Source organism: Ovis canadensis, chromosome 3, assembly GCF_042477335.2.
Source record: "Ovis canadensis isolate MfBH-ARS-UI-01 breed Bighorn chromosome 3, ARS-UI_OviCan_v2, whole genome shotgun sequence".
Lineage (NCBI taxonomy): Eukaryota > Metazoa > Chordata > Mammalia > Artiodactyla > Bovidae > Ovis > Ovis canadensis.
In genome coordinates, this window is record NC_091247.1 from 37,071,336 (window position 1) to 37,215,514 (window position 144,179).

Consider the following 144,179-nt stretch of genomic DNA (forward strand, 5'->3'; position numbering starts at 1 on the left):
CTGTTTCACCAGTCTCCCTGGCACACCAAGTGCCTCATTCTCCACCCAGAGCTCCCTTCAGGGCGGGCTGAACGTCACCAGCTGCAGCAGCACAGGAGTCAGTCCCTGCAGAGGCAGATGGCAGATGCCCTTGGCAAGGGCCTGCGGTTGACACCATCTATCTGTGGTCTCCCTGCCAAGCCTGGGCTCTGATTGGGTCTCTCTGTCACAGTCCAGGGCAGCGGTTCTCCTGAATGGAGCGCTCTCACAGGCCTTCCCTCTCGTCTGCCTCTATGTGGCTGCTCTTGGCTGCAAAGCACTACTGCAGGACACAAAAGGGCACACTGCAAGTAAGGAACCCATCTTCAGCCCTGAGGAGGGCTGTGGCTGTGCACACACCATGAGTCTCTCCGCCTTTCTCCTTGACAGCAAGCAGCCCTTTCCGAACATCTAACAGGAAGTGACATCCAGCTATAAGCGTATCCAAGAAGACATATTGCATAACCGGGTAAAGGAAGGTGTTGAGGATTCTAATCAGAGGAAAATACAAGGAAGTTTGGTGGCTTTTTCATCGGTGGATCTTTTAGAACTTTGTCCTTCACTCTCCTTGATTTGAAGTTTTAGTCTTCAGAGGCTGTGCTGGCTGTCAACCTTTTTCAGCCCCAACACCCCGAGTGGCCCACTCCTGTCAATAACAGCCTCTGAGCCTGCCAGTGAATCACAGGCGCGGGTATAATAATCCCTAAGGGCTTGGTGGGTTGATAAGAAACAGTCAGCTTCTTCATTTTCCTCAGAGGGAAAGCATTTAAGAGTGTGTTTCCAAGGTTCAGCTGCTCATCTAATAACAATAATAATTACCTTAATGTTCTTCAATAGGGAATTAGTTAAACAAATTATGGTACATCCATGGTACATGATGCAGCCATTAAATTAAATGGAGTAGAACAATACACTGTATTTCATTAATGGTTACACGGCTCTAAAACTGTACCATGTGGGTGGTTTTGTGAGTGTTGCAACTTGTGGGTGGGGGTTGTTGTTAAGAATTTTGGAATTAAGAAGTAGTCCAGCTGCATCTTGAATTAAAATCAGACCCCTGGATGTGAGCCGACATTGCATTTGCATCCTGGCCTCCCAAAAAGGGAACAAGACAGGACCCGGCATGAACAAGTTTCCTGGAACACCATTGGAAAGCCAAAGGGACATTGTAAAGATGAGCCTGAGACTGGAATTACAATTTCTGGGAGATGGCATAGTTCAGAACTGGGTGTTCCAAGGGGAGAGCGATTATGTGAGTCACTAAATGGAGGAAGTCTCTGAGACTCCCTTGTGGAATCAGCATCAGCTGGTCGAGCTGGTTCAAGGCCAGCAACCTGCTCGCCCACCAGCCACTACCTCGGGGACTGAACATCTGGGAAGCACAGGGTCTAACTTCTTCCCACTGGGAAGATGCACGGGGAGCCCAGTGCTGGGGAGCAAAGGAAATGTTTGAGAAGGGGTTAGAACATGCTACAGAAAGAGGACAAGGATAAACAGACATGGGAGCAGGGAGATGCCACCGCCCACCCGTGGGAACATTTCCAAGGCCCCCAGCCAGAGAAGTGTTGGCAGGAGGGCCTTTCTGGGCAGGCGGGTCACCCTTGCTTCTCGGAAATGGCCATATGGCAGGACACATAGCAACTGGGATGGATACTTCAAATTCAAAACTTAACAGCCAGGGCTTGGGGAATGTTGACATCTCCCCAGACATCTGCAGTGCACTTTCTGCCTGGGTTCCTAGGGCAATGATATGCAGCCAAAAAATGAGCAAACCACAGTGTTTTAGCCCTCATTGTTATTCTGAGGTGCCATTAAATGTGAGTGCCCATGAGCTGAAGAAGAAAGAGAAGCTGCCTTAGCAGCCAGCAAGAAGCAGGACTGAGATGTTCAGGCAGGCCTCCACCAGAGCCAGTCTGAGATGACTCCACCCTTTGAGGACAATCCCTGACATTCCAGGTCTCAAGACGTGTGGACAAGCAGGTTGCCCTGACCAGCGCTCTCAAATACGGAATATAAGTCTTGGATTTGCTTTCCATGTGTCAGAATAAGAAGTGGGAACACTGTACTCCCGTCATTCACCTTCAGATATTTCACCGTGAGCTTGGAAGTGGCTTTGTAATTACTTGTCTATCTCTGTGTAACACTGTGGCCCAATACTTAGTAGCTTAAGACAGTAATGATTTATTATCTCTCATGGGTTCCATGGTTCAGAAATTCAGACTAAGCACTGTGGGGAGAGCTTGAGTCAGCTCCACTCTCTCTGGGGCCTTAGCTGGAAGGAGCCACAGCTGGGACTGGGATGACAAGAAAGGCTCATCAAAAAAAAAAAAGAAAAAAAGAAAGGCTCATCCACTCACGCAGCTGACTCTTGAGGCTGACTAGAGGCTGATACCTTTACTGGGCTATTGCCCATAAAACCAGCATGAACCCTCTTCCGTGCCTTGGGCTTCCTCAGAATATGGCGTCTGGGATCCAAGAACAAGGACCCCAAGAAAGCCAGGCAGACACCGTATCCTCTTTATGTACTAACCTTGGAAGTCACATAGTATCACTTCTGCCACATTTTTGTTGTGGTCAGAATTGAGTCACTAAGTCTCACCTGTATTTAAAGGGAGGATTAGATTCCATCTTCTGACAAGAGGCGGGTCAAGGAATTTGTGGATCTATTTAAAAACCAACCAGAGTTACATGGATTAGGACAAATAGGGACTGAAAAGCAGCTTGCTCCCCACAGCTCCTTTTCCTCACCATAACTAAGGTGTTGAAGCTTGTAGGGAGTAGGAATTGAAAGGTATCATTAAGACTTTTGCTATGGAGATGGTGCCATTCCATCTCCAGCCTAGTATGTGAGGAGGAGGTGAGATAGATTTGCTCAGCTCCAGCCAGCAGTACCCAAAGAATCTCCAGAAAAGAATTAAATATGGTCTGAAGAAGGTTATGATGTAAGAAAGGGAGGTTCTAGCCTGTAAACAGAGGGCATTAATAGGAGGCATCGCTAGACATGGGACATCCCTTTGGGAAAGTCCACAAAGAATCAACAGAAGGGAAGGGGAAATGGACAAAACCTCTTAGCATGTGAGCAGGAATCTTTCTAGTATTATGGTTTTGACCCTGGCCTTTGCAACACAGTAGCTATTTAAATTATAAGTGCCTTAACCTGGCTGCTTGGCTGTTAGGAGCTTTGGTTTCCTCAGCGGTAAAATGTGAATGAGAGCATCACCCAGCTCATAGGGTTTGTGTGAGATTTAAAACCCACAGTGCCTGACACCTCACTGTTGCTTGTTGCTGTCCTCTCGCCAGGCTGGCCCCTCCCATCTCTAAAGAAGACTCAGTTTCTTCCTCTTTCTGAAGCTCTCAGGAGTCTTGTCTGGCCAGGGAGGTTTCTATGTGCTTTTCCTTTGTAAGAGGAAAGAAGGACCATGAAAAAGAGAATAGGAACCAGGACTCAACGCTGAGGGAGAAGTTTTTCATGGAATTTTGAGGAATGAAATTCAGGATAGTTCAGGAGTGTAAACCAAGATATAGGAGAAGAGAGAGAGAAAAAAGGAGGATTTTCTAAGACAAATCCTTCACGTGGTTCAAAAAATACAATTACGAACTAGAGTTCATTTTTAATTAACTTTTGGTTGTTGGGGATATTTTTTGATCAGGACACTGCTCAGAATCTGGACCATGTGGAAACAGTTTAGTGTATGTTACATATTTTTAACTAAAACGAAGGCTCAGAGCTGTTGGTATAGTTTGATTCCATTTGCGTATGCTTTTGCATAGAAAACTTCTGGAGGAAACACAAGCCACTATGAACAGTAGTTTCCTTTGGGCTGAAGGAGAGGTTGTTATTTTGTTCTCTTTGGCTCCATAAATTTTTTTTTAATAAAGGCATATATCACTTTCCGGATCTACTTAAGTTAGGCGTTTGTTTTTGTAAATAAGTTACCTGCACACTGCGATGAAGAGGAGCCACCGCTTGCCCCAGCTTGCCTGTGTGAAGCTACGAAGACCCAGCACCGCCATAAATAAATAAATAAAAAGAAGTAAACAATGGATGTACCTGTGTTCTCCCCCCAAAAAACTATTTACAAAAACAGATGATGCTTTTGTAGTCTGCAACCCTTTCTCTAGACTACTTTCCTTGCAAACAGAAGAAAAACCGGCTCTAATTTGTTGGATATTAAAAAAAAAAAAAAGTTTCAACAGTCAACTGAGAAGCTGCTCTCTTAATGCAGCTAAAGACTTGGGGCACTGGCAGGGACCATCCCCAGGCAGAGTGACATCAGCTCGGAGGGAGGGCCAGCTCCCAGGTCAGGCTCTCCTGCCCCTCCCGGCAAGGACCACCTCCTTCACCTCCTTCCTCAGCTCATTAAGGCCCCTGGAGATTGGCCCTCACACATTTCAGGGCTCCTGATCAAGAGGAGACACTTCTCACTGTGGAAAATTGGTTCTATTTCATTCATGGAACAGCATTTTCTTCCGTTGTCTGATGTATTGATTAGATTTCAGACAGGATAAGTGGGGTTGATGTCATTAAGTAAAAAGTCATCTCCTCTGGAAACAAACCAGAAAGTCTGGATTCCATGTTTAAAAGCCTTGGATCCCGTTAAGATGACATATTGAGAACCACGTGGATTCCAATTCAATAGGAGAAGTGAGAACTCCAAGTACCAGCAGGTTCGTGTGGACAGCTGAGGGGCAGAGACGGGGGAGGGTGGGAAATGAGGGCAGCATAATTTGTCAGTAAGGTCAGAGAATTCTCAGCTACTTTTCCTCAAGAACAAGTGATCAATAAATCAAATACAGCCCATTTGCCAGGGTATGGCTGAATAAATTACAGTACGCCTATAACACTCTTCTTTCTGCCATAGTGTGAAATCTTCAAGCAGAACTGAGAACAAATAACACCCGAGTGAAGCACTTGACATTTTAGTCATGTTTCAGATGAGGCAGCTGATACAATGGGGACAACACGGTGCAATAGGTTGCATTCTGTCCCCTCAAAAGGTATGTTCCAGTCTTAACCTCTGAAATCTATGAATGTGACCTTATTGGGAAACAGAATCTTTGCAGATGTAATCAAGTTAAAATGAGGTGATACAGGATTAGGGTGGTCCCTAAGTCCAAAGTGATTGGTATCCTAGGCTCCTCCCTCCATGGGATTCTCCAGGCAAGAGTACTGGAGTGGGTTGCCATTTCCTTCTCCAGGGGATCTTCCCGACCCAGGGATCGAACCCGGGTCTCCCGCATTCCAGGCAGACACTTTAACCTCTGAGCCAGTGGAGAAGCCCCTTTCACTAAGTCCAAAGTGATTGGTATCCTTATAAGTAGAGGGAGAAGACATAAAGGAAACCTACTACCATTACTGAGTAAAAGAAGTCAATCTGGAAAGGCTACATACTGTATGACATTCTGGAAAAGGCAAAATGATGGAGACAGTAAAAAGATCAGTGGTTGCCAGGGGTTAGAGGGGAGGGAAGGCTGAATAATCTGAGTATAAAGGACTTTTAGGGCAGTGAAAATGCTGTGTGATATCATAATGATGGTTTCATGTCATTATACATTTTTCCAAACCTACAGAGTATACAGAACCAAGAGTGATCCCTAATGCAAACTATGGACTCTGAGTGAACATAAGGTGTCGATGTAGGTTCATTGATTGTAACAAATATATTACACTGGGGGTGGGGGCAGGTAGGCTGATGTGGGGGAATTCTGAGCATATGGGGGCCATAGGGGATATGGGAACTCACTGTACTTTTCGCTCAATTTTGCCGTGAACCTAAAACTGCGCTAAAACATATAGTCTATTTGAAAAAAAGAGAGAGAGAGGGAGAAGCCAGTGCTCATCTCTTGACAAATTGAAAAATGCCTCTCCAAGTTCTGTCTCTAGTCACTAAAGTGTTTCCTGTTAGCAGTGGCCAGTGGGTGGGATAACACTGAGTCCAGGTATAGGAAAAGAAACATGCTGGCTGCCTTCCTCACTTGTTAGCTTGAAAACACAAAGGTGAGGGATTTTCCTGGTTGTCCAGTGGCTAAGACTCCATGCTCCCAATGCAGGGGGCTGGGGTTTGATGCCTGGTCAGGGAACTAGATCCCACATGCCATATCAAAGAGTTAGCCTGCCTCAATTAAAGATCTCACTTGCTGGCACAGTCAAATAAGTATTTTAAGAAAGAAAGAACAGGAAATGTGCTTTGTCTGTGTGTTGTTTGATGAGGGGCCAGCAGGGCGCGCTCTTTAGCAGGCGCACACCCACTGAAATAGGAGCACGATATTTTTAGCAGAGCTGTGTGTGACCTTCACCCTGAAGTGAAAGTGCCTGGATGGTGGCAGAACATCCTGCTGGGGGTTAGGGGGTCAGTCATTCCAGGGCTGTGGCCGTGGGACTGGATGATAAAGCATGACCCAGAGTTGAGGGAGGGGAAATGTCACAGTTTCCATCCCCACCAAAGATACCCCGTGTCTTAAAGGTGGTAAAGCCAGAGGGAGGGAAGCAGCTGTGGCAGAGGCGTGTTGCCTACTCCCCGCCCCCCACCTTTCCTGCCTCCTCCTCATCATTTTGGAGCTGTGCCAAGCATTTCACATGCATTTGTGTGTGTGTGTGTCTTGCTACTTTCTTTTAGTTGATCTACAATGTTGTGTTAATTTCTATTGTACAGCAAACTAATTCAGTTATTTATATAGTGAATACATATGTGTGTGTGTATATATAGCATATATATAAAAATATATATGTATACCATTCTTTTTCATATTCTTTTCCATTGTGATTTATGACAGGATAGTAAATATAGTTCTCTGTGCTCTACAATAGGACCTTGTTTATCCATTCTATATAAAATAGTTTGTATCTGCTAACCCTAAACTCCCTCTAACCCTCTTCCTTCTCCCCTTTGACAACCACAAGTCTGTTCTCAGTGTCTGCTTCACATGCATTTCTTAGTCTAGAGATGACCCCTTTCCCTGTATGTGTAAGTGAAAGGACCCCTGAGCCTATCACTTACACTCTCTGCAGCTCAGTTCCCATGTCTGAAGTGGGGACATTAGCACCTGCCAGGGTTACTGAGGGTGTGGAGTAGTGGAGACAACTCAGGCTCTGAGTGGGGCAGCTCTTGATGTTCTGCTCCCCAGGTCTCTTCCTCTCCTTGCACTCAGAGATAATCATACCTCCTGCATAGGATTTAGGGGAGAATTTAAAGAACTTAATGGAGAGCTGCCATTTGAACAGCCATCATGCCATGGTTCCAACACACAGCCATCTAGCGTAGTGCCCAATGATGGCGTGTGTGAGATTAAGCTGTTCCCATTTCACAGATTAAGACACCAAGGGCAGATGGGTTAAGTCCCAAAACTTGACCCTCAAGCCAAGCTGGAGTGCACTTTTTAGGATAAGCATCCACAGGACAGCAGGCACTCGGAGCCGTTAGTGCCCTGACCCTTAACTCACAGCGCTGACACAAGAATCACATAACGAGACATTTGTAAACAACACAAGGAAAACAGTGCTTTGTAAATATAGGCAGCTTAAAAAAAGAGAACTATTTTTTAATTTGACATTTAAAACCAGGAGAACATCACAAATGTATTCTTGCAAATAACCTTATTTAGACTAAGATTACAAAAAAACGTTCACCAGTGGAAAATATTTTTACAGCTCCCCCAAACTGTTTACTAACAAGCATCCACAGATTAATTTTTATGGTGCTGATGTAGTTTTGAATGTCAAATGACAGTCTGCTGGGACAGAAAATAAAAATAGAGCTTTTTGTTAACAACAACAGGACATCATTTAGCCTGTGTGAAAGCTACTCAGTAAAAAAATACACCTCTTTCCAGCCCGGTGGCTGCCACATGCAGTCTTGTCTCTGCCTCCCTCTCCCGCGTCTGCACTGGCTTCCCTCGGCTTTGCCTCCTCTGTGAGCGTCGGCACTGATTCCCCGCTTCACGTCTTCCATTCCCTCTTCACTGGGCATTGACTGTCGTTAGTGAATAGTTGGGATGGAGCGCTCTAGGACGGAAGTGAGGGCTACAGGCAAGGCCCCCTGCGCAGGGCCAGCGTAATGGACGTGTGGCCTGTGCAGCCACACAGGGTTCCACACTTACAAGGAGGCTTCCCCACCCTTGCTTTAGTGCTCTACAGTTGCTGTCATGAAATTCTTAATAATTCTCTCTCTGCATTTGCATTTTTGAGTGAAGTGTGATGGGACAGTGGATCCTGATTTCATTCATGGTCCTTCCCCTTGCTGCCTCCTAAGAATGCTCTTTTCTGGCCCCTGGGGCCCCAGGCCTTGCCTGCCTGCCCCTCCCCACTCCTGTCTGGCAACCACTGCCATCTTCTGCCCAGGGGGTCTCATTGGAGGAACACCCCTGAGGACTTGATTTCAGGTATGGGGAGGGTCATGGTCAGACACATACTCCCCTCCTGCCCCAGAACATCTCAGGGTGCAGCTGCCACCAGCTGTCCTCCATCAGAGCTGGCATGGGTGGCCTGCCCAGAATCTCTGGAAGGCAGGCAACTTGCCTGGAAGTCCAACCTTCAGATGTCAACCCATTGACCCAATGATGTCAATCATTCCAGGGGAAGGAGCCCAGGTGATGGGAAAAAGCAAGAGATAAGCATGTCCTCCAAAGGGCATTGATGTCAGAGATACAGAACAGATCTGAACAAGTAGTGAGGGGAAAGGCAGGCCAACTCTTCTCTGTTAGGCTTCTTAAACTTTAGGGTGTAGAGGAGACATTTGGGCAGAGTATAAAATTCAGATTTCCAACCTCACACACGAGAGAGTCTGACTCAATAGGTCTGGGGTGGGCCCTGGAATCTGCATTTGTAACTGCCTGCCTGGATTTGGTAGAGAAATCCTGCCTTCTGCAGCCTCCATTGCCTTGGACCCCAATGACTTCAACGGCGGAGTGTAACCATGCACCCCTATTCTCTCATTCCTCGGGATAGTTTCCTGGAAGTGGGGTCATAGAATCTGAAGGTGTTTCTTTTTCTCTTTCTTTTTAAAATACGAATTTATTTAGGTGCTTCGGGTCTTAGTTGCAGCATGCAGGCTCTCTAATTACAGCTTAGTTGCTCCTTGGCATGTGGGATCTTTGTTCCTCAACCACGGATCAAACCTGCATCTTCTGTGTTGAATGGCAGATTCTTAACCACCAGACCACCAGGGAAGATCCCTGAGGATGCTTCTTTACCAGAAACCCTGATCTCATGCCTGCTCTGTGGTTATACACTGGGCAAGAAAATTCCCTTTCCAGCTGGAATGACTCAAGATTTTGGGAGCAAACAGGTCTGCAAGATATTGGATGGGAAAGACTCTCTTTACTGTTGAGCTGAATCTCTGTAGGTCCTGCTTTCTTCAAAGAAAGCATATTCCAGCTCTACCAAGCTAAAACACTTGCAAGTTTTGTGACTGTCAATCAGAGGTTTTGGTTGTAAACCATTGAAACTGTTCTTGGTTTTCTGTAACTGAGTGAGAATTATTGGAGAGTATGGTCAGCAGAATAATGGTACTCAGAGATGTTCATGTCCTAATCTCTTGGTCTTGTCAATATGTTGTCTTACCTGGTAGAAGGAACTTTCCAGATGTGAGTAAATCAAGGATCTTGAGTTGGGAGCGTACCCCTTAATTATTTGGGTACGCCTGATGCAATCACAAGAGTCCTTACAGGAGAGAAGCAGGAAAGTCAGAGTCAGAGGAAGCGATGTGACATTGGAAGGGGAAGTCAGAGAGAGATTTGAGGATACTCGTCTGCTGGCTTTGAAGATGGACAGAGAGAGGACATGAATCAAGGTATGCAGGAAAAGGCATCATCCAGAAGCAGGAAAAGGCAGGGAAATGGATTTTCCCTGAGAGCCTCAGAAGGAACCAGCCCGGGAGTTCCCTGCTTTTGGTCCAGCAGTTAAGACTCTACGCTTCCAAAGAAGGGGAGAGGGTTCAAGGCCTGGTAGAGAAACAGATCCCACATGCCATGCAAGGTGGCCAAAAAGTAAAAAGAAAAAAAAGCCTAATGCAGAAGGAACCAGGCTTGCCAACACCTTGATTTTATTCCCAATGGATCTGTTGGCTCAAGAGGTAAAGAATCGGCCTGCAATGCAGGAGACTCAGGAGTCACAGGTTCAACCCCTGCGTCAGGAAGATTCCCCTGGAGTAGGAAATGGCAACCCACTCCAGTATTCTTGCCTGGGAAATCCCATGGATAGAGAAACCCGGTGGGCTACAGTCCATGCGGTTGCAAAGAGTCGGACATAACTGAACACACATACATACACATAGACCTGTTTCAGACTTCTGACCTCCAGAATTTTAGCAAGTTCATGTTGTTTTAAGTCACTAAGGTGATTTGTTACAGCAGAGTTAAGAGACTTCTACAGCAGGAAGAAGGCAGCTCAGAGAACCAATGGGGAGCTAGAGAATCTGGCCCAGGTGAGCGAGGTGCAAGTGACACCTGCCCCAGGAACAGCCTGCTCAGGACACTATCCCTGATGGACCCTCACCACTAACTCGGTGGGCCCCGTGGCCCGGGGGCTGTGCTGCTGCCGCCTGGTCCAGCCTCATCTCACTCCTCTCAGCCACAAGGCAGCAACACTGGAGTAATCTCCATGGGTGATGATCAGCCCATCCCCCACCTGCCAGGGCTGAGATAGGGATTATCTGGCCTCCTGAAGTTTCCATTTTCCAAGATGCAGGGAGTCCCTGCTTCCAAGCTATAGCAGGAATTCCCCTCTTAGGGAAGTATTCAGTTGGCAGCTGGCTAAAATGACAAATTCCCACCCACCTGGCTTTAGGCAGGTCACCGCACCTCTCTAGGTCTATTTCCATGTCTGTGAGATGGAGAGTTACTGTTTTTCTAAGGTCACTTCCAGCCCTTACATTCAATAAATGTTTGTAAATGGTGGGGTGAGGGGGTAGAATGGAGCCGTTCACTTGCTGGCACTCTGAGAAAAGCCGCTCATAGTTTGGGCACAGGGCACCCACCTCGCTGCCATGGCTCTAAGCACAGCAGGTATAGAATTCAGACTCTTGGTCTGCAGAAACCTAGGCCTTTCTGCACTTAAACCCACACCAAGATGGATTTGTACATCAAGATTCTCAGCAGCTGCTCTTGGAATGGATGAAGGGAAAACTGCGGCTCTATGTAGATCACAGAGAATCCTGGACACTAGGCCCCGCTTGTGCAGCCAGCAGCAGCTCGCTCAGCCTCCTCTTCTTGGAGCCCCTGGGGCAACAGGAGTCAGACACCTCAGAGCAGGGGATATACCATAACCAAACTGCCCTGACCCATGAGCATTTGGGTAAAGGACACAGAAGGCAACGTGCAACAGGGAAAAGCCATCCGGGGGGCAGGAGCTAAGTGTTTCTCCACTCAGTTCTCAGGCAGGGAGTCAACTGGAGAAGGAGATAAACAAACAAATAAGAAAGTGAACGTGTTAGTTGCTCAGCCCTGTCCGACTCTTTGCGACTCCATGGGCTGTAGCCCACCAGGCTCCTCTGTCCACAGGATTTTTGGCAAGAATACTGGAGCGGTTTGCCATTTCCTTCTCTAGAGGATCTTCCCAACCCAGGGATCAAACCAGCATTTCCTGCATTGCAGGCAGAGTCTTTTTGAGCCACCAGGGAAGCCCAAAAAAGCCATAAATAACCCACAGAAGGTACTGTTAACATTTAGGATTTTGTCTTTTATATGTTTTTCTGTTATGTACTATACACACACACATCTATATTTTTAATTCCATAACTATAATTAACTTGTTTATACAGTTCTGAATCCCACTTGTTTTCCTCTTAACATGTTTCTTCTATAAAATTCTTAGAAAACACCACTTTTAATGGGTATCTGTGTCCATCATAAAGCTGTAGCATAATTTATTTAACCTTTTCCCTATTGTTGAACATTTATGCTATTTTCAGGTTTTCACTATCTTTAGTGATAATGAAATGTCTTGAACATCAATATACATCTTAGTTCCTATCCCAGAATATGTCTTCAGGAACCTGGAACTATTGGTTAAAGAGCACCAACATTTATCCCCCAAAGAAACGATAACCCAAATATTTAGAAAAACTATCCCAAGAAGGAGTTTCTTCCTGCTTTCAACCCCCAAGACAGGAATGCTTCCTAATTACATGGTTTGCCTGAGACTTCTTGGTGAGGAATGAAGAGTGGCTCAGTGATGCCCACCTCCGATTCTTGAGTAATTAAGGCACGATCCCAGGCAACAGAGAGCACCCTGTTCAGGATGCCGGGGGACTCTGGCTCGGGGTCCCTCGGTACTGAATTGCTGGACTGATATGTGTTCTGACGGTGGAGACGGGATGCAGGGTGGAGAGTAGATGCCGAGCGCAGGAGCCGTTCTAGCTCTGCTCCTCAGCAGCCTCCTCATTGCAGCCCTCCAGGCTGGGAGTGCCAGCAGGGGCTCAGGATTCAATGATGCCAAGGCCAATTGTATCCGAGGTTTGCTCTTGGCCAGAACTGAGAGCAGGGTAAAGGGAACTGCCTCTGGGTCAAGGTGAGCCTGTCTGGTTGGAGGTCCCAGGGCTACCGCGGAAGACAAGAGCAAGCAGAGCATCAAGCTGGGTGTGGTGGTGAAGGGGAGCAAAGATGCTGGCTCATGCGGGAACCCAGCCAGAGGAGCCTTTCCATCTGAGAGAGTGGCCCTGCCTGTGGGTGGTCAGTCTTAAACCTCCATGACTTATGACTCAGTGCTAAAGCCATCCCTTCATTTTGAAAGGAAGAAAACTAGTATCCACTGGGGATTTGCTGTTTGCCAGGCACTTTAAAACACAAGGGAAGTCTATTAATCCCCATTTTTACAAATGAGCACACCAAGGCCAAGAGAAACGGAAGGCCTTGCTTAAGGTTACAGGGCTAATTATTAAAGGGCTGGGACTAGAACTGGATAGAGAGGCAGGCACAGTAGGGAGAAGACCAGAGACCTCGGGGTCTCATCAAGCTCTGCTGTGTGTTAATTCTTTGAACATAAGGACGGTACTCCTGCCCTCTGAGCTTCAGCTTTCCTCGTCGGTATGACAGGGGACTGCCTGCTTGTAGAGTTCCTGTTCAGAGCAACAGGGATAATGCGTGCACAGGACCTGGTATCAGGCTTGGCCCACAGGGCAGCTCACTGAAGACAGCTGTAACATTCATCAGGTTTGCCTCTGTCATCTCTCCTGGGAACCCTGATGGGGAAGCCATCCAGGTATGGATCACGGGGATTTCTGGGAGACTTAAGTTGAGGGCAAATCCCCCCACTCTCTGACCACCTCCCACCCTGCATCATGTTTCACCCCCGCAGTGCACGCTGGCTGCTTGATTACAATGATCTGGCTTTTCTCTCAGAGAAACAACTTGACCAGAACGCTAGAAAGAAAGCTCAAAACTCTACATCCCTTTCCTGCTTCCCAGATAGACTTGGTCCCCAGATAGAGGGGGGCTCCCCAGTGACTCAGCAGTAAAGAGTCCTCCTATAATGCAGGAGCTGCAGGAGGCATGGCATGGGTTCAGTCCCTGGGTCTGGAAGATCCCCTGGAGGAGGGCATGGCAACCCACTCCAGTATTCTTGCCTGGAGAACCCCATGGAGAGGAGCCTGGCAGGCTGCAGTCCATGGGGTTGCAAAAGACTTGGACATTACTGAGCAACTGAAACAGCAAACATCAGATGAGGGCTGAGGGGAGCACCCATAGAGGCAGTGTTTTTAACTTTCCATATATTTGCACACCATCCAGGAATCTTGTTACGATGTAGATTCAGATTCAGTAGGTCTAACAAGCACCTGGATGAGGGAAGTCCATACTGTTGGTTCCAGGACCACGCTCAGAGAAACACGTTGATGTACTGCCTGTCTCTTACCTTGCTTCAGTCCTGAAGTTATGTGACCTATAAAAACCTCCTTGCCATCTTCATGCAGCTGGAGTTGTATGGGCAAGTGCTGACCAAGCAAGCTCTTCTCAGCAGACACTTTAATGTAGTTAGAACCCACGCTAGATTCTTATCAGTTCTGCTCTGTATAAATAGGGTGTTCAGATATACACATTTCCAAAAAAGGTGTCTTTGGACCAGAATCTGTTCCCATAGGTCACACAAAGACTCTTATGGGAGATTGGGGTCTTCTTTCTCTCACTCCTTTCTATCCTTTGGGTTATTCACCTTTTGAAAAATGAAATTTGGCTCAACAATAATGATATTAAGCTGAACCTTTTGCTATTCTGCAAATGGGCAAGTCTCTGAATACCCAGTGAAAATTACCTTTCTCCTTTTGTATTTGCTAGTTGCTTATATAAAAATTCATGTTCTATATATTTAGAGCACATAGGCTCAAATTTAAGGAAATGCATTATATGGTAAAACAAACATAATACAATGGATATTCATTGTGCATTAGAAAGTGATCTTGGTTTCATAGAATCACTACAGCATGCCATCAGGTGATGAGCTCTTTTCTGGTCATTTAACTGTGAAAATCTTGCTCTCAGAGATTCTAGTTTAATTGGTCTAAGGAGGAAGTAGGGTCCTAATTATATTTAAAGCTCAAAGAGTGATTGTAATACACATCCAGGTTTAAGAGCTACTAGCCTAAATGATGTCAAGCTTCCACCTTTAAACTCTTCAGGTGCCTTGCTGTTCATTTAAATTCAGCACACATTTCTGTACAGCAGCCGAGTTCCAGGCACTGTGTGAGGCTTCAGATATATGAGTAAATCAGTCCTAGTTCCTACTTTCAAGGCACCCACAGTCTAGCAAGGGAGATAAAGCATACAGAATTAGTTTTACCTGGAGGCCCCACAAACAGAGAAACAGGGAATTGTTGTCTGTAATACACAAATAAAAGATGAAGAAACAGGCGAGCCTGTATGTTTCTCTCCCATCGTTGTTACTCTGCCTCTCCCTTCCCCCCAGAAGGAATAGAAGATGGATTAAGTAGGAACACAATGAGCTACAGGGCAGACGCTTGGCAATCATATCTGAGTTCTGGGGTGAGTGCTCAGGGCTCTGGGAGGCTGAGGTGTGTAGTCGTCCAAACTGGATGATTTCTTAATGCAGGAATGCAAAACCTGCCCACAAGTGGCAAAGAGTGTGAGATGCGTATCAGCAGAAACTACCAAGAAATTCAAGTTGCTTTCTCTACCTCTTTTTCTGAATAGTGCCCAACCTCCAGATTTGAGTGCCCTTCTTCCCAGATGGCCTCCCCTGATCCCCTCGCTGCTTTATGTTCCTCACCCCATCCAGGCTTACCTTTCCCCAAATAACCTTGCACCAATGGTGGTTCTGACTCCTATGCTGCAGGTGTCAATGAACTGGGCTGGCTTCTGTATGGTGCTGTGAATGGCCAAAAGACCCACTCAAAAACTCTGGTGGTGTAAAATAGGGAGTCTATTCCTCCAAAAGTCACTCCAATATGGAGGAATTCAAGAATGGGATATTTTAATAAATGCAAAACCAGGTAACCCCTAGCTTAAATTAATCCACTGAAGAGTAAAGCAAATGGGTTTTGGCAGAAAGTAGCATATGCCGCAAGCATTTCCCTTGACTTCACTTCTGGGCCTTCGCAAGTATGGTCAGTATGGTGTTATGCCCAAGGTCCCAATCCCCAGAACTGAGAGAACAAGACATCCACAGCAATGCAAACGCAAAAAGGGAATTTATTGCTAGCTCGAGCCAGGGCCCAAGTTTTATCCAATGCAGTGGAGTGGAACAAGGGCCCCGAGCCCTGAATTACAGCAGTATTTATAGGGTTAAGACAAAGACAGGCAATTGGCAGGGGTGGATTGGTTGCAAGGGTTCCTTAACATTTACTAATTGGCTAGATTTTCGCGCGCTCGGGCTCTCTCGGGGGGTTTTCGTCCTTGTCCTGATAAGCTTGAACCAGGCTACAGGGAGTATACTGATTGGTCGAGTCCTGGCACCGGTGGAGGATGATCTCAGCTCCTCCTTGGGAATAACTCAGCCCCTCTGTGAAGGAGACTTAGGCCTACCTTGGCCCCCTGAAGCCTGTCATGGCGTCTGTTTGATCCTAACATTCCCCCCTGTCTTTTTATCCTTGAGAGGAATCTTCCTCTCCATTCTGAGACACTGCCTGATATTGTTGCCTCAGTGCCATTACCTGAACGGTAGTGACTTGTTCTTTTACAAAGGTTATTAATTTATTTAAAATACATGGGCCAAAAGTTAGAATGAGTAGGAGTATAATGAGCGGTCCGAGTAGGGTAGAAATTAGTGTTGTTAGCCAAGGAGATTGATGAAACCAGGACTTGAACCACCCCTGCTGGGCTTCTTGCTCTCTCTTCTGCTGTGCTAATCTTTTTCTCACTTTTGCCATAGACTTTCTCTCCACCCCAGTGTGGTCTGCATAAAAGCAACATTCTTCTCCTAAAGTTGCACATAATCCGCCTTGGTGTAGGGAGATCAAGTCTAGGCCCCTTCAGTTTTGCAAAACCATTTCTGACAGTGAAGTTAGGGATTCTTCAAGGTGGCTGATTGACTGTTCTATACAGGTAATGTCTTTATCTATTGCCGCTCGTAGGGAAGTGAATCCCTGATTTTGCATAGTCAGGGATGTTATTCTTGTCCCTGCCCCGGCAATCCCGAGACTGAACATGTTTGCTAGCGTGATGGTTGTGATAGGCTCTCTCTTAACTCTGTTTTTCCCCAACTGATCTATAGTCTCCTTGGCCCAATAGTCATACATAGCTTCTTCTGGGTGATATATGATTTTGGGCATTACGGTCACTAATACACAAAACTCTCTATTCGGATTAAAGACCGATGCATATAGACACGGAGTCAGCCCGGTATGTGAGCAGACCCACCATCCCGCTGCCTCAGGCACAATCCACTTTATTTGGTCCAGTTCTGTGAGATTGACTGTTCAGGCACACAAGGGAGTCTTTTTAAGTGGAACTTTACCTAAGCAAAGTCCTCTTCCCCAAACTTCTTTCATAGTGAGACCAACCCTATGTTTTCTCCAATGACACTGAGGTGGACCTGAGCTGGTGGACAGGTTGTAAGAAACATCTAAGCCTACTGCTTCATAAAAGGGAGGGTAAAGAGTGTAGCAGAGCCAACAAGATTGAGTTGCTCTGGGGTTAGAATGGTTTCGCTTTAAAGGCTGCTTTAGCTAGATCCCATAACGGGTCCGACGTTTCTAGGTTAGAGGTGGAGGACAAGGGGTCGAGGGCCTCTGCTATATTAGGCTGGCCTCCTGGTCAAGAAACAGAGGGCGTAGGGCTCAGAATTGTAGCCCTCTGAGTTGGATCTGCCTTAAACACCCTTTGTGGGCCTGGATTTTCAATCTGTTTGGGGCCTACACTTTGGGTTTGGATAGGTTCTATGATCTGACTCACAATCAAGATTCCCCCAGGGTTTACACTGAACCCATTGGCCTGTAGCTGAAAGCCCCAAGATAATCCAGACACCCAAGACTTTTCCTGCATAGCCAACTTCTGGTTAAACGTTAATTTTACCTGAGCAATCTCATCTTTAGGTATCTCATCTTCCTGATCATAGAATTCATAGAATTCATCTCTTGACATAGGCTGAGTGAAGGAGAAGTTGACTAAATCTCAGTTGCTAGTTTTCCATCTCCTTACCCCATCATTTGAAGTCACACAGCTCCATGACCTACAGAAATAATGTTGTATACCCCCACAAGCTTCCGCGTCACTTTTATGACCAGGACATGCCCCCACCTCTAAATCGGATCAAAGGCACTGACCAAGGGGTGTCCACTAAGTCCTTGAGGTCAAAATATAAGTCAGGCCACCAGGTGTTCGGAGGATGTATCTCGGTGGTCGTATTGAATACCTCTCACGTCAGCCTATTTTGAAGTCTCCAGGTGATCTTGACAGGTTGATGTGGGTCAGTGCTGGCAGTTCCGGGGTCAAGGAGGCCAGCCATCATCAGGAGAGTCAGAGTGATCCGTCCAAGATCTGCTGTCGGACGAGCTTCAATTTTAAGGGATTGGAAGGATGCAGTGTTGACTTCCATTCTCTTTGAGCCCTCTCCTTGTTCTTCTGGAGTGGCCTGTCGCACGTGGTTGCAATGTACCCAGGGTCCAATTCTGTCTACTTTGAGGGCAGTAGGGGTGGTAAGAAGAACAACATAAGAGTCCTTCCGTCTTGGTTCTAAGGTCCTTGACTGGTGTCTTTTAACCCAAACCCAATCTCCCGGGCCTATATTATGAGACGGGATTGTTCCTTCATTTTGGCCCTCATGAATTTCCCGTACCAATGACCAGATATGTTTATGCACCTTACTCAAGGCTAGCATCTCCTGTTGGAAAGCGCATAGCGGGAGAGGTGGTTTGGTTTTTCCCTCAAATGCTGGACAAACGGGGGGCGGACTTCCACATACAATTTCAAAGGGAGTCAAACCCAGTTTATAGGGGGTGTTTTGTGCCCGAAAAAGTGCGAAGGGAAGGAGGGTCACCCAGTCCCCACCAGTCTCTATTGCCAGTTTTGTTAAAGTTTCTTTTAGGGTCCGATTCATTCTTTCTACCTGTCCTGAGCTCTGGGGACTGTATTCGCAATGTAACTTCCATTTGGTCCCCAGGGCTGAGGCCAGTCCCTGAACAATTTTACTCACAAATGCAGGTCGATTATCAGAGCCGATAGATGCCGGCAGCCCAAACCTAGGTATAATCTCTTCTAGGAGCTTCTTAGCTACTACTATCGCTGTCTCCTTCTTAGTAGGGTAAGCTTCTACCCACCCAGAAAACATATCAACCAAAACTAACAGGTAACGGTACCCATACTTGCCTGGCCTTACCTCAGTGAAATCTATCTCCCAATGATGTCCTGGCCTTTCCCCCCGATATCTTACACCTGTGTGCTGTCCTTTTCCTGGTCTCATCATCTGGCAGGCCTTGCAGGTGTGGACTATATCCTGGATGGTTTTCTTCTGTTGGGGAAACCGCAGCTGCGCTGTTTGTAGGAGTGTCGAAGTCTTTTTCTCTCCCAAATGGGTAGTTTGATGTAAATGGGTACAGAGATGCCTGCCCAGGTTGGCAGGAAGCAACAAGTTGTCATCTTGGTCCTGATACCATTCGTTTTTGCCAGCAGGACGGGTGGTATTATCTTGCACCCAGCGTAAATCAGAGGGGGAGTATATGGGGCTTGGGAGGAGTGTTCCCATCCCCGGCGGTGGCAATCCCACAGTCAGTATATGGGCTTCGTGGCCTCCAGCAGCTGCCTCACAGGCTGCTGCATCGGCAAGCACGGTTGCCTCGGGCCCTGGCACCCTCTCCTTTCTGGTGTCCCGGGACATGCACTGTGGACACTGCCCGGGGCAAGTGGACCGCTGCCAAGAGTCTGCAAATCTCAGGCACGTTTTTAATCTCTTTTCCCTCCGCTGTCAAGAGCCCCGCTCTTTATATATGGGGCCTTGAATGTGCACAGTGCTGAATGCATATCGGCTGTCAGTGTAAATAGTGATTCTTTTTCCTTTTGCCCTCTCTAGTGCTTGTATCATAGCGATCAGTTCTGCTTTTTGGGCTGATGTTCCAGGGGGCAAGGCCTCAGCCCAGATGGTCCTTCCAGTGTCATCTACTATGGCTGCCCCCGCTTTTCTCTGTCCATCCTTTATATAACTGCTCCCGTCCGTGAACCATACCAGCTCACTGTTTCCTTTTTTTTTTTTTTTCAGCTCACTGTTTTCTAATGGCAAGTCGCTGAGGTCTTTTCGTATGGCAGTTACCTCAGCTAACACTTCAACACAGTCATGGAGGGGCCCATCCTCCTCTGGGATGGGTAGCAAAGTGGCAGGGTTCAGAAAACAAGGTGTTTTAAAGTGTATCTGGGGAGTATCCAGCAGCAGGGCCTGGTAATGGGTTAAGCGAGCAATAGAAATCCACTTACCCGGTGGCTGTTTGAGGACCCCCTCTATGGCGTGAGGAGTGTAGACCAGGAGACGCTGTCCATAAGTCAGCTTGTCAGCATCATGGACAAGGAGAGCAATGGCCGCGATGATATGGAGACAGGGTGGCCATCCCACAGCTACTGGATCCAGTCGTTTAGAGAGATATGCCACAGGCCATCTCCACGGTCCCCATTGCTGCATCAGGACTCCCTTCCCTACTCCCTGCTTTTCATCCACAAACAGTTGAAACAGCTTAGCTGGGTCCGGAAGAGCAAGGGCTGGGGCTTCCAGTAACGCCTGTCGAAGTTCCTGAAATGCCTGCCTCATTGGCTCAGTCCAAGTCCAGTCTCTATTTTCTCTGCTTCCTTCATATAGAGGTCAGGCCTTTTCAGCAAACCCCATAATCCATAGCCTGCAGTACCCAACCATCCCTAAAAACTCCCTCACCTGCCGGGGAGTTGTTGGCTCGGGGATCCGTAGAATAGTCTCTTTCATAGCCTGAGTCAACCATCTTTGTCCCTGTTTTATTTTATATCCCAAATAAATGACTTCCTATCTAGCAATTTGGGCCTTCTTCGCACTTGCCCAGTACCCCAATGTCCCCAAAGTCTGGAGGAGATCGCCTGTGGCCTTTAGGCATACCTCCTTAGTCATAGCGGCCAGCATTAGGTCATCTACATACTGCAACAGAACGACTTCGGGGTGGCTGGTTCGATACTCACAGAGATCTTCGCCTAGAGCCTCACTGAACAACGTTGGTGAGTTTTTGAACCCCTGTGGGAGGCGAGTCCAGGTCAGCTGCCCCACAGTTTGGCTGTCCTCGTCAGCCCATTCAAATGCTAAGATTTCCTGGCTCTGGGGTGCCAAAGGCAAGCTGAAAAAGGCATCTTTCAAGCCTAAAATTGTATACCAGACATAGTCTGGTGGCAAGCTGCTCAGGAGGGTGTATGGGTTAGGGACAGTGGGATGAATGTCACTCACCCATTTGTTGACTGCACGAAGATCTTGGACTGGTCCAAAGTCTGCTCCCCCGGGCTTTTTCACAGGCAACAGGGGAGTATGCCATGGGGACCGGCACTTTTTGAGAATTCCTGCCTTTAGGAGGCGCTGGATTGTGGCATAATTCCTTGCCGGGCCTCCTGGCTCATGGGATACTGTTTCACTCTCACAGGAATAGCATTTGCTTTTAATTCAACAACAATGGGTGGTCTTTGTTTAGCCAGTCCCATTCCCGCTATCTCTGCCCAGGCCAGAGGGTATTTCTGAATCCACTGTTGCATAGCAGGATCCACCACTGCAGGGGGTTTTGGTGAATATAGTCTGTATTCATCTCTCAGTGCCAGGGATAAAACATGAATTGGTTGTCCAAGCCCGTCTGTGACTGATATCTCCCCAGAGTCAAAGTGAATTTGCGCATTGACTTTGGCCAATAGGTCTCTTCCTAATACAGGGGCCGGACATTCTGGGATCACCAGAAATGAGTGGGACACCCGTTGGGCTCCCAAGTCCACTTTTCGTTTAGTAGTCCAGTAATATCTCTTTGTCCCGGTGGCTCCCTGGACCAAGCTAGTCTTTTGGGACATCGGCCCAAATTTTTGGTTGAGAACTGAGTGGGCTCCCGTATCCACCATGAAGCCGACCGGTTTCCCCTCCACATTAATAGTTACCCAGGACTCGGGGAGAGGTGCCAGGCCCTGACCCCCCTAATCACTATCTTCCCCTGCATATAAGATGTGGGTCCCGGAGGAAGATTCTTCCTTTCTTACAGTCTTTTTCTTCAGATCTCTCTCGGGGCACTCATTTTTCCAGTGTCCCTGCTCTTTGCAGTAAGCGCATTGGTCTCTCTTTAGGGCAGGTCTAGCTGGTTTTTCCTTTCCTCCCGACTGGGTGTCTTTAGTTCTTGGGGCTTCGGGCCCCTTTCTCATCCCCACAAAAAGGATCTGAGCCAGCTCTTTCTGATTTCTCCAGTTTTTTTCAGCCCTATATTCCCTTTCCTCCCATCTAATCCATTCCTCATATTCTCTTTCTTCCCGTCTAATCCGTTCCTCCCTCTCCTCAGGGGTCTCTCTGTTATTAAACACTGTCTCAGCTGCCCTCACCAGATCCTGTATTGACAGTTCCCCCAGCCCTTCTATCTTCTGTAACTTTCTCCTGATATCTGGAGCTGCCTGGTTCATGAAAGCTAACAGAACTGCTGCGTGTGACTCATCAGCCTGGGGGTCCATGGGCATATACTGCCTAAAGGCTTCCATTAACCTCTCTAAGAAGGCTGCTGGGCTCCTGTCTTATCAGATTCACCTTAGATAAATTTGTCGGTTTCCTGGCGGCTGCCCGGGGACCGGCCATTAGAGTCTGGCGAAAGACCCGAAGATGCTCCCTACCTTCCGCACGGTCAAAGTCCCAGTTCGGCCGCATAGACGGGAACCCTTCCTCCACTAGGTGGGGCTGCATGGTCGGTCTCCCATCCGCTCCGGGAACATGTTTCCGCGCTTCCGACAGAATTCGCTCCCATTTCTCTGTGGTGAAAAGCACCTGTAACAGCTGCTGACAATCATCCCAAGTAGGATTGTGAGTAAACAGGATAGTGTCTAAAAGATCAATAAGGCCTTGGGGCTTTTCAGAAAAAGAGGGGTTTTGAGCTTTCCAGTTATATAAGTCGCTGGTAGAGAACGGCCAATATTGGTAATTCTGTTCTCCATCAGGATTTGCCAGCCCGACCCGGACAGGAAGTGCTCAAACGGTAGGCGAAGGGGCCTCTCGGCTCCCATAGTCAGACGAGTCCCTGCCCTTCCGCGAGTTCCCTGGGCTGGCACCGCTTCCTGCTGAGGAGCCAAGGGTTCTGAGTTCCCTCTTTGTTCTCCGGATGACACCTGAGGTACCTGTGGGAGCAAGGGTGGCCGGATATACGGGGGAGGCGAGATTTCAGTGTCTAAATCAATCAGACTAGGGTATAGAGAAGATTCCTGGGGTATTGGTTTCTTCCGGCTCTCCCGTGCCTCCCGGTTTTCTTCCTTAGAGCTCTCCATGACCAGGACCTGTGGAACAGAAGCACTGGGGGGGTTGTGAATAAAGGGTTTCAGCCAGACGGGAGGGTCTTCTACCTGATTTTCCCAGACCAGGATGTAAGGAGCTTGGTCCGGATGGCCCAAAGGGTCAGGAGCCATTATCTTTTCTTTAACAGCCTGGATGACCGGCAGGCCGAAAGTTCCCTCCAGCGGCCAGCCAACCTGAAATGTCGACCACTCAGATGAGCATAGGGTTTTTAGCTTGCTCTTCTTTACTAGCAGGGATAGAGTCTGAGCCTTGGACTTAAAATCGGGAAAATGGTCAGTCATTACAGATAGCAGTGTAGAATACCTTTGACCCATGGCGGCAACACCCACAATAAACACACAAAAAGCACAGCACCAGCACACAAAGACAAGCGACAGATAGACAAACAAATATCGCCCGAAAACACTGAACTAGGTTTATCCCGTGTTGCTGTTGTCCTGTTCCCCAAAGTTACCTTACCGAAGGGTGTCCACTGCCCGCCAGACTCAGGATCAGGAGAAACGTTTTCCCCCGTTCCTTTACAGAGCGGCTCACAGAACCAGCTGCCTTCCAGCTCGAGTGCTGGGCCCCAGACTTATGCTGGCTGGGCGACTCTTTCGCCCCCTGACCTGATGCCAGCGTCCAGATATACTTCCTACTAGTAAGGCTTCCCTTATGTCTGGAAAGTGTTGTTCTTCTCAGTCAGGGGATCCCGGACGAGCCCCCAAATGTTATGCCCAAGGTCCCAATCCCCAGAACTGAGAGAACAAGACATCCACAGCAATGCAAATGCAAGAAGGGAATTTATTGCTAGCTCGAGCCAGGGCCCAAGTTTCATCCAACGCAGTGGAGTGGAACAAGGGCCCCGAGCCTTGAATTACAGCAGTATTTATAGGGTTAAGACAAAGACAGGCAATTGGCAGGGGCGGATTGGTTGCAAGGGTTCCTTAGCATCTACTAATTGGCTAGATTTTCGCGCACGCGGGCTTTCTCAGGGGGTTTTCGTCCTTGTCCTGATAAGCTTGAACCAGGCTACAGGGAGTATACTGATTGGTCGAGTTCTGGTGCCAGTGGAGGATGATCTCAGCTCCTCCTTGGGAATAACTCAGCCCCTCTGTGAAGGAGACTTAGGCCTACCTTGGCCCCCTGAAGCCTGTCATGGCATCTGTTTGATCCTAACAATGGTCTCGTGAGGTCCTCTCCCACAAGCGAAACAGAGCTTGCTTCCAGGCAGAGTTGGCCAAAGAGGAAATGGGCTGCTTCTTAAGATGCTGAATTTCCGCATTGGAAAATTTTTCTGAGGATATGCGGTGAGGTTTGGGGGCAGGACTATTTGAACAATGAATAGGGTGTTGGCTACTTTTAATGAGCCTTTCAGGGAGCCTCTAAAAAGCACTTCATGACCTGTGTTTAGCTTCCTTCCAGCTCTGTGCAAGCAGAGGAGCAGGGACAGCTTGCACGGCAATGAGCACGAACAAACATGAGCTGGGATTTGCCTTGAATCTCATTCTGTGACGTCAAGTATTTCCTATATCTCAGCCCTCACAGTCTCTTCGGGGGGCAAATGTTATACCCGTTTTTCGTTGTTCTTGTCCAACTCTTTGCCACCCCATGGACTGCAGCACGCCAGGCTTCCCTGTCCTTTACTATCTCCCAGAGTTTACTCAAACTCACATCCATCGAGTTGATGATGCCATCCAACCATCTCATCCTCTGTCGTCCCCTTTTCCTCCTGCTCTCAGTCTTTCCCAGCATCAGGGTCTTTTCCAATGAGTCAGCTGTTTGCAGCAGGTGGCCAAAGTATTGGAGTTTCAGCTTCAGCATCAGTTCTTCCAGTGAATATTCAGGACTGGTTTCCTGTAGGATTGACTCATTTGATCTCCTTGCTGACCAAGGGACTCTTGAGAGTCTTCTGCAGCACCAGAGTTTACAAATAAGGAAACTGAGGCTTTAAAAAACTGAAAGATTTGCCCAATATCCCACAAAAGACAAGCAGTTCAAACCCAGGTTTCCTAACTTTTAATCTGATGTTCATAGTATAATATCATGATCTCTATTCCATTCAGACACAGTAAGAGCTGGAAAAATCCCCGAGTATTTATTTAAGAAAGAAAATGATCTCAAAGAAATGGATTTGGTGGAATGGAATGGTGGTTAGCTCAAGGCAATGTCATGAGTCGCCAGCAGAGGGCAGAAGCCTGCCATTCTAGATGCTTACATCCTTGAAAGCCCACGGGCACCTGGGAATGAGTGTAGCAAGAATTTTTCACTGAGAGGGCACCCAAAGAAAGAGCAGAAAAGCGCCAGTGTGGACTGCTGTAATTTCAGATGACATCTGGGAGCCAGGGGCACTGAAAGAAAATCCCTCCCCACTCTGGTTCCCTGCACCCAGAAGGAAAGAGGCCTGCAGCAGCAAAAGACACTGGAACACGAGCAGGATTCTAACGAGAACAATCCAAGGTTTGGATCTGAGTCTAGCTAGGGTCACTTTCCTTCTGGATGCCTGCCTATGCACCCATGAAAAGAAGATGACAACTGCCTCGTAGGAGTCTTAGGACAATCAGCTAAAGCGTTAAGAAAACTGTTAAATGTGCTGACAGGTTAGTGGAGGTGGGTTTGAAGGAAGGTTGCTCCCTCTAGTCTCTGACTAGCACGTGAGCTGTTGACAAGGAGGCCAGGTTGACACCTGTGGTGGGAGGTGGGTGAGGGACGCGGGGCTGGCACGAGGTGGTAGGCAGAGGAGGGGATGCCACTGCCCCCATTCTCTGGTTTACGCCACTCTGACCTCAGGACACTGCTCTCCAGTTGGCATGCTTCACATGGGCTGCCTGTCCCTGGGGTCCTGTGTCCTCAGAGGAGAGCCCCGAACCTCCCAGGTAGCAGCTGGGGTCAATGATGTGGCCCAACTCCCTCAGCCCCACGGGTGCTGGGCAGAGTCCCCTCCCAGCCAGACATCTCAGAACTGAAATGCCGCTGGTAAGGCTGAGTACAGCAGACCAAGGGCCCCATGGCTGCTCACCCCCAACCCGGCACTTGTCATGTAACAGCACTTTACAGTCCTTCCCAGGAGCACAACCTCCTGTCTCATTTGTGATTTTGTTCATCAGCCCAACAGTCCTGAGAAGACAATAGGACAGATACGGTTTAATTCCCATTTTTTTTTTTTAAGATAAAAGAGATTCTCAGCCAGCTTAATGATTTGCCCAAAGTAATGCAGTGGTTAAACAAAACCCAGAAAATCCCAAACTCAGAATCTGGTCTTATGGCCCTAAAGATACCACCTTGTGCCAATGATTCAAACCAGAGATCTTCCATCTCTCTCCGTCTGCTCTCCCTCTTTTTAAACTCCTGGGATTCCCAAATGGCTTGGTGGTCAAGAATCCGCCTGCCAATGCAGGAGACACAGTACGATCCCTGAGTCGGGAGTATCCTCTAGAGAAGGAAACTGGCAACCCCTCCAGCATTTTTGCCTGGGAAATCCCACCAACAGAGGAGCCTGGAAGGCTACGGTCCATGGAGTTGCAAAGGAGTCTGACACTACTTAGTAACTGAGCAACAAAAACAACGTAGACATAAAGATCGTCATTCTCAACTTGTCAAGCTAGGCAAAGACCTCTTGTTTTATTTGATTTAATTTTCTCATCATCCCCAATATGTGTTCCTATTCAACACCTCTTCTTACCCGCCAAACGGGCACCACATCCCATTTGGTTGATTGGTTCTTTCATTGATTGATTGAGTCATTCATTCATTCATTTGTAGGCTTGAGTCAGAAACATTTTTAATACTGTGTTTATGATGTTATTAAAACAAGCATTTTTTGTTAGTATTGTTCACAACTCGTGGACTCTAATTTTTTTTTTTTTTTTACGTTCCTAGTCATTTCCCATTTCTATGTATATGCTTTACTCATTCCCTGCTCCTGCCATCCCTAATTGTATTACCTGCTACTTGTGTCTACTTAATTTGCTTTATTTTTACTGGCTTCTAATTTTTTTTGTACTATTCTCAACTTTATCACCTCGGAGGTATTTCTCTGCTCGTTTTATATTATTTGCTTATTTGCTATACATGCTTATGAGTCCTGCATCCACATTGGTGATGGTGATGTCCACAGTCAGCCACGTTAGTCAGTCCTCACCATCACCTAAAGTCTGCGTAAACTCCTTACAAGGCTGACAGTAAATCACTTAACTCTTGCTCTGATCTTGATCCTTTTATAAGTTTCATGTACCCCGTAATAGTTGAATGCTGGAACAGTGGTGTTCAGTAGATCTTTCCATGATAATGGAAATGTTTTATACTGCTGTGCTGTCCAATAGGTAGCCACTAGCAATGTGTGACTATTTAAGCAGCTGCAATGTGGTTTCTGTGATTGAGGAGCTAAAAGTTAATTTTAATTAATTTAAATTAAAATGTAAATAGCCTCATGTGACTACCTAGTGGAATACACAGACCTATCGCATTACTACTCAAAATGTGGTCCCCAGACCAGAAGCATTGCCATCTGGAAGCTGGGAGCTTGTTAGAAATGTGGAATCTCAGGCGTACTGAGGTCTGCTGAATTAGCTCTGCATTTTAACAAGATTCCCCATGTGATTTCTATGCACATGCACTTTTCTGCCCTTCCTCCAGAACTATTGAGATATAATTGACATATAATTGTCTAAGTTTTTAAGATATACAATGGTGTTGATTTGATATACTTGTATATTGAGAATGACCACCGGAGTGCTAACACCTGCATCATGTCACATAATTACCATCTCTTTTTTGTGGTGAGAACATTCGAGTTCTACCCTCTTGGCAACTTTCAAGTGTATAATACAGTATTCTTAACCATAATCACCATACTGTATATTAGATTCGCAGAACCATTTCATATTATTACCAGGAGTTTGTAGTCTTCAAGCAATATTTCCCCGTTTCCCTCACCCCCAGCCCTGGGAACCACCACTGTAGTCTATTTCCATGAGTTCAGCTCTTTAGATTCCACATATAAGTGATATACAGTATTTGTCTTTCTCCGTCTGACTTGTTAGTCACTTAGCATAATGCCCCCAAGTCCTATCCATATTGTCACAAATGACAGGATGTCCCTCTTTCTCATGGCCAAGTAGCATTCATAGATCTGTATTTCACATACAGATGGTTAGAGGAGATGTGAGATTATCTCTGTATCACATCTTCTCTATCCATTCATCTGTTGGTAGACACTTAGATGGTTTTCAATTTGGGCTATTTCGAATAAAATACTGAAAGGAACATGAGAATGCAGATTTCTTTTTGAAAGCCTATTTCCATTTCCTTTGGATATATACCTAAAAGTGGGGTTGTTGGGACCATATGGTAGTTCAATTTTTAATTTTTTTGAGGAACTTCTATAGTGGCTGCACCAATTAACAAGCTTACCAATAGTACAAAATGATATCTTTTTCTTTACATCTTTGCCAATACTTGCTATCTTTTGCCTTTTGGAGGATAGTCATTCTAACAAGAGTGAGGTAATATCTTACTGTTGTTTTGATATGAATTTCCTTGATGATTGGGGCTTCCCTCATAGTGCAGTCAGTAAAGAGTCTGCCTGCAATGCAGGAGACCCAGGTTCAATCCCTGGGTTGGGAAGATCCCCTGGAGAAGGAAATGGCAACCCACTCCAGTATTCTTACCTGGGGAAATCCCATGGACAAATGAACCTGGCAGGCCACCATGGGGTTGCAAAAGTTGGACATGACTTGGTGTCTAAACTACCACCTTTCCTTGATGACTAGTGATGTTGAATGCCTTTTCACCTGTTGGCCATTTATGTGTCTTCTCTAGAAAGACGTCTTTTTTAAAAAAAAGAAAAAAAAAAAAAAGAGTGGTTCTTCTGTTTGTTTTTGCCATTGAGTTGTATGAACTCTTTACACTTTGGGATTCTGCTGCTGCTACTGCTGCTAAGTCACATCAGTCATGTCCAGCCCCTTATCAAATACATGATTTGCAAATATTTTCTCCTGTTCTATAGGTTTAAATTTTTTTGTTTAATTTTTTTCTTCTCTTTAAAGGTGTGATGCTGTTTTGTAAGACTGATACTCAAATACTCCATCGTTTGTTTTGGCTATTATGAAGAAAACAGTATGCTTTTCATATATTTTCTATTTTAATATAATTTTTGGTGATGTAGAAGAAAGATATTTGTGATAGCTTTATCGAGCAAACTTGCTCAGCTGTCTAATTAGTTCTGATAATATAGTGGATTTTCAATGTGATTGGTCATCATTCTCTCTCTTTCCTTCCTATAGCTCTTTTTTATTCTTCTGATAAATGCTTTGGCTAAGTCTCTAGTACTCAGCTGAACCATAATAGTTATAATAACCACCCTTGGTTGTGGGGATGAATCTAATTTTCTTCATGTAACATCTTTAACCTGGGCCTCCTGCATTGCAGGTAGATTCTTTACCATCTGACCCACCAGGGAAGCCCCAGATACTTAATATACAGTCTTCATCAAGTTGAGAAAATATACATTTATTCTAACTTAGTGAGAGACTTAAAAAAATTCAGAAGTTTTTATTTGATATAAATGCTTTTCAAATTAAAAGTTCAAATATTTTTAAAAACATTTATTGAGATAATCATGGGAATTTTCTTCTTCAGCACATTAATGGTAAAAATTACATTAATAGTTTTTTCTCACACCATACTTTCCCATATTCTAAAAATAAACCTTACTTTGGACATAACTTTATAAATATATTGTTGGATAAAATTAGCTAATATTTTATTTAGAATTTGTATCTATATTCCAACATGAAATAGCTATATATAGTTTTTTGTTTGTTTTTAACATCTTTATCTCACTTTGCTATGAAGGTTAGACCTCTATTATAGCAAAGGAGAAACTGACTTCTATTTTCTGGAACAATTTGTATATATCAGTATTATCTCATTCTTACAAGTGGATAGAGCTTATCTATAAAATCATTGGAGCCTAGGGCTTTTCAGGAATAGGGGACATCTTTGATTATATTGTAATTCTTAATTAGCCCTTGACAATTCAGTTTGCTATTTAATGTTGCAATTTTAGAATTTCATATTTTTCCAAAATTTTATCAATTTTACTGTCTCCAAATTATAATTCTTCATGACATTGTGAATCCAAAATTTTTCACGTCCATGCTTCTTTCGATATTAATTGCATATTTACATCTTCTCTTTCTTTCCTTCGCTAATTTTGTTACATATTATTTGTATATTTTATAACCTTTTAAAGAAACCAGCTTGTCTTATGTCTTGTTGTTTCTGCACTCTTTGTTTATCATATTTCTGACATTATATGTATGTTTTCTTTCCCTCTCCTCCTCCTTCTTCTAGGTTTATTTTGGAGCTTTTTTCTAGTTTCCTGCATTGAAAAATTAGCTCTAAGAATGTTTCAAAAAGGGTTTGGATATAAACTATCTTAATAATTATATACTTGATATGATTTTAATTGCATCTTTTAAACTTGCATTTGAATGATATATTCATTGGATATAAAGCTCTAGGTTTGAAGTCTTTTTCCATCAACATTTAAAATATTACTTCATTGTTTTCTTATATCCATTTTCGTTATTGTGGCTTCATGTTATTCTGATTCTTTTTCCTTTTTACTTCATCTATTTTCTGTTTATAAATACTTTGAGAATTTTCCTTGTTGTTAATATTCTTAAATTTCATTACAATATTTCTAGGTGTGACTTCCTTTTTCATCTATCTTGTTTAGATACACTGAATCCTTTCAACAGAAGCTTTTTATTTATACAAAATCCTCAGTTATTATACTTTCAAATTTATCCTCTCCCCTTAATTCATTTCTCATTCTGACTTCAAAGCCTGGGATACTAACCACTACAGTGTCCTCCCTCTCTGAAAATTAAGCCAACATTTTGTTGCTCTTGTCTGTTTAGGCGCGGCTTCCCTCCCCGACACCGTGAAAGGCAGTGGTAGGGGCTTGTTTTGCCTCAGTATTCTTATTGCATCTGTGCTCACTGTGTGTTGAATGAATGAATGAATTTAGAGAACAGAGGAGTGGCAGTGGCCGCAGGATTGGAGTAGGAGCTGCTGTGGGGCCAGGGCAGCAACCAAGCTTCGTGACACTGTGCCCACACCCGGCTGTATCACCTCTACAGGGTGGCAGCCCCTTTAGCAGACCCCTCCCTCTGGGAGGAAACACCTGCAGCACCCAGCACAGCCCAGTCACTCTCTAAGATAATGACGTGGGATAAGAGTCAGCATATCTTCAAGCAGCTCTCCACTCGGCCCAAAGCTCCTTTCAGACAGCCATGGGGATCCCGATGGGTTGCTGGTCTGAGTCCTCCCTGTCCAGCTGTGGGATCTATGGCAAACTGCCCTCCTCTTTGATCCTCAGTTTTCTTTTTCATAATTTGGGGATAATGTCACTATCCTATCGAGCTTCCAGGGGAGTAAGGAGCAGCAAAATAGATGTTTAAGTGTCTGTGAACAGGGTGCTGCTGTCCTCAAGGACATAGCATAGTGCACGTAAAAAATCTTTGACCCTGGAGCCTGTGTTCTGAAGGGAGCGCCCACATGGTGCTACATAGTTCTTGATAAAATCCTGCTTCCTTGGAGAGGAGCAAGACTCCCCACAGGTCTGTGGCTTTCCAGATCACTTGAAATTTCTGAGAGCTAGAGCCAACTCCAGGTGGATGATTCCAATCACTCTTCACCCTCCCCTTCCACACCTTCACTCATACCCCTAACCCTAACTCCATCCCCTCACCGTCCTGCTCTGGTTTCATTGAGTTTCCATTCTGGCCTTCCCTGCTTGTAAGAGGGTCCCACGTTCTGAGCATTTTCTTTCCCCTCTGCCCAGAAGAACTGCCTTTGCTATGTATATACCTTATGACCTGCTCTCAGGGAGGCCTAAGCTGAGGAATTCAATCTAAGAGTTCCTTGGATGACATGGGTTTACTCCTCATAAATCATATATATTTTATTTCCATAGGAGACCCAAAGTCTTAACACAAAAGGTAGAAATACCAGGTCTCTCGGCAGCCTGGTGGCAGGAAGAGAGGAGAGGGTTGTTCCAAGCCCTTCAACTAACCCAGTTAGGCAATAATGTGGACTCTTGAGAATATGCCCTTGGTTTCCCAGGCACAGACATCTTTCTGAATGAGATTCTTTCTTTTGGACCAAGGCTATCAGCTCTCTAGAACCATGCCCTTACTTTCAACTTCTCTGAGTGGCCAACGTCAGAAAATTTTTTCCTTTTTTTGGCTACACTGGGTCTTCACTGCTGCATGCAGGCTTTCTGTAGTTGTGAAATTCAGGCTTCTCATTGCAGAGGCTTCTCTTGGTGCAGAACACTGGCCGTAGGCGTGGACTTCAGTAGTTGTGGCGCATGGATTCAGTTGCTCCAAGGCATGTAGGATCTTCCCAGACCAGGGATAGAATCCATGTCCCCTGCATTGGCAGGAGGATTCTTAACCATTGGACCACCAGGAAAGTCCTCTTCAGTTTTAGTTTTTAAGTAGATCTGATGCCCTTTTAGTATTCCTGCTTTTCTAATCTTTTTTCATAAATGTCTTCCTCTTCTATAGCTTTAAGAGGTTTCAAGCATGAGATAAGAAACTGGATTTGATTTTCTTGGGCACCATCCAACCCTGAATTCAATGATTCTTTGAAATTTGCAACATGGTTAACACTAAACCAGCACCACTGAGGACCACTAGTGATTAAACCACAGTGATGTGGATGGTAACCATCTACTTGATGAGAAGAAACAAGCCTAACCAGTAAGTTATTTATCTGGTGCTAAGAGATGGGAATACCAGACCACCTGACCTGCCTCTTGAGAAACCTATATGCAGGTCAAGAAGCAACAGTTAGAACTGGACGTGGAACAACAGACTGGTTCCAAATAGGAAAAGGAGTACATCAAGGCTATATACTGTCACCCTGCTTGTTTAACTTATATGCAGAGTACATCATGAGAAATGTTGGGTTGGAAGAAGCACAAGCTGGAATCAAGATTGCCAGAAGAAATATCAATAACCTCAGATATGCAGATGACACCACCCTTATGGCAGAAAGTGAAGAGAAACTAAAAAGCCTTTTGATGAAAGTGAAAGTGGAGAGTGAAAAAGTTGGAGTTAAATGTTAAAGCTCAACATTCAGAAAACGAAGATCATGGCATCTGGTCCCATCACTTCATGGGAAATAGATGGGGAAACAGTGGAAACAGTGTCAGACTTTATTTTTTGGGCTCCAAAATCACTGCAGATGGTGACTGTAGCCATGAAATTAAAAGATGCTTACTCCTTGGAAGGAAAGTTATGACCAACTTAGATAGTATATTCAAAAGCAAAGACATTACTTTGCCAACAAAGGTCTGTCTAGTCAAGGCTATGATTTTTCCAGTAGTCATGTATGGATGTGAGAGTTGGACTGTGAAGAAGGCTGAGCGCCAAAGAATTGATGCTTTTGAATTGTGGTGTTGGAGAAGACTCTTGAGAGTCCCTTGGATTGCAAGGAGATCCAACCAGTCCATTCTAAAGGAGATCGGTCCTGGGTGTTCTTTGGAAGGAATGATGCTAAAGCTGAAACTCCAGTACTTTGGCCAACTCATGCGAAGAGCAGAATCATTGAAAAAGACCCTGATGCTGGGAGAGATTGGGGGCAGGAGGAGAAGGGGACGACAGAGGATGAGATGGCTGCATGGCATCACCGACTAGATGGACATGAGTTTGAATGAACTCTGGGAGTTGGTGATGGACAGGGAGGCCTGGCGTGCTGCAATTCATGGGGTTGCAAAGAGTCGGACATGACTGAGTGACTGAACTGAACTGAATTGAAGATTATTGAGTTTCTCTGACATTATCTAGGTTGAATATTCAAACTGACTACATTCCTAGTGTGCCATGGAAATTCTTAGTAATGACAACCATAGATAACACACAATAAACCAGGCACTGTCCCAAGTACATTACATTCATTAACTTATTTATTTCTCGTAATAATACTTTGAGATAATTAATACTTTCATCCCTACATGACAGAAGGGAAAACAGGCCAAGTAAGGTTAAGTCATTTGCCCAGAATTGAAGTTGGTAAATGATAGACTTGGGGGATTCAAACTCAGCTTAGCAGAATGGCTTCTTTCCCACTATGCATAGTTCCTCCTGAAGCTCAGAAGAGGTTATTGTGCACCCCCTGTATATAATTATGCTCTTATATTTCCTCATATGAGACTACTGGAACCCTTTTCTTTGCCTCTTGTCATTTTGTGTATGGGTTTTAGCTTTTGCACACCAGGAAAAGTTGGAAGAATTAGGAGACCTTCGAAGGAGGTAAGAACTGCAAGTGCAAATTATGAAGCTGCAATAAGAAGTAAGCAATGTTTGAATCAAAGTGAGAAAGGTTAGAGAGGGGAGAGAAGGAGGAAATGAGGGGTCTTATGGAGAGTCTGGAATCATAATCACATGTCATACAAAATGAAATGAGTAAATAGGAACATTCAAAATCATAAGGATGTCAAATTCATCTGTGGAATTTTAATCAAAGTCCAACAGGGTGATTTGTTTCATTTGGAACTAGACAATCTGATCCCAAAAGTTATTTGGAAGAGGAAAGAGCCAAGAATAATGGAGAAGCAATTTTGAAAAAGTACAGGGTAAAACTTGCCCTACCAGATATCAAGACTTATTATCAAAATATTTAGTAATGAAGACACTATTGTTTGGGCAAAAAAGATACACCAGTGGAGCAGAATAGAGAGCCCCGCCACTACCTTACCCATACTTAGAGACAATACAAGGCAGAAATGTCACAAATCAGTGTACATCTATTTAATCAATGAGTCTAAGGAGCAACTGTTACCCATATGGAAAATACAGAATTAGATTTCTACCCTAGATCAACTCCAGGTAGATTAAGGAACTAAAAACAAAAAGCACAAGTTTAAAATACAAGATGAAAGTATAGAAAAATTCTTCATGACTTTAAGATAAAGATTTCTTTCAGAAACATACACATACAAATAGATACCATTAAAAAAAAAGGATAATCTTGGCTGCTACAGTAAAATTAACTTCTCTATAACAAAAGGCCACTATAACAAAGGGAAAAACAAACCATAGTCTGGGGGAAGATACTCACGGTGACTATAACATGTAGAGAAATCTCTAAGATTAATTAGAAAAAGATAAACAATACATGGAGGGAAATGGGCAAAGAATATAAACTATCGATTTGCAGACAGGAACTCTGGAAGGTCAATAAAAATACAGAAAGATGCTTGCTTTCACTATTAATCAAAGAAATACCAATTAAAATAGTAATGTAATACCATACACACCCACCAGATCAGCAAAAATTTATGTTAGCCAATGCCAGGTGCTGGCAAAGATGCTAAGTTATGGAGCCTCATTCACTGCCAGTGGGATTGTAAACTGATACAAGTACGCTGGAGAGCAATTTGGCAGTGACTAGTAAAGTTGTAGGTGGTCACGTCCAGAAATTCCACTTCTAGGCGTATTGTCTTGTATGTGTGCACGAGGAGATATGCATTGAGATGTTCGCTGCAGCATGCCCATCAAGAGAATGGATGAAAAAATTGTATTATAGTTATACAATGGAATACAATACAGTGTGTGTCAGCATAGATGAAAATCTCATATTTGCATTGCTAGGGGAGACATACACATTGCAGAAGATTATGATAATATATATGTTCACACACATACATATATTAAAAGCTGGCTCAGCATAATAACAGTTTATAATGTCTATGTATACATAAAAATGCAATAAATATAGTAAAAAATATAAAAACATGCAGGAAGATGATTTAACACTGAATTCAAAATGGTGCTTCAGCCTGGGAAATGTGGGAGGAGAATGGGGTGGGGAAACTCAGTTGTGTCTCTAATATTTACTTTCTTTGAAGTAAAAAGACCTGAAGCAAATAAGACAATATGCTAATATTTGCTAAAGCTGATGTGGCCATCATTAATGCTGTCTACCAAATATTTTTGGCTCTCTGCCTTCCAGGCCCACGGTCAGATTGCATTTTCCATTCACTTTGAAGTTAGGGGTGGCCTGGAGCCTTTGGCCAATGAACTGGAGTGGAAGTGACTTGCATTTCTGGTCTCATGAGCCCGCACATGAAAGTGTTGCCCAACATGGTAGCCTAGGGGCAAAGCCTCAGGCCCTAAGCAGACATGATATCTCCAGGTAACCTGTGAAGGACAGGTAGATGAGTGAGAAATGAACTTCTGTTCCTTTCAGTCACTGAGATTTGGGGATGTTTGCTATCACAGCACAACAAACTCTGTCCTGACTGATATAGCTGGGAAGTATGTCCACAGGGGTTCACTGTATTAGTCTCTGATTTTATCTACATGTTGAAATATTACAAAGACAGCTTTAAAAACAGCTTTAAAATTGGACTGGATTAATCACATTTCTCAGTTCATGACATTATCTTTGTTGGTCTGTGTAGGTCTCCTCTCTTATTTTATCGATGCTTGTTTTCTTAGTGTCTCAGACTGTGGACGGAAGCAATGCTGAATGACAGGAGATCTAGATCCCTTGACAGGGGGAGTGAATGATGGGCTTGCCTTCCTAGCCTGAGTCCAGAGTTCCTGCAGCTCTGTTTGGTAGCCTAGAGCATCTCTCATCAGCTTGTGGGAGTTAGAAATTCAATTAGAAAGTCTCAGCTCTTCTCCAGCGAAATGTAAATAAGAATTATGCTGAATGCAATGGTTCCAACCGTTGCTGACTCTTTGTCTGGTTTTAGAAAAATCATTTCACCCTTTGTTCCTAATTCTCTGATGTGTCAGAAAATGCTAACCTTGCCCCCAGGGAGTCCTTCCCCTACCCCCTCAGAGCCCAACGCCTGCGCTCCATCCCCACCAATCAGCAACTGTTTCCCCAGATGCAGGTCATCTCTGCAAGAAAGGCTAAGAGAACTTTCCCGAACTTTGTGGCTCCCAGGTTGCTTTTCAGGGCTGCCTCCAAAACCCTCAGGGAGTGACAACCCCAGGCAGAGGTGGGGGCAGGGGACAGAATACTGGCAGAAGGAAGAGAAACTTGTGCTTCTGGACAATTCTGCCCTGTACCATGCAGCGAAACCCAAGTGGTGCCTGGAAGTCACCGTGAAATGCGATGCCTTTGAGAAGTTCCGTGGAAAGAATGACATCATGACCAACCACTCCCCCCACCCCACCTTTTTTCCAGTGGGAGTGAGAAATAAATAGACTGACACATTTTCCAGTCAGGGAGCGATTCTGGAGAGCAAGTTTACCTTGGCACAGGAGCTCAGGTGGGGCTGTGAGAAACCTTATCTGTGCTTGCCCTGTAAACAGGGAGCCTTCCAGCTCCCCGGAGCCTTGGCCACTGGGCAGGTGACTGCGGCAGGCAGGTGAGCAAGGTGAGCCATGGGCTGGCTGGAGTCAGTGCAGAGTCAGCTTGGCCCCGAGCAGGCCATGTTAAGTAAATATTGCCTAGATTTTACTGACGGACTCATTTACTGACTGTCGGTTGCCAAGAGAAATGCCATCAACTCCACCAGATTCAAAGGTAAAACTGATGTCCTTTAATTTGATGTTTTTCCACCTGTAATGTGCATATGGCTCCCCAGGGGGATCTCATTAAAATGCAGCTTCTGATGCAGCAGGTAAGGGCAGGGCTCAGAAATTGCATGTCTAACAAGCTGCTAGGTGATGCTGATAGTGCTGGCCTGTGGACCACATGGTGAGCTAGCAAAGCCTGAATGTTTCAATGACTGTACATTTTACAGTCGAAATAGTTACCATTTAAGGAGCTCTGTCTGACTCTGTGACAAGTGCTATGCTAGGTGTTTTCTGTCCTCAGGCTTTTTTAATCTTCTTACCAGTTCTACAAGGTGGGCATTGTTATTCCTACCCCTTCCTTGGCAGGCAAGGAAGTTGAGGTCTAAGAGAGGTTAATTCCTGCTATGTAAGTGTCATTTCCAAGAGCTTTCATTGCTGCCTTCCCTCCCCTTCGCAGCCATCTGAAATAACCCAAAGACAAAGGATAACAAACACCCCATGGAAGGGCCGGGCGTTGTCTGCTTGTGGTGATCGGCCCTCTTGACAACCAGAGAATGAGTAATACTTTTTGTTCAGAGTCAACAGGGCCAAGTACGGGAATTCAGGAATCCTGGAATGAATGTTTGGCCCATAATCCCTGGTCTCAGTAGAGACAGTTGCTCAGAAAGGTGGACATGTCTGGATTTCAGATCCCTCTGGTATTGATGTGTTCGCCCCTAGGACATGCGGTTTGAGATTCTTAATACCAGGAGGAGACGCTTTGATGTGTCAGCTTGGAAAGAATGCCTCTTAAGGGCCATTCAGTACTGCAGGAGGGGAAAAAAAAATGCCCCAGCTTGTGGAAACACCAGAGTGAAGGCAATTATAACTGACTGACCCACCTGGAGATATTTAAATACCTCGAAGAACTGTGATGTGCCCTTGTAAAACCTAGACAGCTTCCTGGTAGGCACTTGCATCACATCTGCATCTCAAGAAGCAAGGCAGTCTGACTCGTCCCCACCACACACAGGCAAAGCAGGAAAAACATGAAACTCTCTCCCAGACCCTTGGAAGACCTATATTCTGTGACCATTCAGGAAACCGGACTGCTGTAGGATTCCATAAGTATCTGAACCTCACCCATGGTGGTTCTAAGAGGCAACCGCGATTTGTACTGCAGGGTGGAGAAGGCCAGGTTCAGGCCCTCTGGGAGGCTATTATAACTCCATCACAGAAGAAAATACTCTGAGAAACAAGTCCCAAGACAAACTGAAGCCCTCCAAACTACGAGCAAAGCTAGTGGAGGTGATGGAATTCCAGTTGAGCTGTTTCAAATCCTATAAGATGATGCTGTGAAAGTGCTACACAATCTGCCAGCAAATTTGGAAAACTCAGCAGTGGCCACAGGACTGGAAAAGGTCAGTTTTCATTCCAATCCCAAAGAAAGGCAATGCCAAAGAATGCTCAAACTACCGCACAGTTGCACTCATCTCACAACCTACCAAAGTAATGCTCAAAATTCTCCAAAGCCAGGCTTCAACAATACATGAACCGTGAGCTTCCAGATGTTCAAGCTGGATTTAGAAAAGGCAGAGGAACCAGAAATCAAATTGCCAACATCTGTTGAATCATCAAAAAAGCAAGAGAGTTCCAGAAAAACATCTACTTCTGCTTTATTGACTATGCCAAAGCCTTTGACTGTGTAGATCACAACAAACTGAGGAAAATTCTTAAAGAGATGGGAATCCCAGACCACCTGACCTGCCTCCTGAGAAATCTGTACGCAGGTCAAGAAGCAACAGTTAGAACTGGACATGGAACAACAGACTGGCTTCAAATTGGGAAAGGAATATGTCAAGGCTGTATATTGTCACCCTGCTTATTTAACTTCTATGCAGAGTACATCATGTGAAATGCTGGGCTGGAAGAAGCACAAGCTGGAATCAAGATTGCCGGGAGAAATATCAGTAACCTCAGATATGCAGATGACACCACCCTTATGGCAGAAAGCAAAGAAGAACTAAAAAGCCTCTTGATCAAAGTGAAAGAGGAGAGTGAAAAAGTTGGCTTAAAACTCAACATTCAAAAAACTAAGATCATGACATCTAGTTCCATCACTTCATGGCAAATAGATGGGAAACAATGGAAACAGTGAGAAACAATCTTTTTGGGCTCCAAAATCACTGCAGATGGTGACTGCAGCCATGAAATTAAAAGATGCTTGCTCCTCTGGAGAAGTTATGACCAACCTAGACAGCATATTAAAAAGCAGAGACATTACTTGGCTGACAAAGGTCTGTCTAGTCAAAGCTATGACTGTTCCAGTAGTCATGTATGGATGTGAGAGTTGGACCATAAAAAATGCTGAGTGTCAAAGAATTGATGCTTTTGAATTGTGGTGTTGGAGAAGACTCTTGAGAGTCCCTTGGACTGCAAGGAGATCAAACCAGTCCATCATAAAGGAAATCAGTCCTGAATATTCACTGGAAGGACTGATGCTGAAGCTGAAGCTCCAATACATTGGCCACCTGATGTAAAGAACTGACTCACTGGAAAAGACCCTGATGCTGGGAAAGATTGAAGGCAGGAGGAGAAAGGGACAACAGAGGATGAGATGGTTGGATGGCATCACGAACTTGATGGACATGAGTTTGAGCAAGCTCTGGGAGTTGGTGATGGACAGGGAAGCTGGCATGCTGCAGTTCATGGGGTCACAAGGAGTCGGACACGACTGAGAAACTGAACTGAAAAATTCATACTTAATTTGGCTATTTACATATTACATCATCCCAGAAAGAAATGATATTTGAAGGAGTTTTCAGAAACCATATAAAATAGAACAAAATAGGAAAAGAAAAAGCAGTGGAACTATGAGAGGAAGGGAAAATAAAAGATAAAAGAGGATTAAGTCTAATGTGGTCAATAACTTAACAGATGTTTTAAGGTCCCATGCGCAGGACTTAGGTATCTTAAATCCAGCTGTGACATCCTAACCTACAAAGCAAAAAAGAAAAACACCGACAGTATTTACTACACCTACGCTGTAAAAATGAAGCAGTGGCTGCTCCTGGTGTTGAGGCTCCCCCATGGGGCTTCAGGATGGAGAATCAAGACACAGCAGAATGTCATAGACAGTGTCCTCAACACCAGCTCTATGGGGAATCCCACAGGCTGTTTCCTGGGGACGTTTCCTCTACTGCAGCCAGTGTGGGCTGATGGCTGTGCCAGTGCCTAATCCATTGAGAGCAACTGTGAAAGGTTCCAGAGTGACCCCTTCAGAGCTGGCTTAGTCCCAGGATAAAAATCAGAGGCAAAGAACTGCTCTGGGAATCTGACAGTGTGCTTTCTAAGCACTCCCCAGGCCTGACTCTCTGGGAAAATGAATTCTGTCTGTCCTCCAGGTCTCCTGCCCACCTCACTCAATGCCTTGGCGTGTGAGTCCTTAGCATTCCCAGCATATCTGCAGACAATGAAGGTGATGGAGCCCTTCCCTGAACTGGGAGTGGTGTGCCCCCATGGCTCGCTGGGCACGGAGCAGTCTCTTTTCCTAGCAAGCACAGGCTGAGGAGCCGAGGGCCAGGGCTGGTCCTGAGTTCATGCTGTCAGAACTGAGGAAAGTCAGCTCCTTTCTCTGTGCCTTAGCTCTGCTGCCAGCAAAACGGAGAAGGTGGGCTGGCATCTAATCTGCCCCTTCCCGGAGGATTCCCCCAGCCGCTGTTCTATGTGATGCACGGCAGATTGAAAAGCAGTCAGAAAGCAGGGCTGCTAGCTTTGGGGTCTGTGGTGGAAATGGAAACGTGCCACCTGGATCGCCTTCAGGAAAGGACCTGCTGCCAGCTGCTGCAAGCAGGGTGAGCAGACTCTCGCCAGCTGCTGACTCCTTCAAGGTCAGCCCCAAGCCTCCTCTCCCAAGATCAGGCCTTCCTCAGGACAACTCACACTGCAGATGCAGGAGGAAAAAGGCCCAGGTAAGTTTTGTCCCAGTGTAGGACACTCTAAGGGCTTCCCTGATGTCTCAGCAGGTAAAGAATCCACCTGTAATGCACAAGAAGCAAGAGACGCTGATTCGATCCCTGGGTCAAAAAGATCCTCTGGAGGAGGGCATGGCAACCCGCTCCAGATTTCTTGTCTGGAGAATCCCATGGACAGAGGAGCCTGGAAGATTTCAGTCCATGAGGTCACAAAGAGTCGGACGGGACTGAAGTGACTAAGCGCAGCACAGCACAGGATACTCTAACAGGTAATATTTGCCCCAAAGCTCCCCATAGGCTTGGCTGAGATCTGTTGAGGCTGCATCAATGTTAGACTTCTTTCTCAGCCCAAGTCGACTTCTTCCCCCTCCTTTCATCAGTGTTGGTCCCAAGCCCTCTCTCCACAGCTGTCTCTGAAGAACCTAATCAGAAACACGTTCAAAGCACTCACAGCATAGAGACTTGCCAGGCACTTGACCTTCAGAACAGAAGCCTTAGTCACCAAGGACCAGAGGGAGAGAAATAGCTAGCGCTGATGGTATGACAGCACTTGCAGCCACAGCTGCATCTCAGCACACAGTCATCACATGGACACCCCACCCATCTAAAAACCAACATGAGAGAAGAGAGCTTCCCCCCAAGACCAGCCCCTTCTGGGCTTTGCTTTTCCAGCAGATGGTAACAGTTTTCCAGTCATGCAAGCCCAAGGACTCCAAGACTCTTCCAATTCCCTCTGCCTTCTGCTCCTACCTCCAAACAATCACTGAGTTCTAAAGCCTTCATCTTTGTATGGCCTCTCACCTTGTCATCTGCATCTCCCATGGACACAACCTCCCTCTTGGGCCATCACACCAGATCTCCTTCTGACCTCCCTTTCTCCAACTTGCCCCTCCTTTCTTACTGTTGGATGGTTATCCCCATGCGGGCTCCTGTCAAGAAGACAGCCCTGGCTGCTCCCCATCATCGCTCTACAGAAGGGAGAGAACATTAGAGAGAGTGGAGTCACACTGATCCTTCACACCTGTTTCCCCTGAAGTCACTGGGAGGTATTTGTTGCTGCTTGTGACAAAGACTCAGACACAAACAAAGGTGGTTAAACAACATGAATTGGATAAGAAGTTTCTGTTTCTATCTGGACTGAGGTCAGCGTTATTTCCCTACCTTAGACCCAGAAAACAGAGCACTTGTTCAACAGCCGAGGTGCCCCTGGCACATAAGTGTATGTGCCTGTGTGGACATGTGGAGGTCCCAAGAACAAAAGAAGAGCTGGGTGACTTGCTGGCATTCGATACCAGGGTATTTCTTAATGTTCTTTGTTGAATGAATAGCTTTCATCTGCCCATGTCCCTGCGTGCCAAAGGGCAGGTTGGCTGTGAAGGTGGGAAGCCATTTGCCTGCCAATGAAGGCCAGTGGAACCTCCCTGGGCTTTGATGGAAATGCAGCAGTTCATATACCATGCGCTTCTAGCTAAGGCACTGGCAAGTGTGAGACCAGCGCAAATATTCCATGAAATGTGCTGGGAAGAAGGAGAAATGGGTTATCAACAATTATATTTGGCATCATTCTCTTCTAAGACAACTGCCTTGGCCTTTCTGTCTCAGGAAATAAGAAAAGGGTTGCTGCCTTTACTATGTTTTCCTGTTAACAAGCAACAGAATGAAATAATTGATGCAGGTTTTACTTTCCCTTCTTTTCCCTGCTCATCTTTAAGCAGATCCAGTAGAGGCTAATTTACACCACCCCACCAAGGAAGCTGAGTGTCAGCCCCTGCATGCATGCTCAGTTGCTTCAGTCGTGTCCGATGCTTTGCAACCCCATGGACCTGTCAGGCTCCTCTATCCACTGGATTCTCTAGGCAAGAACACTGGAGTGGGTTGCCATGCCCTCTTCCAGGGGGTCTTTCTGACCCAGGGATTGAACCCACATCTCCTGTTTCTCCTGCACACCAGGTGGATTCTTTATCACTGAGCCATCAGGGAAGTCCATGTCTGCCATGACTGTACCCTTACGTGTGAGGAGCTGATGATGGCGAATATCAGGCCTATTTTACAGAGGGGCAAACTGAGGCCAGACTAGTGAAGAGACCTATTTGTTCTCTTGTTAAGAATGTCAGACAACATCATATCTGGTGTGTAATTCGTTAGTCTTTATGTTTTCTGCTTAATGAGGAAATTAGTAATTACTGTGGAAGATTAGGGTCCCGCAGATGGAGGCAATAATGTGAGAATAACCCTGGGAAGTAGGTGTGGAGGGGACCCCTCTAGTGAGGAAAGGGATGTGAAGTGGATCAGGGCTTTCACTGCTGGGCTCTCCACCTACTCCTAAATAAAAAAAGAGCACGTGGCTAGGGGTAGGGAACCCCACTCCCACACCCTCCCCCACCCTTCAGAAGGACTCAAACACACCTCATGCTCCAGCTGCCCTCAATAGTAACATCAAGGACATTAAATTTAGAAAATAGCCTCCGAAGAATCTCTTTCCACCTTTCTGGTTTTCCTTTCCTCAGAGAAGGCCAGGGTAACAAGCAACAAGACAGCCAGGTGGTTATTCAGAGGGCAAACGGAGATGCAAGGCAAGACTCCTACAGGAGTTCAGGTGTCACACATCAGGACTGGGGTCATGGAGGCCAGCTGCCCACTGTACCCAGTAGCTGGTGAGCAGCGCTGTTCCCTGCTTTGCCTGAGCTCACGTGCCACACTGTCTGCTGGCTAGGCTTAGAAACCTTCACAGAAGCCTCTGCCCCCACCACCCCCCCTACCCCGGGGCCTCAGCAAGCAGGTGAAAGGGCACTTGTTTTTCTCATCATCCCGATCTGTCATCGGCTTTGCTCAGGCTGGTGCAGGATTTCAGCAGTGACGTCAGGGCCACCTCTATCCTGGTGCACACCTGAGCTGCTTGGCCTGGCCTGGGCCTGACCAGAGGCACTGGGTGCCTGGGGTCCACTTGGAGAAATTCCCTTTGGTCTGAAGTTCCATCCCATCCCTTCTTAGTAAAAAGGAAGGAGGAAAATGATCTGTCCAGACATTTTGTTGACCCCTCCTCGCTGGTGTTAATCTGCTACTATGCTGTCGGCAGGTTAGAGCTGGGGACTAGGATTCGCATCAGATCCTTCCAGAAGAGCTGTGGCCGACTATGGAAATCATTTTCCATATGTGCCTGTGGTTGCACCCGCCCAGACTCTCTGAGGGGTGCACTTCCTTCTCTGTTCCCAGCCTTCAACCAGCAACCATCATCCAGCATTCGAGCCCACAGAGATCTTCCTTCTCCCTCACTCAGCCCGCCTGAAATGACACTATTAGACGGAGACCCTGGAGGTACTTCGAGCATGTCATTCTCACAATAGTGTGAATTTATTTGGCAGATCAAGTTTGCTTGCCTGGAAGCTGCCTGAGATTAGGAGGTGAAGGGCAGACATTTCAATGGAAAATAAAAAGATGGTTTTGGAGTTTGGAGGCTGTTATGAAGGAGGGAGCATGGGTTTCTTAAGATCAGTGGGTGTCCGAGGCGGGTCATAAAAAGGTGAGAAACAGGAGGAGATGTAAGGGGAAGTCTCAGAAGACCCAATTTCACATAAACTCAATCTGACCTACTTAACACTTCTACATAGGCCCCACGCAGCTGGAGGAGAAATGCTGATATTAACTCAAATAACAGAGAGGTGAGGAAAACCAGACTGGTTTGGCTAGTAGAAGTGACAGACTGTTTTTCTGCCAGAAATTCCGGGCAGAGTCCACTCTGCAGAGCACACGGCCCTTTCCTAACAAATAAGCATCCGATTAGCATGCAGACTTGGGGTCCCAGGGGCCTCCAATGCCCCTTCCCAAGATCTCGATTCTTTGGCTCATTCCTGGTTCCCAGCACATGCTGCCACTTTCTCACCCCTAGTCTTTGCTTATGCCACTCTTTTGCTAGGATTTCCCTTCTCTGACTTTTCCCCATCCTGGAAATGGCAATCCACTCCAGTACTCTTGCCTGGAAAATCCCATGGACAGAGGAGCCTGGTAGGCTACAGTCTATGGGGTCGCAAAGAGTTGGACACAACTGAGCGACTTCGCTTCTGAGGCCAGCTCAGTTCAGTTCAGTTCAGTCGCTCAGTCGTGTCTGACTCAGTAGCATCCTTTCCCTTTAGCTTCTCCAGATAACATTCAGTCGATCATTCAACCACTTTTTCTTGAGTGCCTGCTATGTGCCAGGTACCTTTCCAGGTAGTGAAGGTACAGAAGGAAATGAAACAGACTCAATCCTTACCCTTATAGAGCTTATGTTCTGGTGGTCAGCACCCATCTTCCCAAGACAAGAGCAATCACAACAACCCCCCATGCTCACATCTCTATCACCCTATCAGATGGTTCTAGAAGGTGCTGGCCTCGCCCCATCTCCCCAGGGACAGACACCATGCCAAGCACCAGAGGCAGCCCCTGATTTCTTTATATAAGGAACTCAGGGACAGAAAATCTGGTAGGAAGGGTAGAGGCTAGGGGTCTTATATGCAAACTGTACTTGCGTAGCTCGTGTGCTGTTTTTATTCAGTTTTATCGTTGTTTAGAGGATCACTAAAGCAATTTAGAATCGATGCTTTTGAAATGTGCTGGAGAAGACTCTTGAGAGTCCCTTGGACTGCAAGGAAACCAATCCTGAATATTCATTGGAAAGACTGATGCTGAATCTGAAGCCCCAATACTTTGGCCACTTGATGCAGAGAACTGACTCATTGGGAAAGACCCTGATGCTGGGAAAGATTGAAGGCAGGAAGAGAAGGGGGTGACAGAGGATGAGATGGTTGGATGACATCACCAATTCAATGGACACAAGTTTGAGCAAGCTGCAGGAGTTGGTGATGGACAGGGAAGCCTGGTGTGCTGCAGTCCATGCGGTCGCAAAGAGTCAGACACGACTGAGTGACTGAACTGAACTGAAAGCAATTTAGTGATTTGTCTTAGAGCTGTGTTGGCCTGTCAGATCCTTTGTTATCACGTAGTTTGTGTGTCTGTTTGGGATGGTTTTCAAGGGTGATGGAGGTGGGAGAGAACTGAAGATCTCCGGAAGTAATTCCTTAGAACTCCACCATCTGGCACATAGTAAGTGCTCATTACCTCCTAATTCTACCTGTTGGTAGAGTTGTTGAAAGGTCAGGAAGGTGTAATATGGACCCAGCTATCTGATTCCGAGACTGGGCACCATGTGGGTGTGAAGCACACCAGGGACTCCAGTGTTCTGGTGTTAGCTCGGATTACTGAGTTGGCAGGGGCCTTCCGAAGGAGCTGCTCCTTGTGCATAATTCACTGCTTGTTCCTCCAAGGAGGAGCAGTGGGTGTGAATTCAACAGGGACGCCGCTGCCCCTGGAGGAAGCTAGCTGACATCCTGTATATTCGAAAAGAAAACTGAAAGCGCTTTTCTTCACAAGAAACCATTGTAAGTGTTTTCCTCTTTTTCTCCTAACCCCTCAGGTACCACGGAGTTTCTGGGGTCCAGAGTTGTGGGTGAAACAGTGAGGGGTGGGGGGTGGAGTGTAGGGTGGTATGAAGGGAATCTGGGTTGTTCTGTGGTGCGTGCTCTTTGTCTGATTTGAGGGAGGTATCAGCCTACCGGAGCCCACCCTGAGGAGCCCTCAGCTATATGATCTGTGATCTGCGTCCTGGTGATAGTAACCTCTTTTCTGGCTGTTAAAATGCATTCCTGTGTAGATGGGGAAAGAGAGAAAGCAAGCTAGGGCCAGAGCCAGGACAGGAATGTGACTATTTCCTTAATTGGACATAAGAGCCTTGAACTGGTTCCAATTTCATTGTTTTCTTTTAAGAGCCTGGACCCTAAAGATTCCATAGAGTTTTCTTTCTCTGAAAAATCCCTTTGGTTCGTTCAAAGGCCCCTTGATAGAAATAAAGAATAAGCCAGGGTTGAATGTCTTTGATATTTAGGAAGGCAAGAGTTCACGGGCTGCCAGACCCCAGGCTTCTCTGGTTGGAGGGTGGGGGCAGTGAGAGCAATCTGGGCAGAACAATGAAGGCTCCTCTCACGATGGCACACAGCAAGAGCATCCACGGGCTTTATACTGGGCTGCAGAGCTCTGAGGGGAGGATGCAAAGCACTTCCCTCTTGAGCATTTATAGAAGCAATTTCTCTCGGCCTTATTAGCACCCTGAGAGCCAAAAAGAGACGCTATTCCCTGCTTTATTGCTTTAAGAGCCTGAGACCAAGAGTTCACACAACGTGCTGAGGACTTACAGCAAAGTCAGAGGAAGGCTAGAGGGTGCTGTCTGCTGGGTTAGGGTTGCTCTGCATGGTGGGCTGCTAAGTCCCTAGTGGGTGAGGTGGGAAAGTGTGTCCACACTCTCAGGCCTGCTCATTCATCGTGTGCCCAGAACCCAGCTGAATGCTGGGAGGCACCAAAAACTCCAGGGGATGTTGAGGCGAGCTGCTGTGCTGCTGGGGCCACAGCAATGCCCACCAGGCAGAGCTTCTCCGCTTGCCTCTGATGTCTGCCCTCCCCCACCGCCCCCAAAGCTGGAAATTTCAGTCAAGGGGCTCCAGGGGAAAATGGGGCAGTCTGTGGTTGAACTAAGTGAGAAAATGAAGCGTATGCAATCATGTCTGCTGAACACCCCTTTCCTCTGCCCGCCCCACACCTTAAAAACAAGCTGCGCATCTGCTCAGGGCTTTCCAACTCACCAAGTGTTTTCATAACATTATCTCATTTCATCCTCACATCAACCCACACACATTCTTGCCTTTCAGATTTCTTATACACTCAAATGAGTTTCACTGAAAAAGGCTAGAAACTCCCCATCTCCCACTCACTTTTTTTTTTTTTTTTAAGCCCTAAGCCTTTGATGGATACCTTGAGAAGTTCCTGGATCCCCAGGGTAGGAAATTTGTTTATTCTGCCAGCTGTAGCCCACTGGATGGACACAAAGTAGTCCTGATCTTTGCTATTAGAATCAACACTTTTGTATTCAGTTTATAGATTAGTAGTTAAAACAAATAAAATCACAGAGGCCAGAATAAACGTTGTATTGTGGGGAAAACATAGGCTTTAGAACCGACAAGCCCCAAAGTCAAATTTTAGTTGAGCCATTTGAGAGTCATGTTACTTAACCTTTCAGACCCTCTCTTTTTTAGCTATAAAATGAAGCAATAGTGCCACTGTCTTCAAGCTGTTTATGAAGAATAAGGGTTTTAACAGATGAGTGTACCTCAGCATGCGAAGTGACTTAGCAGCAGCAGCAGCATGCTTACATTGTGAAGTCCCTTCTAACTCCACCAGTAAGGACCAGCTCCACCATTTCTAGCAAATGACAAGCAATACTGCCTTTTGGCAAAGCTAGAGGGAGATAATGTGTGGAAGTATTTTGCTAAATGAATGTGGATGGAGACTTTTTCTCCTCAATGAATAATCAGCTACGTGTCCTGCATACATGGCACAGTGCTGCCTGAGATAGCTCTAATGAGAAATAAAGCTAAGTACTTTTATTCTTTTTTTTTCAATTCTTATTTTAGGCAAGAGGAGAAAGAGCTGGGAAACTGGATTTATGTAATGTTGGAAAGCAAGGCAGTTCTGATTATGCTTTATCGAAGCATAATTGCAATTCACCTCTCTAGTTCCTGGGGATAAAGACAGGAGAAGGGGAATACGGAAGAGTATTTAATTCCCTGTTCTGCACATAGTAAATGCTTGGTAAATGTTGGTGGTGGACTGAGAGGGTTTTGAGAGACCAGATTATGTGTTTGATTTCTGCTGCTGACTTCCTGGCAAGTGCAATGCAAGGTGTGGGGTTGTAGTGGAAAGAACATTTGACCAGCAGTCTGAAGGCCTGTGTTCAGTTTCCATCTATACCCCCTTACAGCCTGGCAACCTAGGACATGCCACTTAATCTTCGATGTCTTCTTACCTGTAAAATGAGGAGACTGGACTCGGTGATTTGGAAAGTCTGTTTCAGCTTTAAAGTTTTGGGCCTCTACGCAACTTCGTGCATTTGTGTTCCTGTTTCTTCATTTATTCAAAGGCAATAAAAAACCTATCACATGGGATATTGGGAAGAAATGGTCAGCCTGCAGGTTAAAATAACCTATGTCTCTACCCACAGCAGTGTAGCTGAGTGGCTGTGTAATCCTTGGAAAACCCCTTCATTTGTTTCAGATTCAGTTGGAATATTTGTAAAGTTGTGCTGTGGTAATCTTTCTATTGATATGTTCTCTTGAGAGTTGAGATCATGGAAATGCTTTGAAAACCTGCAAGGTACTATATAGAGTATTCTAATTGAGAAACAGTATAGCTGTTATGGGCTTCCCAGTTAGCGCTAGTGGTAAAGAACTCAACTGCCAATGCAGGAGACAGAGATGCTGGTTTGATCCCTGGGTCAGAAAGATGCCCTGCAGGAGGACATGGCAACCCACTGCAGTATTCTTGCCTGGAGAATCCTATGGACAGAGAAGCCTGGCTACAGTCTATAAAGTTGCAAAGAGTCAGATACTGACTGAAGCGACTTAGCATGCACATGCATGCACGCATGGCTGTCATACTTGTATCAGAGTTTAGCCCCCTGCTTCCCATATTTTCAAATGAAGGAATATGTCACAAGGATCCAGAGGAGAAACGGAAAGTATAGATTTGAGGTCCCAACCCAAAGATTACTTTCAACTCCATCCTAAGAAATGGATGAAATTTAGCTAAAACTGGTATTAATACAAAGTTTCCCCAAGAAGAGCATAAGATAATTACCTCAATGTTCTCCAATGCAGGAAAATTTTCCAGAGACCAGATAGGCCAGATATCTGCTGGTGGGGGCCTTACTTCCCATCCTTTTCTCCAAATGAAGCCATTTTGACACTAAGGAGTGTATAAGTGTGTGTGTGGGTGGGGGGGGGTAGCTTTCTGAGTTTTGAGAGTTTCATAAAGCAATAATGACAAAGATTCAACACAGGGCTGTTGGTTGTGTAAGTGGTAAGACAGCCCTTCATGCCAGGCTTTGCCACGGATTGTTACTGAGGAGAGATGGCAGAGAGCACCCAGGCCCTGGCTCAGGAACTCTTGTTTAGGTGCCCAGAAAGTCCAGGCTGGAAACCAGGTCTCCAATCACCGGCTTCTACTTGGGCAGAGTAGATGACATGTCACCCTCACAGGCATCCTTTGAGAAGCTTCCCTGCCTTGCAGACAAGGCGCAAACAGCGCCCCCTGTCGGCAGAAAGCGCACACTTGGAATCTGACCCCCACCCACCCCCATGACACCTGCCCAGAGAAGCATCATCACCCTCAGCAGGATACTACCGTCAAAGGAGCAGAATGAAGGTGGTACTTGGCAGCTGAAATCAATTTCTGATAGATCTTGTGGGGTAGGCGTGGAGGACAAGTTGGTGAGAAGCTCCTGAATTTCTCTGGTTGGGAAGAGCAACTAGGGATCTGGCCTGGAGGCACATTTTCACAGGAAGTCCTTTGTTTTTATTCAGATTATATATATGAATGACTAAAAAGAGCAAAATTGGTTTTCATGTAGTTATTCTTGTACATCCTTATAGATTATTTTTATTTGGGTTGGTTTGAGAGAGTTGGTCAAATTATGAGGGCCCCCTCATGACATTGCCACTGTCAAAACCTCACCGTTAATCCTATCCTCCTTTACCCGAGATAAACCTGATGTTTCTACTTTTAAGTACAAACATATGGACCCAATACATTCACTATCTTTCAAAGAGCTGAGTTCAACATACACTTCATTTTACCTAGTTTGGGATACCTTCCTTCCCCACCTCCCCCTACCGCCCCACAGACATCCTCTGTACACTTGTCAGGGTTATGAAGCTATTTCACAGGAGTCTTTGAGGCAGAGGTGTGAAGCAACGCACTCCAGCCACAGAGGGGCAGACTCCACCCCTGCTATGGGGGCTGCTCTGCAGCCTGAGAGCCCTAGAGCCTCCCGGCGGCGGCACCGCAATTCCTGGGCAGGGTGGGAGGGTTCGGCTGAAGCTCTTTTGTTTCTTCTCCTTGGAGCAGATCTGCGAGCCCAGGCTGGTGGGTGGTGTGTTCTTGTGCGGCGCGTTCCCCAGCACCCCCGGTCCCCCGCCCGCCGGCCGAGTGTGTATGTGTCCAATGGAAAAAAACCCTACGACGACACCACATCTTTTCTCACCCAGATCAAACCCTCCACGGCTCCCAGCGCTGCAGACCAGCCCCTTGCAAGCTAACGTGACCCGCCGCGGTCGCCCCAGCTCCGCGCACCCTCCCACCTTCCCACCGCCTCTTTTGGAGTTGTGCTCTCATTTCCACGCAGCTTCCCGGGGGACAAAAGAGACGCGCCTCGCCTCGGGCGCAGCGATCCAGGTGCTGCGGGAGAGGATGCCAGGGAAAGGCCTAATCTGGGGGAGCGGGGGTGAACCCCAGGTGTGGACTGGGGACGGCGCGTGGGTGCAAAAGAGGGCGCTGGTTGAGGGATGGCGCCCTCCCCCAGGGCAGGGCGGCCGCGGAGCGGTAGTGTCCAGAGCGGGCCCCGGCGCCCTCCTCACGCCACAGTCCTCAGCCCAGAAGACCCTGGGGTGTGTGCAGCGAGAGGGGCGCGGACGCCTGCGGGATTGTTAAGCGGGTAGCGGCGTTGACATTGAACTCAGGTCCTAGTGCGTGCGTGCGGGTGTGCGCGTGCCCATGTCCACGCGCGTGTTTGCGTGTGTGAGTGGTGGGGTGGGGGCCGGGCTAGAAAGCTGCAGCAAACCACGGCCCTTGCGGAGCGGAGCCGAGCGCGCCCCCCAGCCGCCGCCAGCCGGAGCTGCGAGCGCTGAAGCCATTCATGATTTTGGTGACGTTATTCCAGGAGTGGGAGAGGGAGGGCGTGGCCTCCTGGAGCCGAGCCCCGCCCCCGCCCCTATAAATACCGCTTCCCCGGCTCTTTGTGGGGCCGCAAGCTCGTCTGCGCTGCCGACATCGCTGGTAGTGGGGCTGTCTCCCGGAGGCGGACCAGCGAACGCCCAGTGCCGGCGCCCGGCAGCCTGGCGCCCCTCTCTGCGCCCCTGACATCCTTACCCAGGACGCAGTGACTGTGTTTAAATCACAAGGGCGTGGGTCAGGCTACCCTAGGACTTCATGTCTGTTTATTTCCCCATTCACTGGTGAGTATCTTCTGCACTCTCTGCGGGCATCCGTCTCGCGGCCGTGGCTGCTGGGCCCCGGGGCGTCTGCTCGTACCGGCTGGGTTGGGAGGGCAGCGGGCGGCATGCGGGCACCGGGCACTAACCAGCCGCCCAAGCCCGTGCAGGAGTCAACGTCAAGGTTGCCTAGGTGGGGGTGGTGGTGCTGCTGCTGAGAGCATCCAGACAAAGGAAGTGAACTCGCAGCCTTCACTTAAGTGACGGCTGGGAGGGTGTGTGTACGGTCGCGGTGGGGTGGAAGAAGAACCAGAGGCCAGGGCTGAACCCGACTAATAAAACCCCCTCTCTGCGGAGGGCTGCGCCCGGCCTGGCGCAGGGGGCTCCAGCTCTTCCCGGCCCCTCCCCTTCTCCTTTTTGTTTGCATGCAAGTCTTGGCGTCGAGGCCCGCGGCCGCCAGGCTGAGCTGGTGCAGCGGCCGTGTTTGCAGAGCTCCGAGGGGTGGGGAAAACGCCCTCTCCACACAGAACTCGACTGAAGCCACAAGCAGCCGCACAATCACTTGCTACATCTCTCGATCCCTTTCCTCTCCACAGCTGCTTAACCCGACGCGCCTTTCTGGGGGCCGAGGCTGGGGAGGAGCCGCCCTCCCCGCTCCCCCGGGCTCGCCTGGATGAGCCCGGGCCGGGCAGCGGAAGGCGCAGGTTTGCACCAAACCTGAGATCGGGGCTGGGAGGGATGCGTCCTAGGCGCCCGGCGGGTTGAAGAGCTAGCCCCTGGCCGCTGGGACTTGCGTGCCGGCTGCTGCTTCCTTCCTGCGCTGAGAAGAGGAAGAGCGGTCAGGGGGCGAGCGCTGGCGGCCCCGAGCGCTCTCTCAGGTGCGGGCGCAGAGAGCCCGGCCCCGCAGGCTCCAGCTCCGCGCAGTCCTGCTCAGCTCAGAAACCGGAAAGTTCATGCTTCTTGCTTCAACTTTTCGGCCCGGCGCCGAGAGAGGAGTGAACGCTGGGACATCAGGCTGAGAGCCCGGCGAGAGTCGGGTGGGCACTAGCCTTTCCCGAACCTAGGAGGAAACTGACTTTGGAGTCCTAGTCCCTGACCTCAGACTTGCCCGGAAGCCTAGCATCCTCTCTTAGTCTCCCCTCCCTCAACCCAGCCTGCTTGTTTAGAAAAGAGACTGCATTCTCAAAAGAGAGTGAAAATCCCCTCACCCCTGAGGCTTGCTGTGCCCTCCTGCGGAGGACCCCTTCCGTCCTACATCTAGGTACCATATGGGTGAGACTCGCAAGGCCGTTGGAGGCTGTGTTCCCCTGACCACTCAAAACTCACCGAGTTGTGTGTCAAGGCCCATCAGGGTTATTGTCCCCTGAGAGATGAAGGTTGGGCCTCACTTTACAGTTGATTAGCATTTCATGGTTGTAGTGCCCCACCCCCACCCTGTGGAGCCCTGTGAGCATAACTGTGAAACTGTGAGCTCTGCATTAGTGTCATGGTAACTAACAGGGCACCTGTGGCTCAGAGAGGGTGTATGACTTGTTCAGAATCACACCGCACTTGAGTGGCTTACCTTGGACCAGAACCTATTGCTTTTGTTTCCAAGTCCAGTGCCATTTCTACGCTATGTAGAAACTGTAAAGTGAAAACGAGTTTGGTACCCCTGTTTCCTTAGCTGTGGTCTTTCTAAAGCCTACCCTACTTTTTATTTTTAACCATGTATAAAGGCATGATGGTGAAAATGTTGAGTGTTGTGTAGCGAGTACGTTGGCATTACACATTCGGGACCCTGTACGTGCCCATGGCTTGTGTGAGGATAATGGAACGCTTGTATCCTGCTTACAGAGTACAAAGCACTTTCACATGTCAGCCATTGGTGGGCCAACTTGGCCCCTCTGGAAATTTCCTTTGCAATCAGAGTCCGGGCATCCTTAAGGCTTTTAATCCAGGGGATGTTTTTCAAGCTGTGAGCTTTCAGCTGCTGTGGCAAGGGCTAGAGAAAGGGCTTGGATGGCAGATGTGAAGCTTGGGGAAAGCTGACCCCTTGGGGCTTTATGTGGGACATTTTGCAAAAAGGAACACTAGAGAGACATAGAAATTTAGGAAGGCAGCAGTACTGGACTTGGTTTCCCTGAGGTTGGCCTATTATCATTATGTAATAGCAATATTCGTTTTCAATAGAGATGGGTTGAATTGGTTTTAATGTAGACAGACGGCCTCCGCTACTTACTGTTTTGGGGTTTTTTCTAGTTCTGTCACTTAAAAGAAAATTCAGAGTCATTTTGTGCCAGTGGGGACTAGTACAGGAGAGGAGGAAAGAGGAGGTTTGCCAGAGTGGTTTTCAGACAATGGGCTTTTTTGAAAGCCCTGATGCTCTGGGCTTGTAAGGCGCTTCCTCAGGGTATGAGCTTGTTTTTCTGTGAGATCTGTTTTGAACACCTCTCATCCTCCTTCCAGACAGTTTCCTGATATAACAGCAGAAGGCACGAGAGGAGGAATGTGAAAGTGTGTATGTTTGTTGACTTTTGTTCTGGGTTTCTTGGCAGCCCTGACTATCTGAGATCAGCCGAGATGACTGAAGTGATGATGAACACCCCATCCATGGAAGAAATTGGCCTCAACCCCCGAAAAGATGGCCTTTCCTACCAGGTGAGTTCAGTACAGCTTCCCTTCTGGCTTCTTAGAGCCTAGTGGCTTTTGCTGGGGCTGGTGGTAGACTTGGTTCTGTATCCCACTGCTGTTTGTAAGATCTATGTGCCCTTGAGAAAGTTCCCGAATGCCAATAAGCCTCAATTTCTTCATCTGTAAAATGGGACAACAGTCGTTCTTACCTCATAGAATTGTGAAGATTCAACATGATGAAATAACATGGGTAAGGCAGTCACAGTACCTGGGACACAGTAAGTGTTCAGAAAGCGTGAGCCAGTTCTTAATTAGTCATCCTGGCTGCTGCGAACTCTTCCCTTTATGGTGGCAAAGGGGGAGGTGATTTGTGCAGTCAGTTCAGACCAGAACTTCCCTCCCCAGGGAAGCCTTGGGCAGTAGTAACATTGCTGTGAGGGGCATCTTATGAAGAAGGATGGTCTGGTGGAGGAATTGCTGTGTCAAATGCTGCTCTCTTCCTCTGGCTGATGGTTGATCAACTGATTCCAACACGGTTAGTGTTCAAACTACTTAGAGTTGAAGAGACCTTTCCCCAAAGGGTAGCTCTCTCAAGGATGTGATTGCCAGCATCCAGCACAGAGATTATCCTGTGTGGTGGATCCAGAATATATAAGGACCGAAAGGGTGGTCTGAGTAATGCCTTCAGATTCTCAGGCCCGTGCTCTTTCTGGCCTACCATATGCTTTCCACTGCGCCTGGCCCACTGCAGAGACCTTCAGATACCTTCAGGGCAGTGAACTGTTTTCAGATTTCTGAGGAGAGTGCCTAGGTCATTACATATGGGGAAGGAAAGAGTCTGTTTTTAAGGGAAGATCTTGGAAACTGTGGCATGCCTGAATGGGGAAAATGAATGGGGTGCAGTGGGCTCATTCAGCAGATACTAGCTGAACGCTGCTATGGGCCACGCACTTTACAAACAGTGCTTGCTCAGTCTTGACTATAACTCTGAGGTGGGAATTATTGTTCTGTTTCACAGATGAGGAAACAGGCTCAGACTGAGTGGATGACTTGGGTCTCGAATTCCAAAGCCTTACTCTTCTGGTGCGTCATACGTCTGTGCCTTAGGGTTGGTTCTTGGCTCGAACTGAGACTTTGCTCTGGCTAGTCACTCCTTAGAACCATTCTAGGTTTGTTTTTTGTGAAGAAAGAGAAAACAGAAAGCTGGGTGGGTGTGATGGAGGGAGGGTGATCAAAGAGAGCCGAGATGAAAGCTGAGGCTGGCTTAGGTAATTTGGCAGGTGACAGCAGGGGGCTCCTCAGACACACTTGGGAGGTTCAAGAAGGCCCCCTGTGTTGTGTGTCGATAAGGGCAAGCCTCTTCTGTTGGCTGGAAAGAAGTCTTCAGGTAGCTTGAGGGGGTTCGGGGTTGGGGGGTGGAAATACCCTTTCCTGGTTGGTTTTCTATCTTCCACCCTCAGAGGGTCTGTAAGAGACAACTGCAGGCCCCGCAGCCTGTGGGAGGGCAGAAGTTTCCTGACCCACTGGCTGGGGTGTTTTTGGATACCAGTTTCCAAGTCACTGAATCAGACTGAATCTCTTTGTGGTTACAGGTGAGGGTTTTTTTTGTTTGTTTCGTTCTGGGTTTCAGATTTCCATCACAGAACCTTTCCAGACACAGTCGTCGGTATGTCTTATGTGTGCTTTCTATATTCTCCTTTTGAATACATCCCAGGATAAAGGGCCAGGTCCTAGAGGGCAGTTTTCTTGACCTTCAGGTTACTCTGTTGAATCTGAGGGAGAGTAGGTAATGACAGAGGAAGGTGCTGTGGTGCTGGCTGAGGACAGCTCAGCTGGGGCTGCTGCGGGCTGGAGGAAAAAAAAATTGCCTCTGGGCTCCTGAGATAACGCAATGCTGCCTAAGCAAAGGGCCCTCAGAGCTTCGCTTGTGGTGCTAGACTAAGGGCCCAGTTTTTACAGCCTTTCAGGGCATCTGTTCCTACTACCTTGAAGCAGACTACTGCCCAGTTCCAAAATATCTTACCTTGAACTCCAGTGCAGTCCATCACAAGATTTCAGAAAGGTCTTCCTGGGGAAGAGAGAGGGGAGTGGTGGTTCTCTTCAACCAATCAGCATTTAGTGGACACTTGCTGTATGTAACATGCTATGCTGGGCATTGTGAGGAGGGTCCAAGGCTTATGGGGGAGACCAACATGCACATAACTGGAATACAGGCCATCTGGTGGAGCAGTTGGAAAGCTATGGTCAGTCTGGGGATGTGTGGCAGTGGGAAGGCTTGGGAGGAGAAAGTCAGACTGGGGCCTTGAAAGAAAATTAAGACTTTGAGAGGACACTTCCATCTCTAATTTTGTAGGCAAACCTTTGGCTTGCCCCTGTTTGGGCCAGGCTTAGGGCTCTGCAGCTAGTTGGTCTGACAATTGTCACCTAACCAGTATTCTCTGGGTCCACTCAAAGCCACTGCCATCCAATTAAACACATTCCCACCAAAACTCTGGGGACTGGCCGAGGTCTGTCCATTGTACATGCTCAGGCTGGGCTTGGATTTGGGGGCAGCAGAGCTTTGAGCTCTGTTCTTGGCATTCTTCCCGAGGGTAATAATAGTACATGGCTTTTACTGCGACCTGCTTTTCCCAGGAACTAAAAGTGGGATGGAGACATCAATCTCGACTTAGCAGTTGAAACAGAATCTCAGACTTGTGGTTTGACCTTGAAATAAGGTCGTAAAATAAATAGGCGCACTGGAATTTGTCAGTTGTTCCCCCCACCTTCCAGACCTCCCCAGAACGAAGCTTTGCTGATTTCTCTGCCCCAGATGTGGCATCTTTCTTCTCCAGTGCCTGTGGCATTTGAGCTTAAATGATGCTGCCGTGGTCCTGCCTAACCTTCTCCCTGCCCAGGTCTCCAAGGCCAGAGGATGCCTTATTCCCTCTTTGTGCCTATCACCCATCACCCTTCCAGTAGGCCTCCCCAAACTGAGGTGCCTGCTGGCTTGGGGCCTTGACAAAGCAGGTGCTAAGTGAATGGTGGTAGTTTCAGTAAAATTGAGTCTCTTGATTCTAAAGCTGCTCACCTGCACTTTTGCTTTAGAATTTTTAAAGGGCCTCCTCAGCCTCAAATCTCTCTCTGCTCAGTCATATCTGACACTTTGTGACCCCATGGACTGTAGCCCACCAGGCTCTTCTGGGCATGTGGATTCTCCAGGCAAAAATACTGAAGTGGGTTTGTTGTTTCTTCCTCCAGGGGACCCTCCCCATCCAGGGTTCAAACCTGCATCCCCTACACAGGCTCAGACAGATGTCTTTTTATCCCCTAAGAGATCTGGGGAAGCCCTATCTCTTGTGCTTGGGGAGTTAGTGCTGTTTTATGAGCATGTATAAAAATTGACAGAGCCAGTACCCTGTTTTATCTTAACATTTACTTAGAGAGTCAATTCAATATGTGCAGTCCATATCTGCTTTCTCACTTGGCATGAATTATCTCACCCTCCCAGGTAGGTGAATGAACAGTTAATAGAAAGTAGAGTACATTTTGGGCAGGGCTGAAAGTGGTGGCCAGCACACAGGGGGCTGAGTGGGAGGGTCTTCAGAAGGAGGATGGGGTTCTGTCCCTGCTGGGCTGCAGCTCCCTCCCCACCTTGCATCTGTCAGCTTTTTGCTCTCTGGCTCGATGGATAGATGGATAGGGATGTTTGCCTAATGTCTTCCTACTTTCTCTAATTCAGGGAAGCAGGTCAGTGGCTGCCTTGCAGGCTCCCTGCAACCCCACTGATTGTGACATTTTGGAATGCCTCTCTGACAGGATCTTCTTCTGTGCTGTGCCTGAGTTGGTCTGGGCCCTGAATAGGGCAGGGTCCTGGGCGTTCACCTCTGGTCATGGATGTTGCTGCAACCCAAAGGTTGTGCATTTCAGCCTGGCCACCCAGCTTCCCCAGCACAGCTTGCTGAGGCTTCTGCAGTTTTTAATCCCCTTTGCTGAGTTCTAGACAGAGATTTGGCTCTTCGGTCTTCATTTAAATCTACCCCCTCTCAAGCAACTGGACCAAGATCTGATAACTTTTACCCTTCCTAGGCTCTTGAAATTCCCCTCTGATCATCACCCCGTCCTTCCCTGGCCGCCCGTGTTCCTCCTGCTGTTCTTGGCTTCATGCTCCTACCGTTTGACGTCCACCCACCAGGCAGAGGAGCAGCGGACTCCCCTCCTTCTCAGGGAAGCCAGGGAGGGTGCGCCGTGAACGGGAGCACTGATTCTGTATGCACCACAGTGCCTCGTGTGCTGGGCTTTCCCTTTGATCCTCAGCGCTGAGAGCTTTCCTGTATCTTCCTCTGCATTTCCCGAGACGGGAGGGAGGGATGCCCTGGCTTTTGTAGGACAGGGAGGGGGGACAGTGGTGGGTGACCTTTTCCTGCCACAGTCCTGTCATTTGCTTCTTGCAGTCTGAGCCTCTCTTTCAGCTCTGCATTAGGACAGGTCTGAAGCACCGGGCTGGCTGAGACCTGGCCCCTCCTGGGTCAGGCTTTCTCTGTCTCTTCCACCTCCAAGGCCAGCATTTTGCCAACTCCCTTTCCTCCCCCTCCTCACTCTTCATCAGAAGCAGCAACTCCTGTCTCAAAGAGCAGGCTCAGCTGAACCTCTACAATCAGACAGCGGCTCAGAAATGCTTGCTCGTCACTCACCTGTCTACTGGGCCTTTCTTGATGGGACCCCCGCGCCTGGCTCTCCTGTTCCCTCCTGTGTAAGTGCAGGTGTGGAAATCCGTGACAGGCTGGGGTTCCTGCATGTGTCTCTGCTCTCTTTCCCTCAAGCCCCTGCTCACAAAGCCGCTCCAGGCGTGTCATCAGCCCCCTTTGTCTCCTCCTCCTGGCGCGACTGTCTCATTGGTTACCCCCCGCTGCAGTACCCTCCACGTGGTTCTCAGGAGTTTGGGAGCCCTGGCTGAGCAGGCACACAGAAGTCCCCTGGTCACCAGGAAATCATCTTTCACATCAGACTTAAAAAGCCTCAGTTGTCCCTGGAGGGACATAAAGCTAAAATTCCAAAGCACTTGGCAAAAGACATCCAGCCATGAACATATTCCTGGAATCCCAGCATGTTTTCTCTCTCCTATCCCTACCCTGTCCACTCCACTCCCTGCTTGGCACAATTCATAAGAATATGAGGCAGAACAAGGCAGCTAGAGCCACAAGGTTCAGAAGCAGAGGGAGTCTGTTTCTTTGAGCAGCACTGGGGCTACGTCTGCACGTGCTGCCTCTTTCTGAGCCAGCACCCAGGTCACGTCAGTGTTCAGGTTATGTCTACTTTGTGTGGGGGATCCAGCACCTTCCTTCCATGCCCAGGGCCTTGACGCCTTGACACACAGACACACGCACGCACGCACACACACACACGGCATTCACTGTTTTGGAATGCCCCTGGGTGAGAGCCTGCAGAGGGCTGGACTTATTCCCACGGGGGCTCCCCCCACAACGCACACACCGTGGTCACAGCAGTGAGTCTGTAGCACCGCCAGGGAGAGAACAAGCTTGCTTCACTTCCCCAGCCAACGTGACGCACACTGGAGCCATACAACCCGGCCTTCTCTCAAAGGGCCTGTGTTGGGCCTGAGGCCTCTCAAGCGGTGGTGTGTGCATCGCTCTCCAGGCCCGGGGTCTGTGTCTTAGATGGCTCTTTGTTCCCACAGAGCCGGGCACAGAGTCTGGCCAATCGTTGTTTACTGGATGCTGTGTGATTGATTGGCCCCTTCTTCTCTCCCTTTCCTGAGCTGAGAATTCTCTCTCCACTTGGCCACCCCATGGCGTGGGTTCTCATAGGATCAGCATTTTTCTCTATGCTGACCTAGTCTCCCAGGTGGGATAGAGAGGAGGATTGTACCATGAGGAAAAGGGATGAGTTTGGGTGGCAAATCTTGTGACTAGAGCCAAGAGCTATTCCTGGGTGTCTAGTGAATGTCCTGAAATGATCTCTCAGGCCCAAGTCCTGAAATAATCCTCTCAGGATGAAGACAGGCCCTCATTCACACAGGGATCAGAGCTTCCTGTGCTTCACTCCTTTGCAGTCTCATAGCCATGGGGTCCCCTCAGCCATCGCTCATCTCGCCACTTGCCTTCCCTTGTCCCTGAGCCCAGCTCAGGAGGATCTTTATCAGTCAGTCAAAATCTGGTGTCTACTCCTCACTCCTTGACTGAAGGAGAGCCCTTTGTTGCACAGATCTGTCATAGAAAAAGAATTAAAATTTCCCAAAAGTTGCAAATTGACTTGACTTTTTTGACCTCAAGGGAAGTTTGGGAGCTCCCTCAGCCCCCTCTCTGCTAGAATTAACTGCCTTGCACTGTGAGAAGCTCCTTTTACATAAACTGTATAGAAGAAACACTCAAACATTTAGCTGAAGTGACACTGACTGTCTATAACCCAGCCAGGGATTGTATTGGAGCCAATAGGAAGGTTCCAGATCTCTCACCATCAGGAGAATTGCCCTGAGCAAGGAGAGCAGTCACAAACCTCAGTCCAGTGTGTGTGTTGGGGAGTGTCTCTAGGTCTGACTTTCTCCTAACTTGAACCTGAAGGTGGTTCCCAGGCAGAATTAATTAGTGTGCCTTGAATTCATCTTCTGTGTAGAGCTTGAGACATCTCTGGATTTGAGAGGAATCCTTGATTTTCCCAAATTGCTAAACATTTTCTCCAGACACAGCCCTATGTGTCAGCTCTAATTTTTCAGCAGGCGAGTGTGTGTGGGTAGCACCAGGCTTAGCTGCTGATTCCCGGGGACTGAGCCTGAGATGCCTACACGACTGCACGCGCACGCACATTCACATTCGCCTCCGCTTACATGAACTCTCACACACGTGAGCACACTTACACACTCACTTATGACCAAAATGGCAGATGGCAGGATGTTAATAGCAGTTATTTTAGATCAGAATTCTGTAACTGTAGGAAAACTTCCTTTTCCTTCCCCCCTTTTTGAATAATTTCACATTTTCACTGGGTATATGTTTTATTATTCTTATGCTTACTTTTCAAATTTTTAAAGTAACACATACCCCCTGTGGAATTTTTATTTTCTTCTTTAAAGTTTTCTTTTCCAAGTCACCATAATCTGACCATGCATAAATTGCAACTGTTTACATTTTAGCATCTTTTCCAAGGCACTTGTATTTTTATGTGCTCAAGATACTGAATTGTGTCCTGCTTTTTCACTTAATGGTATGTAAGTCATCAGCATCACATTATCATAACTTATCATAAAAATGCCTCAAAGCCAGCATTTTAATAACTGTGATATTTTATCATAAAGTTACAATATGATTTTTTTTACCATTCTCTAATTGTTTAGTTTTTTAGATTGTATACATTTCTATTTTATAAATAATGTGATAATTTATATATAATTTTAGATATAAATCTATATTTGGAGTTTATATTATTTCTTAGAATAGGGTCTTAGAAGTAGAATTTCTGAGTCAAAAGGTGTAACAGTGTTTGTGTGTGTGTTATAATTTATAAAGGTGATACTAATTCCTTCTAGAAATTTAGAGAAATATAGAAAAGTACAAAGGAAATTTTAAATGCCCACATTCCTATCACTGAAACATTTTGATCTGTTTACTTCTAGTTTTATATTTATTTTTGTTAAAAAATAAACTTGAGGAAATACTGTGTGTGCTAGAGTGAATCTAGTGAGTCTTTTTGCATTTCATATGATATTGTGACTATGTTCCTGTCATTTGGTTCTCTTTGTAAACTGGCGCTTCATTGTGTTATGTACCACTTACTACTGAATGTTTAGGTTGTGGCATATTTTGTTCTTACAGAGAACACTGCTTTGAACATCATTTTACAGAAAGCTCTGCACAAGTCTGATTCGTTTCCAGAAATTCCTGGAAATAGAATTACTGAATCAAAGAGATTCAACATCATTAAGTTTCTTGATTATATATTACCTAAAAAACAGAAAACAAAAGAGTTTATCATAATATCCCAGCTCCCAGCATTGAAAGCTTTAGCACATAGAATCTCTGGGGGTATAAAATCTATACAGGTAGGATGATGGAGGGGCTTTGTGGAGAGAGTCAGAAAGGTGTTCGATTATTTTAAAGTGTTTGAGAGATGCTGTACATCTTCCTCGGAGAAGGCAATGGCACCCCACTCCAGTACTCTTGCCTGGCAAATCCCATGGACTGAGGAGCCTGGTAGGCTGCAGCCCATGGGGTCGCTAGGATTCGGACACACGACTGAGCGACTTCACTTTCACTTTTCACTGTCATGCACTGGAGAAGGAAATGGCAACCCACCCTAGTGTTCTTGCCTGGAGACTCCCAGGGATGGGGGAGCCTGGTGGGCTGCCGTCTCTGGGGTCGCACAGAGTCGGACACGACTGCAGCGACTTAGCAGCAGCGGCAGCAGTATATCTTCTTCTAGTTTATTAATTGCTTATTCTGAGCAGAGATGATAGCAGTTAATGATGTTTGGATACCATTTAGCCAGCATTCTAAAATAGCCAGCGACATTCTTGTCCTATAGTAGATATGTTGACACACTTTATGGATTATGAATGTATGTGAGTTGGCGATTCCCCTATTTATCTCCTTTGTTAAGGACGTTGGAGCACTGTGCGACCTTGAGGAAGATGGGGGAAGTTGCCTTGGCCTGGAGACCAACGAAGGTTGAACAGATCCACGTTAGTCCCCTGAACCCTCTGGGTTTTCCTGGGGTTTCAGGTCTGGCTCATGGAATGGTCATGGTTTAGAAATATTGCTTCCCCTACTCTGCTCAACATTGTGTGGCAGCCTGGATGGGAGAGGAGTTTGGGGGAGAATGAATACATGTATATGTGTGGCTGAGTCCATTTGCTGTCTACCTGAAACTGTCACAACATTGTTAAGCAGCTATGTTTCAATATAAAAGTAAAAAAAAAAAAAAGAAATATAGCTTCTCTGGAATCAAGGATACACTGGGCTCTTAGAAGTCGATCTGAACATCATAGAAGTCTTGGGCCAGCGTTCAAGGGCCTTCCATCCAACAGCACTGCAAGACTCCTGGTTCTCTGCAACAGGTAAATAGCCTAGCATTCCAGTAGGGCCCCCGTATGCCTGGTGGTTTGCAAAGTTAATGTGTTACACAGACAAACTTTGAAAGTGTATTTTATGGTTACCATCTATGATAAGTAATACTAGTTTTCTTTTTTTTTTAAATATGTTTAGACAAGCAAGTAAAGAAAAAATATAATTGAGCCACAGTGCGTGTGTGGACAAGAAAGAGTAACAGAGGTGGTGCCTGGCTTCTGTGGCGGGTGTCACTGTTGTCACCATGAGGAACTGCTTTCTTCCAGAGTGGAAGATACACTCTTAGATGCAAGCATTCTTAAAGATCAGTTAATACTAAATTATGATTTCTGTGTGTGTGTGTGTGTGTGTGTGTGTGTGTGTGTGTGTGTTTCATTTGGCCCCTTGGATACAGCAGTTAAAGCCATATCAGAAATATTTTTGGCTGTTTTCCTTGGCACCCTAATATTGGAGGTTTTAATGCCAAATTACTTATTAATAAATGTTCTGTGTATACACCACGTCTTGTTTCAGCAAAGTGTTAAAACCAGAGGACAGCTGGCCCTGGGGTTCACAGAAACTTTCCAAGGGATGTGACAGCAGAGAGCATTTGGGGAAAAATCAGTTTCCACATCTTTGGCTTCCCTCTGTTGCTTTCTAAAACTGTGTTTCCTGAAGGCAGATCTCACCAGTTCTCTTTTCCTACCCTTCTGGTCAAGATTGCCCTCCATCCTCTTTGTAAGAGGACCTGCTTCTCACCAACCTGAATCTTTTAAGGTGCTTCCCCAGCATGTAGAAACTTTCACGGCATCAACAAATGGACTATTTAAAAATGTTACTGTCTAAAAAGCTTCATAAGTCCCACTTGTCTATAGGAAACCAATGAAAAATTGCCTGTCTTTAATAATTATTTGTGGTATGTTTATTGATCACTTATATACTATTAGCTGCAATAAGACAATCCAGAATTTTGTTTTTTTAAAACCTTAAGGTCACAGGACATAAAAACATTAAAAGTCACTTTATACGCAATAAAGACATACTATTCCTGAGAAGTATGAAAAAGCTAATGACTAAAAACTTTCAAACAGGAAAATATATTAAGATAAACTTCTGTGGAGCAGTAGAATGGACATACATTTTCAAGTAGAGAAAGGAATATGATTTGACTGAAGAGCTTGTTCATGAGGTTTTTTTTAAATAGGTGATGATTGCTATCAAATTGTTATGGTGTTTATAAGCCATTGAGTACACATTTAAAAGAGTAGCATAAAAGTTTTATTTTAAAATGGTGGTGTTTATAATATAGCAAAAGTTTTAGGTGTCAGTTTTAAAAGGTGTGAAAGGAGACAATTTTTCAAAATTCTTTCAAAATATATACATATTTGGAGATCGTGGATATAGATATTCTCCTTGGGATCAAAACTGTGGTACTGTAGCATCTCTGATGGGGTGGGGGAGACTGGACCACCTTTGAGACTTGGACCAGTCTCTGTCATTGTGGGGATGCACTCAAATGCCAGTAGCATGACATTGGGTCACCTATGTGTTCTTTGGACACTGTTAGTGATATGGAGCTCAGAACCTCTCAGCACAGTAGGGTTTTAGACTATTAATCTGGACAACTGGTTTCTAAGCTTGGCTTTGCTCCTGTCTACATCATCTCAGGTGACTCCCAGCATCTCTTTGGGCCTTGCCTTCCCCCATGTGTCATGGAGAGAGTTGATTCTATCATTTTTTGTTAAAATGTTATATAATGAGGTGAAATCCTCCATCCTAATCTTAGTTGGCCCCTGGAGTTAAAGAAAATCTTCTCTCTCTTAGACTTCATGTCAGCCTTTCAATTATTTGAAGGTACCTTTTATGTTCCCCTCAAGTCTTTTCCAGTTTTAAAACTTATTATCCTTCAACCTTGACTTATACAGTCATCTTTATGAAGGTATTCTTTTCTCTAGGCCATTGGCTTTCAAACTTTTTAATCCTAGTCTCTTTTACATTCCTAAAAATTATTTAGGACCCCCAGAGATACATTTGTTTATGTAGGTTATATCTTTTGACATTAAGAGAGTGTTTAAAATTTTTATTATTTATTAACTCCTTTAAAATAACAATTAAAACCATTAATTAATATAACTAATGATTTTAATAAAAGTAAATATATTTTCTAAAACAAAGAAAAGTGTTCACTTTTTTTTGCAAATCTGTTTGATATCTGTCTTAACAGAAAACAGCTAGAGACTTCACTTTATTATGATTTGATATGTGTTGATTGAAGTCAATGAAAGAAATCTGGCCTATGCAGATATGTACTTAGAATATTTTGGCAAAACTGAATAAGTGGTAGTTTCTTGAAGGTTAGTGGTAATGTGGAATCTGAAACCTTATCAGTGAACTTTCTGTACTTTTATATAAAATTCATTAGCCTATCTTGCACTTTGAAAGACTCTTTTACCCATGCTTGGTTTCACAACCTGATGTACTGATCATTTGGAAAATATAGGTTCACCAAGTTATGCAGATCTTCCAAATGTTAATACATTTTGTTACATAATATTAAAAACAAAATCACATTAGTTAGTATCTCCACTGGTCTCATCAGAAATTCTTCAAGTGATAGGAAACTGTCAAGCTTAGGATGGCTGATACAAGTTTTCCAAAATTCAAATTTTTGCTTGAGACCTCAGTTTTTACCATTGGTAACAAACATCATCAGACATTTTTTTTTGAAATACCAGTCTTATGTCTGCCAAATATCCAAGTCTGAATAACCATGGTTTGTTGGTCAATAATTCTTTCAACTGAAATGGTGTTCCGTGGAAAAAAGTAGCTAGTTCAGCTTGCAACTCAATCCCATACGTGTTTTTCTGTGAGACAACTGTTGTGCTCTGACATGCACCAGAAATATTGTATTCCAGTTTTGCAATGGCACCCAACTCTGGTGCTCTTGCCTGGAGGATGCCACGGACGGAGGAGCCTGGTAGGCTGCAGTCCATGGGGTCACGAAGAGTCAGACACGACTGAGTGACTTCACTTTCACTTTTCACTTTCATGCATTGGAGAAGGAAATGGCAACCCACTCCAGTGTTCTTGCCTGGAGAATCCCAGGGACCGGGGAGCCTGGTGGGCGGCCGTCTATGGGGTCGCACAGAGTCGGCGACACTGAAGTGACTTAGCAGCAGCAGCAGCAACTTTGCATAGTGTATTAAAAAACATGTACTTAAAGAATCAGTGTTTAATAAAAGTTAATCTTTACTGCTTCATCAAGGACATGGAGAATTTTGTTTTCATTGTGAGTGGGGGGTGGTGAAGAATACATTGACTACGAGTTTGCTGCTACTGCCATCAATAATTCTTGCATCGTATTAGTATTAGTCACTCAGTTGTGTCCAACTCTTTGCAACTCCATGGACTTATAGCCTGCCAGGCTCCTCTGTCCAAGGAATTCTACAGGCTTAGAATACTGGAGTAAATAACCATTTCCTTCTCCAAGGGATCTTCCTGACCCAGGGATCGAACCCGGGTCTCCACATTGCAGGCAGATTATTTAACATTGGAGCCACCCGTACCAGGAATTTCACCCACTATTGTTTTTCATACCATCAGTGCAAGTATCAACATGAGCAAAAAAGCAAATAACATCTTAGTATTATGAAGAAAGTATTTTAACTGCATGGACACTCTCCCTAAAAGGACCTGAGAACTGAGCTTTGAGAACCACTGCTCTCAGCTGAACAGACATCAGAGGGCCGCAGCAGGGCAACTCAGTGCAGATGGTGTAGATGAGCTCCAAGAGAGGAGCAGACCTCTAGGAACATAGCCCTGTTTCTTTCAATGTTTTTACATCAACACTGTAGTTATGATCAACTAAAATCTCCAGATCTCTTTTATTGGACCTACTATCAAGCTTCCTGTTTGGGAGGGGGCAGAAAACTCTCAAAGACATACATTAGCTGATGACCTCACTTTGGGAAAAGGTGAGTGGGAGGTGATGGATGTCATCCAAGTGGACACTTTTCACAGATGGTGGAAAGACATGGATAGCCGTGGATTGGGGAATCCTCAGTCTAAGACGGGCAGTTGAAGCCAGAAAGCCGCCTTGAGTCCAGAGAAAAACCTAAGGGGATGCTAAGTCCGGAGAGGGCACAGGGAAGGTGACATTAGACAGGTCAGGCAAACCCGAGCCAGATCATGAGAACAAGGAGAGAGTGTGAGTCCTGAAGCAGGCCAGCCTCATAATGTGCTGCAAAGGTGGTGATGACTGAAGGCCAAGCAGAGGCCCTGGAGCGGGGCTGTAAGCAAGTCCTTGGAGACCTGAAAGTTGTTTCCATCCAGTGATGAGTTTGGAAGCCATGTAGTAGCAGAGCCCCAGACAAGAATGGGAAGGCTATGGGACCAGGCCAAATATTCAAGATTTTTGTCTCTAAAACAAAGAGTGAGGAAATGGTTGGAGACAGCAGCCCTGTCAGTCTGGGCTTTCTGAGAAAGGGAGTGTGTGGCTGTGGGACACTTGGGTAGAACAAATGGGAGAGAGAGAGAAGCCATTCCCCAAACCCTGAGATGACTGAGAAGCTTGTCTTCTTTTCAAAGGGCAATAATGATATACACAATAGGATGTGGGTATGTGAAATTATCCTATGCCAGATAGCTGCAGTGTTTTCTTACCACCCTGGAGAACTTTGAGAGACATTCTTTAATATTCCAAAAGCCCCATCAGCTCACTGGACCCAGAATTATCAGCAGCAATTAGTGCTAATTAGTTGGAATTTGGAACTCTTGACTTGCAGGATGGGTGTGTGTTGGAGAGATGTTTATGAAAGATGGTGTTTATCCAGAGGATTTCCTTTTCTTTTAAGTTTCAAGCCTAGAGGCTTAAGCATCTTTAATTCAAAGGAAGGAGATCCAATAGTTGTTATGAAGCCCCAAATCTCTATTCAAGTCTCCTTTAGGATTAGAGACACCAGGGAAGGGTAGGAGAGGGTGAGGTGGATATTCCATAACTCTGTCCAGGGGAGATTCGAGTGAGGTGAGTCTCAAGGATGGAGAATGAGGTCACTAGCATCCCAGTGGAGATGGGAGATTGTTCTTCCTTGGCGGCTGCATCCATCAGTGGCCACTGTGCCCCTAAGCTCTAATTCTTTCTGTTCTTAACCGGCCACATTTCACTTTGAAAAGTCAGTAAACTGCAAGTGGTGATAAAGCAAGTTGTACTTTTTTTTTTTTTTTTTTTAATTAGCTGCCTCTCATTCACTTAGCCTTTGGCAGAGCAGGATGCTGGTAGAGATCTGCCCATTGTTATAAACCAGCCCCTCCTAGGGAGGAATAAACACACAAGGCCAATCCATTGTTGTTCTTCAGGAAAAATAAGAAACCTGGGCAGCAGGACCTGGGAGCAGGCTGGGGGAGGGAGAGAAGGATGCACAAACGGGAGACTTCCAGCTGCAGGAGCTTCCAGTGAAAGGCCAGGATCTGGACCAGGCAGTGGCTTTCATTCCAGCTGGCCTGACTCATGCCCCGGGAGAAGAGAGGCACTGGGGAGGAAGTGATGAAGTCACAACCATTTCTCCAAAGAACCTGGCCTAGAATTTGTGAGCACAAGCCCAGGAGTGCTGCTGATTTCCTTCTGTCCCAAGCCACAGCCACAGACTTTCCAGCCCCTCAATCTAAATGTTCCCTGGGGACCCCAGCTTTACCTAGTAAGAACCATCATTAGGAATTTTAAATTTACAGAACATGTTCGCACATACCTGTATTTAGTTCTCTCCAAAGCCCTGTAAGATGGGAATAAGCATTAATCCCAATTTATAAATGAGGAAAGGAGGGGGGTGGGCCTCCACATCTTTAAGCCTATTGGGTACCACGCTGGCAGTCAATCTGAAGCATCACGTAATCCTTCCAACAATACAGTAAGAGTGGGAACTCCTTCCTCATTTTACTTGGGAGGCAGCTGAGGCTCAGGGAAATTAAAATGACTTGACCCCAGTCATAGAGATAATAAGATCCAGGGACTAGGGAAAAGCCAGATCTTTCAGACTCCTGGTCTACCTGCGAGAGTGGAAATTTTCCATCGCAGGTTTGAGGTTGATTTTTTTTTTCCCCATTCAGGGAGGGAAGAGGCTCACTGTGTGGTTTTGGATGCTCAGGGCCTTGGAGAGCCACCTGGTTATTCATTTCAGATTCTATCCCACCTCCCCTCCTCCCCTTCCCAGCCCAACATGCCTCTTCCTTCTATTCCTCTCTAGCAAAGAGGAACCGGATGGCCAAACACCCTGGATCTCAGCTTGCAGAACTGGTAATTACCCCTTTGTGTCTAGTTAACCACCTTTCATCTCCTCTACTTGCTGGTGTCCACTTTCCCTTATTAGCATCTTTCAACTCTTTGCCAAGCCCTCCGCCCTGTTTGTGGCCAGCTCGGGTTGTGGTTGTTTGTCGGGGTGATGGCTGAGGGATGAGTGTACATGGTGGGGTGGCAGAGGGGAGGGGGAGCTGCTCCAACCAGAATCACTCACATTTTCCATCCTAGGTGCCAGGCATCTCTCTCCTCTCCCACCCCAGAGGCAGCCAGGTTTAGGTCACCTGGCTTAGAGGCAGACAGTTGATAGCTAGGCCTCCAAATTTCAGGCCTTTGGAACTTGGATATTACCTTTCAGTTCCCTTGCGTGGGTGAAATGGGAGCTGTCTGACCGGCAACTTTTATACTCTCAACAAAAGCCTGCTGACTAATTCCTCATCTCCAGGAGCTCACCTTCAACCCCAGATTTCCCTGCTCCGAGGCAGCCCATGTCGGCCCATCAGCCAAACATCCTGAGCTTTCCCAGACAGTCCTACTTCCGCTGTCCTCATATTTAACCATTTACTTGTGTAGCAACTTATATTTACTTGACTTTACATGTTTCATATGTTTATATTAATAAAAATGAAAGGAAAAATTTTAAACTTAGCCTCAATTCAAGTGCTTAAGAGCCACACGTGGCTGGTGCCATTGGACAGTGCTAGTAGAAGACATTTCCATTATTGTGGGAAACATATTCCAAATACTGTTCTATTGGACAGCTCCGATATACACAGGCAGAAATTCCAGCATCCAAACTACAGCTCGCAGATCGTTTGTTCCTTGAAATTCCTAAAGCTCCTCTGACCTTTCAAGTGAACTCATTGGAGTTCCCAAAATGTCAGAGCCTGTTGGGATTGGAGGCGACCCGGCAAAGGATGCCTTTGAAGAAATGTCCCTTATGAAATTCACCATTATCAAGTTTGGAATACCTGCTGTTCCTCCACAGTGAGACAGGTGGGGCCTGGGGTGTTCTTGGTGCATGTGATCACCAAGACTTCGTGTGCAAAGAAGGGAACTTGGTGTCTCTTAGTTTCATCCAAGCCATTGGCCTTGGCAGCCAAGGGGACAGCTGGTGGTAGAGTGCAGTCTTGGTGGACAGAGCAAGGGGCAGGGTTGAGAGAATTCCAGCTGTGAGGGATGCGTCTTGACCTGTCCTGCCTGGAGGGTGAGGGTGGGAAGTACCTCTCAGAGCCTCCCCATAGTCCTTTCCGGACTTCTTGGAGGGCAGCCTTTGCTGCAGAGAGAAGAGAAAAGGAGTTTTCCCCCTTCCCCAGTCCAGGAAGAAGGGGCGCTTTGGGGTAAGAGGTTTAGCCAGAAGCCTTTTCTTTCTGGAACAGGGGCAATTGGTTTATCCCTTGCCAGTTCCTGCAGGCAAACAGCATGCTGGCCTGGCCTGCCGCCCCAGCCCTACCTGTCATGTGCTTGGCAAGTCTGACTTGAGTCCTTTTTTCCACTGCCTTCCCCACCCCATCAAATTGCCGTTGCAACCTCTCATTTTTCTGCTGCCTAGATGATTAAAAAGCATGACTTAGTGGAAAAATCTTGACCTCCTTGGGGTCAGCCTCTTAGGCAGCTGTCAGAGATAAGATTGTACTGGCAAAATACTCAGCTATGCTTTGCAAGGCTTTCTGTCTGGATGTAAGGAAATGAGAAGCTGTTTGGTTCTGGGTGCGTCCTGTTTGTCTTTGGAGAGAGCTACAATTTTCAGAGACATAAATTGGTATTATCTGATAATAAAATATAATCTCTGATGGGAAGGTTAGATTATTATAGTGATTTTTTAAAGTAATTAACAGGCTTTGTTATAAAAAAAATTTTTTTTTCCCCATGGTGCCTGCTCTGAGCAATTCAGGGAGCAAAGTTCTCTGGCAACTAAGCAGTATCAGAAGTTCAATGCTCAGACTTCCCCCAGGGACTTAAAAGACTTAATTGTGTGGCTCCTGGTATGAAATTGTTTGGAATTATTTTAATTATTGTGTTAGTATTGCTACCTCTTGCTTGGAGGTTGAATACTTACCATAGTCCTGTTGAAACTGCTCCAAAGAGGACATTCCAATTTGAATTTAACATATGTCCTCAAAGCATTTTATCATCTTTGTATTTGCCCAGGATTTGTATCCATTTAGTAAGACCAGAGGCCACTTCACTTCTTAAATGGAGAAACTCAGGCCCAGGTGGTTGAGAGGTCTTGGTTAGGTAGGGTTGGACAAGTGATGTCAAGGACATAGTGAGAACCTGGGGTCTGTGGCGTGACCCTTTGTGTTATCAAATGGGCGCCTCTTTTGAAGTCCTGTGGGTCTGAGTTTGGGTCCCCGTTCAGCCACTTCCTAGCTCTGTGGCCTTGAGTGAGTCAGTTGCCCTCTGTGTGCTTCAGTTTTCTCATCTATAAATAGTGATCACACCACTGCATACTTCAGAGGATTATTGTGATCTGCGATTCTGCTCAGCAAATGTGCCTGCCGTATCTTCCATCAGCAGCAGCATCATCCTTATCTTCACATTTTCCCTACTTTTAATGAGACACCCCCTCCCAGCTCAGAACGAAGTCACGTGCTCTCCACCACATGCCCTTTCCTTGCTGTCCTCCTCTTCCTTTTGCTAGCCTTTACGTGTCCCTTCGGCTTTTCCTCAGCATGGGCGACTGTAATTAGAAGCCAGTCACCACCTCTCTCAGCCGGGGAGTCGCAGCATAGGTACAGCCCCAGGCTTGAGGTCAGAGGGTAGAGGCAGGGGTCCAGGGCTGTCCTGGGCCTGGTGTCCATCCCCTCCTGATATTTCGCAGCTCTGTCCTTGAAGATGAAGAACAACTGTCCAGATTCGACAGTTCATCTTTTGGACCTGTCTGCCCAAGATAGTCATCTTGGGGCCTGAACTGCCAGATGGGCCATTAAAGCCCAGGGTCTTACCCACCATCCCTGCTCAGCTTTCCAGGAAATGGGCATGTTGGCTCAGTGGCATCCATTCATTGTTCAGAAGATGTAGGTGCTGAAAACAGCAGATCTGGTTTGAATCCTGGCTCTTCCTTGTAGCCCTCAGAGTCCCAGGGTCTCTCTGCTCCTGGTGGGGGGGTGTGGTATGTGGTGTGGTGGCAGTAAGGCCTAAGGCAGGTGATGTCTGAAAGAGCTTTGTAAACCGTAGCATACTTTCCACTTGTGGGGTTCCCCTCACTCACGCCCAAGGCTTGTGCTTGGAAGGGCATCTGGTTCCCCCTCGCAGGGAGGGGCTCCAGCTCCACATGAGAGAAGTGAGGAGGGGCCCAAGTAAGCCCCGTGACCTTCTCCCTGCTCGGCCCTGGAGTCTAGTGCGCAGCCCAGTCCAGGGGCAGACCTGCGGGCTGGCTGCCTCGGGAAGAGGACGCCTGTGGTTGGGGGGGGGGGTCATCTTTCCCCACGCCTCCCTTCACCACCACCCCCAGCCGAGCCCCTCCCTTCCTTGTTTTCCTCCTGGCTGCCATTAGGATACTTTTTATAAGCCTCGTTAAATCTTTAATGATGCCTGGTTGTGCAGCTGGCTTAAGACTTAATCCCCAGCAATAGGGCTTTATTGGATAAATGGTTAATAATCACTCGTCTACAGGGACTGGGGAGGTTGTGTTGAGGCCCATGAAGCCCCACGTGGCCCCTTGACATGGTCAGGGGACCACACTTCATGAGGTCAGGTGCAGTAAGACTGGGCACCCTCATTACACCCCAGAAGTTGGGCAGGCCTGAGGTTCTAGGAGAGCCCTTTTAGTACCTCCAAGGAACAGAGCAAGGCACGGGGAGCCCCCAGGTTCTCTTCAAATGTGTCTCTACCCCCTCCTTGTTTCACGTTCCTTTCTTTTGCCATGAACAAGCTGTGTGACTCTAAGCAAGTCTCCTGACCCCGCTGCCTCAGTTTCTGTATCTCTTATAAGGACAGGTTGGGAAGAGATGAACTTATAGGTGCTGTGTGATTCTGTAAGCCCCAGGAGCCCAGACAGCCTCTTCTCTCCAGCTCTCTGGTCTGTGCCTGAGGGCTGTGTGTAGCAGGGGACCAGCAGCCCTTGGGATTAAGCACTTAAGCTGCTGGGCAAAGAATTGGGTCATCTGTAGTCACAGGGCAGCGCGCGCAAAGGGAAGCCACAGAGCCTGGATTTTATAGCCTAGTTTAGGGTTTCCCCTGGCTCTGGGCAAGACACACAGTAGGCTTAGAAAAAGGAACCTTGTGGACAGGACTTTGGAAAGAGAAGTAGACTCTTTCAGGTATAGAATTGTCAAGAAGGGTGTTGTTCAGTCGCTCAGCCTTGTCCGTCTCTTTGGAACCCCATGGACTGCAGCATGCCAGGCTTCCCTGTCCTTCACTATCTTCTGGAGTTTGCTCAAACTCAGGTCCATTGAGTCAGCGATGCCGTCCAACCATCTCATCCACTGTCACTCCCTCCTCCTCCTGCCTTCAATCCTTCCCAGCATCAGGGTCTTTTCCAATGAGTCAGTTCTTTACATCACGTGGCCAAAGTATTGGAGCTTCAGCTTTAGCGTCCGTCCTTCCAATGAATATTCAGGGTTGATTTCCTTTAGGACTGACTGGTTTGATCTCCTTGCTGTCAAGGAGCCAGGGGTTGTTCACAGGTGGAAAAGGAGCCTGGGATTGTGTTCCCACATGCCCGTGTCTGGGACCATGCATTCAACTCTGATTTGACTTCAACTTCACAGCTGTAGTGAGATTAGAACCTGTCTCCTTAGGGGGCAGGTGGTATTGGGCATGGACTTGGGAGTCAAACAGACTTGGGTTTGAATCCCATTCTACCACTGCACATTTCTAGGCTGAATGGTTTGGGCACCCTCCTTCTCCAGGTATCTCCTGAGTGGCATTAGCAGCACCTGTGTTTCAACATGACTGTGTTGGGTGCAAATGACCTACATAAAATACCTGGTATCTGGCTCACATCAAGTGTTGATAATTATCCTGGGAGGAATTTGCTGTTGTGGCACCTGTTGTATGCATTGTACTTGTAGTTAAAATGCTTGCCACAATTGGAGATGTGACTTACTGTGGAGGACATGGTCTTGAGTTCTTTTATCTGAAAACAAAACCAAAAAGGACAAACACCAGTTTGGTAGCACTGCCACGAAAGCCTTCAGCCTCAGGATTAGTCGGCTGAGGGCTGATTTCCTCTGTTGCCCTGGAGTTTGCTCCCTGCCCCCTGCCTGATGCTCCCCAGGGCATAGCATGGTCCCTGGTGTACAGTGGGGGCTCAGTCCTGCACATGAACGTGACTGGGTTCTCTGCTTTTATTTCAGATCTTCCCTGACCCGTCAGACTTTGACCGCTGCTGCAAACTGAAGGACCGTCTGCCGTCCATCGTGGTGGAGCCCACAGAGGGGGAGGTGGAGAGTGGGGAGCTCCGGTGGCCCCCCGAGGAGTTCTTGGTCCAGGAGGATGCGCAGGACAACTGTGAAGAGACAGCGAGTGAAAACAAGGAGCAGTAGAGCCCACGCCGGCTCCCTTGGGGTCACACCAGACAGCCTCTGTACCTGAACTGTGTTCTTTCCCACTACCACGGACGGAGAGCGTGTGTGAGCCCCTGCAGTTCTGCACACGTCAGATGATGGCTTCCGTTCTGCACCTGCAAATCACTGAGTTGGTTTTCTTTTCTTTTCTTTTCCTTTTTTGAGATGTTGGGCAGCGGAGCCCTCTGCGACTATGTGCCAGGCCTTTGAGAAAGGAAGCTTCTTAGAGCAGGGGTGGGGTGCGGGGAGGCGGGCGTCTTGGAGATCGTTATCTGAACTCAGGCGGGATGGGGGCAGCCCTGGGACTCCAGTGGGCTCCGGGGGAGGGCGTCTGGGGCAAGAAAAACAAACAGGAGATGAAAGAGAAAATACACATTTGAGAGAAAACATTGAGCAGAGAAGTGCAGCCAGGAAGGATGGACCCAGCAGCACACACTGGCTATCGAGACATCACCCCATAAAGTCTTCATCTCTCTCTCTAGTTTTGCCCACTGCCCGCCTTTGTTATTTCTGGTGTGTTGGTCTGTAATGGGAGGCAGGTGAAGGAGAGCCGTGGAGCCTGGCTTCCTGCAGAGCCAGCCAGAGGTAATGCCGGGAAAGAGAAAAGTCTCCTGGTTCCTTCTCCAGACTCTCCCCTCGGGCCCTGGCAGGTGTACCTGCCTGCTGTGATCTGGAGGTTTTTTAAGAGGCTGCACTTTTGAGCGTTACCCTGATTTATCCTCTTTGCCCCCGACCCTAGACCTTTTGGAAATAGCGAGGGCCTTTCCTGCCCTTGTTGGAGGGCCAAGATAGATGCTTGGACACCGAGGTCCGTCCCCCGCTGCTCTCCCCAGACTCGCTCTCCCTCTGGGTGGAGGCATAGCGTGGCGGGCCTCCCCCCAGGGCTTGGCCCTTCCTCCTCCTGACCCCCACACTCCCAGCCCCAGCACAGCCATTTGGGTGGCTGCTAGCCCTGCGTGGGTTCGAGCCAGCCTGACCAGCCGCAGTACCCACTCCCACGTGGGATTTTGGCTTCTTTTTCTGGTGGGGGCTGAGTGGCCAGCAGGGGAGACTTTCTCTGTTTCTCACTGGGAAGTGAGCATTAAGGCAGGTCCTGAGAGCTGGCAGAGCCTGGGAGCTGTGAATGGCGGTGACAGGCAGCCCGGGGATGGAATTTGAAACTCAAGGGTGTCTTGAGATCCTGGGCTTCGTCCCTTGTGTTCCTGGATGCGGAGGGTGGGTGGCATGGGGAGGGAGCTGCATCCCTTCCCGCTTGACCCCTGCAAGGGCTACAGTTGCAGAGAAAGCCACCCTGGACTTAGAGCTTCTTATAGTTAAGAACCGTTTGGAGCTGCAGAGATTGCAGGACGAAACCCTTCACACATCTCTATCTCAGAGCAGGACTGTGCAGCCAAGATGCAAGCTCAAGTCCCTCCCTGGGGCTGAACACAGCCGACTGAGGCACCCACCTCGTCCCCTCAGGGCCCCAGGCCGTCCAGGCTGAGGCCCTTTGGTTGGGACACGCGTGTAGACTTGTACTTAATACCTCAAGGTTAGTGTGGCTCTGGGGAACGCTGGGGCGGGAGGACCAGCGTGGCTAACTAGTATCAGCAGGACTTGGTTCTGGGCAGCCGATGCTCATCCCCTCGCCCCTCCGCCCCCACCCTCTGTGTTGTCTGTTCATGTTGCATACACCAATGGCAATAACTTCTTCCAGCTCCTCGGGCAAGTGGGAGAGGCCTGCAGCCGGCCCTGCGAGGGAGCTTTCTCTCTCTCTCTCTCTCTCTCTCTCTCTCTCTCTCTCTCTCTCTCTCTCTCGTTCTCCCTCTCCTCCTGTTTCAGCCGCAGGGAGCCTTTCCCCGTTCCTCTCCCCCTTCACAGCTGCAGTTCTCATCCCATGCCTCCCTCCGTGGATGGGGTCTTGCCTTTGAAAGTCCCGTGTTTCTGTGTCCCTGTCTCATGCTCCCCTGTATCATCTGTCCCAGTCTTGCCATGTGATGGGAACGTGCTTGTAAACTGCGTAACAAATCTGCTTCGTGTATATGTGTGTTTATGGGGGTGGTTTATTATTTTTTGCTGGTCGCTAGATCCCTTTGTATGACCACATGGAGTCTGAGCAGGCCAGGGGCTGAGAGCTTAAGTCAGGACCCTCAGCGGTGAGCCTGCTGTGGGGACCCAGCTGCTCTTGAACAAGTGGCTGAGCTCCTGTCTGGCCTCCTCTCTCTTTTTTTTTTTAAGTAACTTGTGTGTATTTCTAACTGATCCTATTGGGGGAAAAAAAAACCAACCCTAGTATTTCAGTAAAAATGCCTGTTGTAAGATGAACCTCCTGTAACTTCTATCTGTTCTTTTTTGAGGCTCAGGGAGAAACTAGCATTTTTTTTTTCAAACTACTTTTTGTCACTGTGACAGTTGTAAATAAAGTTTGAAAATGCTTTCCACTCTGGTCTGGTTTCTTTTTTTCTTGCTGCTCTGTTGGAACCGACAAAGCGTAGGAGCTATTCTCGCAGGAGGCTGAGTTCAGCATAGCCGCCCCGTGTGAGGGTCCCTATGTACCTCACCTGTTGGCCCTTCTGGGATGAACCCATTCGTGGTTTTATCAGCTGGTTGAATGAAAACAGCTTTTTTCTTCTACACTAGTGGTTCTAACTCTAGATGCACATCAGAGTCACCAGCAGAGCTCTAAAAAGTTATAAATACCTGCATCCTACCCCCCACAGACTTGGATTTGAATGGTCTGGGGTGAGGTTCAGGCATTAGGATTTTTTAGAATCACCTGGAGGAGATTTTAACACACAGCTGTGGTTTTAAACCATCTTTCTAAGAGAAGAGAAAGTGTTAAGTCACTCAGTCATTTCCGACTCTTTGTGACCCCATGGACTGTAGCTCACCAGGCTCCTTTGTCCATGGGATTCTCCAGGCAAGAATACTAGAGTGGGTTGCCATTCCCTTCTCCAGGGGATCTTCCCGACCCAGGAAAAGAAACACCCCCAATATATTGATTGCAAAGTTTTCCACAAAGACTGAGAGTGGATGAATGAGTGTGTATGTAGCTCAAGAAAACTCCAGGAATCATTCAAACCATTGACTGAGTGCCTAGGACTTATCAGGCATTGTTAAGAGGCTGGGTAAACAAAATAGCAGCGTCCCAGCCCTCTCTGCACTGCTTTAGTATGAAATTAAAGGACAAATGTGGTGAGTGCAAGGCAGGAAAAACATAGCGAGTGTCTTGGAAGGGTCAGGAGAGGCCTCTGAAGAAGTGACAAGGAGCAGGTGAGGCGCTTGGAGAGAGTGCTTCCAGCAGAGAAGGTTTGAGATGAGCTTGACTGGAGGGATAGGGGAAGAGGAAATAGTGCAAGAAGGGCTTCTCAGACCTGGGTGAGGAGTTTGGGCTTTTATTTTAAGAGCAGGGCCTAGGATAGTAGCATTTACATTTTTACACAATCTGGCTTAGTGGAGATGGAATTGGAGGGGGCAAGATGGAAGGCCCAGAGACCAGGAAAGGGGCTACGTGGAGATCAGAGTGAGAGATGGTGGTGCTTTGTGGAAAAGGGTTTTGGACACTTTGAACCTGGGGCTGGATATTTTTGCCTTTACTCAGCCCATATCTGGGCTCTTAATCATGGAGAGTATAGATAATCAAGTGATCTGTGCTGAGAATTGATATTAATGGAAGATTGATCCATTTTAACATTAGCCTGTCAGACCATTTGCTCTATGGATCTGCTGCCCTGATGATAAAGTTCAAGTCTTGACCATCCTCATCTTGGATTGTCCCTCTGTGTCTCCCCAACGGTTGAGGATGGAGTTTATTAGGACACAGCCTCCTAAACGTAGCCCCACAGAGAACTATCTCTATTCACAGATGACATCATTTGTGTAGAAAAATCCTATGAAATCTACCCAAAAGGTCTACTAGAGCTGACCTGTGAGTTCAGCATGGTTGCAGGACCTAAGATCAATGTACAAAAATTGGGTATATTTCTATACACCAGCAATGAATAACTGGAAATTAAAATTTAAAATACCACTTATATTAGCATAAAAAACTACTTAGGGAGAAATCTGACCAAAGGGGTACAAAACCCATTCAATAACAACTATGAAACACTAGTGAGAAAAGTAAAATAATACAATAATACAAAAATAATGAAAACCTACATAATCAGAGGAACCTGGTAGGCTACAGTTCATGGGATCACAAAGAGTCAGACACGACTGAGCAACTATCACTCACACTTAATCAGACAGATATATCATATTCATGGGCCTAAACACACAATGTTGTTAAGATGTCAGTTCTCTCCAAATTGAGCTGTAGATTCAACACAAAATAACAAGTTTTTTTTTTTCCAGAAATTGACAATCTGATCCTAAAATTCATGTGAAAATGCAAAGGATCTACAATAGCCGAAACAACAAGGAGCAAACTTAGAGAACCCAAATCTCAACTTTAAACTCTATTACAAAGTTAAAGTATTCAAAACATTTAGTATTGGCATCGATAGACAAATAGATCCATGGAACAGAATAGAGTCTATAAATGGACCCAAACATAAATGGTCGATTGATTTTTTTTAAAGTAGTTGTAACATTTTTAAAATTTATTTTTAATTGAGGGATAATTGCTTTACAGTATTGCATTGGTTTCTGCCAAACATCAAGAATCAACCATAGGTTTACCCATGTTCAATTGATTTTTGACAAAGGGGCCAAGGCAACCCAGTGAAAAAAGGATGATCTTTTCAACAGTTGGTGCTAGAAAAATTGTATATCCTCATGCAAATATCCCCTGGGGATGGAAACATGAGTCTTCTGCCTCCTATTGTCTCCATGTGACTTTCTAAATAGAATAATTACTCATTTAGGAAAAAAAAAATTGTTTTTCACGGTTGGTCAGTGGCTTCAATGCTGCCCCACTCCCCCGCAGGTCACATCCTCTCTCCCTAAAGGAGGAACATTGGTGGCAACTGGTGAACTCTGCTGTGTTATTTGGGATGACTTGTATTCCCATCCTGCTCAGTCCATATGTTATCTGGGGCCAGATTCTTAATGTCCAAGATCTTCAGGTTTCTTTTCTAGTACCTCTTGTGCAGGGATGTGAAGGTTGAACACTCAGTAGGCACTCCACAAGTCAAGGTTTTACCTCTCTTCCCCTTGAAAGATGGGGTACCTAAGGAACTAGCCTTTGCCTTTCCCCTGCTTTCACACTGAGTCCTGTGTGCACACCAAGAGTCAAGAAGAGCTTCAAGGTGAAGACAACTATCCACAAATGCTGAAATTAATTGATTGGTGATGAGATTAATTGATCTTCCGTTCAGTTCAGTTCAGTCGTTCAGTCGTGTCCGACTCTTTGCGACCCCATGAACTGCAGCACGCCAGGCCTCCATGTCCATCACCAACTCCCAGAGTTCACTCAGACTCACGTTCATCGAGTCAGTGATGCCATCCAGCCATCTCATCCTGAGTCGTCCCCTTCTTCTCCTGCCCCCAATCCCTCCCTGCATCAGAGTCTTTTCCAATGAGTCAACTCTTCGCATGAGGTGGCCAAAGTACTAGAGTTTCAGCTTTAGCATCATTCCTTCCAAAGAAATCCCAGGGCTGATCTCCTTCACAATGGACTGGTTGGATCTCCTTGCAGTCCAAGGGACTCTCAAGAGTCTTCTCCAACACCACAGTTCAAAAGCATCAATCCTTTGGCACTCAGCCTTCTTTAGAGTCCAGCTCTCACATCCATACATGACTACTGGAAAAACCATAGCCTTGACTAGACAGACCTTTGTTGGCAAAGTAATGTCTCTGCTTTTGAATATGCTATCTAGGTTGGTCATAACTTTTCTTCCAAGGAGTAAGCGTCTTTTAATTTCATGGCTGCAATCACCATCTGCAGTGATTTTGGAGCCCCCAAAAATAAAGTCTGACATTGTTTCCACTGTTTTTCCATCTATTTCCCATGGAGTGATGGGACTGGATGCCATGATCTTCGTTTTCTGAATGTTGAGCTTGAAGCCAACTTTTTCACTCTCCTCTTTCACTTTCATCAAGAGGCTTTTTAGTTCCTCTTCACTTTCTGCCATAAGGGTGGTGTCATCTGCATATCTGAGGTTATTGATATTTCTCCCGGCAATCTTGATTCCAGCTTGTGCCTCTTCCAGCCCAGCGTTTCTCATGATGTACTCTGCATATAAGTTAAATAAGCAGGGTGACAATATACAGCCTTGACATACGAAGATAAATGCATTTTAATATTTTTTTTTACAATTCAGAGTTGCTTTCTTTTTCAAAGCAAATTTAAATAGAAAAAAATTTCCTCCCTTAGTTTGCCCCTTCTATCTATCACTATGAGGGGGTAGAAAGCAGGGAGATGAAGGGAACATTAAAGCCTCTGTCCACCGAAATTTGGAGAGGGGAGAGGGAGATATATCCCATCAAGCTAGGCCTGATATCTGGCTCCTTTTTAAATAAGAGGAGATCCTTGGGCAGAGACCTGTTGGAAGTGATGGTTTTGTGTGAAATGGAGAGAGATTCAATATGTGGGTGACAGTAAGTGCAAAGACCCTGCGGTAGAGGCATTGATTTGACTTTTTTGGAGAAATGTCTGTGAAGCCAGCAGGGCTAGAGCAGAGGAAAAGAGAAGTTGCTGAGGTCAGATACCACAGAGTGGAGTTTAGAATCACTATTGCCCACTGTGAGAAGCCCACTGGGGAAGGAAGCAGGCTCATCAGGCATCCCAGCCCCTAGAAATCCACTGCTCAGCCCATTCAAAGATGTCTCACCAGTGCAAATGGCGGTCAGGATTGATGGACCTGAGGCAGCGTCACAGCCTGAAGGGGTTTCTGGATCATCAAAGGAGGATTAAACTAGGCAGAAGTCTGTTTGTACATCTGTCCTCCAGTTACTGAAAAGTGGTTATGGCTAAGAGAATGGGCACTGAGCTCAGGCCCCTGGATCTGTATGTAGCTCAGCCCTGCCTTTTACTATTTGTGTGACCTTAGGCAAGTTACTCTCCTTCTCTGGGCCTCACTTTCCTCCTCTGTAAAGTGGGCACCTACCTCACAGAGTTGAGGTGAGGCTTAAATGCACTGTTACAAGACGTAACAAGCTTAGAACTGCACCAGGCACAAAGCAAGTTCTCAAATGTTAACCATTGCACAAGGCAGAACAATACCCTCCCCCGACTCCCCAAAGTTGTCCAATCCTAACCTCAGGAACCTGTGACTCTGTGATGTGACACTGCAGGTGGGAATTAAAGTTGCAGGTGAAATTAATCAGCTGACTGACTTTCTAGAGCCTGGATTATCCCGGTGAGCCCAATCTAATCACACGGGTCTTTATAAGGCGTGGGGGAACGCAGATGAGCTAGTGTGGGAGTTAAAGAGATGTTTGAAGATGGCAGAAGGCGCCTCAAGGAGTAAAGGTACCTCTCTGTAGAAGTTGGAAAAGGCAAGGAAACAATTCCTGAAGCCCCCAGAAGGCTGACAGCCCTACCAAATGGTGATTATAGCCCAGTGATACCTACTTTGGACTTTCGACTTCCAAAACGGTAAGATAATCAATTCGGGTTAAGCCACTAAACTTGTCGTAATTTGTTTTGAGCCACAGTAAGAAACCCAAACAGCCATTGTTATAATATGGTGGTGGTGATGATGATATAGACCTGCGGTCCCCAACCTCTGGGCCACAGGCTGGTACCACAGGAGCCAGATCAGCAGCCACGTTAGATTAGAAATAAAGTACACAATAAAAGTAAAGCACTTGAATCATCCTGAAACCATCCCTCCCCCCCATAACCCTGGTCCATGGGAAAATTGTCCTCCATGAAGTCGGTCCCCAGTGCCGAAAAGGTTGGGGACTGCTGAGACAGACTTTTCTTGCGTGGCCTCGGAGAACAGGGTGGCAGGAGGAGAGGAGGGGGTTCTGAGCAGGCCAAGTCCACTGTCCAGCACTATAGCCCATGCTGTCTTAAGGTGGGATGTTCTCTCGGTGTCTCCAGGCAGAGGTGTCTGTCAGCTGGAGGGGGCACCACTGTTCTGGACTGGGTAAATCTGAGGCTGTAAAGTGCTTATTTTAGGAATTTGAAAATTAGTGATTGAAATGTTTCCACTAATTTTCAAATTTCTAGAAAGAATAAGAATTAATGATTGACGTGTGGATACATCCCTGGTGGCTCAGATGGTAAAGAATCCGCCTGCAACGTGGGAGACCTGGGTTCGAGACCTGGGTTGGGGAGATCCCCTGGAGAAGGGAAAGGCTACCCACTCCAGTATTCGGGCCTGCAGAATTCCATGGACAGAGGAGCCTTGCGGGTTACAGTTCATGGGGTCGCAAAGAGTCGGACACGACTGAGCGACTTTCACTTTTCATGTTGGTCATTATAGCCTGCATATCAGAATATTCATTACAACACTCCCCTTTCCCCATTTATCTGCAAAGAAGGTCCTGCTTGAAATGCAATTTGTTTGCACTACTTCCTTTGCCATTTCCAATCAGGAAAACATGAATTCACTCTTTTCTAATATTGGCTACCGTTTGTAGAGCACTGGGCTCTAGGTTTACCATCACTTCTAATTCTCACAACAGCTTTTTAAAATGTGGGTTTTTATATAGAGATTTTTTTTTTCCTTTATCAACTACAATTAGCAATGTAGAAGACAGCAGAGGTTGAGGACTTCATCTTTCAAATCCCATCCAGTGGCAAGTGACAGGATGATTTGCATCTTTGTTTCCTTCCAGTCATTGTCCCTCATACTTACCAGAAGGTACTCAATATATTTTTCCCATGAAGTAGACATTTTTAATGTTATTTTACAGATGAGGAAGCTGAGGTCAGAAGCTGAGGTCTGAAAGAGCGGGGTTAGAATCAGTGATGTGCTGGTAAATGTGTAAGAGCTGGCTCTCAAGAGAATAAAAACAAAAACAAACCTGATTTAAAACTTTTGGCAATTTCCATGGGATAAATGATCCCACCTCGGCTGATTCTGTGCACAAGCTACTCAGCCTGTCAGCCTGAAATTAAAATGAATTTAAATTCAACACCGAGCAGTGCCTAGTTCAGAAGCCCTCTATAAACTCGAGTGCATGCCCTTCCTTCAATCAGAAAAGAGAAATAGCTCCAGAAGATGTATTTGGCACAGTATTTTCACAACGGAATCATGAATCATTGTTGGGTTGCGAAATCGATTTATCCGTGAGTTGCAACAAGAAATTTTTAAAAGAAAGACAAAAAAGACTAAAATAAAACAGGAAAGAAAAAAAATCAGAGTGCGGCAGACATGGGAAGATTGTGTTATTTCCTGAAGCTTTTATTTCATTCCTACATGTGTGTGGATGTCTGTACTGGATCATGAGAAATTTTTCTTCGTGCTGTAGGTTGCCATTAAAACGGAGTCACTGAGTGAATCTGGCTTTCTAGAAAGCAGTGCTTTTACCTTTTAGAGTTGTGGGGTAGAAGAGAGGCAGCTAGAAACAGTGCCTTTTATACCCTTCTCTGTAGAGGAAATGGGGCTGAGGCACCCAAGGGCAGGGCCGGGGTGGCCCAGTGTTGCTGGGAGAAGCCAGAGAAGGCCACAATGCCCTTGGCCTCCTCCAAGGCCAGGGTTAGGCTCCAGGCAGCCCTCAGATTGTCTCCTGAGCGCTGGAAGGAGGGCCCCTTGCATGAGGGAGGAGGAGAAGGAAGCTGCACAGGAAATCCTGGCTGCAAGCTCACCGCTGCTGGGACCCACCACAGCAGCTACCACACAACCAACAATAGCGCCCTTAGATAAAAATAACCCACAGAGCCTGCAGCCCTGCGGTGCGGGGGCAGGGGCATGCTGTCTCAAGGGCTGGAATGTCACCAGGCTACAGCCGGGGTCGTGCTCCTTGGCTCTGTGCTATACCTTCATTTCCTGATTGCTAATTAGAGGGCAGTTTTCCAGTTGGAGGTCATTTGGGCAGGTGCCAGGAATGGGGCCCCTTGCCCCCAGGGTCTCTGCTCCCCTGCACTCTTACACAGGGTGATATAAAAAATCACTCATGCTGAGGTCTTGATCACAATGCCCCACCTCTCCCAGGGAGACTTTCATCTTACAAGAGGGCCCCAGCCCAGGAGGGCTTACCTGAAGCTTGTCTCTGGATGCAGGTGGGGGTGAGGACGGAGACCTTCCCTGCAGCTCTCTCCCTTGGCTATAGGCAGGGCCTGACCCCGGCGCACCTCCTCCTATGCCCCAAAAGTCCTCTCTCCAGGCTGAAGAGACAGGCTTCCTGTTCCCCTCAGTGCTTGAGCTTGGCCAGTGGTTAGTTTCCTACACATTAGGGAATGGAAGGAGGGGGGTGAGGGTCAGGCCACATGGTGTTTTACTGCAGCAAAACCTGGTGAGGATCAGCAGCCAGCTCTGAAACACGGAGACTGGGCACCCCTGTTGGCTTCTGGCCTCACTGTTTGCTGGCTAATCATCTGCTTTTAGTCTGTTTCTCATCCTCTCCGGCCCATCCCAGAAGAACCCACATCCCCCAAGGATAACAACATTATACGGGCACTGCACTCTGCAGTAAGTTTACCATACTTACTTCAGATCTTTCATTCGCTTACACAGCACTTTTGGAACCTGGGCACATGGATAGAATTCAGGGGGGCCTCTGAATTTGGAGGGGACAAAAAGAACATCTATATTTTCATTGACTACTAAGTGAAGGGCTTCCCTGATGGTTCAATGGGAAAGAATCTGCCTGCTAATGCAGGAGATGTGAGTTTGATACCTGGTCCAGGAAGATCCCCTGGGGAAGGAAATGGCAACCCACTCTAGTGTTCTTGCCTGGAAAATTCCATGGACAGAGGAACCTGGCGGGGTACAGTCTACTGGGTTGCAAAGGAGTCGGACACTGATTACGACTGAACAACAACAATTAAGTAAAAATTTAGCATGTCCTGCTATTAGAGATGTTGGCAACAAATCGCAGGAGTGTCGGCAGCACTGTTGACTGTCACCAACAGAAATCACCGGTATTTTCATTTTCACGGTACACTTGTTGCAGGGATCAGAATTTACCATTTGTAGTCATGGCTACCTCAAAGTCAAACCTGCTGCTGCGTTTTGGTAGGTAAAGCATTAATAAAGGACATTTATGACTTCATCACAAGTGCATAGCTGTATGTCAGCACAATTGATTTTGTGTGCAACTCTTTGCATTTTATGCATTTATAGCATTATTCTGAAAAGATAAAATTTTCTTTGGGGAGCCAGCGAGGAACCCCCTTAGGGGCTGGTACTAGGGCCCTGAGCAGAGAGAAAGTTGAACTTGCATAGGCAAGGGAGCCTCATCCATAACCCACAGGGGTGCAAAGCCAAGAGAAAGACTCACAGCAAATAAGTCACTGCAGACCAGCCTGATGGGTACCATGACAGCAGCGATTGGACAGAAGCCATGTGTAGAGCAGCCATGAAGTAGGTGGCCACTACCTCACATCAGACTCTGGAATAATAGCCACCTCTGGCCCGAGAGGAGAGAACCCATCTACCTAACCCTCCTGGTGCCCTTGACATGCTCCATTTCCCTGCCAGCTCAGCCCAGGGCCCGGAAGCAGGGTAATGCAGTGTCCCCACTGCCCTGGCCTGAGATGTTTCCTGGAATACAGAACTTTCAGGGCCAAAACCAGGAGTTCTGGGCAAACCAGTACTGTTGTTCACCCTACTTGGAAGCCAAACCCCACCCTTCTTACCTAGAACAAATTCAACTGCCTGAAATTTGGGTTAGCTTATTCTCCTAAGCATCTCCTCTGTCCATACTCACCCTCACCCCATCTACCCAATCTCTGCTTTAGCTCCCAAGCCAGTCTTCCCAGCCTCTAGCCATCAAGTGATTTGAACTTTTTATTTCCCTGCGAGCCTGCTGAGCACTACTGGCTCTTTGTTTTCAACTGAGATGTAATTTACATAAAGTCTTCAGTTCCCAGGTGAGTAGCTCAGTGAAGGTTTATGCACCCATAAAACCACCACCCAGATCTAGATATAGAATACCATCCCTCCCCAGAAGTCTTCCGAGTGCCGATTTGTCAGTTACTCCTCCAAAGGGTAACCACTCTTCTGACCCCCACAAGCTTCCTATAAATGAAATCACGTTCTCTGTACCCCTCAGAAGCACACCTGCTCTGCCTGAAGCTGCTTCAGGTCCCCGTGTTGCCAGACCAGCTGGGAGAAGCCTTCTTCAGCAGGACCGTAAAGCAGGAAGGACAGAAAATATAGGGGAAAACTACACCATATGGCTGGAGGGAATAAATAGCCTCCTTTTCCAGATATGACACCAGGACTCAGAGGGACAGATCACTTACTTGGCCTTCTTTTGGCCAGCAGTGACTGGACTCAGGGATACAGCCTATTGGGGAAGCAGAGTTGAAATTAGTACCCATATCTCCTTCCTTTAAACCCTGCATCCTCCTTTGGGCAAAAGCCAGGGCAACTCCTTCTGTGGCAAGGAGATTTTATCTGAGAAAGCTGAGCAGGCAACCTGTTTCCTCCATTTCAGCCCCTGACCAGATGCACCAAGCACCCGAAACCCCAGGGATGCAGAGTGCTGGTTCCTAATGCTGGCTGCCTGTTAGAAAAGACTCAGGGCCCAGACCAACGAAATCAGTGTCTCTGGGAGTGAGACCTGGGTGCCAGTAGTTTATAATTTCGACACTCAGGCAAGTTTGTAAAGCAACTGAGCTTCTCAAAATTTACAATGCATGTGAGTCTTCTGGGGCTTTTGTTAGGGGTAAGGCCTGAGATTCTGCCTTTCTAACAAGATGCAGGGTATGGTTGATGTTACAGTCCAGGAGCTATGCCTGAGTAGCAAAGATTTAGAGGATCATTCTGTGTCCCATTTTATCTTCATACAAATACACTTTGCAGTCATGCATTTTTCAGTTTGCTTTTTAAATATAAGGCTCACCTACTGCCCACACCCTAATAATGACATGTTTATCCACCTTGACCAGGAAAGAGTACAATGATTTATCATGTGCTTTCCATGTGCCAAACACTGTCCCCCAATAAATTTGAGGATAGAGAAATAAAGAGGATAATAACATGAAAACATGGAGTAGAAGCCTAGAGAACAGAGATATCTTATGTACATCCAATTGGAGCTTATGAAGGTGATGAGAAGGAAAACAAAAGGGACACAATATTCAACAAGAAAATGGATAAGAAGGGAGTAGCCAAGATGGTAGGGTACAAAGACCCTGAGCTCACCTCCTCCTCTTCCCAAAATTACAGCTACTTACAGAGTAACTATAGATGAGCACTAGCAGAAAATATGTTCTAAAATTCAAGATATAAAGAAGGAACTGCAACAAGATGAGCAGGAGGATGGAGATGTGGTGTGGTCAGGACCCACACTCCTGGATAGATGACTCACAAATGGGAGGAGAAGTACAATTGCCTTGAACTTATCTCCAAGGAGCAAGGGGTCCAAGTCCCATACTGGGATCCCCAGCCCAGGCCTCCTACACAAGGAAGACGAGACTTCAGAATATTTGTTTTGAAAGCCAGGGGAGCTTACTTTCAGGAGACTCAGAGGGCTGTGGGAAATATACATTCCGTTCTTCAAGAGCACACACAAAATCTCATGTGCTCTGGCTCCCAGGGAAGAGGCAGTTATTTGAAAGGAGCATGCGTCAGACCCACTGGTTGATTTCAGAGAGCCTCCTAGAGAGGCATAGGGCACCTGGAACTTACCCTGAGGACAGAGACACTGGTGGTAGTCATTTGGGGGACATCATTTTACTGTGGGCACCATTGTGGAATCCTCCTTCTAGATTATTAGCACTGGGATGTGGCCCTGGCCACGAGTTGGTCATCCCCAGTCCTGGGAAACTCTAGGCCAAACAGATAGATGTGCAGAAACATAGCCCCACCCACCAGCAGACCCGCTGTCATAGGACCACCCACCAGAGAGCTAAGGACTCAGCCTCACCCACCAGTGGGCCAGGACTAGCCCTAGGACTGCCAGGGCCTCGTAGCCAGCTAACCCAGGACCTGGTCACCCACTGGTGACTCCACAGGCTGTGCAGCCAGCTATGCCAGGACCTGCCATCATTGGCTAGCAGCCTCCACACCAGGCAGGGCCTGGCAACCAACCAGACCAGAGGTCAGCCACTCCTAACAGCATGCTCACAGTAGTCAGCCCAATACAACAGAAGGGCCCATGCGGCCCACACAGAGGGCCTTGCCAGAGTGTGTGGGTCTGGTGATCAGAGGAGAGTGTGTTGCTGGGTCCCAGAGGATGTCTCCTTCATAAGATCACTTCTCCAAGATTGGAAAACATGACTGGCCTACCTAATATATAGAGATAGAAACAGCAAATTACTCAACATGAGATGACAAAGAAATATGTTCCAAACATCTTTGAGAAACATGATAAAAACCCAGAAGAAGCAAAGTGGAGAAAAGCAATCTACCCAGTAAAGAGTTCAAGGTAATGACCATAAAGATGCTCAAAAAACTCAGCAGAAGAATGAATGAACACAGTGAAAAGTTTAACAAAGTGTCAGAAAATATAAAGAGCCAAAGATGAAGAATATAACAACTGAAATAAACACACCCAAAGGAATCAACAGTAAATTAGATGTAACAGAGGAATAAATCAACAAACTGGATGACAGAATATTGGAAATTACCCAAACTGAACAGAAAAAAAGAATTTTTAAAAAGATGTTATGGGGAGGGAGGTGGGAGGGGGGTTCATGTTTGGGAACGCATGTAAGAATTAAAGATTTTAAAATTTAAAAAATAAAAAACTAAAAAAAAATAAAATAAAAAAATAAAATGAGGATAGTTTAAGAGACCTCTGGGACAATATTAAGCATGCTAACATTCACATGGTAGTTGTTTCGGAAGGAGAAGAGAGAGAAAAGGGAACAGAGAACTTATTTGAAGATGCAATAGCTGAAAACTTACCTAACCTAGAAAAGGAAACAGACATCCACGTTCAGGAAGTAGAGAGTTACAAACAAGATCAACCCAAGGAGGACCACGGTAAAACACTGTATGCAAAAACAAACTCAAAATGGATTAAAGATTTAAACGTAAGACCTGAAACCATAAAACTCCTAGAAGAAGACATAGGCAGTACACTCTTTGATACTGGTTTTAGCAATATTTTTTTTGCATCTGTCTCCTCAGAAAATAGAAACAAAAGCAAAATAAACTAACGGGACCTCATCAAACTAAATATTTTACACAGTGAAGGAAAGTATCAACAAAACAAAAGGGCAGCCCACTGAATGGGAGAAGATATTTGCAAGTGATATGTCTGAAAAGGGGCTAATATCCAAGATATACAAATAACTCATACAACCCACATTAAAAAAAAGATTTAAAAAAATGGGCACAGAACCTGAATAAGCATCTCTCCAAAGAAGACGACAGAAGGCCAAGTGGCACATGAAAAGATGTCCAGCATCGTTCATCATCAGGGAAATGCAGATCAAAACCACAACGAGATATCATTTCAGAACTATCAGAATGGCTAGTATCCAAAAGACAACAAATAGGGAGTACTGGCAAGGACGTAGAGGAAAGGGAACCCTCATTCATTGTTGGTGGATTGTAGACTGGTGCATCCACTATGAAAAACAGTATGGAGATTCTTCACAAAATTAAAACTAGAACTACCATATATGATCCAGCAATATATACAATGGAATATTGATCAGTAATAAGAAAGAATGAGATCCTGGCATTTGCAACAACACGGATGAAACTAGAAGATATTTTACCAAATGAAATAAGTCAAACGGAGAAAGACGAATAAGTTCACTTATATCTGCAACCTAAAAAACAAGCATAAAAACAAGCAGAGTCGTAGATACAGAGGACGACCAGGTGATTGCCAGAGGGGTGGGGCCTGGGGGAGGAGAGAAACAGGTGAGGGAGATTAAGAGGCACAAACTTCCAGTTACGAAGTAAGTGAGTCACAGGTATGGAAGATAGAGTGGGGAATATACTCAACAATAACGTCAGATCTTTGTGGGGACAGATGGTGACTAGGCTACCTGTAGTTATCATTTTGAAATGTATAGAAATATCAAATCACTAAGCTGTGCACCAGGAACTATCGTAGTGTTGCAGGTCAGGTATACTTCAAAACCAAACTCAGGAAAGAAGAGATAAGATTTGTGATTACCAGAAGCACAGGGTAAGGGGAGGGGAAATTGGGTGAAGATGTCAAAATAAATAAACTTCCATTTATAAATACAAATGATGTAATGCACACCAGGATAAATATAACTAATGCTGCTCTAGGTTATAGGTGAAAGTCGCTGAGAGTAAAACCTAAGAGCTCTCATGACGAGGAAAAAGTTTTTCTGTTTCTAATTTCTTATTTATATGAAATGATGCTTTCTAAGCTTATTGTGGTAATCATTTCATGAGCATATAAGTTGAATCATTATGCTTCCTACCTAAAACTTATAGAGTGCTATATTTATCAATTATTTCAATAAAACTTGAAGAAAAAAATTTTTAATCAAATTTTAAATAAACAAAAAAGGAGAACAATGAGAATTTGTCATAAGTCATCAAATATAATAATCTACACATTTGAAAAGGCTGTTGAATCCCCCTAGAAAAAATGAAGAGGAATACACACCTAGACACCACAAATTAAAATTTAGAATACCTAATACATAAAGGAAATCTTAAAAGCAGCCAGGATAAAAAGATGATTAACTTCAGTGGAATTAGTAGCAAAGTGACTCCTCAACTCTCCCTGGCACCCTTGCCACCTCCAACAAACTAACTTTGAAAAATGATAGCCTCAATTTTAATGATGAGAAACTATAACTCAGAAGCCATATTAATGGCAGTTTAAATGCAAAGGCATCAATAGGCTCTTTTTGAGTAAACAACCTGCTCCTTCCTATCTGCCCCTTTTAAAAATTGTGAGTATTAAACTTTCATATCTAAATAAAAATCTACCTTGGGAGTCCAAACCATACCCAGTCTTTAATGCCAACAATTAGAAAAAGGTCCTGTCATTTTTCTAATCTCTGTCTCAGATCTGTTTACTTTTGATTCCCTGGCCAGCCAAGCCTTCACCAAACTTCCTTTCCAAATGCCCTTTACATCTCTCATCAGTGTTTCTGCTCCACCCTAGCCTGGCCCCACTGCCACATCCCAGGGCTTCTCATCAAGAGAGGTGGCCAGAGCAGTCCAACTAGAATGACCTTATGAAATGTGAAGCGTGTGTGATCAGCTGTGCCTGACTCTTTGTAACCCATGGACTGTAAGCCAGGCTCCTCTGTTCATGGAATTTCCCAGGCAAGAATGCTGGAGTGGGTTGCCATTTCCTCCTCTTGCACGAAGGAGGATGAATGATAGCCCACATCAGTGACAGTCACAAGGACTCCCTAGCAAGTTGTGTCCATGGTCACTGCCTGGCAGGCTGGTAACCAATGACCGGTTAGTGAATAAAATGGGTCTTCCTTGGAAGCCTGTGGGGAGAAAACCATGATCTGCTACTCTTCCTGAATTGTCAGAGAGGCTCTACTACACTGCCATAGCTGGACACTGTCTTAGGGGTTACTGTGGTCCATCAAGCCCAGCTCTCTGATGGGAGGCAGCCTGTGTGTTGGTGAGAGATGGATTTTCCTAATAGTTAGATCTGGGTTCAAACCCCAAATTCTGCTCCCTAACTGACCATGTTGCTTCATCCTCCATGCCTCAGTTTCTACATCTATAAATTGAACGGAGAGAATATCAGTGAGTAATGATCGTAAAGATCAGGTAACTACAGCATGTGGTGTTTAGCACACATTAGGTTTGAACAATCCTCTACTGTTTGGAAGATTACTTGAAGTGATCCACGTGGAAGGAGTTGGTTAGTTCCTGCCACAGAAGGGGCTCCCCAATATATTATGTCACTTCTGCCTTTCTTGATGACGGTCTCTCTGATGCAGAACAAGCCATTTCTCTGTTCTGCCTTCATCTTAAGTACAAAGGAGAGGTGGGTGGGGCCGAGGATCAGGCCTGAGCTCACAGGCTTCTAGCCTACAGCTGTGGCCACCTTTCCCAGACAACCTCTGACCATTTCCAGCCTACAGCTTTGCTAAAATTCCTGGGACCAAGAAACCTCTGACCTTAGGCTTGGAGGGTGCTTACCTTAGGGGTTGGGGGTAGGAAAGAGAAAAATGTTGGCATGGGAACTGGTTCACAATGGCTCAACTCAAAAGCTGCCATGGATAATCACTGTTTATCAACTCATTGGAAAAAATGACTACAATTACATTTCACACATCAACCAAAGGGAAAAATAAAAGCCCCATTGGAATGTCTGAGTCACTCTTCAGAGCCTTTAAATTACCCAGTCATTATGACCCTTCTCCTCGCCGCCTCCCCTCCCAATGCAGGGAGGTGCAGGGCCCTGCAAGCTGGCATTTGCCTGACGTGCCAGTCTGGCCAGAAGTCCTCGCAGGACACCTAAGACTCTGGGGGCTTAAACTAGACTATTGAAGGGATCAGTGGGGCTTGGAGGGTCATTCTTTTATGAGCTCGGGGCTCTGGGTTGACTGGTCACGTGGGCATGTTACACACACACACACACATGACACGGGCATGTTACTTACACGTACACACACATGCATACCAGGAGGAATGAGGAGGAATCACGGTCAACAGGAGCTGGGCCACCACTTGGCACCGGTGTTTGTGCATGGATGTAAAGCTTGTTCACAAACAAATGGCTTCACTCGGGAGGAGAGGGTGGGAAGGACTGAGCAGTGACTCCACTGGGGCGTTGCCCTCTTCTGTCGCCAGGAATGTGCAGACCCACACAACATCTGAAGAAATCTGCCTGCCCCCTTCTGAAAAGTGGGTGTCAGTTCAGTACTGATCCTTAAGATCACATTTTAAATTAATAGGAACAGTGGCTTTAAAAACATTTTGGAGGGTCGTGAACTCCTTTGAGAATCTGATGGAAGCTATAGACTTTCTCCCCACAAATACTGACAAATTCCAGGGAATACACAGGCTCCCCTGAGAGGCAGGGTGTCTCTGGAACCAAAAGGACACTGCACAGACTTTTATGTGGGGAATTCACTTGTGAAATGTTCTCTATCCTGGGAAAACCTCAACTCACCTCACTTCTTATGTGTGTTTTGTAAGACTTCATTCCCTGGCGGCTCAGACAGTGATGAATCTGCCTGCCACACAGAAGACCCAAGTTCAATCCCTGGGTGGGGAAGATCCCCTGGAGAAGAGAATGGCGAACCACTCCAGTATTCCTGCCTGGAGCATGCCATGGATGGAGGAACCTGGCAGGCTACAGTCCATAGGGTCACAAAGAATCAGACATGACTGAATAACACACGCACACACGCACACGTGCACACACACACATATCTTGGCAAGTAGCATCTGCTCACATAAAGAGAACTACCTCTGCCGCTAAGGCCTGTGGGTCCCTGTCCCAGGTCGTAACACCCCAGAGAGCCCTTTCAGCTCATGCAGACATTAGGATGTTCCTCCCAAACCAGGAAATCAGTCAGGCTGACCTCAGCACAGAGTGCCCACTGTTGGGGCCTGGTGGGTCACCTGTTTCCTCACTGGTCCCCTCTAGTGCCAACACCAGCATTGTCTTAGCTCTCTGTGCCAACACCAGCATTGTCTTAGCTCTCTCAAGCCTACCTTAGTTCCCCCCTCGCCCCTTGCAGGGAAAGCTGTCAGAAAACACCGAATAACAGGACTCTAGGAGCAAAGTGTTGGCTCTATCATCCCTGGTGCTTCAGGAATCCTGGCCATCGGCCATTCATTCTTCGACTTGGTCGTTAAATCTGCAGGCTGCATGGGTGGGGAGCTGCAGGTCCTAGTTGGAGAAGGTTGTGTTTACAAAGCAGTTTTATGCCCGCCTATCTGTCTGTGAACTTTGAGACACTCCTCCTCTACAGCAATACAGTAACGATCGATAATGGTAAACAATGATTTCTTACCATTGTACGACATTTTATCCCACGTAAAGTGCTTCTGCAGGTATTCTTTTTTGTATTTTGTTAAAATGTACCATTTTAACTATTTTTAAGTGTCTGATTCAGTGACATTATATTCACAATATTGTGTAATCATCACTGCTACTGCTGCTGCTAAGTCGCTTCAGCCGTGTCCAACTCTGTGCGACCCCATAGACGGCAGCCCACCAGGCTCCCCTGTCCCTGGGATTCTCCAGCCAAGAACACTGGAGTGGGTTGCCATTTCCCTAAGCCTAATCATCACTACCATCTATTTTCAGAAGGTTTTCATTATCCCTAACAGAATCCTGAACTTCTGTCTCTATTAATTTGCCTGTTCTAGGTACTTTATATAAATGGAATTATACAGTATTTGTTCTTTTGAGATGGTTTAGGTCACTGAGCGTTATGTTTTCAGATTCATCCCTATTTCATTCCTTTTCATGGCTGAATAATTCCCCGTTGTATGTACACACTGTGCTTTGTCAATCTAGTCATCTGTCAGTGGGCATTTGGGTTGTTTCCATCTTTGGGCTAGTGTGAATAATGATGCTATGAACAGGGTTGTATAAAGTATCTGTTTGAGTCCTGCTTTCAATTCTTTGGGGCATATACCTAGGTGTGGAATTGCTGGATCATATGGTGATTTTACTATAGTCTCTATTGAGATTGGATATGTAATTCTTGATTATAACCATTTTAAACATGAGGATACTGAAGCTCAGAGAAGTGAAGGAAATAAAATCCCTCAATGTGGGTTGCTAACGTAGGGACTGTAAATATTCCTGTGCTCAGGCTTGGGACGAGGGTGAGGCTAGGGAGGTATCTAGGGCGCAAAATTTAGGAGGACTCTCATGCTCTCAGGTTTGCATGAGCCCCTTCGCCAGGGCCAACTGAGCCATTAGACACAGTAGGAACACTGCCTAGGACTCAGGATCCTCTTTGTTGTTGTTTATTCACTAAGTCATGGCTGACTCTTTGCAATCTCATGAACTGTAGCCCGCCAGGCTCCTCTGTCCATGGGATTTCCCAGGCAAGAATACTGGAGTGGGTTGCCATGCCCTCCTCCAGGCGATCTTTCTGGCCCAGGGATTGAACCTGTATCTCCTGCAATTAGCAGGCAGATTCTTTACCCCTTAGCCACCTGGGAAGCCCTAGGACCTTTTCAAGGGCCATGAAAATGTTTTAGTTTATTTTAAAGTTAGAAGAAAAAAATGGATATCATCCAGCTTGGATTATATTTGTCTTTACACACCAATACAGTTTGAAATATAATCTTTCATATGTATTTCTTAATGGAGGAAGGGATTGACAAAAGGTTCTATGGCCCTGGGCCCCAGAAGTCATGGTTCTTCTGTTCTGCTCTTCTGTCCCTGCCCTGACAGTGAACATCCTATTAAGGATTTAAGGGGCCTCTCATTTTCAGGTTCCTATCAGAGAGAACCCTTCTCTGTCACAAGCCCCACAGGGGCACCTCCTTGAATTTTGTGCCCTAGGCTTGCCTCTCTTGGGCCTGGCTCTGCCTGGGTCTTGACCAGGCTGGATGGTTCCTCCTGGTATGCAGGACAACAATGTCTTGGGCCAGGATTATGTGCCCAAGGGAAGGAGTCAGGCCAAGGGAAGCCGGCTTTAGGGACAAAAGACTAGTGTTTGCCCATGGGGAAGTTACTGGGGAGACTACAGTGAACCCTACTGTATAGCAGCCCTCACTAATAATAACAATAAGCCCTCACCCCTTATTTCATTTCAGAGAGCTTGTCATATCTGTAATCATTCTTACTTTACCTAGAAAGTCTCTTTGTCTTCATTTCCAAATGATTAGCTAACTCTGCCAACTCACAAGGACCAGAGAAGGAACAATTTCCTTTCTAAGGGACTATGTTCTGGCTTCATAATCTTTCTTATTTTTTCACCCATTCAGGGACCCCACTAGCCCCCACTTCATAAGACACAGTCATTTCACGTTCACTTCTGCAGGGAGAGGCCATTTGGGAAGATATATATTTTACTTATTAATTAGTTCATTCAGCAAATCTTCATCAAGCACCTATTGTATGCTTAAGCACTGGCAATGCACAAGTGAATAAAACAATCAAAAAAATCCCTGACTTCAGGGAACTTACAATATAGGAGGGAAAACAGACAATAAATAACTAACAAAAACATATGGTGGGCCTGACAGTGAAATGTAAAGGGGAAAATGAAACAAGTGGTAAGAAATGTGAACAGGGCTGGGAGTACAGTTTTAAGCTTTAAACTGGGAGGTTGGGGAAGTTCTCATGGAGGTTACATTTTAGCAAAGACCTGAAGAGCAGGAGGGAACAAGCCACAGGAGTACCTGGGAGGTACATTCTGGGAAAGAACAACTTCAAGTGCAAAGGCCCTGAGGCTGGAGGGTGCTTGACCTAGGGGAGTTCCTGCTGTGTCCCTGCAGGTGGACACCTCTGCTCAGCATCAGTCTTTTGCACCCCTGCTGAGGATTCCAGTTCTCAGGTACCAGCTCAAAGGGACCCCATCTTCTAAGAGTCACAGCTGCAGTCATGCTTGCTCTCCCTCAGCCTACTGAGCTCTGTCTTCCGGGAGATTCTTTCAGTAGTCTGTCCTCAGGGGCAGCTGTGGTGGGCTTCTAAAGCCGTGGGGCTGCACTGTTGGCACACGCACACTCACACGTGGACACACATCCCTACAGAAGCAGAGAAGCAGTTGGTGAAGAGATAGTTCAGCAGATGTGCAGAGATGGGAGAGGGGTAAGACATGAGACAAAGACAGACAAACTGACAGAGAGACGAGGGGGTTGGGTGCTAGGAGAGAGGGAGAGAGTTGCCTTTGGGGTTCCTACAGCTTTGGGCTCCTGATTCCCCTCCCTCTCTGGAAGGGCTCACTGACCCCCACCTTTGGATGGTCTGCTCTACCCAGCAGATACCCCTGCATCTTCCTAATGACACTTTCCCACCCTTTGTTTCTCCTAAGTGAGCTTTAGAGCCCACCTTCTGGGATTCTTCCCTTCTAGCTGCTCCTTTTTCACACCTGGAATCTGCCCTGCCCTTCACCATATGTGTCCCTGGAGGAGTGGGACCTTCTGTGAGGGCAACCAGCTGAATTTAGGTGGCCGTGAAGTGGGGAGCCCTGACTGGATTCAGTTGCTCCAGTTTCACCCTCGAGCTGGGCCTCAGATGAGCTCCATAAACTAGAACAAGTCAGCTGAATTCCTTGAGTGTCTCTTCACCTCTACCTTGGAGGTTTAATCCCTGCCCTGCCTGCCACTCCTCACTGTTGTGAGATTACAGTGGAACCTGTGTGGAAGGGTTCTGCCACGTGTCCGATGCGAGTGGCTGTGGCCCTGTCCCAGACCTGGTATCCACACCCCCACCCCCTCAGGCCCGGCTGTGACTTAGCTGGCTCCCCTGGCCCAGTCACTCAGCTCTGCGGCTGAGCCTCCGCCTCAAGTCTGGGTTCCACCTGGCAGCTCTCTCCTTCCTGTTTCCGCCTTCTCTAACCCTTGAAGTTTCCCTATTGACTTGGTTACTCTGAATCAGGCCAACCTCCTTAAGCTTCTCAAAGATCTGCATTTTTTCCTAAAGCTCCTTTTGCTCTGTGAAAGTCCCCACCCTCCCTGAATGACTGGGCTCATCTACCACCCTACTCACCCTCTCAGAGCCTCACCCACCCCTGGGCACACTCATGTTACAAAGAGAAAGCACCTCTTCCCAGCATATGAGACCTGAACCCCAGCTTGACTCATGGGCCACCAGCAGGAGGGCACACTGAAAACCCTGTTAAATTGCTCAGCTGTCTCTTGAACCCATGGTTTTTCTCCCCATAACCATTCTCAGTCTTCAATTTAAGTCATCATCTCCTCTCAAGACTACCGCCATAATCTCCTGGCTCTTCTATTCAAATCTCTTCTCTCTCCCAAGCCAAGCAATCATCAACACTGTCCCCAGAATAAGCCTTTGAAAAACTGACCTGCCCACCTCTCCCCCGCCTCAAAATCACCCGTGACTCAAAATCGGCTATAGGATGAAACTGTTGATACAATCCCTTAGTTTGGCCCCCATGCCCTTCCCCTTGCCAAAGCCCTTCCCCAGCCTTCTCTCCTATACTGTATGCTCCAAACAATAGGGTAGGCAGCCTCTGAGATGACCCCAAACATCCTCGCGTCCTGGTATCCCCATCTTTGCATCAGTCCCTCCTCTTGAGTGTTGCTAAGCCTGGTGATTTGCTTCTACCCTGTGAGTAAGGCAAAAACAATGGGATATGAGTTCACAAAAAGACTGTGGCTTCCGTCTTGCACACCCTCGCTCGCTCTCACTTGCTTTGAGGGATGCCAGCTGCCAGGCTGTGAGCTGGTCTGTGGTGAAGCCCTCATGGCAAGGAACTGAAGGAGGCCACAGGCCGAAAGCCAGTGAGGAGCTGAGGCCCTCAGTCCAATAGCCTGTGAGCATCCGAATCCTGCCAATAGCCACTGAGAGAGCTTAGGAGCAAATCTTCCCCTACTTGAGCCTTCAGATGAGACCCCATCCCTGGCCACCACCTTGAGTGCAGTCTGGTGACAGACTCTGAAGCAGAGGCACTCAGCTGAGCTGTGTTCAAATTCCTGACCCCAAACTGAGACAATACATATTTGTTGTTTCAAAAAGTTTGGGAATAACTTGTTATAGAGCAAGGAATAATATAACACAGCCTCACTAAGTCTCACTACATCTCAAGAAGTCACTCTAGAATTTACTACTACTGTAAATTCTTTTTTCTTTTCTTTTTCTATTTTTCACTGCACTGGATCTTCACTGCTGCATGCAGGCTTTCTGTAGTTGTGGTGAGTGGAGGCTACCTTCTAGCTATGGTGTTCAGGCTTCTTTTGTTGCAAAACACTGACTCTAGGGTGCACAGACTTTCACAGGCTTAGTTGCCCCACAGCACGTCAAATCTTCCCAAGGGACTGAACCCATGTCCCCTGCATTGGCAGGCAGATTCTAAACCACCAGACCAGCAGGGAAGTCCACTACTATAAATACCTGATCAGAATTTCTACAGGTCTGTCATACAGCCTCACATTCTCCTCTTTCTCTGGCCACCTCAGTCACCATCTCTCCGCAACAAATACTGTTGACCACCCCTTGCATACATGCTCACTTACTCAGTCATTCAACTATTTGTGGCCTCATGGACTGCAGTCCACCACGCTCCTCTGTCCGTGGAATTTTCCAGGCAAGAATACTGGAGTGGGCTGCCATTTCCTACTTCAGGGGCTCTTCCTGACCCAGGGGTAGAACTCTTCTCACTTGCATCTCCTACTTGGTAGGCAGATTCTTTACCACAGAGCCACCTGAGAAGTCTCACTAATTATCCCAACTCTCTTCAAATTTCCAACCCCTTTACCACCCACCCTCAAAGACTCCCTCCAATTATGCACCCATCCCTGACTCCCAGCAGATGACTTCATCAAGACTATGAAAGCTATCAGATGAGAAGTCTCTTATCCTCCCACTCTAAAGGGAGAGCTTTTCACTTCAGCACCGCACCGCTCATCCCTCTCTCCTCTTCTGATATGGAGTGACCTCTGTCCCTCCTCCAGGGCTCTGGATCCCATCTTTATCCTGTATCTGCAAGCCCTCCCTCTCCTCCCCAGCATTTCAAGTCACTCTGTTCTCCCCCATCTGAAAAAACATTCCCTTGATCCCATAACCCCCTCCAGCAATGACCCCATGCCTCTCTTCTTTCTACAGCCAAACTCTTGGTGTGTCCCTCCATTTCCTTCCCTTCATTCACTCCAGTCTGGCCTTTGCCCTACTTGCTGCACCAAAACATCTCTCTCTAAAGTCATCAAGGACTTAGAAGTTGCTAAATCCAGTAAACATTTTTCATACCTCAATCCTTTTGACCTTCAGTAACACTGAAATGTTGATTCCTCTAGGTTTCAAGGCTGCCCCCAGCCTCTCATGTATAGATGCTGTTGCCAAATTCTCTCCTCTCCTCAACCTCCAGAGCTGGGGGAACCTCAGGCCCAGTCCTAGGCCCTCTTCTTTCCCTGCATGCCACACGCTTTCCTTTTGCTAGGAAATCCCAGACACATCTCAGATACTATCTTGCCATCAGTGACAATCAAGTTCATACGCCAACCCAGATTTCTCTGAGTTTCAGGCCTATGTACTCAACCATCTGCCATTGACATAGATGGCTCATAGGTACCTGATATTCAAGATGTCCAAACTTGAATTCCTGTCAAGAGCCTTACAATTGGTACTCTCATGTGTTTTATTCCTCAGCGAATTGCCCAAGCCAAAAATCCTGCATTCCTTCCTGTGCTTAGCTGCTCAGTCATGTCCACCTCTTTGTGACCACATGGACTATAGCCTGCCAGGCTCCTTTGTTCATGGGGATTCTCCAGGCAAGAATACTGGAGTGGGTTGCCATGCCCTTCTCCAGGGGATCTTCCCAACCCAGAAATTGAACCAGTGTCTCCTGCACTGCCGGCGGATTCTTTACTAGCTGAGCTTCTGGGGCAGCCCAGGGCCTTCTTAGTTACTACTATTTATTCTGCCTCCTAAAAGGATCCATTGTTTGCTCTCCATCTCCATCACCATCAGGCCAACCACAATTTTCTATCACCTAAAGCAGAACGATGTCCTTTCTTTTCCCTTCTTTCTTGCTTTTAAAAACAAAAAGCTTTTAAAAAGCAAAAACTTGATGATTCTTAACCCTAGATGTACATTAAAGTAACCTGCAGAACTTAAAAAAATCACTAATCCCCAAGACTCATCCCAGAAGAAGTTTAAAAAAAAAAATCGGGGTGTGGGCTCTAATCATCCTTACTAAAAGCTTCCCAGTTAAATCTAACTCACAGCTAGGATTGAGTCACTGGTCTAACTGGTCTCCCCACATTCACAAGGGTTCCACTCTGTTTTCCACACAGCAGCCAGAGAGGGGTCTTTTCCATCATCAGATCTCATCATGCCAGTCCCCTTGCTCTTAAGATAATGGTCCAAGCCTTCTGGTCCTGCCTCATCTCATTCTGCCTGCCTCCTACAGCTGGCATGCTCTATCCACTCTGAATGCTTTCAGATCGTCCGTACCATATGCTCTTTCTACTTCAGGACTGAAACCCAGGCCATTCCATCCTCCTGGACGGCCTTACCTGACTTATCCCCACTCATCCTACAGGAATCAGCTTAACTGTCTCTTTCTCAGAAAGGCCTTTCTTAATTCCCAGATCACATGGGCCCCTCTCCTCTTTTACCCCATTTATGCTCCCACAGCTCCTTTCTCTTCCCCTTCACAGAACTGGCACAATTGTAAAGGTAGTTATCTATGTGGTTTTTGTTTGTTTAATTTCTGGTTTTTTCCACTAGAAAGAGAAAAAGATCTTGTCTGTCTTGTTATTTTCTGCTCTGTTGGCATTTAACCCAATTACCTGGAACCTAGTAGATTTTTAATAAAATTTTACAAAATGGTAATAAAGAACTTCATGTTCCTTCAGGCCCCTTGAAGGAAGCTAATATTTTCCATCTGCATGGAATGTACCAACCGTGTTCACAGCCTCCTCAGGTTTTTTTTCCCCTGGAAAACTCCTACTTATCCTTCAGGATCCTGTTAGAAAAGTCCTTCTCCACAATTCCTTTCTGATTCCCTCTGGCACAAATTAATTTCCTCCTCTTCTGTAAACCGATAGTCTTTTCATTCTTACAGTATTTTTGCTTATGCACCTTCTTCCTGTTGTAGCTAGACCTCATGATCACATCTCTGTCTTCTGGTGTTGAAAATTCATTTGCCGGATGAATGAACAAATCAGTGATGTAATGGTATCACTTTACTTAATTGTAACTTTAAGGTAGTAAACACATATATGAATTGCTCTACAACATAGGTGCTGGTCATATGTAAAGTTGTTGTGTTGCGTTGCTCTGGCCAGAGCTTTTGGATTTCTTCTCTTGGGCTTCTCCAGGTCTGGAGCAGTTCTCTAATGAAGGCTGCTGGGTGGGCTTCTGGCATAGGGAAGGCCACAGGACTTTCCGCCTCTGGGAGTGGGAAGGGGAGACAGAGTCTCAGCCCCATTTCCCCACCCTCATCCCATTATTGGTGATCTGTATTCCTGGGGGAGCCTGACTCTGCTTTAGGCTCTGACTTGGAACACTGAATTGTTCAAAGCCAGCAGACCAATTAGGGCTGTAGGTAGAGACCAAGGCCAGGATGGAGAGCAGGAGGGTCCATCCTGGACCAAGGATGAGAAATGAGGAAGAGATGCTTCATGACCAGGCTCCAATTGCCCTAGAATGGGAGTTTCTGGTATTTTCCAGCAGCTGCTTCCTCTATTCCAAGGCCCTCAGCCTGAGGAAGGGCCTCCGCACCCTCAGAACTCCTCATGTATGTATGTGAGGCCTGGCCCCGGGCTGCTGGGCTAGAGGACTGCTGTGTTGGTTCACCTCTGCTGACCAAGTGGAGAGAAGCAGAAGCAGGGCAGGGCTGGGGCAACCATCTGGGGAAAGGCAGCTGAGGCCCCTCCCAGCACAGCCCCACCCTGGCTGCCCTCAGGCCCTCTTTCTCTTCCCTTGACCAGGTCCACTGCCTGCACTACAGAGATGACATGCAGGCAGGCAATGCCTTACCACCTGTCAGGTGTTAAGAACAGTCCTCGCGGATGTTCGCCAGTCCTTGCCTGGGGATGGGCAAGAAGCACCTTTTCCAGGGCAGAGAGTTGGCGCAAGGTTGACATTGGGGATGATATTAGCAGTATTAGCTAACTTTTATTGGGCATTTCTAATGTTTCAGGCTAAAGTACTTGATACAAATTGGCCTATTTAAGAACCTATGTCTCCTCACATGCCTTCTGAAAACCCTCTGCCTGTGGTGAATGCAGGGCCAAAATGTACATGAGGCATTTCTTTGGACCACCTTGACCCTCCGAGCCTCTCCACTTCTGGGGCCCTTGGCCATCGGTCATGCTCCAGCTGCTTCCAAGGTGACCAGCCCAGCAGCAGCTGGGCCAGCTTGCAGTGGACACAATCTTGTAAGACCCTAGACCAATGGAGACAGGAGACAATGGACACATTCCCCACCTTCTTCCCCCATGAATGGGCTATCCTGAAACTCAGAGGTTCATACAGACTCTAGCAGATGGACCTTCAATATCAGCAATCAGTCTATCTATTCAGTCTAAGTGGGGCCAGTTCAGGAGCAAGCACATGTTGGCTACCCTGGCTTCCCACTTCCCCACTCTTTCCACCTTTTTCTTGCTTCCCAAGAACCATACCCTCTAACAAAGCAGTAGGATACCAGCATGCGCCTTGGGCTCTGCTTTATGGGGTACCCAGGCTCAGGCAGGCTAGTGGTTAAACAGATGTGAATGCACATCCCTTATGCAAATGAAAAAGTAAAGATTGCTGGAGAATTCCAGGCTGAAGAACCTGGGTTTTGTTCTTTGATAAGAGGGAGCTGAGATGTACAGCAAGATAACTCTCACAGGTGGGAGGAGGTTAGAAGTGAGAAAACAGCTGCTCAGACAGCAGGTCAGGTTGGTGGTCATGCCACTAGTCTGGGTAGAGAGAGACTTCTCAGGTGACTCTGGGGCGCTTACTAGTCTGGTGGTCTGTGGTCTGCTCCTTTCTGGAAGAAACAGGGGGAGAGGGCAAGAAATGAGGCCCTAGGTGTAGAGTCTCACATATCCTTAACCCATATATCCTGCTAGCTGACAGCATCCCCCTGATTCTCTGGGGCCCCACTATCATTCACCAACATGGATATTTCCATGCTTTGTCAAGTGTAGAGGGTTATAGGTGGGCATCTCTTGTATGAGACCCTGAAATCCAATTCTGGTAAAACATTGCCTAAAATGAGCAAACATTTCAGAGGTGCTTCTCTGAGTTCTGAGCTTTTACCCCCTAGAACAGGATAATCTTAGCCCTCATGTTACCCAAGACCTCAAAAGAAGGACTTCAGATAGGACTGCCAGTTAGCTTGCACCTGATGGATCTTCCTTGGTTCAACCCTGACCCGTTGGCCTTAGCTTCATCCCTCAGAGCTTTGGCTGTTCTGCTTCCCCATCCTGACTCTACTCAGTGATCACCAACAGGCATCACGGAAGCTTCCCTCACCAACATGATGGTTCCTGTTGACACAAAATTTATCACCCACAACCGCAGCAGGAAGTTCCAGAATCTTAGATTCTGACTTTGTGTGCATGGCCAAGCTTTGGTGGAGGAAGGGCTAATTCAGTTTGAACAAAGTAGGCAGAATTGCATGCAACTGGGCCTGCGCTCACACCAGGATCTGGGGAAAACCTCTACCCTTTGGGTGGCCCGGAACTCCCAACTTGCTTACATTCTTCACCCAATGGTATAAAGAAAATAGCTTGATTGATAGGAAATAATGCAGAGAACATGATGGTGGAGGAGGACGTGCAGTACATCTCTCTCCACGGATACATCAGGAATACACCTTCAGACCCAGAAATGCATTCAGAACACCAGCTGAGGCTGGACAGGAGTACCTGACCACTGGAAAAGAATATATAGGACCACGCAAAACTAGGGAGGACGAAGGAACTAGGGGGAAAACAGGAGTGTTAGTAGGATTGGACCTGCCCGTCACAGGTGAGGGAATCAAAGCAGGGGTCTGATTCCCACATCAGGGCAATTGTCTGAGTCAGAGAAGAGGCATTTAAGGCTGGGGGTCAAACAGCTGATCTGTGGCAGCCTAAACAGAATGAGAATCAGACAGTCCTTACCGCAGCCGTACATACCCTGGACAGGGATGAGTGTCCTCTGGAAGGCGCAAAGGCTGGGAGCTGGAATTTAGGGATTGTGGAGCAATCCCAGGGTGAGGGCTGCTGTTGACTGCAGAGAGATGGATCAAGGGGATGTGAGGGAGGAGACTGTGGTGGGAAACGCCTGCTTGTGGAGGAAAGCTGGGCAGCCATGGAAGCAAGGTGATACTGCTGAGTCACGTGCAGGAGGTGGAGCCATCACCATAGCCTCTCTCTCCCTACACGCCAGCATCAGCAGCTGAACAATAGAGAGGCTGGCCCATCAAATGCCTGACACACTGAACTTCAGGGTAGGACCCCGCCCAGAGTGCTCCTTTTAGTGCCTGAGGCACCGATCTACCGAGTAGGACCCCAGCCAGGGAGGGCCCCCCTCTATGTGCTTGAATGGGCGGAGCCACGGAGAAAGACTGGCTAAAGAGGCCATCTGATCGCCAGCTACAAGAGGCTCAAAAAAAGACAGATCAGGTCATAACTCCTGGAGTGGAGGCAGTCCGTGTCCCTGCACACTGTGCCACCAGGGTCCTCACAAGCCAAGCAGCTGTTCCACCTTTACGCTCAACTCTCTCTGGGGCAGAGCTGCCACAGGCAAAAAGAAAAATCTTGCGTCTATACACACAGGGTCACTTTGGTCATGTTCATCTCTTTGCAACCCTGTAGACTGTGGGCTGCCAGGCTTCTCTGTCAGAGGGGTTCTCCAGGCAAGAATACTGGAGCATATTGGCCAATACTGGTCACCATACCCTTCTAGAGCACTATATTTCCTGCTGCCCTAGCCACCAACTCCCCTGAGTACTGGTGCTTCCAGAACCCCTGCAACCCAAGCAGCTGCACCATCTCCACACCTGGCCCTCACAGGGACAAACCCAAGTCCTCCAAGGTAGCCTCAGGAGCAAACCCCAGTGGACGACCCACATGCAGAGGTGGAAATAAAACCACAATTGAAACCCAGGGGCAGTGTGGCTAAGGAAGAAGACCCAAAACCTTCCCACCAACTGTACTAGCTACAGGTTAAATCCACACGATCAACTAGGCAGAGTCTGTGTCTATGGAATATATAGAAGGATATTGAGAGCTCCCACAAAAGAAAATGCAGTAGTTCTGATAGCTGTGGACATTGGAGGCAAGAACACACAGGAACAGGACCAGATTAGAATCTGAGCTGTCCTCACAACAGGTCCAGAGATCAGCACAGTGTTGGAGGGTATCCTAAGGAGGTGAGGTGGACTGTGATTCCCAGCGAGGGAAAGGACTCTGACAGCAGTGACTCAAGAAAAACATTTATAATTCTTGTGTTTTCACTTGTTCTATAGATTCTTTTGGATTTTACTTTTCTTTTCTTCCCCCCGCCCCACCACGTTGTAGTTGCTGATTTTATTAGCATAATGAAATCTAATTAAGCTTTTGAACTTCCCCCCAACCAAGTCACATTTTTTATTGGTGTCATAAACCTCTGCCTCTATGTTGGGCTTCTGCAGTTCTGTGGAGTTTCTTTTTTTTCTTTCTTCTTCCTTTTTTTTCTTTTTTATAATTTTAATTTTTAATTTTTTTAAACCTGTTTTAGTTTTTCTACATTTATCCCTTTGTTTGCCTTTCCTACTGTTCTTTTCCCCTTGCATTAATCTTTAATGTATATAAATCTTCATCTGCCTCTATTTAACGTTGCATATCTATTCCTGCTTTCTTTTCTTTTCTTCCTTTCCTCTCAACATATTTGTTAGTTTTGGTTTCATTGCTTTATTCCCTACTTGACACCTTGCTTTAGGTTTGTTTTCCAGTTTATGCCTTAGTTAGTTTTGTTCTTAACTGGTAAATAGAGTTTTTGATTTCCTTTGTTTGCTGGGTCAGTCTACTATATTTTTGTTGGACTGTTTTGACTTTGCTTATGGGTGTATATGTGTATATTCCATTATTTTAATTATTAATTGTCTGATTTTGTAACTGCCATTTGCCTGGGGTTCATCTTTGGTTTCTTTGTCTGGGGTTCATCTTTGGTTCCTTGTTTTGGGGTATTTGTTTTAACCTCACTTAATGCCATAACAAACCACTTGTGGAATCTTTGCTCCTGACCAGAGATCAAGTCCTGAGCCTTTGGAGTGGGAGCACTGACTCCAAGACCCTAGACTACCAGAGAACTGACCCTGCTGTGCTGCTGCTAAGTCGCTTCAGCTGTGTACGACTCTGTGCGGCCCCATAGACGGGAGCCCAGTGTCTCTGGGATTCTCCAGACAAGAACACTGAAGTGGGTTGCCATTTCCTTCTCTGATGCATGAAAGTAAAAAGCGAAAGTGAAGTCGCTCAGTAGTGCCCAACTCTTAACAACCCCATGGACTGCAGCCTACCAGACTTCTCCATCCATGGGATTTTCCAGGCAAGAGTACTGGAGTGGGGTGCCACTGCCTTCTCCGACCAGAGAACTAACCCTATGGAGTATCAAATAGTGAGAACTCACACAGCGGAAACCACTTGAATACAAGACCAGGCATCACCCAACCACCAGGAGCACCCTGTGCAGGATGCCTCATATAAACAACTAACAAAACAAATATAGACCCAATCATCAGCAGACAAGATTACCACCTCACTCAGCCTTGCCCATCAGAGGAAAAACAAACAAACAACTCAGCACAAATCTCACCCTATATGAAGCTTACACAAACCACTGGACCAGCCACAGAAGGGCAGAAACCAAAACGAAGAAATAATTCAATCTTGAAGCCTGGGAAAAGGAGGCATCAAACACAATAAGTTAAAAAAGAAAAAAAAGAAAAGGCAGAGAAATACTACACAAATGAAGGAACAAATTAGAAACACAGAACTCCAAATAAATGAAGAGGAAATAGGCAAACTACCTGAAAAAGAATTCAGAATAATGATAGTAAAGATGATCAAAAACCTTGAAAACAAAATGGAGAAAATGCAAGAATCAATTAACAAAGACCTAGAAGATTTAAAGAATAAAAATACAGAGACAAACAACAGGATTACTGAAATCAAAAATGCTCTGAAAGGAATCAATAGAAGAATATCTGAAGCAGAATAACGAATCAATGAGCTGGAAGATAAAATGGTGGAAATAACTTCTGAAGAGCAGAATAAAGTAAAAAGAATGAAAAGAACTGAGGATAGTCTCAGAGATCTCTGGGACCATATCAAATGCACCAACATTTGAATTATAGGGATCCCAGAAGAAGAAGAGAAAAAGAAAGAGTATGAGAAAATTTTTGAAGAGATTATAGTTGAAAATTTCCCCAACATGGAAAAGGAAATAGTCAATCAATTCCAAGAGGTGCAAAGAGTCCCATACAGGATAAACCCAAGGAGAAACACACCAAGACACATACTAATCAAACAAACAAACACTAAACACACACAGAGAAAGAATATTAAATGCACCAAGGGAGAAGCAACAAGTAACATACAAAGGAAACCCCATATGTTTAAGAGGTGATCTTTCAGCAGAAACTCTGCAGGCCAGAAGGGAATGGCAGGATATACTTAAAGTACTGAAAGGGAAAAATATAACCAAGATTATTGTACCCAGCAATGATCTCATTCAAAATTGATGGAGAAATAAAGAGCTTTTCAGACAAGCAAAAGTTAAGAGAACTCAGAACCACCAAAACAGCTTTACAACAGATGTTAAAGGGACTTATATAGTCAAGAAATACAAGAGAAGGAAAAAAATCTACAAAATCAATCCCAAACAATTATGAAAATGGCATCAGGAACATATATATCAATAATTACTTTAAATGTAAATGGGATGAAGTGCTCCAACCAAAAGACACAGATTGACTGAATGGATACAAAGTCAAGACCCATATATATTCTGTCTACAAAAAACCCACTGCAAACCTAAAGACACATATATACTGAAAGTGAGAGGATGGAAAAATACATTCCATGCAAATGGGAAGCAAAAAAAAGCTGGAGTAGCAATCCTCATATCAGACAAAATAGACCTTAAAATAGAGAAGATTACAAGAGATAGGAAGGACACTACATAATGATCAAGGGATTAATCCAAGATGAAGACATAACAATTGTAAATATCTATGCACCCAACATAGGAGCACCTCAATTAAGTAAAGTCATTCAGTCATGTCCGACTGTTTGCGACCCCATGGTGTGTAGTCTATCAGGCTCCTCCGTCCATGGGATTTTCCAGGCAAGAGTGCTGGAGTGGATTGCCATTTCCTTCTCCAAGACAAACACTAACAGACATAAAAGGAGAAATTGAAAGTAACACAATAATAGTAGGAGACTTTAACACCCCACTCACACCAATGGACAGATCATCAAAACAGGAAATTAATAAGGAAACACAAGTCTTAAATGATATATTAGATGAGATGGATCTCATTGATATCTTCAGGACATTCCATCCAAATGCAGAAGAATACATCTTCTCAAGTGCACATGGAACATTCTTCAGGATAGACCACATCTTGGGTCACAAATCAAACCTCAGTAAATTTAAGAAAATTGAAATCATATCAAGCATCTTCTCTGACTACAATGCTATGAGACTAGATATCAATTACAAAAAAACATGGTAAGAAAGACAAACACATGGAGATTAAACATCACATTTCTAAATAACCAACAGGTTACTGAAGAAACCAAAGGGAAATCAAAAAATTTCTAGAAACAAATGACAATGAAAACATAACAACACAAAACCTGTGGGGTGCAGCAAAAGCAGCTCTAAGAGGGAAGCTTATAGCAATAAAATCCTACCTCAAGAAACAAGAAAAACATTGAACAGACAACCTAACTTTACACCTAAAACAACTGGAAAAAGAAGAACAAAACCCCCCAAAATTAGTAGAAGGAAAGAAGTCATAAAGATCTGAGCAGAAAGAAATGAAAGAAACAATAGTAAAGATTAATGAACTAAAAGCTGGTTCTTTGAGAAGTTAAAATTGACAAAGCTTTGGCCAGACTCGTCAAGAAAAAAAAAAGAAGAATCAAATAAGCAAAATTAGAAATGAAGAAAGAGAGGTTACAACAGACAATGAAGAAATACAGAGGATTATAAGAGACTGTTATGAAGAACTATATGGCAATAAAATGGATAACCTGGAAGAAATAGGTTCTTAGAAAAGTTCACTCTTCTAAGACTGAACCAGGAAGAAGGAGAAATAAAAAATAGAAATAGAACAACCCAATTACAAGCACTGAAACTGAAGCTGTGATCAAAAATTTCCCAAAAAACAAAAGCCCAGGACCAGATGGCTTCACAGGAGAATTCTGTCAAACATTTACAGAAGACCTAATGCCTATCCTTCTAAAACTCTTTCAAAAAATTGCAGAGGAACACTCCCCAAACTCATTCTATGAGGCCACCATCATCCTAATACCAGAACCAAAGATAACACAAAAGAAGAAAACAACTGGCCAATATCACTGATTAACATAGATGCAAAAATCCTCAACAAAACTTTAGCAAACAGAATTCAGCAACACATCAAAAAGCTCATACACCATGATCAAGTTGGGTTTATTACAGGGATGCAAGGACTCTTCAATACAGGCACATCAATCAATGTGATACACCATATTAACAAATTGAAAGATAAAAACCATATGATAATCTCAATAGATGCAGAAAAAGCCTTTGACAGTACACATTTATGATTAAAATGCTTCACAAAATGGGCATAGAAGGAACCTACCTCAACATCAATTCAGTTCAGTCACTCAATCATGTCTGACTCTGCGACCCAATGAACCACAGCACGCCAGGCCTCCCTGTCCTTCACCAACTCTCGGAGTCCACCCAAACTCATGTCCATTGAATTGGTGATGCCATCCAGCCATCTCATCCTCTGTTTTCCTCTTCTCCTCCTGCCCTCAATCTTTCCCAGCATCAGGGTCTTTTCAAATGAGTCAGCCCTTTGCATCAGGTGGCCAAAATATTGGAGTTTCAGCTTCAACATCAGTCCTTCCAATGAACACCCAGGACTGATTTCCGTTAGGGTAGACTGGTTGGATCTCCTTGCAGTCCAAGGGACTCTCAAGAGTCTTCTCCAACACCACAGTTCAAAAGCATCAATTCTTTGGCGTTCAGCTTTCTTTACAGTCCAACTCTCACATCCATACATGACTACTGGAAAAACCATAGCCTTGACTAGACAGACCTTTGTTGGCAAAGTAATGTCTCTGCTTTTTAATATGCTGTCTAGGTTGGTGATAACTTTTTTCCAAGCAATAATCATCTTTTAATTTCATGGCTGCAACCTCAACATAGCAAAGGCCATATGTGATAAACCTACAGCAAACATTATTCTCAATGGTGAAAAACTGAAAGCATTCCCCCTAAGATCAGAAACAAGACAAGGGTGTCCACTTTTGCCACTATTATTCAACATAGTTCTGGAAGTCCTATCTACAGCAATCAGAGAAGAAGAAATAAAAGGAATCCAGACTGGAAAAGAAGTAAAGCTCTCACTGTTTGCAGATGACATGATAATGTACAGAGAAAACCTTAAAGATAGTATCAGAAATTACTAGAGCTAATCAGTGAATTTAGCAAAGTTTCAGGATACAAAATCAATACACAAAAATCACTTGCATTTCTATATACTAACAGTGAAAAATCAGAAAGAGAAATTAAGGAATCAATACCATTCACCATTGCAACAAAATAAATAGGAATAAACTTAACCTCATGCAAAGAGTTGACTCATTGGGAAAGACTCTGATGCTGGGAGGGATTGGGGACAGGAGGAGAAGGGGATGACAGAGGATGAGATGGCTGGATGGCATCACTGACTCAATGGACGTGAGTCTGAGTGACCTCCGGGAGTTGGTGAAGGACACGGAGGCCTAGCATGCTGCAATTCATGGGGTCGCAAAGAGTTGGGCACAACTGAGCAACTGAACTGAACTGAAGGAGACAAAAGAACTGTATAAAGAAAATTATAAGACACTGTTGAAAGAAATCAAAGATGATATAAACAGATGGAGAGATATTTCATGTTCCTGGGTAGGAAGAACCAATATTGTGAAAATGTCTATAGTACCAAACACAATCTACAGATTCAGTGAAATCTCTATCAAATTACCATCAACATTTTTCACAGAACTAGAACAAAAAAATTTCACAGTTCATATGGAAACACAAAAGACCCTGAATATCCAAAGCAGTCTTGAGAAAGAACAATGGAGCTGGAGGAATCAACCTTCCTGACTTCAGTTTATACTACAAAGCTATAGTCATCAAGACAGTATGGTACTGGCACAAAAGCAGAAATATAGACCAATGGAACAAGAGAGAAAGCCCAAAAATAAACCCATGCACCTATGGGTACCTTATCTTTGGCAAAGGAGGTAAGAATATACAATGGGGCAAAGACAGCCTCTTCAATAAATGGTGCTGGGAAAATGGGACAGCTACATGTAAAAGAATGAAATTAGAACACTTCTTAATACCATACACAAAGATAAATTCAAATTGGATTAAAGACCTAAATGTAAGACCAGAAACTATAAAACTCTTAGAGGAAAATAGGCAGAACACTCGATGACATAAATTTTCTGTGCAAGATCTTCTGTGATTCATCTCCTACAGTAATAGAGATAAAAACAAAAGTAAACAAGTGGGACCTGATTAAACTTAACAGACTTTGTACAGCAAAGGAAACATTAAGCAAGGTGAAAAGACAACCCTCAGAATGGGAGAAGATAATAGCAAATGACACAATTGACAGAGGATTAATTTCCAAAATCTACAAGAAGCTCATTCAACTCAATACCGGAAAAACAAACAACCCAAACAAAAAGTGGGAGAAAGACCTAAACAGACATTTCTCCAAAGAAGACATACAGATGGTCAACAAACACAGGAAAAGATGCTCAACATCACTCCTTATTAGAGACATGCAAATCAAAACTACAATGAGATATCACCTCACACCAGTTAGAATGGCCACCATCAAAAAGTCTACAAACAATAAATGCTGGAGTTGGTAGAAATGTAAATTGATACAGCCACTATGGAAGATGGTATGGAGACTCCTTTAAAAACTAGGAATAAAACCACCATATGACCCAGAAATCCCACTCCTAGGCATATACCCTAAGGAAACCAAAATTGAAAGAGACACATTTATCCCATTGTTCATTGCAGCACTATTTACAATAAGCTAGAACACGGAAGCAACCTAGATGTCCGTCAACAGATGAATGGATAAAGAAGTTGTGGTACATATACACAATGGACTATTACTCATCCATAAAAAGGAATGCCTTTGAGTCAGTTCTAATAGGGTGGATGAACCCAGAACCTTTTATACAGAGTGAAGTAAGTCAGAAAGAGAAAGATAAATGTTGTATGCTAACGCATGTATATGGAATCTAGAAAAATGGTTCTGAAGAATTTACTTACAGGCAGCAATGGAGAAACAGATACAGAGAATAGACTTATGGACATGGAAGAGGGGAGGAGAGGGTGAGATGTATGGAGAGAGTAACATGGGAACTTAATTACCATATGTAAAATAGATTGCCAGTGGGAATTTGCTGCGTGGCTAAGGAAACTCAAACAGGGGCTCTGTATCAACCTAAACAGGTGGGATGGGGAGGGAGATGGGACGGAAGTACAAAAGGGAGGGGATATATGTATATCTATGGCTGATTCATGTTGAGGTCAGACGGAAAACAAAAAATTCTGTAAAGCAATTATCCTGCAATAAAAAATAAATAAAATTTTTTAAAGGAAATAATGCCTACACTGTAGTCACTCAAGGGGGCCCTGAGTAGTTCTAAGCTCTTAGAGCTCCTCCTGGCTTGGGAGACTTGCTGACCAGACACCTCTTCCAGTCGCTCCATCCGCAGCTCCCCCTGTGGGTACTTTTCTAGAAGCCAGTCCTGCCCTGACATGGAGACAAAATCACTTTCATCCTGATGCCTTCTCTTCTCCACTTTCCCCACTGGCTTCCCTTACAAGGCTGGGTCACAGTGAGTGCTGGGGACTTCAGGTTCCCCACGCTACAGCATTTCATGGAGGGACTCTAAGCTCCCCAGCAAGGCAAAGTATGGGAAGAACACCGCTGACCCCTTTCTTTGTTCATCGCTTCCAACCGCCTGCCTTCTTACGCTCCCGTGGCCACAGAGAGGGCTTCTCCCAGTAGAGTGATGATGATATATTTTTTCCATCCATTTTTTTTCCCAGCCTGTGTATGTCCATATTTTAATTTGATTTCCAATAGACAGAATATAATTAGAGATTGCCTTTTAAAAATCCAGTCTGACGATCTGTGTTTTTTAAATGGGACTGTATACACAATGTATTAACACATTTAATATCATCATCATTATGGTTAGTTTTGTTTATTTGCTTGCTCATTTGTTTTTTGGACACACCACACTGCACGCAGGATCTTAGTTCCCTGACCAGGGAACAGACATACACCCCTTGCGTTGGAAGTTCAGGGTCTTAACCACTGGGCTTCCAGGGTAGTCCCTGCTAGGGTTAGTTTTAAATTCACCATGTTTCCCTTTGTTTGCCACTCATCCTCTGTATTTCCTATTTTCATCTTTTGGGTAGACTGGTTTCCATACTTCTGTTTTATCTCTTATGCTGGTTTATGACTGCTATCTTTTTGTTTTGTTTTTGTATGTCTTCTTTGGGGTTTATAATGTATGTCTTCAATTTATCACAACCCACCTTCAAATCACATCATGACAATTCACATAAAACCCAAGAACACTACATTTCATTTGCATCAGCCCCAGTCCCAGCCTTTCGTGCCGCTCATGTCAAACATTTGACTTGTATGTATGATACAAACTCCGTAATACATTATTAGTTTTACTTTAAACAGCCAAGTGTCTTTTAAAGATGTTTAGAGTCTAAAGCATTCTTTTCGTGTTTTGTTTTTTAGTGTTTACCCAAATATTTTACTCTTACCATCTCTTCATTCCTTTATATGGAACAGATTTCTATTTTATTTTACTTTTCTTCTGCACAAAATTCCTTCTTAAACATTCTTGTAGGATTGGTGATCAATTCTTTCAACTTCTGTTTGTCTAAAAAAAAATCTTTAATTCACTTCATTTTTGCAAAGATATTTTTACTATGTGAAGAATTCACAGTGTTTTCTTTGGTTCTTTAAAGAAGTTGCTCAACTGTCCTCTGGCTTGCATTGTCTCCAACAATAAGTCTGCTATTATCCTTCTCTTTGTTCTTCACAGTTGTTCTCCGGCTCTTTTAAAATTTTCTTTTTATTTCTATTTTTAAGCAATATGATTATATAATCACATGCATCAGTGTCTTTTTTTTTTTTTCATATTTCTTGTGCTTGGGGTCCATTGAGCTTCCTGGATCCTTTTATCAAACTAGGAAAAGGGGTTTTTTTATAACTATTTCTATCCTCTAATTCTCTACTTCTGTTTTGGGGCTACAATTATTCCAGTATTAAGCTGCTTGAAGTTTTACTATAGCTCATTGATACTGTATTTTTTTTTTCTAGCCATAGTATCTAGGCTATTATTTTTCCCATCCAGTATGTTTTTTGTCTTAGGCATTGCAGTTTTTTTCCTTTTATTATTTGTCTCTAGGAGTTTGATTTGGGTCTTAAAAAATCTTTCATGTTTCTCTTAACATGTTTATGCTTCCCTGCTCTTCCTGAACATATGGAGGATCCTTCAATTTATTTCAGTTGCTCAGTCATGTCCGACTCTTTGTGACCCCATGGACTGCAGCAAGCCAGGCTTCCCTGTCCTTCACCAACTCCCGGAGCACGCTCAAACTCATGTCTATTGAGTCCGTGATGCCATTCAGCCATCTCATCCTCTGTCGTCCCCTTCTCCTCCTGCCTTCAATCTTTCCCAGCATCAGGGTCTTTTCCAATGAGTCAGTTCTTCAGGTTAGGTGGCCAGAGTATTGGAGTTTCAGCTTCAGCATCAGTCCTTCCAATGAATATTCAGGGTTGATTTCTTTTAGTATAGACTGGTTGGATCTCCTTGCAGTCCAAGGGATTCTCAAGAGTCTTCTCCAACACCACAGTTCAAAAGAATCAATTCTTCAGCACTCAGCCTTCTTTGTAGTCCAACTCTCTTTATAGTCCAACTCTCACACCTTAGATAACTTTAAAAATACTCCTATTATTTCTATCATCTATACCATTTTTTCTTTCAGTTTTATTGAGATATAATTGGCATGCATTCATGCCTGGAGAATCCCAGGGACAGAGGAGCCTAGCAGGCTGATGGTCCAGAGGGTGGCAGAGAATTGGGCATAGCTGAAGTGATTTAGCATGCACGCACTGTATAAGAGCTTCCCAGGTGGCTCAGTGATAGAGTCTGCCTGCTGATGCAGGAGATGTGGGTTTGATCCCTGGGTCAGGAAGCTTCCCCTGGAGGAGGACAAGGCAACCCACGCCAATGTTCTTGCCTGGAAAACCCCAAGGACAGAGTAGCCTGGCCGGCTATGGTCCATAGGGTTGCACAGAGTCAGATACAACTGAGCATGCACTGTGTAAGTTTAAGGTGTACAACATGGTGATTGACTTTCATACATCAAGAAGCATTTACCAGGCTACGTTTACTGAACACCCATCATCTTTCATAGATAAAAAATGAAGCAAAAAGAAAAAAATTTTCCTTGTGATGAGAAGTCTTAGGATTTACTCTAACAACTTTCATATGTCACCTACAGCAGTGTTATATTTATCGTGTTGCGCATTATATCCCTAGCATTTATTAATCTTTTAGCAGTGAGTTGATACCTTTTGACTATCTTCATCTAATTCCCTGCTCTCCTGACTCTTGGACTCTGATAATCACAGAATCTGACCTCTTTCCCCCTGCATTTGTTTGTTTTTGGAGTATAACTGACCTACAACACTATGTTAGTTCCAGGCGCACAGCACGGTCAGTTGATGTTTCTATACATTACGAAATGTTCCCCATGGTAAGTCTAGTTACCATCTGTCACCATACAAAGACATTACATTATTATTGACTGTATGCCCCATGCCGTACCGTTCATCCCTGAGACTTATTCATTTTGAACCTGGAAGGTTGTACTTCTTAACCTCCCTTATCTATTCCTTCCTTCCCCCAACCCCTTTCTCTCCTTGTGATCACCTGTCTGTCCTCTGTATTTGTGATTCTTTTCTATTTTAGATTTCATACATAAGTGAAATCATACAGTATGTGTCTTTCTGCATCTGATTTAACTCGCTTAGCCTAATACCCTCTAGGTCCATCCATATAATCACAAACAGCCAGATATCATTTGTTTTTAGGGCTCAGTAATACCCCAGTGCGTAGGTATATGTTTATGAGTGCTCACACATATATGTGTGTGTCTCACATCTTTATCCATTCATCTATTAATGGACACTTAGATTGTTTCTGCATCTTGGTTATTATAAATAACACTGAAATGAACATATGGATGCAGGTAACTTTTCCAACTAGTGTTTTTTCTTTCTTTGGATAAATATCCAAAAATGGAGTTGTGGCATCATATGGTAGGTTCTATTTTTAATTTTGTGAGGAATCTCCATAGTGTTTTCCACAGTGGCTGCACCAATTTATGATCTCACTGACAGTGCCCAAGGATTACCTTTTCTCCACATTCTCACCAACATTTATTTGTTGTCTTCTTTATAATAGACACTGACAGGTGTACAGTGATGTCTCATTGTGGTTTTGATTTGCATTTCCCTGATGATTAGAGATGCTAAGCATCTTTTCATGTGTCTGTTGGCCATCTGTATGTCTTTTTTGGAAAAATGTCTATTCAGGCCCTCTGCCCACTTTAAATTGGGTTGTTTGTCTTTTTTTGATATTGACTTGCCGGAGTTCTTTGTATATTTTGAATATTAACCCCTTACGGCTATATTATTTGCAAGTATCTTTTCCCACTCAGTAAGCAGTATTTTTGGTTGATGGTTTCCTCGGCTATGTACAAGCTTTTTAGTTTGACGTAGTTCCATTTGTTTGCTTTTGCTTTTCTTCCCCTTGCCTGAGGAGACAGAGCCAGAAAAATTATGGCTAAGACCAATGTCAAAAAGCATACTGCCCATGTTTTCTTCTAGGAGTTTTTTGGTTTCTTTCAGGTCTTTAAGTCTTTAATCCATTTTGAGTTTATTTTTGTATATGGTGTGATAAGGCAGTCCAGTTTGAATCTCACATGTAGCTGTCCAGTTTTCCCAGCATCACTTATTAAAGAGGCTGTCTTTTCCCCATGGTATATTCTTGCCTCTTTTATTATAAATTAATTAACCACGTAATTAATTAATTATGGGTTCAATCTGTGTCATTTCTGTATCTGTTTCTGTTGATTGGTTTTTCTCATTATGGATTTTATAGTCCTAGTTCTTTGATGCCTGATAATTTTTTTATTGGATGCCACATAATATGAATTTTATATTGTTGAATCTTGGATTTGTTTTTTATTTAAATATTTTTGAGCTATATCCTGGGACCCAGTTAAGTTACTTGGAAGGAATTTGATCTTTTGAGACTCACTTTCAAGTTTTTTAGGTGGGACCAAAACAACGTTTAGACTAAGGCCAATTTTTCCCATTACTGGGGCCGGCAGTGAGGTGCCACCAGTGATTTTTAAGCAAGAGAGGGACATGATAGGATTTACATTTAAGAAAACTTCTCCAGGAGCATGTCGAAGATAGCAGGGCAAGGCTGGGGAGGGCAGGGAGAGACCCAAGGCAGAGGCCACTGCCTGTCTGGACAAGGCAATAAAGAAGATGGAGCTCTGGAAGCAGCCCACACAGGGATCAGAAAAGTCAGGGTTGGGATTGATGGTGCTTCATGTGAGCACAGTAAGCTGGAGAAGGACAAGTTTGAAATGACGGAAGGTTTCCTATTTGGGCTTCTGGTGGGGTCAAAGGAAATGAGATCCATGTGAAACCATCAGAGGGGTTGTCAGAGGCCGGGAGTTTCCAGTCACCCCTTCTGAGACTCTCTGTCAGAACCAGATGGCTAATTCCAGGACCCATGCAACCTGATGCTTTCCCTCTGGGCATCTGTCTGTGGGATGTTTCCTCTGCTGGCTCAAAAGAACATCAGTATCAAATCAAGATGCTGAACATCCACGATTTCTCCTGCCTATGACATGACTTTCTCCTGCTCAAGGGGAAGATTTTTCTGTAGAAGGGTACCATCTTGTGCTCAGCAGAGCTTGGCAAATTAAAGTCTTTTATATAGCATGGCATTTTTATATGCTATGATGCCTCAAGTTACATTAATGTCTCTGGTGCTGCAACTACGTTAGTCTAGGATTGTCTCTTTTTTTATTGGGAAAAATGTTAATGAGGAATTCATAAAATATTTAAATGCCTCCAGTTCTTATTGAGCTATCCAGAGAAATGTCCTCCAGGCCCCCACCAGAGTCTATGTTTAGTCCCAATCTGTGATTCATCCTCTATTCTGGTTTTCAGAAGAAAACATTTCGTCATAAACTACCTACCACACATTTGCCCCCTTCCTTCGAAGCAGCAGCATGTTTTCTGGCAGGAGATCTGAGACCATTCATTAATCACGTGTACTGCTGGACCCATGATTCCAACAATTTATGGATTGCAAAGTACTTTGTCCAGTCCAGGAATCAAACCAGGGTCTCCTGCATTGCAGGTGGATTCTTTACCAGCTGAGCTACCAGCGAAGCCTATACCAGGGTAAAGAAAGAGTTAATTTTTTTAAAAGTTCAGCAAGTAAGACTCTCACTTCCTTTCCCTCCCACCTTCCTAGGCTGTGGATTTCACCAAGGGTAAACCAAGTGTCTTTAATTAGCTTGCCCAAATAACGAAATATTTCCCACCCTGTCAGGGGCCCAGGAGAGCCATGAACTTGGGCTGCTTGCAAGGGCTCTTGTTCCCACCCTATTCCCCACACCCCAGGATAGGAAATGTTTGGGGCTTAAACCTGACAGCTGAAGAAAACGGAAATTATAAAAAAGAAAATCTTCGCAGTTCATACACTTTGCAAATTGTTGGAGCATTCTCTCATTTCCTCTGTCTTCTGTGTATGTTTCAAACATACATGCATACCCAAATAAGCCAGCTAAATATATTAGCAAAGTCACATTCAGGGTTTGTTGTAGTTCTTAATAGAAGTTATTGTAAACAACAACAAAAGCATTAACCGAAGATAACAAAGATCCACCTCAATACTAAACCTTCTCTATCATAAGGCGCAAAATTCTTAAAGGATTAAACTATTCTTGTGCACGATTGATGTCACACAAATGATCTGAAAAGATGCAGGCCTCACCTCTGACTTCCAAAGCTAGGAAAATGCTAACTATGGTCTTTGTCTCCAAGAACTAAATAGGCAGTTCTTAAATGATCCCAAATACCAAAACATGCCCAGGCTGTATTTCTTCAGCACTGCAGCTGAAATTTCCAAAATAACAAACCCCCAAACATTTGATTTCCAGCAGTTCCTGGATATGTTCAAGCCTAATTCTGTACAAGTCTATGGTAAAAGAACAGAAGAATCAAGGAGGAGCAATAAATGGGGTGGGATAGAGAGGTAGGAGAAGAGTAATTATGAGGATAGGAGAGCATTGAACTAGAACAAAATTCAAATAATGGGGTAAAAATAGGAACTGTCTCCTAAAAGGTTATCAAGAGACAATATCTTGTTAAAAGATAATTTTCAGAGAAAGGTAAAACCATGGCTTGTATACAGATATGAAAAATGTACATGTTCAGGAATTTATTTTCCTCATGATGTGAGAGAAGCAGACAGATGTTCATAAGGAAGGTCAAAAGTACACACATTTATATTGAGTAAAGGAATGTTGAGGTGGATTGAAGATAAATGGAGATAAAACTGGCCTTAGGAAAATTAAACCCCTAGCAAGACAGGGTTTACATACAGTTAGCTCTCCTACCCGTGGGGTCCATATCCACCAGTTCAACCAACTGCAGATTGAAAATATTTTTTAAATTTCACAAAATTCCAAAAAGCAAAACTTGAATTGCTAAACACCAGCAACTATTTACATAGCATTTACATTGTATTTACAATGAATTACATAACATTTTCATTGTATTAGGTATTATAAGTCATCTAAAGATGATTTACAGTATATGGGAGGATGTGCATAAGTTATAAGCAAATACTGTTCATTTTATAAAAGAGACTTGAGCATCCATAGATTTTGGTGTCTGCTGGGGTCCTGGAATCAGTCCCTGGGGGTACCTACTGACAGGGACAACTATTTTCTATCAGTTACTTAGAATTTATAGAGTCTTGCATAATAGCTCAGAGACAATACACACAATAATCTGATAACCTGATAGGGTGTGTTCTAGTTTTCCACTGAAACCAAAAAAAAAGTTTCTACAATATTTATAAAAGTTCGTTAAGGGGAAGTTGGGTTCTTTGAGGGGAACGCCCCTTCCCGGAGCAGATGATGCCAAGGAGCGGTTAAGCCCATAAAGAGGGAGGGTTGGGGTATTGGTGGGAACTTCTCAGGCAGGGGTTGAGTCAGAAAACAGTAGACACGATCTAGTAATTTTATTATTTATCATCTTGGTTGCTTCACACATACACACATACATATGCACACACACACAACGTGGAATTAAAATATGAAAGCACAGTCCTTCTTGACCTGCCAGTCTGGGCTCTACTTTTCACAGATAAGAAACCTGAGACCATGGACTGGGATTTGCTCTAGGTCATCTAGCTTCTTAGTTGCTATGAGCTTGGTTCTTAAAGCTTGTCAGCCTAGTGGCCATGACTGGTTGAGGATCTAAGACCCCCTCACCCCACCTTACCCCATGTAGGCAAAGTTGACATAATTGAAGTGTATTTTTCTAGGCATGAGTGTAGAGTGTTCATCACATAGGTGATTCTGGCTTTACATTTTACCCAGCAGTACACAAAATGCTCATCTAAATCCATTAATAGTTACAATAAACATAACTGAAGTGTGGCCACCTTGATAGAATTTTCAAAAGGCCTTTTTTTGGGAGGAAACATTTTAATAGCTCACATCTTTAAAAAAAAAAAAAAAAGAGGCTAAGAAATTTGAACAATGCATTCCTTCTCCTGGTAACCAGTGGAGGCATTCCAAATCATTCCATTGTCCTTCTAATTTAACTGTTTCATGCATCTAAGCCTTGAAAGACTGACAGAAATCTTGAGTTGTGAGAATGGGAAGAGCAGGAATATGGTTTAATTCCTCAGTTTCTTGTGCATTTTCTCTTTCAGATCCTTCCCGTCTCTCACACTGTCCCTTCACTCTGTAGAGAGGAGGCGCTTCTCTCCTTTAGCACACCAGCAAGGGAGACTAACAGGATCCAATGGGCATTAGATTGAAAGGGTTTTGGTTTTTTTTTTGTTGTTGTTGTTGTTGTTGTTTTTAGGATTCTAGTTGTCAGCAATCCCCTCTGCCTCCTCACTTTTTGTTCCCTCCCTGAATCCAGGGCTGTGATGGAGAGCTGGCTGTAGAAACTAAGTCAATGACTAGAAGAAATTGACAAGCAACAAAATGACAATGAATTGTAGGTATTGTGGTCAAGAAAAAGGACTTGTAGTAAATCTAATGTATCTATTCTACCTCAGCGATTATTAGAGCATCCCAAATCTTCTGTGAGCTGATTCCTCCAGCTCGGTACTTAAGATAAGTCTTAATCTACAAACCACAGACTGCTCCCCTCAGAAAGACACAGATCAGGGCTGAGAACCGCTGAGAACCACTGAGTACCGCCCAGAGGCAAGTGGACGTTACTGGGGCAAGGGGGCAAGGACAAGACGGAGGCTTCCAAGGATGTCCCAAGTGCTCTTCACTTGGGGGACACACTATATACCCCACTTTGTGGTTACTATCTGCTGTAGGTGAACTTTGCATTAGAATGTGTAACCCTGGCTCCTCTCTGAGCCTCTGGCTTGGGTGCTTGGGGGATTCTGTCACCCACGGAGATAGGAAAGGCAGGAGAAAGGGCAAACTTTGAGGGAAGAAGATATTGGGAGGAGGTTTGGACACAGAGAATCCAGGGAACCTAGGAGACTCCCAAAGAGATGTATTTTCTAGACCAGGGAACAGAAGAGTCTGGGATTCAGAAACCATCTATTTGTAAGCCCATCAAGTGCCAGTCCTGGGTCAGAGTTTCCCCTCAGGCAGATGAGCATTTGGGCTGACCCTGCCTCCACTGCTGCTCATGAGCATTTGGTACAAGGCAACCGACTGCAAGACCGCCACAAGTACCACAGAATAACTCTTGCTGTTGTTGATCCTTACTTCTTAGGACACTGTGTTCCATGTGGGCGAGTGGGATGCTCTGATTCATCCCACGAAGGCTTGCTGCATTTGCTGAGGCTGTAGTCCAGTAGCTGGAGTTTCTGTCCGTATTGGGCTGGGAGTGGCTGTGTAAACCATCAGTGGGTGATCTGTTTTCACCTGCCACATCATTCACTGATGATTTCAATCAGTTGCACAGCCAAGAGAGAAGAGAGAACGTGTGGGCAGGACGTTGAGTCACGCCATGTATCTGCCCTCTAAAGACACAAAAATGCCCACTTTGTGCATCCCGAGTGGTTCTGTGCCAGGTTCCCAGACAAACATCCTCCCAGAGACTCCTCCTTCCCATTTCCTTTCTCTTGCACTCAGCCTCAAGGGCCCAATCATTCACTCCCAGAGCTTGGTGTTTAAAGAAAGGGGACCAGACCACAGGAAGCAGTGGAACTGAATATGTAACCCTAATGTGGAGCTGAAAGACCTGGGTTCAGATCCTTGCTCAGGTTCTGATGGGTTGCATGGTGTCTATTTTGTCTTTCTGACCCTGAGTCTCCCCATCTGAAAATGGAAACAATGTTCTTAACCACTAAGGGTCTTCTGACAACTAAATGAGATGATGTATTTTAAGAACCTGGTACATATCATGAGCTGACCTTTTGGGGTGTTCACATTTTGTCTGGTTCTCTTCTAAGCGTTTTACCTATTTATGAACTCATTTCATTTTTACAACACCCCATCACCATCCTAAGGTACAACTATCTTTATCTTCTATGGGAAGAAAGTTGATATTCAATGAAGTTAACTAAGTTGTTTAAGATCCCAGAGCTAGGGACTGGCAGAACCAGAAATTTCCATCACTATGTGGCTCAAAAGTCCACATTCCTGATGTTGATAGCAATGGTTCTCAAAGTGTGATCTCCAGGCAGCAGCAGCAACAACATCTGGGAACTTGACCAAAATGCGAATTCTCAGAACCCACCCCAGAGCCTATAAACAGAAATTCCAGGGCTGAGAAGCAGTGAACTGGTTTGATAAGCACTCTGGGTGATTCTGATGTTTGGTAAAGTTTGAGAACCACTGCTTTACACTATTCATTCTACCTTCTTAGCAGATAACTGAACCAATTAGATCCCTGCTTGTCCCCTGGTCTATGCTGCTGCTGCTGCTGCTGCTAAGTCTCTTCAGTCATGTCCAACTCTGTGCGACCCCATAGACGGCAGCCCACCAGGCTCCCCCGTCCCTGGGATTCTCCAGGCAAGAACACTGGAGTGGGTCGCCATTTCCTTCTCCAATGCATGAAAGTGAAAAGTGAAAGTGAAGACGCTCAGTCGTGTCCAACTCTTAGTGACCTCATGGACTGCAGCCCACCAGGCTCCTCCGCCCATGGGATTTTCCAGGTAAGAGTACTGGAGTGGGGTGCCATCGCCTTCTCTGCCCCGGTCTATACTATGTATTAATATTAGGCACTTTGTATGTTATTGTCATTTAAGGCTCGCAAGAACCTTTCAATTCTGGTTTTCCCGTCCTCATTCTACAGACAAGGAAGCCTGGACCTGGGGAGCAGCAGTGTCCTGCCTGGCGCACCCCATCAGTAACGTCTGACTGCACAGTCATGCTCCCCACTACTCCTAACACATGTGTTCCTCACAGCTGGCTGTCATGTCACCCTCAACTCTCTGCCCCTGTCCCATCCTCCAGCGCCTCAGAAGGGCCTCTTGACCCTGACAAGAAGGCCTAGCACCACCTCTCCAGGCTCTGAGAATTGTTCTAGCTCTAGCTCCCAATGCTCAAGCTCCTAACTAGCTTTTCTGGAATCACTCTTTGGCGTAAGCAGCAAAGATGTCTGAAAATTCCCATGACCAATCCCCCATCTCTTACTCACCTCCTGATGCAGGAGCCCTGTCTGGTTGCCCCCTGGTCTGGACCATCTGATGAGTTCTCTAGCTTCTTAGTCCTTGGGCTTATCTTTTGGAGATCATTTCCTCTGGGGTGTGGAGAGCTGCCCTTGAGCCCCAGAGCCCAGCAGAGTTCCCCCCTTGCCCTTCCCAACCTCTGAGTTTTAACACACAAACATTCTCATAATCATCACCACCGACCAGATAAAGAATGCCAACAGCCTAAAAATTTCCTCCTGCCATCCCTTTGCATTCTGACTTTTCCTCCATCCCAAACTTCTAGCCACCTCTGATCTATTCTCTGTCCCTATATTTTTCCCTTTTCCAGAATGTCATGTCATGGAATTATATAGTATGCTAGTATGTAATGAAGGGTAGTAGAATGTGCCACCCCAAAGTAAGCAAATCATTTTGAACTGATTATGTTAAGAAACAGCAAATATAGGAGCTCTGAAGACATTTACATTGATAAAAGAAGTCTGCATTTGTAAAGGTATCATCCGCTCAGTACCAGCAAGATAAGAAACAGTCCTCAATGGAGAAGGCAAGACTTAAATCATTATAATAAAGCTTACCCTTTTTGACCATGCTTTTCCTGGTAACCTCCCACCATCAGTCTTCAGGCACCCTCCTGCTCGGACGTCTTTTGTCTTTGATCTTTGATCATGGTATTTAAGAGCTTCCATAGTGACTCAGACAGTAAAGAATCTGCCTGCAATGCAGGAGACCTGGGTTCAATCCTTGAGTTGGGAAGATCCCCTGGAGAAGGGCATGGCAACCCACTCCAGTATTCTTGCCTGGAGAATCCCCATGGACAGAGGAGCCTGGTGGGCTACAGCCCATGGGGTCACAAAGAATCAGACACAACTGGGTGACTAAGCACAGCACACCACATGGTATTTAAGGTAGTAACTTGGGCTAACTCACAGAATTACTCAGTTTTCCTGGGTATTTCTCATGTATACAGAAGGTAGACATGCTAATAATCTTCTGTTAGTTTTTCTCTTGTTAATCTGTTTTTTTTTTTTTTAATAGGAGATAGGGGGAAATTATTTTTCTTCCACTGTGGTAACCTTTTGAGACTGGCTTTTTTTCCCCTAGCATCATGCATTTGAGATTTAGCCAACCATTACATGTATTGATGGTTTGTTCTTCTTTAGTGCCTAGTGGTATCATATCTCATTGCATGGATGTACCACAGTCTGTTTATCCATTCACCCAATGAGGGATATTTGGGTTGTTTTCAGATTTGGGCAATTGTGAATAATTCATGAATGGCTTTTTATGTAAACACACAGTTTCATTTCTCTAGTATAAATACTTAGAAGTGAAGTTGCTGGGTCACATAGTAAATAAATGTTTAGCTCCATAAGAAATAGCTAAATTATTTTCCAAAGTGGTTATGCCATTTCACATTCCTATCAGTAATGTCTGAGAGTTCTAGTTGCTTCATATCCATAATAGCATTTGGTGATGTCAATATTTTTTAGCCATTCTAATAGGTATGTGATGGTATTTCATTCTGGTTTTAATTTGCATTTCCTTAATGACAAATGATGTTGCACATCATTTCATGTACTTACTTGCCATCTGTATATCTTATTCTTCAGTGAGGTGTCTGTTCACGTCTTTGACCCATTCAATACATTTGGTCGTTTCTTATTAAATTTTGAGTTCTTTATATATTCTGGGTATAAGTCTGTTGTCTGATATGTGATCTGTAATATTTTCTCCTAATAATGTGGGTTTTTTTCCCCTCATTCTCTTTAAGGTCTCTTTCATAAAAGTGTTTAATTTTATCAAGTCTAACTTATTGATTTTTTTTTATGGACCATACATGTATTATTGTTGTATTTCAGAATTCTGACTTATCCAAGACCACAGAGATTTTCTCCTATATTTTCTTCTAGTTTTTTAATTTTACATTTTACATTTAGGTCTATGACTGACTTTTAGTTCATTTTTGTGTAAGGTGGGAGGTATAGGTCAAGGGTCATTTTTTCTTATAGGCCGCCTAATGTTTTAGCACCATTTGTTGAAAAGTCTTTCCTTTCTCCACTGAAGTGCCTTTGCATCTTTTAAAAAAATCAATTGACCATCCTTTCATCACCACCACCCTGTCTTGATTGCTGTAGCTTTATAGTATATCTTAATGTCAGGTACCATGAGTCTCCAATTTCTTTCTTTTTCTAAATTGCTTTGGTTTTTCCTTCCCATGTACATTTTAGAATTTCCTTGCCTTTATCTTTAAAGAGTTGATTTTGATTGAGGCTGTGTTATATCTATAAATCAGTTTGTGTAGAATTGACATCTTACCTATGGGGAGTATTGTAATCCATAAACATGCTCTAGGCAAGAGGCTGGAGGACACTGAGGCCCGACCTGGATATAAAGAGCCTTCTATGCCTGGGCCCAATTTGGCCATAACAGCTGAGTGATTGTGGAAAGTCACTTACCCTCTCTGGCTCTCAGTTTCCTTAGCTGTAAGATGGAAAAGTTGGATTGGATAAACAGAAACTTTTCTTTTCAGCTGGGACATACTATGATTCTCTCAGTGAAACCTTTAACTAACCTGCCAGAACATAAAAGATAATATCAAGTCTCCCCTCAGGGACTGTCTAATGAGATGGTTCAGAAGCTATTGTACCGGAAAGGCCAGCTCCAAAGCAAAGAGTTCAAAGTGGGAACCCTGCTGATTTAAGAGCCCAGAGGCTTCAGCCAGCTAAGTGCCCTTTCTCATCCCTGGGCCACTACAGAACAGATAAGAAGTCTCCCAGTGACAGCCTGAGACCCTGGCTCGGCTGTTCCAGAGCAGCAGACCTGGACCTCTGTTGCCCCCAATCCAGGGAGGCAATGTGAAGAATAGGCCTTTCCAGCAATGAAAACAGGCAAGAAGAGGTCCCCGCCCCCATTCCACCAGCTCTTCATGTCCAGGCGAGGGGGAGAAAAACCAGGTGGCTCTGCAGCATTATTTATAGTGTTCAAACATTGGAGGCGACCCAAATGCCTGGCAATCAGGGAATGCTTAAACAAAGTGGGACATCGGGACCCTGCAATCCAGTGTAGCCATTAACAATGACAAGCATGCAGATTATGTACTGAAGTGTGCAATAGATAACATAATGTCAAATCAAAAATTTTGAGAATCAAATAGCACTTGCATACCATTACAGTAATGCTAACATGTTTAAAAATTACATGGACAAGGCTTGGGAAGAAATTAGTAGTAATACAAACAGTCTGTGGTTAATAATATGCAAATAATTGAGCAGCTGCTCCGCTGAAGTACTGTGTTAAGTGCTTTGCAAGATGCAGAAGGGACTGGGGCTTGAGCCTTGTCTCCGGAGAACCTTGCAGCATAGCTGGGGATTCATCACCAAACCTAAGACTGTGAAGCAAATTCTGACTGGAGGCTGCTCCATGGTTATTTCATCTCAGGAGGTCAAGTTGAAGTATGGTGAGTCTGGTATGGGAAGGCTGGTACCAAACAGCCCTCCCACGCATCCTGTGGACATGGGAGGAACGTGATGAAACAAAGCTGTGGGTCAGCTGGACCCTCACTGCAGCTCAAGCCCCAGCCTTGGTTCAGTGGCCTTGTGATAGGGGCTGAGGCCCCTTCACCTGTGCCTTCTGGAATTTCCCAGAATCCTTCTGGGGTAGATGGGCCTCCAGCTCTCTGCCTTCTAGAGCTCCTGGCCTACCATCTTTGGCAGCTGCCTCTTGGATGGGTCTGCTGTCCAGAGGGCACTGGTGAGCCAGTGTGGGCAAGCTGCAGTGGGCAGTGTTGGTTGGCACAAGGCTCTGGATTCTGGTCCAGGCTCCACTTGCCTACTGGTGGTCTTAGATATTTGCTAAATGCCTTGGGCCTTAGTTTGCATGTTCAGTATGGGAAGCATGAGAAGCAGGGCTTCCCTGGTGGCTTAGATGGTAAAGAATCTGTCTGCAATGCAGGAGACCCAGGTTCAATCCCTGGGTTGAGAAGATCCCCTGGAGAAGGGAATGGCTACCACTCCAGTATTCTTGCCTGGAGAAACCCATGGACAGAGGAACCTGGCAGGCTACAGTCCACGGGGTCACAAAGAGTTGGACACAACTGAGCTACTAATGCTATGAGAAGTAATTACATAGTGAGTTACAAAGCACTTCTACATTCACTAAAATAACAGCTTTTGTTATTTATCTGTTTACTGATGAGGGCTAGAAGCTCAGGGAACCTCAGTGACTAACCTTGGACCGTGGCACTCAGCTTTCCTAAGGGCACACAGTGGTTGATGGTTAAGAGTCCAGTGTTCACCCTCAGGGCAGCACTGGCCCCTGCCTGGCCTCGGGGCCAAGGAAGGGAGTGGTCTGGAACACTGGCTGGGTGATCAACGCTGGGGCAGAGGAAATCTTGTTGAACTTAGGCTGGCCTCTTGTGATTCTAGAGGGTTCAGTGGTTGTCAATGGGGAAACGAAGAGCCAGGCTCACTGTGTCATAATTGCATCACCCCCTTGTTGATAGTTAATTAGTTAATTACAGTGGGAGAGGCTGAACCAGAGCAGAAATGCCAACTCTGGGCTGGAAACAGCACTTAAACCATGAGTAATTCTCATTAACTCTGATAAAAGGCCTACTCTGCTGGGAGCCATGGGGGAGGGAGCTGGGCTCCCAGGAGGCCTTTGATTCCCAAGGCCTCAGAGCCCTGGCCAGTTTCTAGAGTGAGGAGGCAGGAGAACAGGCCTGCATGTCCCTCACAGTGCCAGCCCCCAACCCACAAAAGGCAGGGACTGGGGAAGTGCCCAACTAGGTCTGGTGACTTCAGACTCTTATCCCTCCCCAACCTGGGCTAAAGGAAGGTCTTGCCTGCTTCTGCTTCTCTTCGGGAGGAAGGGCTGCCCTGTGCTCTTGGCTTTACCTGGCTCTGGGGGGACTTCCTAACCAACCCTTCAGAGGCAAAATATGCCACCTTCAAGCTTTTTTGGGCTTCCCTGGTGGCTCAGATGGTAAAGTGTCTGAGAATCCCAGCAGAATCCCAAGGACAGAGGAGCCTGGTGGGCTACAGTCTATGAGGTTGCAAAAAGTCGAAGACAGCTGCAGGACTAACACTTTCACTTACACAAGCTTCTTTGGCTGACTAGCATCATTGTTGGCAGTCACGGAGAATCCATAAGACTGAATAAGAACTCAATCACTTCTTTGTGTATTTGAGAAACAGTTATCTGAAACATAGAAACTATCCCATTCTCTTGTTTTGGGCATGTCCATCTGTGCTGGACATGGAACAACAGACTGTTTCCAAATAGGAAAAGGAGTATGTCAAGGCTGTATATTGTCACCGTGCTTATTTAACTTATATGCAGTGTACATCATGAGAAGTGCTGGGCTGGATGAAACACAAGCTGGAATCAAGATTGCTGGGAGAAATATCAATAACCTCAGATATGCAGATGACATCACCCTTATGGCAGAAACTGAAGAAGGACTAAAGAGCCTCTTGATGAAAGTGAAAGAGGAGAGTGAAAAAGCTGGCTTAAAGCACAACATTCAGAAAACAAAGATCATGGCATCTGGTCCCATCACTTCATGGCAAATACATGGAAAAACAGTGGCAGACTTAATATTTGGGGGCTCCAAAATCACTGTAGATGGTGACTGCAGCTGTAAAATTAAAAGACACTTACTCCTTAGAAGAAAAGTTATGACAAACCTAGATAGCATATTAAAAAGCAGAGACATTACTTTGCCAACAAAGGTCTGTCTATTCAAGGCTATGGTTTTTCCGGTGGTCATGGATGGATGTGAGAGTTGGACTATAAAGAAAGCTGAGTGCCAAAGAATTGATGCTTTTGAACTGTGGTGTTGGAGAAGACTCTTGAGAGTCCCTTGGACTGCAAGGAGATCCAAGCAATCCATCCTAAAGGAAATCAGTCCTGAATGTTCATTGGAAGGACTAATTTTGAAGCTGAAACTCCAATACTTTGGCCACCTGATGCGAAGAGCTGACTCCTTTGAAAAGACCCTGATGCTGGGAAAGATTGAAGGCAGGAGGATAAGGGGACAACAGAGGATGAGATGGTTGGATGGCATCACCAACTCAATGGACATGAGTTGGTGAAGGACAGGGAGGCCTGGTGTGCTGCAGTCCATGGAGTTGCAAAGAGTCAGACATGACTGAGTGACTGAACTGATCTGTGTTCACACACCCTAGCATCACAGAAAGGAGGCCAGGTCCCTTTCTCCCCACACCTCCCAGCCACTGCCTGGCTCCCTACCTCCCCACTGCTGTAAGGAAGGGTGACCATATCATTAATCATCCAACCCAGGCAGCTTGGAAGAGTGAAAAGGAAATGGTGCTATTCATCATTCCCCTGAGGCAACAGGCATAAACCATGACTGTCCCTGGCAGACCGGTCACCTTTCCTAGGAAGGACGTCCAAACTGGTTTCCGAAGCACATGGAATCCTTCATCATCAGACCCCGGCTGGCAGCGCAGCCTCTTCTCTAGACCCCCTGCCCTTGCCCTCCTCCCTCTTGGCTCCAGGGTTTGTTTTCAGTTCCTGCCCACTCTTTCCCCTCTGCACCTTTGCATAAGCTGTTCCCTCTGCCAGGAGCCTCTCCCCTTCACAGTTTATTCCAGCTCACCCTCTAGCTACCAACTTAAGTAGCACTTCTTCCCCAAGCAATTTCCCAACCACCTTTCCCAATTCTCAGTCTGGTTGAGACGCTCCTGGTTGGTGTCTCCACGTGCCTCTGACCTCTCCTATCACTGTACTTAACTCCTGCTATTGCTAGTTTGGTGTCTCAAGTCTCCACTGGACATAGCTCCCTGAACACTAGGAATGTATCTGTCTTGACCACCTTTGTCTTCCCAGACAGGTTGTCTTCCCCTGAAGAGTGGATGCTGGTTGAGTGAATGAATTACATTGTTAAACTTGTAGTCAAGAATACCACTTCATTCTCAGCTGACAGGTAACAAAACCCCATCTAACTAACTTAAGCTAAAGTGTTAACATTCTGATTATAGGTTTCAAACGTCAGTTTAGAAATCACCCTCATATCAAATCAATGGTGGAAAATTACACTTAAAACTCACCCTGGTCTGGTGGAAGGTCATGGGGAGAGTTACCCCAATATTTTTCAGATGGATGTACTTGGTATGGCTATGCTCATCACTGTCTGAACTCTCTAGTCCTTGGGTATCTGAGGAGAGCTAGCATCACATTTGGAATGTTTTATTTTTGAAAATACTGACCTTTTGTCTTCAGAATAATAACTGCATCTTGCTGCTTTTTCTAGTTTGCATGCAGCTTATATATATAATTTACCTATGTCACAACAAACCACCAAGGAAGTAAGGCAGACCCTTTAACAGATGAGTCTACAACTCAGGAAGGTGAAGTCATTTGCTCAAGATCTCACAGTCAGCAGATGGCTGAGCGTGAAAGCCCATCTGGGTGGGCTCAGTCCGGACCAGGACTCTCTCCACCATGCTTCCTTGTCAACATAATGGAACCAGAGGCCATTGTTCTTACCATCAGCTAATGGTTGACTAACTGGACATTGTCTGTGGCTTTTAGATAAAATACTGTTGATCAATCACCATGTTTTATTTTCGCTATTCAATGATAACTCCTTAAGGACAAGAAACTTATTCTTGTCATAATTACATATTTCCATCTCTTTCCCTAGTTTCACATGCCCCTGGAAGGTAAGCTTGAAGAGGGCAAGGCCTTGCCTCTGGGTACAGCCTTATTCTCTGCAACACGGAAAGCACATGATGAATGTTTATTGAAGGAAATTACTTGCATGTTGCAGAGAGACCTCCTGCAGAGTGGAGGGCTCAGCAGATGCTCAGGAAATGCTTAAGAATCACATAAGGGTAAACACTGGCTCCTTCCCCAGGAGGGTGGTTCTGCGAGGCAGATGTCCTGGGAAGAAGGATGGCTACTGAGTCAGATGGAGGAGCCTAGCTATTTGGGAGATGGCTGTGCCCGGATCTGTATATTCCTTCTGTTGAGAGAAAAGGTATTTATCACAGCAAATGGCAGGGACACAAAGGAAGCAAAATCCAGGGCTCAGGTTCAGGTGCATTTAAGATGATGTCTTCTGGAGCAGAACAATTCATTTCACACTAAGATCCCAGCTCAAAGTCCTCCTTGGCTGTGCAAGTCTGCTATGAAAGGGATGGTAGATCTTTCCATATCTGAACAGTACTCCGAGAGTTTGGAATGAGAAGGCAAACCAAGACTGTCAATAGAGATAAAGGACGTTGTTTCTGAAGACGCGGGTGTCTGATCAGGGCCAGGGCTGCTGTTGACTAAATCACCTGCGCTCTGTCACTTCCCATCTGCAAGTCTCAATATCCTATGGTTATGCTGTCCTGGCTCTGTCATGATAAGGTGCTGAGCTGGTGGCATTAGCACGGCACTCTGTTCCTACCTGGGCTTCCCAGGAAGCTCAGGGGTAAAGAATCTGCCTGCCAAGGCAGGAGACATGGGTTTGATACCTGGATCAGGAAGATCCCCTGGAGAAGGAAGTGGCAACCCACTCCAATATTCTTGCCTGGGAAATCCCAGGGACAGAGGAGCCTGGAGGGCTACAGTCCTTAGGGTCACAAACAGACAGACATGACTGGGCAACTAAACAGCAACAACAAGGTTCCTACCCATGGCTGATCTAGGGGAGGAAGGAGGAAAGAACAGCCTGAGCTACAAGCTTTCACACTGGACATGCCTTTGTGTAAAGAATGTGCCCACAGGGCCCATTCCCAGGGTGCTACTCTCAAATTGTAAACTCTGGGCCTTGACCAAGGGCGAGTGTGGGTCTAGTGTCAGTCAGCGAGCCTCTCCCCTGTGTCCTGTGGTAGCCTGCTGGCAAGGAAGGAAGTCTTGAGTCAGGGAGGCAGCCAGCTCACCCAGGTGGATACGCTACTGTTGCTACTGCTGCTAAGTCACATCAGTCGTGTCCGACTCTGCGACCCCATACACGGGAGCCCACCAGGCTCCTCCGTCCCTGGGATTTCCCAGGCAAGAGTACTGGAGTGAGTTGCCATTGCCTTCTCCGAGGTGGATATGAGCCTCGGTCAAGCACTCAGAATCCTGGATCTCCTTTCCTTCCATAGGTGACTCATGGTCTGACCTGTCATTTGGACCCCAAGTGTGGGTGAAGCAACCTTGAAAACCATTCAAGGACAGGGGTTAGTAGATTAAAACCCAGGACAGAACAGGGACCTGTGCAAGCCTAGTGAGGGATTGCCTGATAGAAAGGAGAGGTATGTTAGGGAAGTCAGGTAGGCTTTCCAGGAGTGAGGACTAGGCTAGGGATGAAAAGAGAAGATGGGCTTACTGGAAAGTTCAGGGCAATGACACCATGATGCCATGTTGGAAAGTTAGGCTATGTTCATAAAATACCAGAAGTTAAGTGACCTCAAAAAACATCTAATCCTACCCTTTTTTCTACAAAAACTGATGAATGAGGCCCCCTAACGCCCTGGGATTTCTTCGGAAGGAATGACGCTGAAGCTGAAACTCCAGTAATTTGGCTACCTCATGCGAAGAGTTGACTCATTGGAAAAGACTCTGATGCTGGGAGGGATTGAGGGCAGGAGGAGAAGGGGACGACAGAGGATGTGATGGCTGGATGGCATCACCGACTCGATGGACGTGAGTCTGAGTGAACTCCGGGAGTTGGTGATGGACAGGGAGGCCTGGCGTGCTGCGATTCATGGGGTCGCAAAGAGTCGGACACGACTGAGTGGCTGAACTGAACTGAACTGAACTGAACATTAAGTGGCTTGTTCAAGGACTTGCTGAGAGGCAGAGGCAGAGCCATGAGAAGAATTGTCTCCCCAGGCTAGACTCAGGCCCCTCCTTTACTCCCTCAGCCCTGGCAGGATGTTGTGATCAGTCCTGAATGGAGCTGGAGGCCTGCCAAGTCTAGGAGCACAAGAAAAAGCATGTCAAAGAGTCTGAGGTGAAGTCACAAACACCAACATCATGGAAGATGACAGAAGACCGTGGAAACAGACTGGGATTGGACAAGGAGGAGCAACCTACAAGAGTTTGTCACATACCAAGGACAACACGAATAACTTACATAGGCCCTTACTGTGGAGCTCGCCAGGATACATCATGAATATTTGCTTATGTGGGTATTTCTGTCACGAGCCTGGGAGCTCTTTGGGAGCAGGATGTATGTATTATTTATCTTTAAATCCTTGGCATAATTCAGTGTGTCTGAATTATGAATGAATGAATGAATGCTTGAATGACTGAATGTCAGCAGGGCTTCTAGGAAAGGACCCTTGGAGTTCTATCCTCAGCTCTGCCACTTACCAGCTATAAACCTAAGGCAGGGGAAGTGGAAGATGGGAGTAATGACAGTACTCACTTCTAGGGCCATGTGAGGATTAAATGAGATCAGGCAACTGAAGTGCTCGATAAATATTAGCTATTTTTATGATGACTATTTTCAGGAAGCAGAACCGAAGGGACAGTTAAATTTGATGAGTCTGGAGGCTGGTATAGAGTCAGTGAGGAGTTTAGGCTTAGGTGCTCTGTGTGTCTTGTCTCCTTCATCATCCAGCTTTCTTCTCCCCTGAGCGCCATAATTTCTGGAATTCACCTGATGCTTATTTGAGAAGATCTTTATTTTAATCTTCCTTATATTTTTTTAGGAAGATGTTTACTTGAGAAAGGGATGGAAGATCTTTCCATATCTGAACAGTACTCCTAGAGTTTGTAATGAGAAGGCAAACCAAGACTGTAAATAAAGATAAAGGACTTAAAAAAAAAAAAGATAAAGGACTTTGTTTCTGAAGACACGGGTGTCTGATCAGGGCCAGGGCTGCTGTTGACTAAATCACCTGTGCACTGTCACTTCCCATCGGCAAGTCTCTTGCCTGTCTTCAGCCTCTACTGTCATATAAATTCTTACTTTTGAGGACGACATAGACAATAAGCACCCCAGCTTTTATGGTTCTGCAAATAGTGGCATTTCAGACTCCACAGTGCCTGGGAGGAGTGGGTCATTTGGGGCCTTGGCCTTCTTGAATCAGATCACACAGTGATAATGGGCAGCCATGCCATGTATCTGCTCCGAAGGCCATCTTGAACAGGGTAACAGGACAGGTCAGTGAAGGTCAGTCTCCTTTTTTTGAACCATCTGTTCCTCTAAGCTCTGAAGAACCTGAACTAATACACAGGGAAAGCATTTATCCCCTTTTGGCCAGGCAGAGGGATATGAAAGCAAATCTCAGGGCAGAAAATAAGAAAGATATGTTAGAACTAAATCTTGGAAGGCCTTACATGCCAGACTAAAGGTTTTTAGACTTTCTCTAGCATTTGATGGGGGAGTTGTTGAGAGCAGGAATATAACCTGATCAAAAGTGTTTTCTAGAGATGATTTGGCAGATGTGTTCACGAGATAACTGGCATGAAAGGGCAGGGGTGGGGACAGGTGGGGAGGAGGGAATTAAGAACAGCAAGAAGAGCCACTAGGGGCAGACGGCAAGTGAGAAGAGGGAGGAAAATCAATCCAGAACCTTCCCAGAAAGCCTCCTCTGAGGTCATATTGGCCAGAACGGGGTCACATGGCCATACCTCGCTGCAAAGGAGGCTGGGAAAGGAAGCATCTGGATTTTCTGTCTCTATCATGGCAAGTGGGGTCTGCTGGTAGAGAAGGAAGGGTGGGGAATGACTGGGAGCTAGGCAGCCAGCAATGTCTCCTGTTTGGTCACAAACAGACCAAGATGAGAGCCAGGGTCATAGAGGCAAGGAGGAAGAGGAAGAAAAGAATTCAAGAGGTCGAATTGGCAGGACTCAATAACTAATGCACCATAAGAGATTATGGAAAGGGAGGAGGTGCAGATCACTATAGGGTTTTGAGCCTGGGTGACTAAACGTGTGGTGATGTGTGAGTAAAAACAGGCAAGTCAAGGGGAGAAGGGAGATCATAGAAGACAAGGGGTGATGAACTTTCTGGAGTCATCTTGAGTCTGAGGTGGAACATTCAGATGGAGACATCCAGCTTGGAAACTTGGAGGGCTCAGAATAAAGTGCCCATGTCACAATCCATCTATTTAAGGGCTAAAGGGTTACGAAGGGGAGACTGGCTGGATGCACATGAGAGGGCTTCCTGCAAGGGACTAGAAAGAGACCTTTGAGAAAGGAGTGCCAAAGGGTCACAGGAGAAAAACCAGGAGGAGGGTCATGTGGAATGCAATGTGGTTTGTACAAAGCCAGGAAAGGGACAGAGGACAGACTCTCAGCTGCTGGAGAGAACTAACATTGCAGAGAAGAAAACAAACTGAGGAAGCTGGCTAAGGTGGGAGCGTACAGGTTACTGCTATTGGGTTTAGACATAGAATGAGGAGCGTGTATCTCGTAAAATAAGAGAGAGACACTGACTTTTGTTAAACTGTAAAGGATGACAAGGTGATGTTCAAGAAAAATCAGTCTTGTGGGTACTCCCAAGGCCTATTGCCTAATATAAGCAGTTCCTCACTTTGGATAAATAGAATCTTCTTGCTGCTGCTGCTAAGTCACGTCAGTTGTGTCCGACTCTGTGCGACCCCATAGACGGCAGCCCACCAGGCTCCCCCGTCCCTGGGATTCTCCAGGCAAGAACACTGGAGTGGGTTGCCATTTCCTTCTCCAATGCATGAAAGTGAAAAGTGAAAGTGAAGTCGCTCAGTCATGTCCGACTCTTAGTGATCCCATGGACTGCAGCCTACCAGGCTCCTCCATCCATGGGAGTTTCCAGGCAAGAGTACTGGAGTGGGTCACCAGGGCCTTCTCTAAGAATCTTCTTACATTCATTCATTTTCAAAGTTTAAAAAATTTTCATGTTTGCTATCATCACCTTTGTGAGGAGGATTAGGAAGATTAATCCCCATTGCAGATGAGGAAACTGAGGGTCAAAAAAGTTTAATTTTCTTGATATATGAATAGCCAAAGAAGCTCATGAAGGGATAACATCATTAGTTATATGGAAATGGTAATCACAGTGAGATACCACTACACCCCTTATAATGGCTAAAATAGTAAAGACTGACCATACCAAGTATTGACAGGTTAAACAACTCAAATCTCATATTAATGGTGTAGTATGAAATGGTACGATCACTTTAGAGAAGTCTAGCAGGGTTTTTTTTTTTTCTTTTTTAAATAGTTAAACATACTCTTATAGTGTGCGTTAGGAATTCTACTCCTATTTACTCAAGAGAAGTGAGAACATATGTTCACACAAAGACATATATTCATCACAACTTTATACATGATAGCCCCCAAAGTAGGAAAAAATGCCCACCAACAAGCAAACAGATAACAATTTTGTGGCCTATCCATACCATGAGATACTGCTCATAAATAAAAGGGAACAACCTGATAGATGCAAAAACGTGGATGAATTTCGAAAACTTGCTGCGAGGAAGAAGCCTTTAGGGACTAAAGAGAACATATTGGATGACTCCTTTTATATGAAATTCTAGAACAGGTCAAACTAATTTGCAGTGAGAGAAAGCAGATCAGCTATTTCCTGAGGCTGTAGGGGAAGCAACTATTTGAGGTGGTAGAAATGCTCTATTTCTTGATGGGGTGGGATTTCCATGGGTGTGTATACATTTGTCAAAACTCATTGAGCTGAACATTGTAAATGAGTGCACTTTTTATTCATGAGTTCAACTTCCCTTGTGGTTCAGACGGTAAAGCGTTTGCCTACAATGTGGGAGACCCAGGTTCGATCCCTGGTTGGAGAAGATCCCCTGGAGAAGGAAATAGCAGCCCACTCTAGTACTCTTGCCTGGAAAATCCCATGAACGGAGGAGGCTGGTACTCTACAGTCTATGGGCTCGCAAAGAGTCAGACAGGACTGAGTGACTTCACTTTCACTTTTCTATTACAATAAAATTGATTTTAAAGAAGAAAGGAACATAACCAGCTTGCAGTTACCCCAACTAGAGGGTGGAAGAGTTAGGACAAACTTCCCAACAGTACTGCTCCAGACTGGCAGAGTGGGCTTTGAAAGAGAGACCTTGGGAGTGCATAAGCCAGTGTGCTTCAGCTTAGGTGGGCTGGTGGGGGCAGCGGGGAGAATAAGGAAAGGTGGGTGGGCTCTTAGCACAGACATCTGGTGCAAAATCAGCCACCAGAGAGCAGAAACAAACCAGCCAGAGAGTAAGTGCTTCTAGAACCAGATAGACTGCGGAAGGGAACAAAGGGGGTGGAGGGTGGGAGGTTGCAGGGTGGCAGATGGCGAAAAGAAGTCTCTGCCAGTTCCAGAGAGGGGAATAGCCTTCAAGGGTGCCCCAAACTGAGGCAGTAGCTTCTCTTTCCAGATGCAAAATCCAAAATACTTCCCAGTTTCCTCTTAGAGGAAAGACCAAGGTTCCTGTGAACTGGATTTAGAACAAGGATAGGGGTTGGGGCATGCTTTTCACTCAGGGAGGTGGGGTGGGTCAGCCCATGCAATCTTGCCTGATTTCACTGGGTTCCAGGACAGCTGGTATTGGGGTGCCTTCATTTTCTCCCCATAAAAGGGACCTACACGGGAGGATGTCATCCCCAAAACTAAGCTAGTCAGTCCAATTTTGTAAAAGAGTAAAACCATGACAGCTTCACACTCTGTGTTTCTAAGTGGCATAGTTGTTATGGGGGAATAAATGATTCCCTTCTTTCATTAATACACAGATCTTTTTTCCATTGAAATGGACCTTAATAATCTCAGCCTTATTAACTTCGCTGCCAGGGCTCTGCCCCTCTAGGGGAACAGGGAGCAGAGAGCAATCTGTTGACACGTTTATATGTTTGTTCCTTTGTAACATATAATTTACTAGCAAAAGTTCTTGACCTTCTGAGTCTCTTTCTGTAAACCAAGGGCACTGGGCTAGATCGAAGCCCAGATGGTCTCCAAAGTCCCCCTGGCTCTGACTATAATCTCCACTGCAGCCCTTTGACTTTGAGGACTGATGCAATAACAAAGTGCCAATGATTTAGCACTGGCCAGTTACCATGCACTTATTAGGCACCAATAGTATGTAATTCAGCATATTAGGGATGTTCTAAAAGAAACATCAACAGCATGATTCCTTTCCTTGAAGGCCTTATGATCCACCTAAGATACAATATTCTTGGGCAAATATTTGAGAATAATTTTATGAGGGAGAAAAATATGGATTAGTGAATCTATAGCCAAGATTTTTGACAAGGATATTTGCCACTCGTATGAATTCAAGGGATGCTGTTATTATTAACTAGAGGTGGACTACAAAATTAGGTACAAAATATTGGTCATGCATAATTATGTTTGAGATTTCAGCCTTTAAGTGGTTGGCAATTTTGCATCTAATATAGGAACACTGGCCCCAGATAGGGCCTGGATATAGCAAGGCCTTTTTTTTTTTTTTTTTTGGCTTCGTTATCCTTTAAAGAAATTTTAAGTAGGTTCATTACTAATACAGCTGATGACATTGAAAGGGAACATCTGCATATGACCATCCCCTTAGCACCAGCACATATGAGCCTGCGCAAAGGTTGACCCCGCCCCTGTAAGTCACCCCTTGCTGTTCTGAGGGGCTCAGCTTCAGGCTCAAGGCTTTGCCAACATGGGCAGGGGTCCAAGCCTCAGACTCAGGGACTGTGAGGCCAGAATCCAAAACGCCATGCGTGTCTGCTCTGTCAATGCAGGGAAGCTCTCGGTTAGTTTTTCCAAGTTTTCTCCACAGCTGCTCCTGAGGACAGGGCCTGAGCTGAGAAGAGGCAAAAGGTACATGGAAGAGCAACGCTGGATTTCCTTACCCTTTACTCATCTATTTTCTACCGACCAGTGACCTCAATCCAAGCAACCACTACTTTTACAACCACATCTGGTACAAAACATACAGTTACAAAAATCTCAGCTTCCACCAGAAACAACTATCATATGAGTCAGTACAGAAATAAAAAATCTATTTAAAGCTCAGCACATAGCAAGGATGTGTGCTGGCCTTCACCAAAAACTGTACGCTCAATTGATTTGTTCCTTACCTTGAATTTCTGTCCCACATTTTCCTCCTTATAAAAATGCCATGAAAACATTGTTACCTCATTTAGAGAAATGAAAAATGATATTTATTTTAAATTATAATTTTACTTGATTTTGATTTCTTAATGAACTTCTTTTTTACGCACAGCACTATAAATGTAAGCTTCCTCATCTTACACATTGTTTTCCCTTATGGTAAATTTTTAGATTTTTTTTAAATAAAAGGGCTAAATTTTTTTTAATGAACTGAGCAGATGGGGTTAATTTTTTTTTTTTTTTCAAAATGAAAATTGCTTTATTTTCTTTCAGGATATAAAAAATAAAATATGGACTCACTGTAAGAGAACACACATACACATACATAGAAGTTCTCATTCACATTCCATCATCCGGGAGCTTTAAAAAGTCCTAAAGCCTGTGGGGGGGGGGGGGCCCACACTGTCCCTAGAGATTCTTATCTAATTAGCCTGACTTTAGGTCTAGGTAATAATGACGACTTGAAAACTGCTCAGGTGATTTAAATGTACCGTCAGGGCTGAGAACTCCCAATTTATAAAAAGGAATAAAGAAAAGAATGAATATTACCTCAACTCCCATTGCCAGGAGCTGACTACCTTTGATTTCCGATGAAGTAAGCCAGAGTGGTCACTAGTGTGGACTGCAGGGACCAGGTCAAGAAGTGAGAACACAGGTGTTTATACCTGTCAAGGAGCATCATCTGGGGTGCTCCAGGTGTCGTATCAGAAGAGACCCTCACTCCGTCCTGCCTCAGGAACCAGGTGTCTTAGATGTGTGTGGCACTGCTTGTCCCTACCTCCTAGGGTCACAAAGATGCTGGAAAAGCAAACCTCTAGGCAGTACTTAACGTCTGTAAGACAAGACTCCAGGAGAACTGAAATGAATGATGTGAAGGTGGTGGTGGATGAAGAGACCGGGGAAACTCCGCTATAACTCCAGGGCACACAGGTATGTCGTCCTCAACTCACCCAACCACCAGCAAAGAATGCGTAGGCAAACCCAGAACTTCTCCTGAGCAGAGAACGTTGGTCAGTGTGACTAAAAGCAGGGGTAAGGACCTGGAAACATAGTTGTCTAGTAAATGAAGAGAAAGATAACCATAAAGGAAAAAGCAGGGGGAGGATTTGAAGTGGAGTCTAGGTGTGGAAGAATGCAAGAAGCCCCTTGTGTCCCTGAACTTCTCACAGTGACTGGAGTTAGCCAACTGTCCCAAAAGAGTGGGACATCCCTCAGCTTTTTGTTCACTGAGCACTGGTGGGCTTCCCTGGTGGCTCAGACGGTAAAGTGCCTACAATGCGTGAGACCCAGGTTCAATCTCTGGGTCGGGAAGATCTCCTGGAGAAGGAAATGGCACCCCACTCCAGTACTCTTGCCTGGAAAATCCCTTGGATGGAGGAGCCTGGTAG

At 45.6% G+C, this 144,179-nt stretch overlaps 1 protein-coding gene and 1 long non-coding RNA gene across 2 annotated transcripts; both read left to right on the forward strand.

The window, feature by feature from the left end:
- The first annotated feature begins 4,880 nt into the window (after nt 1-4,880).
- LOC138435526 (uncharacterized) lies at nt 4,881-33,866 on the forward strand. Its single transcript, XR_011255127.1, has 2 exons — nt 4,881-5,016; nt 32,482-33,866. It is a non-coding gene; the product is annotated as an uncharacterized lncRNA (long non-coding RNA).
- Nucleotides 33,867-52,134: 18,268 nt separating this feature from the next.
- LBH (LBH regulator of WNT signaling pathway) lies at nt 52,135-78,350 on the forward strand. Its single transcript, XM_069580331.1, has 3 exons — nt 52,135-52,501; nt 55,015-55,117; nt 75,721-78,350. Exons 1-3 carry the CDS (start codon nt 52,476-52,478, stop codon nt 75,907-75,909), a joined length of 318 nt encoding a protein of 105 aa, XP_069436432.1. The 5' UTR covers nt 52,135-52,475; the 3' UTR covers nt 75,910-78,350.
- The last annotated feature ends 65,829 nt before the right edge of the window (nt 78,351-144,179 follow it).

What these genes read in the sequence shown, in the direction of transcription:
- LBH (XM_069580331.1), top strand. Translation starts at nt 52,476, where the DNA reads ATGTCTGTTTATTTCCCCATTCACTG. An exon ending in GTTTATTTCCCCATTCACTG is followed by an intron (nt 52,502 to 55,014) that starts GTGAGTATCTTC and finishes GTTTCTTGGCAG; the next exon opens with CCCTGACTATCTGAGATCAG. An exon ending in AAGATGGCCTTTCCTACCAG is followed by an intron (nt 55,118 to 75,720) that starts GTGAGTTCAGTA and finishes CTTTTATTTCAG; the next exon opens with ATCTTCCCTGACCCGTCAGA.